A 134,166-nucleotide genomic window follows, 5' to 3' on the forward strand; every position below is an offset into this window, starting at 1 on the left:
GCTGTCACCGGCTACTTGGAGACCCTGCCCAATCCTTCTCTGGTTCCCCAGGGAAGGGGCGGAGGGCTAACTAGCCACGAACACCCGCCCGGACTCGCTTTCCGACTCGGAAATGACTTCCTGGCTCAGGGCCCCGCCCCTCTCCAACCAGCACCCCCCCCCCCCCGGCCCGCCTGCGGCTCTCCAGACCCCGCCCCCGCTCAGGCCCCGCGCCTCGGACGGCGCTCTGGGCGGATCCGGCGGGCGGAGGGTAGTGAGCGTCGGGCCAGGGGGAGGCGCTGTCGGGCGCAAGGTCCGGGTTAGGGTCTGGGCCCGGCCAGGGGGCCGGAGACGCTCGAGCCGGGTGCGCCCAGAGGGCCTGGAAGCAGCGATGGCGGAGACGGCGTCGCAGCACCTGGCGCTGCCCTTGGGGCTGTTGGAGCTGTGCGCGCTGCTCGGGCCCCCCAGGGACAGCCTCCGCGGCCTGGAGCAGGTAAGAACTCTGCGGGGAAGCCAAGGCAGGCGACGGTCAGAGAGCGAGGTCACGGCCCGGTGCACCCCGAGTCAGTGCCCGGAGGACGCCCCCCATCGCACCTCCGCTCCGTACCCGCGGCGCCCCCGGGGCGGGGACCCAGCATGTCTGCGGGGTGCAGACAGTGAGCCTGCGGTCCAGCCAGGCCCGGCTGCCTTCAGCCTGCCCGGTGCCGAGAACGGCAAGCGTTCTCCCAGACGTGGCTGCCTCTGGGGGCTCCCCCATCCCCCACACCCCACGGGGTGGGGACCCGCCGGAGTGGTTCCAGAGATTACCGGCAGGGAGAGCGCTGGCATCCGTCCCGCGCCGCGTTCCTCGGGGAGGGGCCTGGCTTCCTGGGCTGCGGTCTTAAATGCTGTCTGAAGGACTCCCACCTGGGAGAGGTCGAGGTGGGCAAGACAACGGAGGCCTCGCGCCGGAATCCTTACCTGTTACCCATTAATTAGTTCATTGCACAGGTTCCCTGTTGGCCGCAGGATGAGATGTTTTAGACTTGAGGGCCGCCTGTAACTATCCTGCACTGAGTGGTTTTGTGATGAAACTTTTCTCCCACGGGTAGTAGAGGGTGCCCCACCACCAACCCCTCGCCTCCTTTTCTCCATCTCTCTACACCTGATCAGCCAAAGTGATAAACTCAAGCCCCCTTTCCAGGAAAAGCAGCAGTTTTGGACATTCTTGTTCTCCTTTTTTCCTGGGATCTCCGTTTTCCTTAGTTCTGGAACTTGACTTTCTTTTACATGGGTCTGAGGCCCTCTTTTCCTCTGGCCGAGGGTGACTGTGACACTGTCATTTTTCTCTGGTCGGAGGTGATGCCCAGTGCGGTTGGAGACTCCCAGACATTCCCGCTGGGTTATGCGGACAAGACAGTGAAAGGCAGAGACAAGTGCATTTGTGTATTTCACGCTGCAGGGTTGAACTGGGGTCATCAAGAGAAGCTAAATATTGCTCAAAACAACCGGACACATGTCTGCGAGTGCTTCCCTGGTCTCTACTCCTCCGCCGTTTTCAACAATGACGGCATTGCCCTCACCTTTCTTGCTCCCTGAGCCCCCCAAATGGCTGTGTGCCCTGACGAGAGCTCGGGGGGCTGAGCTGTCTCCCTGCCCCTGACTTGCCAGATGGCCCTTCTCCTTTTTCTTCTGGCAGGAAGTGGCCGGGTTTCCGCTGTGGTCTCCCCTGCGGTGAGGCTCCTTGTGTCCTGGGTGGTTACAGCCCAGTGGTTACTGGCCCCCATGGGAGATGCATTTGGAACGCAAGATGGGCCAACTGAAATCATGGTGCTGCTTCCTGAACCCGCCAGGCCGCGACATCTCCCGGCTCTAGTTTGCAGTCCGCTGCCCTGCCCCTTACCTTCACTCTCTATGCGCCGTCGTACCTCACTTCTGTTGGGGGTTGGCGAAGGGTGGGGAGAAAAGTCGGAGCAGGAGCAGGAAAAGGGGGTGCGAAGATGCCAGTTCCACTTCCTGGGGGGTCCTGTTCGGGAGACTCACGTTCACGTTAAAATCAGCCAAGCCAATGCCCTTTATTTTGTAGCATCAGGTGTTAGAGCAGTTCTATTCTGAATGTCCGAGGCTCTTCAGTAACTTTTCATTTGGCTTTTTTAAACGACCATCGCTCTGCGATGCCGGTGCTTCAGCTGGGGGAGCCTGGCGGTGGGAGAATTAACCTCAGGGGAGCGTGGTGTCCTGGCGTTTGGGTTTGTTCCCTTCTTAGACGAGGCCGTGTTTGTTTTCCTGAGGACAGGGACAGAGAATTGGAGGACACAGTTCCGCCCCCATGTGGGGGAAGTGGGTAGTGACATTTCCCGCCACTCCTCGGATGCTATGGAGATGAGGCAGGGGAGTGAAGGACGGGACAAACCCGTCGCGCAGCTCTGGGGGGGGTGCGCAGAGTCCCTCTCCCCGTGTAGGTCACTAGCATAGCTCTTGGTGTGAAGGCCCATTTGCGATTCTCGGTGGGGGCATCCTCTCCGTTTCTAGACCAGCCCTGTCCCAGAGAACTTTCTGGGTGGTGCCCGCCAGTGTTGTTTACCTGTGCCGTCCCATACGGTGGCTCCCGGGAGCCTGAAGTGCGGCTTGCGCGCGGAGAACTGCATATTGCATTGAACTTAGATTGAATTTAAGTAGCCTCCTGTAGCTCCTGGTGGCTGTGTTGGACCACAGGTCTGGAGCACTGAGAAATTATGAATTTCTGTTCTGTATCACAGATGAGGCAGGTCCCATTGCGGAGGTCCTGGCCGCTGTGTAGTCTAACAGAAACCTGCAACTCAAGTGAATTAGGGTGTTGTGGTTTTTAGTTAACTAGATTTTTTTTTCAGTACAATGATATTTGGGGGGAAGAGGCTTCCTGAATCCCTATCTACAAGAAAAGTGCAGGAAGTCTCCAGGGAGGAGTCTGTAGAAACCGACCTGTCCCCCCAGGGAGAGGGCTGGGACCTCTCGCACCAGCAGGGGGCGTCGGGACCCTCTGTGCTTTCAGAATCGGTTGTCCTCGAGGAGTTCGAGCACGTTTGCCCACGTGCACCTGTGTCTGGGCGAGGCGCCTCATTGCCGTCCTGGTGCGGGTGGGTAGCGGGAAGACTCGAGAGCCACCCAGCCGTCCCTCGGTGGGGAACCGGGCAGACGCATTACAGAACTGTCACAGATCTGCAGGGTGGACCAGAAAGTCAGCCAGGGCTACAGAACAGGAGCTGTGTCTGCAAGGTGATCACACTGACGAAAGATGATTTGTAGACAGAAGTGCGGGAAGGGCATGGCCCAGGCTGTGCCACCTGGGGTCCTGGGTGAGAACCGTTCCGTTTGGTTCAATGCGTCCGTATTGCCCATCCGTTCAGAGGAAGGAACAAGGGAAGCGGTGTCTGCTCTGAAGAAACCAGGTGTGTGCTGACCCGCCAAATGCCAGCTTGGCCAGACGGGGCGCGTCCCTCTAAGTGACCGAAGGTGAACAGAGGGAATGGCGGGAGTCTCTTGGTTTCAGTGTGGTGACCGATATTCAAGCCAGGGGGGGCATGCTCCTGGGGGTCACCATGTGCCCCAGGAGACACATAGGAAGGGCAGCCATGGGGCCACCATCACCTACATGAGATGTGGGGACACAGAGAAGAAAACAGGACAGTCCCAGACTCACCCCACCTGTGACTCCAAAGGCGATGTGGGCCCCTTGCTGTATCCAGGAGGGGGTATGGGGGGAATAAACAAGAGCTCACTTTTTTAAAAGATTTTATTTATTTATTTTTAGGGAGGGGAAGGGAGAGAGAAAGGGAAACATCCATGTGTGGTTGCCTCCCATGCGCCCCCTAGTGGGGATCTGGCCCTCAACCCAGGCACGTGCCCTGACTGGGAATCGAACTGGTAACCCTTCAGCTCACATGCTGGCACTCAGTCCACTGAGCTGCAGCAGCCAGGGCCGGAGCGTAGTTTTTGAACCTGTAAGTTTACGGGAGCCATGCAGGTCAGAGGCACTTGAGTAGAGTCTGGGCCTGGAAAGACATGGGAGCTGGACATAGGACTGGGAACTGTCCCCCGTGCGCGGCTGGGGCCTCGCGAGTGTTGTAGTGCAGAGGGACTGGGGGCCAAGGGCTCAGCCTGGGGGTGGGGGTGACAGGCGGGAAGAAGGGGCCTGCAGGGGGCTGCGGAGGATCAGGAAGGAGGGGGCTGGGGGAACCTTCTGGAAAAGGAGCCCATCTGCGGTCTCAGGGTGCCTGGAGCGAACACATTCGCTCCTCTAGCTGTAATCGCTCGCAGGGAGGGGTGTCTGCCAGTCGCTCCGCACACAGCTACTCACCTGAGGAGAACTAGAGAGCCCCAGAACTAGAGAACTGTGAGCGCCACCCAGCGGTTTTAAAGTTGTCGGGTCACCCGGATTTCCACCTGCGGTCGCGGTTCCTGCTGGCCTTAGTTGTTTCCCAAAAGTGAAGAGATCACCGAGTTCAGATTCTGCGGCATAGACATGACTGTCCTGAGTCGGGAGTGCCTTCATGGATGGAAAACGCCGTCGCCGCATGTGTCGGTCAGGCCCAAGGGGCCCTGCTGGTGCCACCGATTTTCACTGAGATGTTGGTGTCGGCTACTTCACGCTGGTCAGGGTCCTGCTTCTCCTGGCGACAGCTGTGTCCTTCCTGGTGCCCTTCCTGGTGCCTGTCCCAGGGCCCTGTCGAGGCTCCTTCCCCACCCTTCACTTCCTTCCCAAGGAAGCCGCCGCAGGCTCATCCAGTCTTAGCCGTCAGGGCACCGGCCCACTCGCCCCCCCCCCACGGTGTTCCCCCACAGGGGCTCGGAAAGCTCTGGAGTCAGTCTGGCAGCAACACGTTCAGTCCCGACTCTTCCGAGAGACCCGTTGGGCGCTGTCGTTAGGAAAGATGTAGAAAGTAGAGCCTGTGCTTCTTGTGTTATTTGGGGGAAGAATAAAAGACAAGGTTAAGACCAATCTTGTACCAAGTTAAAGTTTAGAAGGATCTGGGCAGAGTGACCTCGTTTTATTGACAACTAGGGACAGACAGGTGTGTCCTCACTGTAGCCTCACTGCTGCTCCGTCTTCCCAGGTCGTGGGGACGGCCCTGCTGGTCTGGTGGGTGTGCGTTGGTGACGTGTTTGTGTAGGTTTGGACAGCAGACAGAGCTGGTCATTGTTCTGCCTCTGCTCCCCAGCCTGTGCGGGGATGTGGGGACTGGAAGGGGCTGCGCACTTGACCTGCAGTGTCTCCCGAGGACCTCACTGGCCACCGCGGTGGAGACACCCTGCCTTGGAGCCCAGGCCACCCCTCACAGGACTGGGCCTTGTCCGGGAGGGGCAAGTCGCCGAGTCCTGCATACAGCCGCAGGTGACACAGACTTGCCTGGGTGAGCGACTTCCCAGGTCCTTCCTGTCACAAGCTGCTGCTGGGAGGAACCACAATGCACACCTGCCCACCTTGCGTTCGTGGGCACGCAGGCCGGCACCACCGAGTCATGCCTGTCTCTGCCCCTTGCAGGTGGCCCAGAGACGCGGCACCCAGAGCCTGCCCTGCCTCGACCCGGAGGTGCTATCCGTGTTTGCGCCTCCATTTATCAGCAGGGAGGACGGGCCACCGCCCAGTGCGGGCTGCGGGACGCTGAGCAAAGCCAAGAGGCGCTCCTTCAGGAAGAAGAGGGAGAAGGCCAAAGTGGAGCCCAACAAGGGCCTCCTGGAGGGCCCTCGGGGGCCGGAGGCCGAAGACATTAGTGTCCCCAACGGCGTGGACCTGCTGGCCCTGCCTCAGCTGTGCTTCCCAGGTGCGCTGTGCTGGGCGGGGGAGGTGGGGGGTGTGGGGACAGGGGGGCTGCCCTGCCAGAGGGCCACACCCATGCTTTGTGTCTGGGAGTCAGCATGCAGGGGGTGAGCTGGTGGCCCCCCAGGTCCCTGAGCTCCACCCCCGCACCGAGCTCTCCTGCTCTTGGGGGTTTCAAACCGAAAGGGCAGCTCAGGTTGTTTAGCAGTCCCCATTTCAGAAGACGGGGGATCGCCAGGGGGCACAGTGTGTTTATGGAGCTTGCAAAGGACTTTCAGCTCCGACTTCAGATCGGTCTTCCTGGGGGGCCTGGCAGCCCCCTGCCCAGCTCCGCCCAGCCTTGCCCACCCACCCCCTGGGTCTCTGGGACAGGAAGCAGTGGTCGTGTCTGTTCCCCCCAAAGTGGCTGGTTCTGCGAACTGCAGGCTCGTGTTCTGGGGCTTCGCATGTTGCCTGGGCTTGGAGAAATGCGAGGCTCAGACCAAGCACTTGACCTGAGCACCCGTGTGGTCGTTCCCACTAGAAATTGATGCTGCTTCTTGCTCTGCTCTCGGGATCATAAACCGCGATCAGCTGTCACCCGGGCCTCACAAAGTCTTTCTCTTTCCGACTTCAGGGGGCCTGAGCGTGGCCTCGGAACCAAAGGAGGACTGCATCCACTTCCTGGTGCTGACCGATGTCTGTGGGAACCGGACGCACGGCGTGGTCGCCCAGTACTACCGGCCACTGCACGTAGGTGGCGCCCACGCCCGCCCTCTGAAACTGGCTCTGGGTGAGGTTCTCAGGACCATCCCACTTTACAGGGAGAAACAGTGGCACAGAGAGGCCAGGTGACTTGCCTGAGGTCATAATGCAATCAGGTTTGAGTGGGAGGGGACCCGAGAGAACAGGAGGCTCTCAATGAACCGTGGTGGGTGGGCCATGACCTGGCCAACTGTGCCCAGGGCTTCTCCCTTTACCTGGCTGTCGACCTGACAGTGACCTCCAGGTCCCAAAGTCCCAAACTGAAGCTGTTCTCACACTCCTCCATCCCTACCCAGAACTCGCCAATAGCGCCCCCAGGGCCCAGACTATGGGCCCCAGATGTTGTGCCCCTTGGGGGTTGTGCATTCTGGAGCCCACTGCGCACTGTGTCTCTGGCTGCAGTCCCTTGTCCCTGGCCAAGGTCCCTCCTGCTCCCTCCTCTTGCCCCTGCCGCCCACCTAGCTCCTGGGCACCCACGATGCTCATGTGGTCCCTGTAAAGCCAAGCCACCAGCCCCTTCGTGTGTCCCGCTGTGTCCCGCTGTGTCCCGTGCGCCCCCAGATTACCTTCTTTGTAACCTCCCCACCTCTGTGGAGTGAGCCCTCGGGGGGCCGGCACCATGATTGAAAGGCCGGTTCTCCCTCTTGGGCCTACGGTGAGCCTGGCGGGAGCCCGGGCCGGGGTGTAGGAGGGTAGGGCTCCGTCCAGCCCCTGCCGTCCCCTTTCTGTCTGGAGGTGCCGCGCTGCAGAGCGTGCACCCCGACACCTGGCCAGCTGGGAGGTAACCTCCCCCTCTTCCTCCAGGACGAGTACTGTTTCTACAATGGCAAACCGCACTGGGAGTCGCCCTGGCCAACCACGAGTGCTGCCGGCTGCTTCGTGCCCTTTGCCGTGTGCGTGGTCTCCAGGTTCCCCTACTACAACGCACTCAGGGACTGCCTGTCCTGGTGAGCCGCCGCCGCCGCCTCCCCCCTCAGTGGGGCCGCCTCCGACAGCGCTGACCTGTGGGCAGGCGCGGGCGCTCCCTTGGGAAATGCCGACACTCGGATGGCCTGAGGGCGGAGGGGCGGGGGGATAACGGCAACCTGCTGGGAGTAAGATGGACACGGAGGGTCTCGCTTTTCGTGGACAACTCTTTGCCTGGCTGTCTGAGAAAACCAGCTGCTCTTAGTTCTGATGCGTTTTGTTGACATTTCGAAAGTTACTCTCTTGGGTGGAACTGTTAACTGACTTAGTGCTGATGCTGCATTGAAAACTGAGGGTGTCGAGGATTTCTGAAAAATCGAGACAGCATTGCATTGAACCCGACGCCACTGCGGCCCTGTCCCACCGGGCACACGGGCACCGCCGCCGAGTTCCATTCTCAGAACGTGGACCTGCTTGGTGGCGGGCTGAGGAAGGGACCTCGAGCTATGGCTCCCTGGTGTGTCCTGGTCCGGAAGAGCCCTGCGTGGCGGGTCCCCTCTGTGCTCCCGGGAAAGGACAGTTGGTCCCAGCCTTGCACCTCGGTCATGGAACTAAGCAGGACTCCTCACCAATCAGATGAATCCTGCTCCTGACCCGAATTCCAGCTCCTCATGGTTTTATTCTTCTGGAAGTGGCTGGTGTCTGGACATGGTTTGGGTCCAGCGTGCGCTTATCGCTGCAGACGTAACTCGTCTTGTAGGACAGAGCGCTGACCTACGTCGGCCAAAGAATGTCCCCCGGGCAGAAGGGCGCCCGGAGGGCGGCCTGCTCCCCGGTCCCTGTCCCCACTGGGCACACTTGTTCAGCGCCAATCTTTTCCAGCGTGACTGACGACGCACCCCGCCCCGCCCCCACGCTGGACACTCACGCGGGCACTTGATGTGAAAAGCGTGCTCAGCTTTCATCTTGGGCCCCTGCTCTCTCTGGTTAGACGACCAGAACTGGGACTGTCCCCGGGGAAGGACATGCACCAGAGCTTCGTCAGGTCGCCCCGCAACACGTGTTCACACGTGTTTGAAGTCCGACTTCCCGCCCTGGCACGCCGTGCCTGCCGTGCCCCGACGTGGACCAAAGTCGCGGATGTTTCCGTTGTGTTGGCGGTTGAGGTTATGGGCAGTTTTTGTTTTCTTTTTAAAAACTCACCTTCGCGCTGTTACAATTTTGTAACGGATAGAGACGTGGAGGATACTGAGCTGTCTTCAAGTGCTGACCCGAAGATGAGTGCCATGGGCGATTCCGCCCCTTAAACACCCGAGCCCTCTGACGGCCAGCACCTGGCGCTGTCATGCTGTGTGGTGGCCGCGTGCGGGTCCGGCGTGGCGTGCAGGCAAGCACAGCTGGGTCTCTGCCTGTCTGGCCAGGCGGGACCCGCCGGCCTCCTCTATGGTCCCTGGCCACCTCTGGGCCAGCACGGTGGTGGCGTCCACTCTCACGGGGGTCCCAGCCACGCTCCCTCCTGAGGGCTGAGCTGGGTCTCTTCAGCCGCCCAGTCACTGCCCGGGGTCAGCACGGGGCGGCCCCGCAGTGGGCACCAGAACTGTCTGTTCAGTGGGCGCGTGAGGTGGAGCGGGGCCGGGTGCGCTCGTCTGTGGAACGCACCGGGCTGCCACCACTGTCATTTCAGAAACGCAGCCCCTAGAGTTTACCCGTGCGACAGGGGTGTGTACTTCAGCCTCTGACAGTCAGTTGGCTTTGCCTGGGAAAGCCCGCCCATGCCCAGCGCGCAGCTGGCAGAGTCTCGCTTCGAGTCGCTCCGTGGGGCGCCCCTGGTCAGGCCCTGTGTCGCTCTCGTCCCCCCAAAGCTCCCTTGGGCCCCTCGGAGTCTGCTCCCAGCCCCTCTGCCCAGGCTCCCCTTCTCCCCCGGTGTGTTCACCCCGCCTACGTCAAACCTCAGGATGCATTTTGGAGACGAGCGCGCTCGGGCACGTCCCTTCGTCCCTTCGAGAGGCTGAGTGCCCCTTCCTGAAGTGCTGCCCCCAGAGAGAGGCGGGGCCTCTGGCAGCTCGCCCGGAGGGAGCGCTGGCGTGGGACTGGCACCCAGGCCAAGGAGCAGCGTGTGCCGGCCCCCCCCGGAAGACCCCCACCTGCTCGCAGGCCCCTGCGGGAACCCCCCCGCCCCCCCCGCCCCGCGCTGCCCGCAGTGACGGCCCCAGCATTGCTGACGGCCCCACCGAGGCTGCGCTCACACAGGAACCGCCGAGGGCGGCTGCTGGTTCTCAGATTTACCTGTGACGCGACTTTCTTCTTCCTGTTTCAGTTTGTTGGTTCACCTGAAGCTCTGTAAAGATTTCGAAGTTGACAACCACATAAAAAATTTCGCTGCGAAACTGTCTCTAATCCCGAGCCCTCCACCCGGACCGCTGCATTTGGTAATTGTATCTTTTCTCTACAAACGGTAAAAGTAACAGGGCGCAGGTGGCTTCAGTGTTTTAAAAGATTTCTGAAGCTCTAGCTGTGTTTAAACTGCTTCTCACGTGCTTTACAAGCCTTTTATACACTATTTCTAAAGGCCAAACAACCAAGAATAGAAATGTTCTAAAAATTTAGAACTGAAATGTTGTTCTTCAGTCAGGTTGCCTTGAGCTCCGCGGACTGGCTCAGGATACGTAGGTGCTGAGCTGCGGGTCAGCCCCATTGGCGGTTGGCATGTGAGGCCCTCGCCTGCTCTGCACTCGGCGTTTCCTTCCATTACCACTTTCCCTCTCGTTTGTGCGGGGCACTGGCCGTTACACTGACCTCGTCGATGCTTTCTGCCGCCCAGGGCGATTAGTGATTACTGGTTATCTACACACTCGTGTTTCTGTTATTCACAGTGCCACGGTGCTATGTAACTAATAGACAGCCGTTTCCCCAACGGGGCTCCGTGGAGCGCTGCCGGTTCCGAGACGTCACCGGCTTCTTCGTGGCCGGAGGGCTTCGGGGGCCGGGGGGGTTGAGACGGGCAGACACGTTCTGCTTTTGTTGGGTGATAGGTCGGACTGCTGAGCCAGGATTTTTTTTTATTTTTGAAGATTGACTTGACAGAGAGACAGACAGATACTGATTTGTTGTTCCACTTACTCAGGCACTCACTGGTCGCTTCTTATATGTGCCCTGACCAGGGATTGAACTCACAACCTTGACGTATCGGGGTCAACGCTCCAATCAACTGAGCTCCCTGGCCAGGGCTGATGAACCCTGTTTGAGTCAGTATTTCAAACTGATTTAACCATAGGGTGCTTCCTTTACAAAAAAAGCACAGTCAATAGGGCGCGTATTGAATAAACATCTGGGGATGCTGACTCGGCTTCGCTCGGTCTGTCCCTTCTGGCAGATCGTACAAGTAGACCTTGGTATTTTGCATTTTGATTATCGGCAGTCGAAACTTTGTCTCGTTTGTCAGGAGGCCCGTGAGGACGGCTCCCAGAAACCTCGGCAGGGGGCCTTTACTGGGGTCGCATCTCTCCATCATGTGGGCGTGTTTTAAGCTGCCGTGAAATCACCGAAGGCGATGTTGCTGTCCCTCGGGCTCTCCCAGGGGACCTGCCGCAGCCGCGAGCATCCTCCAACTCCCTCCGTCCCCGCCCCCCGCCCCTGGCTCCCACTCAGGGCATTCTCTGCTGCCCCCCTGCAGGGGTGGCCGGGCACCTGGAGCCCCCGCCCAGAGGGGACCACCGCTTCCTCCTGTGCCCGCCTCGTCCTGCGGCACGCGACATAGGCGTCCTGTGAATGTGGAATTTGAAGTGTTGCTTTAAAATCCTACCTGGAAAAATGAAGTATCTTTCTTAACCTTTTCTGACTTACCAGTCTTTAAAGGGCCTTCAGCTCTTAAACACTGGGAGAATCTGCACCATGTAGCAGTTATGAATGAGGAGGTGTACCAGCCGGGATTCGTCTGAACGTGCTTGGTCTAGAACCGGTGCTCATGGGGACGGACAGCTGGGTGGTGGTGCGTCTCCGTTTTGATAATAATTAAGGAGTTGGAGGAAGCTGGGCTGAGGAGACCCTGCCGGGCTCAGCTTCCAGGACCCACGGCCGGGTCCTGTGGGGGCAGCCCTAGGCCCACAGCCCCCTGCCGCTGCCACACCGGACTCACAGGGCGGTGGGTCTTCACAGGTCTTCAACATGAAGCCGCTGCAGGTGGTCTTCCCCTCGCGGGCGGACCCCGAGAGTCCCGTCGTCGACCTGGACCTGCACCTGCCCCTGCTGTGCTTCCGCCCCGAGAAGGTGCTGCAGGTGAGCCCCCCGCTCCCCCCGCCCTGAGGGTCTCCTGCTGACCGGTGCACAGGCACTGACGCTGCCGTCGCAGCAGAGAGGAGTCGAAGGCAGCGCCTTCCGCCACGCGCAGACCAGTGCGCTCGGAGGGTCGATTTTGTTGTCCAAAGCCCACGCTCACTACGGTGCACGCTGTTTGCAAACTGCACTTTTTCAGGGGCATCCAGCGGCTTTGGTCTCGGCAGGTGGAGCAGGGAGACACGGGCAGGACCTGTCCCCACGTTCTGGCCTCGGGGGCGTGGTCGCCAGCGTGGTCGGTGGGCTGTGCCGGTCGGACGGGCGTCCGTGGTTTGCCGCCCCCAGGTCCTGACGTGCCTGCTGACGGAGCAGCGGGTTGTCTTCTTCTCGGCCAGCTGGGCGCTGCTGACGCTGGTGGCCGAGTGCTTCCTGGTCTACCTGCACCCCCTGCGCTGGCAGCACACCTTCGTCCCCGTCCTGTCTGGGCAGATGCTGGACTTCGTCATGGCTCCCACCTCCTTCCTCATGGGCTGCCACCTCAGCCACTTCGAAGAAGTCAGCAAGGTCAGGTATTGGCCACTGGGTCCAGAACCCTGCGTGCCTGTGTCCTGTGGTGGGGACTAACGGGGAGTCGCTTAGAAAGTGTCTGAAGTGAGGGATGGCACCAAGTCCTCCGGGAGCGCCTGCGCCTGGTGCCACACACACAGGGTCTGCGCCCTTTCCCCCTCGGACCTCCGGGTGTGTCCAGGCTGCAGCGTTCTGAGTGCCCGGTGGAGCTGCTCAACCCGCTCACCGTCACCACAGCTCAGTTGGCTTCCCAGGGGTTCTCAGTGCGGAGAGTGTAGGCGGGGAGTTGGTGGAGCCCAATTTCGGGCGTAGCCTCTGCTGCTCGCTTCCTCATTGTTGCATGACCTTGAGTGAGTTGCTCGCCTTTGCTAAGTCTCAGTTTCCCCACCTGTGAAGTGGGCAGGGCTCTGAGCTGAGGACAGTCCCCACCCCTGCCCGGCGTCGGGCATGTGACTAGGCCTTGGGAGACGGTGGTTGCTGTTGTCACTGCCACACTCTCTTCCTCTAAAGAGATTCCTTATTAGGCTTCCGTTGCCCCTGGACCCTCTTCCTGGAAGACACGTGTGCACACAGTGTGCTGCCGGCATGGGTGGGGCTCGTGGGGCTCGTGGGGCTCGTGGGCCTTGCTGAGCTCAGTGGCCACGTCCTCGCTGGGGGACTGGCCTGGGACAGGGGTCACAGAGGTCACAGGGGTCGCCGGAGCTGTGGGGGCACACGGTCAGTGCTTAGTGAACAGGAGCTGTCTCTGCCATTATGCTGCCTGGTGACAGCGTGCGTTCAGCTGGGGAGCTCATGTCATGGATTGGTAGTGAGTGTTGTGAGCGGCCGGCAGGCAGGGCAGGGGTGGTTTTTTTAAACTGCTTTATCCAGATACAGTCTCTGTGCCACCAAGTTTACCAGTTAAAATGTACACCGTGTTTTGCCATGTATAGCGCACACTCACATTTCATATGCTAATTCTGCATGTAGATACAGAATCCGTGCTACCCATGTATAATGCGCATTCTTAACTTTCCCTCAAAAATTTGTGCGATGTGTTAAACATGGGAAAATGTGGTAGTTCCGTGGCTTTTGGTAATTTTGCAGCTTTGTGCCAACTAATCTGAGATATTTGCGTCACCCCACAAAGAACCTCTGTGTACACTGTCCTCCGATCCTGTCCTCCCCCGGCCCCTGGCCGCCGCCACCGACTCCGTCCCTGGGCTTGCCTGTCCCGTGTCCATGGCTCTGGCCTTTGGCTTCAGCAGCTCCCACTCAGCACTGAGGTTCAGGGGTTCGTCTGCACAGCACACACAGTGGGACCTCACCTTTATTGGCCACCGTGTGGACGCACCGCCGTTTGCTGCTCCACTCCCCCATGGGTGGGTGTTTGGGTCGTCTCTACCTTTTGACCGTTTTGAATAATGCAGCTGTGAACATTCGTGTGCGAGGTGCTGTGTGGGCATGGGGTGGGTGCCTGTGCCCACGGCGCCTCTGTTCAACCCTTTGGGACGTGGCCAGACGGTTCACCACAGCAGCTGCACCACACTGCGTCCCGCTGGCCATCTGGACCGCCCCGGTTTCCCCACATCCTTGCCATCACTCCCTGTGGTCTGCCCTCTGGAGCTGAGCCATCCTGGGGTGGGAAGTGGGGTCTCGCGGTGCTGCTGATGCTGCCCCGTGACTGCCAGCGTCGAGTGTCTCCCCTTTCCACGTGCCTGCCGGCAGCTCCTGCAGAGTAGGCTTTCACGTGGAGGGGCTCTGGGTGGGCACGGAACAGAGTGAAGACCAGAACCCCTGCCCGTCCTCAGGGGCAGCCTGCTGCCCTGCGTTTCCTTTGAGAACAAATCCTGGGAGGCACCTCGTGCGGAGCTGGCCAGCCCCCTGGGGAGGAGCTGGGCGTCTCCAGGCCTCGCCAAAGCAGTGACTCACCGGGCACAAACACCCTTTAAGAAAAGGCCATTCAGACCTTCATGGAAGGAATGGAAAAACGTCACCCAGCCCGCCTTGCACACAAGAAAAACACAGGCTGTGCTCAGAAGCCTGAAATGGCGTCTTTCACAGTCGTCAGGGGCAAAAACGGTCTTGCTGTGGCTGCTTCAGAAGGGAAACACTTGGTCCTGTTTACTTGGCAGTTCCAGCCCGTAGTCCCTAAGGGTCCCTTCCACCAGCTTGCCTGTTTTGGGGGGTCTGGGGATGGGCAGCAGGACTTAGCCGAAAGTACCCGCAGTGGGGGTTTTGCAGTGGTGCCGGAGCTCGGATGCCGGCCCGCCACATGTCTGTGCCGCGCCCCACCCTTGTCAGCACAGATGCCCACAGAGGCCCCACTGGCCACAGCTCACTCCATGCCCATGTCTGGCCTAGGAGGCGCCACCTGCATGTTTCCTGCCAGGCGGAACCCGGTGTGGGAGCCGGGAGCGGTGACCTGCGGTGAGAGCCCACACAGGCCACATTCCATGGCTCTCAGGGCTCCAGCGCCTGACCTGGTACTTGTGGGCTTTGTCACAGATAAGACTTCACAAGTGAGCCGTGCCCACATTTAAAAAATCCTAAGTGTGTGCGGTCGCCAAGCCCAGGGCCCTGCCACGCCGGGCACTTGGCAGGGCAGCGCTCTCTGGAGCTCTGGAATGTTCTCTCCCGGCTCCCCGCAGTGGTGCCCGTGTGCCTGCACCAGGGCAGGTAGACAGCCTGGCAGTGCCCATCGGAATCTCAGCCCGAAGGCTGAGGCCCTTAGCTTGCTATTGGAGCCCGGTGGCTCTCGCTGCATGTCCGGGGGGGGGGGGGGGGGGGGGGGCGGGGGGTGGATAATAGNGCGGGGGGAGGATAAGGCTCCAGGCCACGCCAGTCAGGCAGGGCCACTCGGCGAGGGCGCCGCGTTTCCAAAGATGGGCTCAGGGTCTCACGTCAGCCCTCACACTCGCTCCACAGGAAGCCGACGGGCTAGTTCTGGTCAACATCGACGCCGGGAGCGTCACCTCCTCCAGTGACGAGGACGTGGACGTCCCCGACATCCCTCTCCTGGCTGCGCAGACCTTCGTTCAGAGGTAACGCGGGAGACCGTGCGTGGCGGAAAACACCTCTGTCCGAGGTCCTTCCTGGACGCTCATGCGCATCTTTTCCAGTCTTTCTGGTAGAGGCTTCACGTGTTCATGGTTGGGAAGTCACTGGTGTTTTCAAAAACGAAAACCATTTTGTCTCTATTCTGACCACATGAAAATGTCCGTTACGGCCTTGAGCGGTCAGGCGATAGCCGCAGCTCCCAGAAGCCCTCTTCGGCCCTGTGCCGGGGGCTCTGTGCCTGGCGTGGCGGCGCTCCTTTTCGCCCGTTCGCTCACTCACTCATTCCCACGTCCGCCCATCTCTCCGTCCACCCCCTGACCCACCTACCAGTTCACCCGCCCACTGTCTGTCCACCCTTAGGTGTGTTTCCAACACCCGCCCCATGCAGCCCCCACCCTGTGACGACACTGTCCGCCCTGGGGCCCCCGGAGGATGCGACCTGCCATCCCTGAGCAGGGAACGGTCTCGTGCCCTGCAGTCTCCCTGCCCTGTTTTCTACCTTGTTCGTAGCTCTTTGGTTTTTCCCTTCTATCCTGCCAAACGCTGCCGGCCCAGGCCACACCAACCCATGCAGAGTTCCGGCTTGGCAGGCCCTGCAGCCCTGTCCCGTTGAGGGGGGGCTTGGTGGGGACCCTGTACATGGGCTGAGCCTTGGAGGGGTGGTTGGTGGAGGTGCCTCGCCGGGCAGGGCACAGGGCTCCTCTTGGATAAAGTGGGCGCTCGGAGTCCAGGCCCCGCGGGCTGTGCGCCGGTCAGCTGTCAGTGTCAGGGGGTGAGGACACTCCTCCAGCGTGTGTTTAAGGGCTCGCCCCCGTGTTGTTCACATGTACTCTGAGCACCTGTCTTCGCCGAGTGCCCTCTCACCCGGGGAAGGAGTGTTCCTGACCCAGCATCTGCTGCCTTCCAGGGTTCAGAGCCTCCAGCTGCACCGTGAGCTGGACCTCGCTCACCTGGGCGCCAGCACCGACCTGAACGAGGGGCGCGCGCGCCGGCGGGCCTGGCAGCAGAGGCTCAACGGCCAGATCCAGCGGCTCACCCTGCAGCTGCTGGTCAGCGTCTTCAGGTACCTTCCACATCCCCTCCCGGGCCTCCTCCCCAAGGGCTCAGGCCAGAGTCTGCGACGCACCCTGTGACCATTTCAAAGTGGACAGTTTAATGGCTGCACCCTCTGACGTGTCCGTTAGCACAGAGCAGACTGTTTACAAGGGAGAAACGGTGTTTCGTGTGGCCTCTCTGCTCAAAGTGGCGCGACTCAGTCGTGGGAACATTGATCATCTGCTCTTTTAAGGGGACATCTTTCCTGAACAACGTTTCTCTTTTCACACTTTAAAAGCTCGATATGTTCATGAAGAAAGCAGGAAATGGACTTGCAGATAATAAAACCTTGTTCGCTCACGGCGGAGAAAACAGTGGTCCCTGTCACGTGCTGACTTGCTGGAACATTACTGTGTTCGTAGGTTGGCGCTTTAGATCCGGGAGCCTGCTCGCGAGTCGCCATAAATGTGCAGGCGAGGAAACGGGTGTGAAGTGGGGGTGTGGCCTGGGGGGCCACCGAGGGGGTGTCTGGGCCGGCCGCCCAGCCGGTAAACAAGCAGTCTCGCTGCCCGTCCCGGCCCCCACCCCGAACCCGATGCTGTCTGCAGGAGCAGTCACTGGCCCTCGCTCCTCCATTTCTGTAAGGGCCCGAGGGGCTCGAAGGGGATGGTGACAACCCTGCCTGGTCATTCTGATTGGAGGGACGCCTGTGCTCGAAGCCCGAAACCTCTGGGCCACCCAGCACAGCTGCACGGCGCCATCCCTGTGGCCCGGACCTCTTGCTGAAGGGCAGGGCTCTCCAGAGTGTGCTTCTCGCCGTTTCTGCTTCCTGTAGTGATGAGTTTTTCACGTGTTTAGGAATGTCCCAACAGTCGGACTGTCTGTCTTTGTCAGGGAGGTGAAGAACCACCTGAACTACGAACATAGAGTGTTTAACAGCGAGGAGTTTCTGAAAACACGGGCGCCCGGCGACCAGCGCTTCTACAAGCAGGTTAGGAGAGCCGGCGTGTGCGGGCGGCACCCACCCTCCCCGCAGGTCCCACTTTCTCTGAGACGCGTGCTCTCAGCATCCGTTACCGTCTTACGGCGTGAGCCCTCCCAAAAGTCCATTTCAGCATGGCTCCTGTCCACCCGTTGGCTGCGTCCTGGAGTGTAGTTTGCACAGGACGGAATGCACCCATTTGCAGCTCTGTGACGAGTTTTGACAAATGTGCCACCTGAGCAGCCACCTCTGCCGTCCTGGCGTGGCTGTCCCATCCTCCCAGCAGCTCTCGTGCCCTCCTGTTCCCTCGACCCCGCCTCACCAGCCTGCAACCCTGTGCTCCTCCCTCTGTCCCCAGGGTCAGGGCGTGGCCCCCTGAGTCTCCCTTCCCACCTGTTTCCCAGTCTGTTCCCCAGCATCCGGCTTGTTTCCCTTCTTGTCTGTTAGGAGAGGCACCGTTCCGGGGCTTTTTCTGGTAGATTGCCACGTGCAGGTCTTCTTTAGGGCCTGGTTCCACACGTCAGTGGAGGCGGTGCCCCCCGCGGGTCCCCCTCCTCCTGGGGCACCCCCTCAGTGTCCCCATCCAGCCTTCTCTCCTCCACAGCTGCCGCCTGACCCCTCGGGCCCTGTCCTCCCTCCGCCTTCCTGCAGGTGCTCGCTTGCTTGGCACTTCAGCTTTCCGGTTCCTCCCGCTCTGAGTCCCGGCTTCAGGCGCTCGCCTTTGTGGGGTGCTGGGAGCTCGGGGCAGGTGTCCCCAGGGCCGAGGGAAGGCAGGCAGGGCAGGTGCTGCAAGGTGCTGGATACAGGGAGAGCCATGGTCCCCAGGACATCCCAGAATCCATGACAAAACTCAGAGACCGTGGCTGTGCTATCATGGGAGTGGGGGAGGGGGGGTGGGAGTGGGGGAGGCCTGGGCTCTGAGCTTCCTGTGACTTTTCAAGTGCACAGACCGGCCATTGGTTTGCACCTTAAGGAGCGGTGTCGGAGGTGATGAACTAGGAAAGCCATGTCTGGGGCCTGTGTCCACCGGAGCTGGCAGGGGCCAGAGGCCAGAGGCCAGGGAGAGGGGCAGCATGGAGGGGCGGGACCAGGTGGAGTGTGTCTCAGTCGGCCACCTCCGCCGTCTGCCTCTTCCAGGTCTTGGACACCTACATGTTCCACTCCTTCCTGAAAGCCCGGCTCAGCCGCAGGATGGACGCCTTCACGCAGCTGGACCTCAGCACACAGTCCGAGGAGGACAGGTGCGGTGCGCGGTGCCAGCCCTGTGGGGCCCAGCCCACGCAGGTAGAGAGCAGGTCCAGCGGGGAGGCTCCAGCGCAGCAGCTAGTGACTCACTGGGCGTTCTCTTCGGGGGCTCGCCCTCTGCATTCGCAGGCCTGGGTCTGCATTAGGCCGTTCCCTCCCTGTCTTCCTTCTCGCTCTTGCTCTTCCCATGTTCTCGCGGGGCTCTTCCTGAGACCCTCCGATGGGCGGCCGCAGAGGGTGACGGCCATGCTGGTTCTGGGCACTGTGGGCTCTCCTGGGGACGCGGTCCGTCCTCCAGCCTTCCCTGCCCCCCGGGGAGAAGCGGACGTGGGGTGCCACTCAGATGGTGGCCAGGCCCCTGAGGCGCGCACATGGTCGAGGCTCCTACTTCAGTCGTCGTAGGTCAGCACATGTCGCTTCTTTCTTCCCCAGAATCAGCGAGACGCTTGTGAGTCCAAGAAGGCCGACCATTGGGAAAATGGCCTCGCGCAAACCCTCGCCGCAACGCGTGGCCCACCGGCGCATGGTGGTCAGCATGCCCAACCTGCAGGACATCGCTGTCCCCGAGCTGCCGCCCCGCAACGCCTCGCTCCGCGAGGACACCACGGGAGGCCGCAGCAGGGGCAGCAGCTCAGGTGATGGTCACTCCTCCCCCGGGGGCTGCAAGCTGTCCCCTCATAGGGCCTGGAAAGACACCAGAGCTCGATTCAGGGACGTGGACAGGCCTCTTTTTTAAACGCTGTATTTGTGATGTTCTCGGAGTGTCCGTTTGGGAAACTGTATTCGTTGTAGGAAGTTGTTCTGCGTCTGCACTGCCTGCCACCCAGTCTCACTGAGAAAGGCAACGGCTCCGCAGTGTGCCTTCCACACGCGTGTCTGTGTGTGCAAAATACTTGTGTCATGTATCAGCATCCCGTGGGACGTGGTGACCTTCAGGCCCCCAGTGAGTGCCAGGACCTTTCTGGTCCTGGGGTGCGGAGGACCCCCGCCCCGTGGAGCTGATGTTCGCAGGATGAAAGCAGACATGTTTGCACTGGGGCCCTGCTCCATGCAGACCGAGTCTCACCCGCTGTGGAACCTGGAAGCCTGGTGCGTGCGCTGCGTGCGCCCCCTGGTGGCCTCTGTGTCAGGCTGGCACCGACCCTTGCCTCCTGACAACACGGCAGAGGCTGAGACAGCAGGAGCCACTGCCTCCTCACTGATGGCGGAGCGTCCTGTGAAGGGGGCAGCGGAAGGGCTCCCCAGGGACTGCTGCGAGTCCCCCAGCCATGGGACCCGGCAGGCTGCCGCACCCCTCTGGGCCTGCTGTTCCTCCCATCACCTCTGCCCTGTGCTCACTCCTCTGGGGGGCCTGTTCTGCGACCTCAGAGCTCTCACTTGGGTTCCCCACCCCTCGCCAGGCTTCAGGGTGGGACCTTGCTTCCAGGGGGAAGCGCCTACCTGCAGGGCCGGCCTTGTGCTGCCCATGGAGCTCCCAGGAGAGGAGGTGTCCCAGCCACCAGGAGGCCCCTTGGTCTGTGTGGAAGGCATTGGTGTGAGCCCCGCCCTCCACCCCCCAACCCCGGCATGGGGCCGGCTCTGGCACTTAGCAGCTGGCCCGGGGGCCACACGGAGGCCTCAGATGCACATCTGTGCACTGGGAATGGCAGTGCCGTCTCGCAGGGCCTGCCGGGGAGGGAGGGAACAGCGACCTCACAGGGCTGAGTCCTGCCTGCACAGGCATCTTGTCGGTGCGGTGTTAACAGTTTCCACGAACGGGGTTACCCGCTATCCTCAGAGCGCTGTGGAAGCCGGGTGAGGGCGGCTTGTTCAGGTCGGGGTCTGTGGGACTTTCCAGAAGAGGCCACAGGCTCTTGCTCCACGGAGCCGGAGACTGATGCCCCTGACAGCGAGACGGGGAGGGAGCGTGCGCGTGTGCTCAGGGCCATGCTCACTGCCGGCCCCCCTGCCCTGCCCTGCCCTCTAGTTCTGGACGTGAGCCCCAGGCCACCGCACACGTTCAAGATCCCGGAAGTGCACTTCCCGCTGGTGAGCCAGTGTGTGCAGGCTTACTACTCCGACTTCGTGGCCCTGCTGAGCAAGGCCATGAGCGGCCTGGCCCCCGACAACTCGGTGCTGCTGGCCCGGCACTTGTACCTGCGGGGGCTTGTCCGCCTGATGCAGGGCCAGCTGCTGGACGCCCTGCTCGACTTCCAGAGCCTGTGCAAGACAGACCTGCGGATCTTCCCCGCCGACCTGGTGAGGCGCACCGTGCAGTCCATGGCGGGCCCCATGCGGGCCCAGGCCGAGAGCAGGCCCGAGCTGCGCAGGCTCATCAGTGAGGTGCTGGAGCAGCCCGGGGAGGCCCCCAAGGCCGATGACCACGTGAAGCACTTTGAGCTACCAAGCAAGCACATGGGGCCAGACGAGTTCATGCGGAGGGTCCAGGAGTCGGGTATCGTGAGGGACGTCAACATTATAAGCCGCTTGTTCGAGGCCCTGACTGTAGGTAAGAGGGCCAGCTGGCCGCCGGGCTGAGGGTGGCCGTGCCTTCTGGGCAGTGTTCCCAGTGGCACACGCTGCCCTGGCTGGTCTCCGCCTGGAGCTCCTGGGGTGGTCAGGGTCTCTGGAAGTGTGACAGGGGACAGACGTCAGGGCTGCATGTCCTGAGCCAGGCTGGGGACAGGGAGCACAGGGTCCTGCACTGGGAGCAGGGTGCCAGCAGGGTGGCCACTGGAGAACTCAGGGCTGGGCACTGCCTGCCTGCAGGGCCCCAGCCAGAAGGGGAGGGGAGAACTGACCCCCCGCCCTTCCATCCAGGTGTGCAGGTGCTGGCGCCACCTGCTGCCCTGCTGGGGGAGTGGGCCACTTTTTCAGCAAACCACTGTGCAGGGGCCTGTAAGAAATCTGTCTTTTCTCTATGAAACGCAGGACAGCAGAAACTGATCGACCCGGAGACGTTCAAGGACTTCTACACCTGCTGGAAGGAGACGGAAGCGGAGGCCCAGGAGGCCAGCCTGCCAGCCTCGGTGCTGGCCCACCTGGACAAGAGTGAGTGTGTATACAAGCTGTCCCGGTCGGTGAAGACAAGCCACGGCGTGGGCAAGATCGCCATGACCCAGAAGCGCCTGTTCCTTCTGACGGAGGGCAAGCCAGGCTACATGGACATCGCCACCTTCCGGGACCTGGAGGTGCGCACGCTGGGGCCCTGCCCGTGGTCGTGGGAGGCTCAGCCTGCAGATGCACCCACATGGGCTGGGTGTGCTGTTCGCACTGATGACTCTCTGAGGCGAGGGAGGCAGCAGGACATGTGCCGTGGTGACCGCTGGACCCATGGACCCTTCACGTGGTTTCCCGTAGCTCTTACCCACACTGGCTTTGCCAGACCCCCTCCCCGCCAGAGCCCAAGTCAGAACCCCTGGGGGGGCGAGAGGGTGAGCCACCTCTAGGTGCCGTGGACAAGCCCCTGTGGACTGCCAGGAAGACGCTGAGCCCTCGGCCACCCCGACTCCATTGTCCCTTTCTGAGACTAGGTCATGTGGAAGGCTCCTGCCACCACCCCTTCTGGGGCCTGGGTCACTCAGCAACTTCCCTGTTCTGGTGGGATCCCCTCCTGCTCCCACCAGCCCAAGGGCTCTGTCCGGGCCCCCCTCTGCGTCTGCCTTCATGTCCGGGCACAGCCGAGGGCCCTCACAGGTCCCCTCAGCGAGCACGCCATGGACAGCCCAGGTCCTCAGAGGCCACCTCAGTCCCAGCACTCAAGGGTGCTATGCTCACCCCCCCTCTCCTGCCCGCACAGGAGGTCCGGAGCACCACGGTCGCTGTCTTATTTCTCCGAGTACCCACTTTAAAGATTAAAATGGCATCCAAGAAGGAGGTCTTTGAGGCGAACCTGAAGTCAGAGTGTGACCTGTGGCACCTGATGGTGAAGGAGATGTGGGCAGGGAAGACGCTGGCGGACGACCACAAGGTCTGGTCACGCGCGTGTTCCCCGGACCTTGGCAGAGTGGGCGGGCAGCCGCGTCAGAGTTGCCACGGTTCCTGAGACCCGGCGGAAGAACTTGTTCCCTTCCCACGCCCCGTGGCCGGGCTCGGCAGGGCCGGGGGCCTCATCTCCTCTGCCACAGGCTTAGGGCGGGTGCCAGGGCACTCCAAGCGCCCCTATGGCGCCATGCCTGTAGCCAGGCGGTCCTGCACCTTTGTTTACTTTGGGCTAAGCTGATGGATTAGATTATGGCGTGGTCACCGAAGGGGCCCGGGACAGCGGTGAGAGGTGGAGGAGACAGGGAGATTGTGTGTCCTGCGGAACCCGTCCCAGACCGGCCCAGTGTGTGAACTGGGGATGCACAGGTGGGGGATGTGGGGGAGGTCCTGCGGTAACCCCACCCGTCAGAGGTGTGCGCACGGCGTGGGCATCAGAAAGGCCCTGCTCAGTGGGATGTCCCCGTGGTGGGAGGGCCTCCGCCAGGCCAGTGTGAGAGTGCTCCTGTGTGGACTGGGGACGTCACGTCGAACCCCGCTCCTCCGGCGGCTCTGACAGCTGGCTGCACCTGACCTCGGCTCTGTGTCCCCGCAGGACCCGCAGTACGTCCAGCAGGCGCTGACACACGTCTTGCTGATGGACGCCGTGGTGGGTGCACTGCAGTCGCCTGGCGCCATTTATGCCGCCTCCAAGCTAGCACACTTCGACAAGATGAAGAGCGAAAGTGAGAGATGCGTCTGAAATGGTCTTGACTCGGGTGGCTTTCCCACCCGGATCCCAAGTCCACACAGCTGTCTCCCTTCACACGCTTCTGCTCCCTTGAGCGGTGCTGCCCGCCCCGTCCTGCGTACCCTCGACATCCCCTGAGCGCTGTCGGGGGGATGGGCTCGTGGGGCGCGTCCCTGCTGTCACTGGGGCTGTGACCGCACGTGTGCACATGTGTGGACGTCTCTCTGGGGAGGGAGAGGGGAGGCCGCTCGGTGTGTAGAACGCCCTACAGTGGGGGAAAGTCGACCTCGGCGTGGATTTGCTTCGGCACCTCGTGGCATCTGTCACCGAGCTCCCTGTGCGTCCGTCCCAGAACCCCTCTCTCCTGGGGCAGGAGAGGCTCTGGCTGCCACCAGGCCTGCTGGGGGGCGGCTTGGGGGGTTGCTCGTGACAGTCCACAAGCGAGACCTGGAATGCAGGTTTTTCTGGTTTGGAGTGAGGTCACGCTGATGGTGGGCTTTGGCTGCTGGACCCTGGACTTTGCTGGCCCTGCGTCAGGGTCCCAGGGCGGCCTCCCTCACCAGGCGGCTCCCTCTCAGCCTCGGCCCGTTCCCACGGCGGGGCACCGGGAGACCTGTCAGGGCTCTGTGTTTTCCTGAGTGAGAGGCTGAACGAGACCTGGGTGCCTGTCCTGTGCTCACCTCAGTAGCTTCTGATGGCAATTCTGAAAACTAAATTTTCCCGAGTGTTCACCCTGTGCCTGGCGGGTGTGTGTCTGGGGGTGAGGGTGACGCTGGCACGTCCTGGGTGAGGCAGGGGGTGCTGTGAATACCTGCCCGCACCAGCACGACCCAGCAGCCACGTGGATGGCCTGGCCCCCAGCCAGGGTCGGCACCCTGGGCCCTGCGTGGGGCCGGGGCCGTCGTGGAGATAGGTCTTCAGTGTCGGGGTGCGGCGCTCCTCGAGTGGGGGACCCTGGCTGCATGTCAGAGCCTGGAATACTGACTCTCGCTGTTGGGGTTTCAGTGCCCACGGCCGTTCCCAAGGCAACTGCGGAGACACTGAGGCACAAGATCAACCCTTCAGCCGGAGAGACTGTCCCCCAGGCCGTGGACGTCCTGCTGTACACGCCAGGTACATATGTGACTTTCTGTGCTCACAGGGCGTCCCGCTGGCCAGTGAGGCCGCTAGGGAGAGGCAGACAAACCACAAGGAAAAACTGGAACCTTCTCCTCGGCAGAGCGTCCACAGGGAGATAGGCAGTACCTCGCCCGGGCCCTGCGGGAGCCGCTGTGGTCCCGGCCCCATGGCCTGGCCCTTGCCGCCCCCCCCCCCCCCCCCCCACAGGCTGCCTCTGCCTGAAGCACCGCTGTCTAACCAGGGCCCAGGTGCCCTGCAGAGCCTGGCTCAGCGGGGCTGCCGGCTGCGCGTTGTCCACTAGCGCCCTCTTGTCCACTCTGAGTGGCCGGCTCGCTCCCAGAGGGCACGGCGGTCCTCGTGGCACTTACCTTTGTGTCCTGGGCACCCAGCTGGCAGCTGGTGCCGCACGGGAGTCCGGGCAGTTCCTGAGCTCAGCACAGACGCCCTGCTGGTGAGCCGCGGGGGTTTCCGGGCCCACTCTCGGGTGGCTTTTCCTTTCAGGGCACCTCGATCCAGCAGAGAAATTCGGCGACGCCCACCCCAAGTTATGGTGCGCCCTCCACCAGGGAAAAGTGGTGGTCTTTGATGCGTCGTCCTGGACCATCCACCAGCACTGTGTCAGGGTGGGCACCTCCAAGCTGGTGAGTTGGGCCGGGCCTGCGCAGTACTGGCGGGTGGGCGGCCTCAGGTCAGCGTCCAGATGCACCTGCAGTTTTAGAAAAGCGAAGCGTCCCCCTGGCCTGTTACCACCCTGCGCCCTCCGCCTGGAAGTAGGAGGGCTTTTGTCCCCCACCACCCCCAAGTTTGTAACTTAAACATGAGCTTGTTCCAGCCTCTACCCGAACCTCTCGTGTGAGCAAGCAGAAAACGGCTTTAACCAGCGCCCCCCCCCCACCCGGCAGCAACACCTGGGTTCTGTGGAGTGCAGTGCGCCTTCCCGGTCACTAGCGCAGGCCCTTGGGGCTGCTCAAACATCCAGGGAACGAGAGCTAAGAATGATTGAAATCAAAATCGCCGGGTACTGCAGTCAGTTGAGAAACCTTAATTCTTTCAGCTTTTATACTGATTGCTTTTTAAAAAGTAAATGAAAGTAAGTTAACCCCCACGCCCCTCCCCCGACCCACTCACACAAAGCACGGGCAGGCGTGGGGCCCAAAACCTCAGCCGCAGGAATTGGCCCTGCTGCCCAGAGACGCCCTGAGGCCCCGCTCCGGCCTCTGAAAGCTGCTCCTTCCCTCCCACTGGGGGCACGGGTTACCCACTTGCACCAGGCCCTGGAAGTGGCCTGGGCGGGGCGGGGACAAAGGGACAGGACCCGAGACAGCACATCAAAATCTTCGTGAAAGTCCAGGGTCGTCCACATTGGAGGCTAGACAGGGAACACGGAGCAACCGAGGAAGCATTCTCACTGTGACTGGGGTGGTGGTTTGTCCCCGCCACAGGCACCTCGGAGACACTGCTCAGGTGTGGAGGAGCTTTTCAGACCCTGGTTAAAGTGAAACCAGGAGGCTCCCGTCCTGATAGTGGCTGCCGCCCCGTTAGGCCAGGCCCTGTTGAATTCCGGCACGCGTCTCCTGTTGCGAGGCAGTGTCCCTGTCCCGGCCCCAGCGGTATTCCGTGCCGTTGGACAGGAGGGGGCCTGGGCAATTACACTGAAACTTGAAGTTCGAGGCAGTTTACCCGAGACACCCGTGGGCCACCACGGAGAGACGTGTTACTGGGATCATGCCAGATCTCCGGCCGCTGCTTCCGCCGAAAGGGCAACGGGAATCTTTTCCTTCTGTGTTTACTGGTGAAATTAGAACAACTGATTTCTGTAAGGCCTCTCTTCCGAGTCAGAGCTAAGTGACAACTAACCCACCACCCACGCCGCCCGATTTGGCGGGAAACCTGGCCCCACCCCCTCCGCGGTGTCCCTTTTGAAAATGGGAGCCGTGGGTTCAGTTTCCTGTCCAATGCCGCCTGTGTCCTGGGGAGGACAGCCAGTCTGTCGTAAACCGGAAGTTGCACTGGCTCGCTGGGTGTGTCCGGCGCCAGGCGAGGACGGTGGGCGGGCCAGTCTCGCGCTGCGCGGGGCCCTTGGAGAGGGCTCCGCGTGGCAGCCGGGAGGTGACTGGGACCCTCCTGCGTCCCGCAGAACTGCATGGCGATGGTGGAACAGAGCCAGGTGTGGGTCGGCTCCCAGGACTCCGTCATCTACATCATCAACATTCACAGCATGTCCTGCAACAAGCAGCTCACTGACCACAGGGCCAGCGTCACGGGCTTGGTGGTGCAGGACGGGCCTGAGGCGCCCAGGTACGCGGGCTCTGCAGGAGAAGGGCATCACCACTGTGGGTGGGTGTCTGCAGCGGCCAGGCGTGGCGAGTGCCATGGGTCCTCGTCTGCTTCTGGTCTTGGGTCAGAGAAGCATGTCCTGCGGGAACAGCTGCAGGCTTTTCCCTCAGGCCCCCACACCCCTGTGCTGCCCTCTGCCTGTCCCCTAACTTAGTTTCAGAGGGGCTGCCCGCCCTCCAGCAGCCAGGCCAGGCCAGGTCAGGTGGACGGAAGATCCGAAGGGTAAGGGCACTGGCTAGAGTCCACCCTCCCTGTGGCTGCCAGTCACCAAGGCCTGGGCGACCGCTGAACTTGAGCTTGAACTTGAGCTTGGGGAGCTGTGCGCTCTCCAGCCTGATTACGTTTTAGCTCACAAGCCCGCCAATCCCTGCTGAACGGGTTACATTGTGAGTGAAGCTGCCCTTGCCGCCCTAGCTGTGTGTTTGCTGCCCATGGTGGGGAGGCCACTTCATCTTTTTCTGGATGGCAATGCACACAGTGTTTTTCAGAGCCCAAGCGAAATGTGTGTCTGTATCTCTAGCCAGGTGTATTCATGCAGCGCGGATGGGACAGTCTTGGTGTGGAACGTAGGCACACTGCGGGTGACCAGCCGGGTTCAGCTGCCGGGCGGCAACCTCTCGGCCATCAGTCTGCACGGAGGCTGCCTGTGGTGCTGTAAGTCCCCTGTGCCGTCCGGGGGCCCGCCCTGCCCTCACAAGAGGAAGCTGCATGCACTTCCAACTTTGACTGGAAAAGCTCCCGTCTTCTGAAGCTCTGGTCCCTTCTCGGAGCCCCTGCGTCCCCAGGCTCCCTGTCCTGGGTGCATCTGCACCACAGGCGACAGGGCACCTCTTGCCACTCTCTTCCTCCGCTCTGCATCTGCTGGGGCCTGCAGGAGGGACCCAAGGCCCCGTCTCACTGTCCCGCCCACTTGTCTGGCCCCCAAGGCTTCGTGGCCCCTCTGGCTATCCTTTACCCGACCCCGCCCCGTCTGCAGGCACAGGAAACAGCATCATGGTCGTGAGTGGCTGTCTCCGTCAGGAACTGAAGATCGATGGGGGCTTCCAGGAGAGGAGCACTTCCTTTGTGGCCTTCCAGCTCATCCCCGAGGTACCAGTGGTGTCCGTGTGCGTGCGTGGCCGCGACCCTGGGCCATTGCGCCCAGCCACACTGTGACTTCTGCTCCAGCAGGCACAGCTGTGGGCAGTCTGCTCGGGCTATGACGACATCTATGTCTGGGGTCTGGAGGACCTGGCCCAGCCCCCCGGGAGGGTCCACCTGCCTGACTGCTCCGAGGTGCACTGCATGATCCGGGTGAAGAGGCAGGTGAGGTGGGGGCCCCGCGTGCCGGGCAGGGTGTGTCGGGGCTGAGCCCTCCCTCTGGGGCCAGGCTGCGTGGGCCCACACCCCGTCTCTTCTGCAGATCTGGGTGGGCGGCACAGGCCTGTCGCAGGGGAGACCCAGGGGGAAGATCTACGTGATCGATGCCAAGAGGCAGACGGTGGAGAAAGAGCTGGTGGCCCATGTGGACACCGTGCGGACTCTGTGCTCAGCGGAGGGCAGATACGTGCTGAGCGGCTCCGGTGGGGAGGAGGGGAAGATCGCCATCTGGACGGTCGAGTGAGCCCGGGTGCGCGGGAGCTGGGCTCTGGGAGCCCACCCCCTGCCCTGCCCGGGGAGGCGGGCCGGAGCCAGCCCCCTGGACGTGTCCACGCAGGTGCCCCAGGGAAGTCTGGTGGTGGCACCCTGACTCAACTGTGTCAGGCTGGGGTGCTTCTCGGGCGGGCAGCTGGATCGACTCTGTGCTGGCCTCTGCGGAGAAGGTGCCCGTAGATTGTCCAGGAAGGTCCGGAATCCACAGCCAGCACCGGAGCCAAGTGGAAGCCATTGACCCAAATCACGCCTGGCCGCAGACTTGATGCCTCCGGTCCCTCCCGTCCTGTCCTTCATCCGCTCCGTTGGCCCTCGCTCCCTGAGCCCAGGCTCGCGGCGGCCCCGCGGCTGCACACTGACCTCCTGCTCCGGCAAAGCCTGGGTGTTTGGAAGCAGCCACCTGGTGCCGCCCTCGCTGTCCCCCGTCAGAGCAGGTGACAGCACTGTGGATAAGCTGCTCTCTCAGGGGCGGGGCAGCAAGGGCGAGCTCTGTGTTTCTGTCTTTGTAACTAACGCAACATGCTTGTAATGAAGAAACCCAGGGAGACTTTCTGTACCAAAGATGGCGGGCGAACGCTGCCTCTGAAGCAGCCTGTGTCCCGCAGTCCCCCAGCCAGGCAGCCGCCACGGGCGCCCCTCAGCGGCGTCTTGGGTGCACATGGGGGGGGGTGTGGAGACGGTGCCTTATTATTTAACTAGATGGTCTCGTTGACCATAAATAACCATAAAGACTGTGTGCACCTTTTACTGTGGTACCGGGGTTTTGTTCCCTAAGTGTCCAGGAAGCATGGGGAGGGGGGCCTGGCCCACCAGCGGGGTGTGTGGGGCTGCCGGACGCTTGGCTCTGGGCTCTCGGATGCCGCGCTAGCCCTCCCTCACCCCGAGGTCTCTGCGGTGAGTGTCAGGCCTCCAGGAAGAACACCGGCCAGGCCTCTGGCTGGGTCCATGGGGCACAAGCCCTGAGGAAGGTCCTGGCCCCTGGCTGGTGTTTGGGGGTGTTCCAGGTCCATGGTGCAGGGGACTGCCAGGGCACCCGGCTCCCCCGAGTTTGCTTACCAGCTCCGAGGACGGCTCGGCCAGCAGCAAAGGGCAAAGGCTGCTTTCTGCTTTTGTTAAGATGTGACAAGTTCCAGGAAAAGCCTGTCGGGAACAGATTATTTCGTGCCAGCCCCCACGTCACCAGGTATGTCCACCTTGTGGACAGTAAACTTCCATGCACTGCACACCGACTGCCACTCTCCTCGCCCCGAAGGAGCCGGCGGAGAGACTGGAAGGTCACGGGGCCTTGCTGGGTGTGCCCATCATGTCGCTTACTGAAGCTTCTCCGTTGCCTTCACTCTTAGGGGTAACCCCGAGATCTCATCTGCTATTCGCTGCATTTAGAACAGCAAATGCAGCCCTGGCTGGTGTGGCTCAGTGGATTGAGTGCCAGCCTCTGAACCGAAGGGTCACTGGTTTGATTCCCAGTCAGAGCACGTGCCTGGGTTGCAGGCCAGGTCCTCAGTTGGGGGCGCAGGAGAGGTAACCACACATTGATGTTTCTCTCCCTCTGTTTCTCCTTCTCTTCCCCTCTCTCTGGAAATAAAAAAAAGATCTTTATAAAAATAAAACAGCAAGCACAGAAAAACCAGGGGCTAAATTTTAGGCCATGGTGTTTTATAGAAAAGAGAAACCGGGACTGAATGGGCCGCGGCAAGTGTGCGTTCTGTGTTTATGTAACGGGTCTTGCAGTGCGGTGGGGTGAGGGTGGGGGTTCCTGGAACAGAGGGGGCACCTTCGTGCCTTGGGTGAGTCCTCTGTGCTTTGCAGAGACGCTGGGATGTGTGACCTGTCGTGGGAAAGCCCCAAGTGAGCTGGGTTTGTGGGGCAGATGCGGGTGCTGTGCCTGCCTCAGCTTTCGATGCCTGAATTAAGTCTGCACAGAAAGTATTAACCTTCAACTGCCGGCCCGCAGCTTTCCCACAGGGGGAGACCGTTTCAGCTGTGCCGCCCACACCCACAAGAGGCCGCCACCCCGAGACTGCTACCGCACAGTGACCACATGGTTGCGTTCTCACCACGGGCTCTGGGGAGGCGGGATCACGCAGGCTGCTCTCAGACGACAGCCTTGGGATTGGACGGGACATCACCGGGACGTCTGAGTTAAGGGGGCCCACCTCGTGTCCTTCCTGGGAGGGTCCTCAGGAAGACGGGCAGTTTCTCCGCGTGGCCGCGAAGCCAGGCAGAGGTGCCCCAAAGTCTGCGGCCTGCAAACACCTGCATTTCTCCCAGCGACACCAGGGGGGCCCTGGGGTCGGGGGTGGGGAGGCGGAGGCTCCTGGGCACTCGGAGCTGCCCACACTGCTAGCTCAGCCACCACGAGACCGTGAGCAGACACGGGGTTGGGGGAAGCTCTGGGTTTCTGAGGCTTAGAACAGCCAGCCTGGGGCCTGGGCCAGGCAGGTGGACTGGGTCCCATCCAGGCCCAGCTGGGGACCTGGACACATGACCTGGCCCCTGCAAAACAGAGACAGCTCCTTCCCACAGGGTGGGTGTGGGGACAGAGGAGGAGGCCTCACTGCCAGGCCTGTGGGCAGCTCGGAGAACGCTCCACCCCAGGCGGGGCTCTGGGGTTCCCCAACAACGCTGAGAGTGGATAAAGACAGGAGAGCCGCTGTGGCGAGCAGAACAGCGGCCCCCAGACAGATGGGTCCCTGTCTGAATGGAACCTGGCACCTGTGGGGCCTGGCTTGGCAGAAGGCCCCCTGCAGGCACCACTCAGGTAGAGGTCTCAGGGCGGGGCCTAAATCCAGTGTCCTTGGTAGAGGGGACCAGAGACAGACTTGGAGGGGAGAGGCCCCGGGACACAGTAGTGACGCAGGTGCGGGCACAAGTCAGAGCCACGGCATCAGGCACTGGCACCCGCGCGCGTCCCTGCTCGTGGTGGCCACGGAGCCTGCAGCTGTTGGCAAACAATGGAGTGTTTTTAGTTGGAAGCCAGCAAGTTTGCCAACTGAGATGGAAAAATTACCTGAAAGACACAAACGGCCTAAGCTGGGTCAAGAACAAATAGAAAACCTGAAAAGCTTTATTTTCAATGAATTTACTTGCACTTAAAACCTTCCCATGAAGAAAACATGACCTAAGGATTCCCCGATGACCCCGATGAGCTTCTGCGGCTCAGTGGACTGAGTACTGGCCTGTGAACCAAAGGGTAGAGGATTCGATTCCCACTCAGGGCACATGCCTGGTTAGGGGCCAGGTCCCCAGTAGGGGGCGCTCAAGAGGCAACCACACATTGATGTCTCTCTTTCTCCCTCCCTTCCCCTCTATCTAAAATTAAAATAAATGAAATCCTTTTTAAAAAGTCCCTGATGAGTTTTTCCAAACACAGGAATGAGGGCACTGAACGCTCCCTGTCTCGCTGATGAGGCCAACCTCGCCTCACCACCAAAGCGGATGACCGGTCACTGAGAAAAGCAACACGCCCACTGAAGCCCAGCCGCGTGCCAAGGGTGTGACCTGAAGGCCAGGTGGGCCCCACCCTGGGAGCTCAAGCTGGGTGCGTTGCGCTGCCTTCACAGGCTCAGAAAGAGAAATCTCAGTCAGTAGATTCAGAAGAGCATTTGACACAACTCAACGTCCATGTGTGATGACAGCCCCCAGCAGACTAGGAAGGGACAGAAACGTCCTCAGCGGGGTCAAGGGCAGCTGCAAACCCAGAGCGCACGCTGCCCTTCCGGATGACAGACCCAGCCTCCGGGCACCAGCTGAGGGCACCCAAGCCTCTCTCTCAGACTGGGACCGCACACTCACTGAATACACAGCAGGTGAAGGACTCCAGCCTTAAAGCTCAGGAAGAAGAACCAACCACCTGTAGAACAGGACAGAGATTAGGTTAGACCTTTCACACCACAAGATACACACAGACCCAGTAACTACGCCTGCCACCTAAGGAAATGCACACAGAAGCACGGCAACTCACCGGCACCTGCCCAGGGCGTGGCCACGCCTTGCGTGTAGAGCCCCTCCGCTGTCCCGGGTGCGGGCCAGGACGGGGAGCACATGGGACCCTGCTTTGCCGAGCGCATGCACAACGGAGCGCCCCTGTCAGAAATCCGCCTGGCAGTTAAAACTCCTGCAGTTTTAAACTTCGGTGCAGTCTTGTTCACAATCACTAAAACCCAGAGGTGATCAACTGTCCGCCGAGTGTCACGGGGACCCGCAAGGGGCGGCGTGTTCAGTGGGGAGCGGTGCTGCGCCCGGGAGCCGATTGCGAGGCCGCACGCGGGGTGGCTCCCTTCCTTGGACACTCCAGAAAGTGTGCAAACCGCAGAGACGCTAAGCAAATCGCGCCTGTCACATGGGAAGGAGGGCAGAAGGAACCTTCTGGGTGACGAGTGGGCCGCCGAGGCGAGTGCATGCGAATCCTCACGGGAGCGAGAGCTTTCGAGTGGGGCTGTGCCGGAGCCCTGCGTGGGCTCGCCTTTGTGAGTGACCGCAGCACAGTCGTGGGGAAACACGGCTGCCAGAACTCACTGCTTAAAACGGGTCCTGTTGCACGTGAATTACACCACGATAAAGTTCGTCTTTAAAGAAAAGGGGAAAAAACAGAAAAGAAGCATATCACTATTAATCCTGAATAACACGCTTTACCGACACAGTGCCGAAATTAAACAAGATGCTCCATCTCTACTCACTCCGAGCTGCGCAGACGCGGCAGGTCTGAGGTCGCCTCTGCCTGTCCTGGGAGCTGGCCAGGCATTTCAGTCCTGGGCCCACGTGGGCCTGTGGGGTGCCAGCTGCCTGCATGCCCCCCTTAAGCACCCCCGCGGGCCGCCTCCCAGCCCCCCCAGCACTTAGGGCGCAGACCCGGGCTCCCTCTTTGGTCTGAGTCCGGCTGCTCTCCAGGACTCCCAGTTTGTGCTCCCTCTGAGAGGCCTGCTCTCCTTGTCTTTGGACGTGGGGGCGTTCCCAGTCGTTCCCGAAGGCCTGGAACAGGACACTGCCAGACCGGCGCCCCCTCCTGGTGTCTCCCAGGGTCCCGATCCGGAAATCGCAGTCTCCTCTCCACATGGTTGGCAGAACCCGCTGACAGCACCAACTGAAAGGCGCTGCGCTGGGCGTCACGGACGGGCGGCTCAGGGGGGTGTGCCTCTCCCACAGGAGAAGGAAGGGCCACCCGTTCCTGGGCAGGGAACAAGCCTGCGCTTCGGGCCAAGTCCCCAGTTGGGGGCCCGCGACAGGCCACTGGCTGATGTTTCTCTTCCTCCCTTCCCTCCTTTCTAAAAGCAAACAAAACCTTCAAAGGAAAAACAGATTTCCCTTCACGAAATTTTTCCCACCCTGCACACGCCCTGCTTGAGGCCTCCTCCTGTCCGACCCAGGCAGACAAACCCAGTTGATGCTGGGTCTTTAGAATGAAAGATGAGATTTAGACCGGAGGTGGAGACTGGTGACAGACGAGAGAAACAGAAGAAAGTGTTTATTTTCTGATAAACACAAAACCTGAGAGCAGAAAACCTCTTTTCACACTCACAAGATTGTAGTCGATCTACTTTGCAAATAAGAAAAGATGGTCATTGTGCTGAACAAAACCAGATGGTAAACTTAACATAGCCTGGTTCGATCTGTGTTCCAAAACACAGTTTCGGCCCTGGCCGGGTGGCTCGTTTGGCAGTGTCGTCTGTGGGCCGAAAGGTCCCGGTCAGGGCACGGGTTTCGGGTTCAATCCCGTCGGGACGCAGACGAAGAGGCAGCCGGTCCAGGTTTCTCACATCTGTGATTCTCTCCCTTTTTCCTTCCCTCTCCCCTCTCTAAAAAGAAATAGTCTTTAAAAAAATCAATAAACATATTCTCAGGTGAGGGTTTTTTAAAAACCTGTTTCAGCCCTGGCCCGGATGGAGGCAGAGGTGAAGGCATGCGGGTTGAAGGGGTGCAGGAGCTGATTTCCTGTTACCTACAGCCAGTAGCCCGAGAAGGCCACCCAGTAAAAGGTGTGGGGCTGGCCCTGCAACCCGGGCCTCGCAGGGGCTGCCCCCCCCCCCCCCCCCGCAGGAGGGGCATGGTGAGTAGGGCTGGGTGGACAGCAGGGGGCGCTGTGAACTAGTGTCAGCGAGGCAGATGCCACCGGTCCCCTCCACCGCAGGGAGTACCTTCCTTGTCCCCTGCACCACAGGACAGAAACAAGTGGACCCCCTTAGTCCCCACAACAGGGAGGTGGGGCTGAGTTTTGTCTGCAGGGTGCCCAGGTCACAGCACGGCGTCCGGGCACTGGGAGGGTGATGGGGGGCGGGGCTGGATGTCAACATCGTCCCCAGCCTTGGGTTTTGGGCAGACCCCTCTCCCTCCTCCCTCCCTCCCTTGGCCCGACTCCCGGAAGTGCCCACTGCCAACCGAGTTCAAATCTCACCAGCTGTGCAACCCTGGGCCAGTCTCAAGCCCCTCTGCTTCCTGGAGGGGTGGGGGTGGGGGGTGACAGCCACTTCCTGGGCCCCGTGGCACACACACCCTGTGCCTAATGGCGGCTGGGCTGCTCAGGATGCAGACTGGTGGAAACAGGGCCCCGTTTCGGCCCCTCCCTCGGGCCTCTCCCCAGGCAGCCAGGACCTCACCGCCCACCCACCAGGAAGGGCTGCCAGCCCTGTGGCCGCACCTGCCTGGGACACAAAAGGGCCCTTGGCGGGGACCAGCCCAGCCAGCGTGCTGGGTGGGTGGGTCTCATTTCCAGCTGGCTTGGCCCGAGCCACCACCTGAGCCAGGTGACCTGGAAGGGCTGGGGCTGAAGGTGCCTGTGCTGGGGGTTCAGACAGGGGCACCCCAATTGTGAGCTGAGGGACCCCTGGGGACACAATGAGACCACCTGCAGCCCTCGGCTCCAGCCTGGGGTGCACTGCCCTCCCCAGGTGGGACCAGTCCAGGCTCCAGGATGGAGCCGCACAGACACGCACACACACTGTCACTTGGTCTGGAAGGGTTTATTAGGAGTCACCACAGTGACAACAGAGAACAGACACAGGGGCCCGGCCCGAGCCCCACGCCCGCCCGCTCTCGCCCACCTGTCAGAGGAGGTCGGCGAAGTGTGGCACCGCCCTCCTTCATAACGTGCTCTCTGCACAGAAGGTCGTGTGCTCCACACAGAGAGGGCTACCGAGTCTCCAACTTAGTAGGTTGGTAAATGGCTGCCCCGTGGCCAGTTCACAATGGAACTAAGTAGTTTTGTTCCGAGACACCTGGGGGGTTCTCCAGTAACAAGAGGCATGTCCAACATATGAGTCACGCTGCCACCAAGAGACAAGTGGCCCTGACAGTCTGGAGCACGTGGATGCGGTGGAGCTGCCCCTCCTGAGGACGGGGGTCCAGTTCAGGCCAGGCTGGCTGGGTTCCCACACGGAGGTCACAGAAGGGCCGTGGCTGGCCCCCAAGGCACTGTGTGGATGTCTCACTCCAGCAGCATTCAGGGGCTGCCCGGCAGCAGCAGCAAGATGAGGGGGGGTGTAGCTTGCCAGGGCTCCCCAAGAAACACCCGCCACTGCACCTGAATGCACGCCCCTGGCAGCTGCAGGGGGACAGGGCCCAGCAGCTTGGGAGGAGACCTGTCCTGAGCCCTCTCTGCAGCTGGTCCATGTCCAGGGGGATTGGTGTTTCCCCAGTGAGGTCTGGGATGTGACTCCTGTCGCTTCTCACAGGCCAGGAGAAACTCTGGGGACCCAGGAGGGCAGCCTCTGCCCATTCCTGCCCCCACAGCCCTCAGAGGGCACCACTTCGGGGCCCAGACCTCAGTCTCCACACACTGGACCCTTTAGGAAAGGCCCGAAGACTGGGGAGCCACTGGCTGTCCTGTGCCCCCGGGGGTAGTTACCGCAGCAGGTAGGTACCGCAGGGGGCAGGACTTCCTGCCTGGCCTTCCAGGGGCTGTGGGTTGCAGGGTGCAGTAGCTGGCCTTCTCAGGGAGGATACTTTTAGCTGGGACACCTGCCCATTGCCAGCTCCTCAACCACAGGAGTGCCCCAGCACCACTGTGCCACAGCTGGGAGAAGGACGCAGTGGTGGCCAGTGCACACTCCTGCACCGTCCAGACTTGGGCCAAGTACCTGGGGCAACTCTGAAAGATCCTTAGCTCACTTTTAGAGGGAATACATGCAAATCAGACCATGGTCACCTAACTCTGGTAAGTTCATCATTGTCACTCAGCAGCCAGCCAGTCCCTGCCACACACACTCCGCACGCTGACTAGGGCCCATGGACGCTGGGACCTCTACTGGGCCACTGCAGGCTGTCCCCAACACTGGCGGCCTGGCCAGCCTGGTGACTGGGCCATGGAGGAACTGCGTCCCCACCGTGTGTCTCAGGTACAGAGTTGGAAAACACGCACCCCCAAATAAGCCCGCAAGCACACAGCACAACAGACTTCAGCCAGACACCCAGACGGCCTCACCTTTAACCCACCGAGCATGGGACTGCTCGCCCATGCGCCACAGGGCACATGGCTCTCCAGTGTTGTCACTCTTCTCATGGTGACCTCCGCCATAAACTTGGACGTCATCTCAGATCAGGGCCAGTTAGGGAGCCCAGGCATGGGAGTGGGGCTCATTTTTGATCTTGACTGCGGTCCCTCCTCAGCCAACCCCACGTCCGTGTCCTCGCCGTCTTCAGTGTCAGGAGACCCTTGCAGGAGCAGGTGCAGGGCCATCCAGTGAAGAGGCTGCGGCTTGGGTGGCTGATGTATGACCCTGAGGCTGGGGGCTGGTGGCACTGAAGGGCTGTCGCAGGGCTTCTCACAGGGAGTGCATGGCTGGCTGGCAGCCACCTGGGGCCGTGGCCCTTGAGGGCACCGATGGGCACAGGTGCCCACGGCATGCACCAGGGCACCACCAGTGGCTAGTTGAGCACATGAATCAGTCTTCCTTCAAATACACAGAAAATTTCAAGTAATTTATTTCAAAATGCTTAGTTTCATCTTGAAATATATATATATATATATGTATTTGCTTTAGAATGAGCATATTGCAGCATGATTCTCATGCATTTTAAAGTATTTTATTTAAAAAAAATTTAATTGAGGCAGCGAAGTGTTACAACTGTTACTCTGTCTGGGGACGTGGGCCCCCTCCTGAGACTAGCCGGCACCCACGGGCAGGCGGAAGGAGGCCTTACGGTGCAGGTGTGGCCTCGGCAGAGGTGCCTGTCGCCCCAGAGTCCAGGGGGGCTTCTGTGCCGGGCCCTCTGGCACAGGGACCCCCATTTAGGCGGACACCTTCCTCACTGTGTGGCCACTGTGATTCCAGAGTCCGGTGGGGAGCCAGGTGAAGAGGTCACAGGGTTCAGCAGTGTCCAGCACGGGTGCCGGACGTGTCCCACAGAGGGGAGGCTGGCAGCAGCCCGGGGAGTGCGCACCGGCACTGCTTCCCGGCTGGCGGTTGGAACACGGACCCAAGAGCAGCGAGAGCCCGCCCCCAGGAGCCCGGGCATTCACAGGGCCCGCCTGCTGTCTCGGATGCCGCCCAGCCGCTGGCGCCACGAGTGACCCTTACACATCGCCCTGTCCACCCCCCGCTTTGGACCCTGGCTGCCACGTGCCTGCGGCCCAGGGACGGCACGGTCTGTCCGACCCCGAGAGGAGGAGGAGATGCCGTTAATCTGAAAAAACAGTTCGGGGGGGGAAAAAGTTTTCTCTAAAATAAAGAAAAATACTCTCCCAAAGCTGCAGCACCAACAAACGTGGCAAAATCACCAGACGCCCCAATACCTGAAGGCGCCTGGAGACGGAGCCTGGTGAGAACGTGCCAGCCGCTGGCCGCCCGACCACTATCTGCGGTGCCAGATAAGAGGCCGTCAAGGGCAGCAGATACCTTAGGGTTCAATTATGCTTTAGAAAAAATCCTAAAATCTTTCCCTAAATTTCTTATGGTGGTCTAGATTGTAAATCTGGTTTACAATTTAAAGAACATGCAGAATAATATACTTGCAGAGTAAGAGTTGAAATTAAAAAGGTCTTTTTCAATTAAAAAAATTCAAATGATTTTTAATTGTGGGAAAAGTGAATCAGTGTGGTGTTTCTGCACAAACCAGCCCTGCCGCTGAGACGCTGCTCATCTGAGAGGGTCAGGTTGGTGCGGTCACTGGAGAGGCAGCCCCTGCCGGCCTGGCTGGGGTCTGGCGCCCCGCCGCCCCCGTGGCATGTGTGCGCCCAGGGGCTCAGCTCAGACCACGGACTCCGTCTCAACGGTGCCCTGCAGGTGCTCCTTCCGGGACAGCCTCAGCACTGTGGGCTTCTCACCGCTGCTTTCGCCCGCGGACTGGGAAGACAGGCCTTTTTGCTCTTCTTTGGCCTCTTCCGACACCTCTGGGTAGATTACCAGGAACGTGGCTGTCAGGAAGCCCAGGAATGAGCCCACGGAGGCCACAATGGGGATGACACGCACCGTCCCCACAGCGTCGACCACACTCCCGAGGGCTGAGGCCACCAGGATCTGGGAGATGTAGACCTGGCAGGAGAGGATGGCGCAGTCGATGCCGAAGCCGCGCCTGGAGTTCCCGGGGCTGTGCTGGATGTACTGTGGGGAGAGAGCGCAGTGAGGGCGGGGTCCTGCCGCCCCCCACAAGCCCACAGGCTAAAGGTGAGCTCAGAGTCTGGAAACAAGAACCTGCCTCACTCAGCAGCTGGGCAGCCACGGGCCCAGGGTACCCACCATGGGCTGCTTCCACCCACTGTGCTGGAGGCCCTGGCCATGGGACAGAAAGCGAAGCACACAGGAGCCCGCCACACAGAGGGCTGACTGCATGTGCAGCCAGTCCCCAAGGACCCAGGGCCATTCGGACACGACTGCAGGTGGGAAGGCTCCGCGCCACCTCACTTCAACTCTGGGCAATGTGCCTGTGCTGACGTTTGGACATGAGGTGGCCAAGCACGGTCCCCACAATTCCGAGGAACCATAGTGATGCCACGGCCGGGTTTCATGTCTTCTTATGAAACTAGGTAAGACCGCCCTGGCTGCTGCAGTTCAGTGGCTTGGGTGTCATCCCACAAACCAAAAGGCTGCAGGTTCGATTCCCACTCAGAGCACATGCCTGGGTTGTGGGCCAAGTCCCTTTCTGGGGGCAGGTGAGAGGCAACTGGTGGGTGTCTTTCTTGCACATCAATGCTTTTCTACATAAGACGTTGCAAACTCTGTCCTGTGGTCTGTGACAAAGTGCCACTCACAGGGGCAGGCGGCTTTTGGATGTGGGGACGACAGAGGCACACTCCCCATCTTGGGCTGCTCATGCAAAACCCATCCCAGAAAGGTGTGGACCGAGGACAGATGTGCACAGGCCCCGGGCCAGTGGTCCCTTGCAGCAGGGGCAGGGGCTGTGCAGGAGGACCCCACCCCAGGGCCAGGCAATGCAGCATGCTGCAGGGCTGAAGACCCCCACAGCCAGCCGGGGACTGTGGGGACGGGAGTGGGGGCCGGGCAGCGGCGAGGCCGGGGAATGGCGGGGCCTACCCCTGGCCTGAGAAGCTGGACGATGCCTGTGCTTCTATGGCTTGGTCTGCACTGGTTTTCCGTGTGAAACTGGAAGTTCTCCCTCCTGGAAACCCACTCAGCCTGGGGGTCACCCACATTTTGTGCACTGTCATGCAATCTCGTCCTTCTTTGACTAAAAGGCCGGTTTGGAGCAGAATGCTACGTTGGATCTGCATTAGTTTGGACTTTGGCAAGCAGCCAACCACAGCCAGTCACTCTGCTTTAGCGACTGTGTCTGTGAGCAGGAGACCCACCGCCTGAGGGTCAGGAAGGAAGAGGCAGGAGTGTGCCGCCTGCCGCTTCCCCCGGAAGGGTCTGAGTGCTGAGTGAGAACCCCCGTCTAAACCTGCACCAGGCCTGCCGAGCATAGGGAAGTGGCCCATCTGAACCAAGGGGGCTGCAGGTGTGCCACTGACAATGAATGCCAAGGACTCGTTGAGAATGCAGAGCATCTCCATTTTGTATATTGGGTACACATAGAAATAATGATGTTTTGGATGTATGGGGTTAAATAGGCCATCACAGCTGAAGTCGTAGACTCGCCTCAGTCCACAGCGCCCCTCCCCAGGAGCCTGTGTGTGTGTGTGTGTGTAGCCTGCAGGCAGGTGCCAGGTGGTCCAGGTGTGCCAGCAGCCAGGTGGCTAACGGAGCAGAACACTTGTGGCCACAGAGCCCGGGGCCTTGGACTGACCCGGCAGGTGGCAGTTCTGCTGGCCCTTCAGGGCCCGCTCAGAACCGGAGACCCAGGGGACTGTGTGTGGCTCGACCGTCCTGTGGCAGTGCAGAGTTCTCGGAGGGGAGCGGGCCTGTGCACAGGGGTGGAAGCCCGATGGCCTGGGGACGTGCACTGCTGGCTGGCGGCCCCACTCGGCAGCCCCCGGCAGCCCCTGCCAGGGCAGACGCACCTCCTTGACGTCGTGGTACTGCCCAAGCAGAGCGTAGGGGCAGTAGGAGATGCTCATGGACACGACGCCCATGGTGCTGATCGTGGCCATGGCGACGTAGACGTTGGCAAACATGGCCATCACGGCCGTGCCCACGGAGAAGCCCAGCGTCCCCAGCACGTAGATGACCCTGATGCTCAGGTCGTAGTTGTCCAGATACTTCTGTAGCAGGGCTGCAGAGAGAATGTGGCCACAGGGCGGTGACCGATGGGCATGGGCATGAACCTGGGCCTGGCCCTGCACCTGGCCCGCTCAGAGGCAGGCAAACACCCCTCCTCCTCGGCCCCGCTGCTGCCTATGCTGCAAAGTGCTCCCCCACGTCCAGGGACACCGGCGCCTCGAAAGCGGGCCTTGCCTTGCCCTGCCGCTCCCCAGGGCCTCCCTGCCTGTAGGCAACTATGCCCAGTCCTGCCTTGGAGACTCAAGCTGCTACTGGCTCCCTCACAGGCGGCTCCTCGGGTCTGGAAGGGCAGAACCCTGCTCGTCCCGCCTGACCTAGCAGTTGAATGCTGCCTCCTCTAGGAGGTGCCCAGACCTGCCCTGAGAACCCCTGACCCAGCACCGGCAGCAGCGTGACAGTTGTGCCGGCTGCTGGGGGCTTTGGGGCATTAACCTCAGCCGCCCTCTGGCCTAGGCCAGGCCACCATGAAGCCGGCCAACGCCTCCAGGGTTCGCGCAGACGGGCAGGCCCTGACTGCAATCATGCCTCATTTCCAGGTGAGCCCGGGCAAGTGGCCCCCAGGACCGCCAGCAGGTCCCACCACACTGTGTGCCCTTCCTGGGCCCTGTGGCCTCCCCACTGCACCCCATCGACCTGCCCAAGGTGCCAAGGCACCCCCTGGACTCAGCCACTGCATGCCTGCCACCACCTGGGCCCGACCCTGCTCAGGGCCCCTCTGAGGATGCCCTGCAGGGGCCAGTGCACGAACAAACTGCAGGACGCCTAGCCCTGGTGTCAGGCTGCAGCAGCTTCCCTGAGACAAAAACACTCGCGTGCCCCTGCCCCTGCCCAAGGGCCAGCTGGCCCTGCTCAGTCAGGGAGAGTCCCCTTCTAGGAGGCAGGGTGCCCTCTGCCACATCTCCAGTCCCTGAGCACCTTCCTGGGGACCACTCACCTGAGCAAATCGCGCCGGTGGCTGCATAAATGACCAGGCCCCAGCAGCCCATCTTCACACCAGCATTGTAGGCCTGCAAGGCCGTCGAGTTGGAGGGAGCCTGCTCCAGAAATGAGACTGGGTTCAGGGGCGGAGGCCAGCACCACACCCTCTGGTGCAGTGGGCTATTGTAAGGAGGGTGACAGACACTGCATCGAAAGGAGTCAGCCTTCCCCCAGGTCAACCCGAAGCAGGTGTCTGCAGCCTTCCCAGCCTCGGCTATCTCAGAGCCCAGAGGCCACCTAGCCAGATCCAAGGTGACAGAGCCCCTGGTGTGAGCCAGCGGATACATGGGACAGAGGTGTGGCCAGCGGAGGCCACCCACCAGCAGTAACAGGCGGCTGTTCTATGACACTTGGTCTGGGGCTGTCTGGTGGGGCTGTGGAGAGCCAGGGTCATGTCTCTACTCAGGCTCCTCAAGCGCACGCCCTGTGACAGCCCTTGGAGTTCCCAACTGCTGACCAGGGACTGGGACTAAATGGCCCCTAGGGTCACACGAGGGCCCCAACATGTCACTGGGTGTGCACCAGCCGCCGCCTGCTGAGAGCCAACTGACTGCACCGCACAGCGCTGGGACTCCAGGAGGCGGCCTCAGGGCATGGGGGGCCCCCTTGCTCAGCCCCCGGCTCACCTTGGGGTCGCCCTCGAAGATGACCTGGCCCATGAAGTCGGTGTAGAAGACAGCCTCAGCGATGACAGAGAACCAGGTGAGCAGATGGCACAGGCAGAGCCGGGCCAGCGCGCGGGGCATCTTTAGCATGGACAGCCAGAGCAGCCGCACGGTGGTCTCCCCCTCGCCCTCCTCGCTCTCCGTGTCCCCACTGCAGGTGGTGGCCCCGCTCTGGTTGCGGTGCCGACTCCGCTGCCGCTGCCGCTGCTGCAGGTCGTACAAGTCGCTCATACTGCGTGAGGGCTTGATCAGGACCACGGCGTTGGCGCGCCGGTAGCGGTAGCGGTGGGAGCCAATCTTGCCGTAGTAGGAGAAGGTGCTGGAGGCCTGCCGGTGGAATGCGTGCCTGCGCCGCCGCACGGCGCTGGACGCGGACGAGGGCTTCTGGTCCACCTGGGGGCAGCCGTGCGGGCCGTCCTTCAGGAGCGAGCCACTGCCGCTGCCGTTGGGGACTTGGGCTTCGTTCACGTGGTTGTCCAGCAGCGTGGTGTCCTCTCTGGCGGGGTCCCTGAGCAGGGAGGGCAGGCGGGGCAGCCTGGCCACGGCCAGGTCCTGGCTGGTGCTGTGGGGGGTGCTGGGGCCCGAGGCGTCGTGGAAGATGGAGGGCTCGATGCCATGCAGGAAGAGGAGCTCGGGCTCCAGGCCAAGCGCAGCGTCCGGCATGTGCAGCACCGAGTCACTCTGGCTCCGCGCCAGGACCGAGTCCGGGCCGCCCAGCGGCAGCTCGTGCTCTGACTGTACCTCGTCGAGGAGCAGCGCGCCGCCGTCCCGGAGGCCGGGGTGGGGGGCGGTGGGCGGGGCGACCTCCACGCCGCGCTCCTGCTGGGGGCTGTGCTGCTCCTCCTCAATGCTGAACAGGTGCAGGGCCACAGACACCGTGAAGATGACGGCCGCAAAGAAGAACAGCACCTGGTTCTGCGTCCGGAACCAGGCGCCCAGGAACGTCTGCGTCCAGTCCAGCCCACCCAGCACGTAGCCGACGGCCCCACCGAGGCCTGAGCAGGGGGAGGGGGCAGAGCAGCCAGTGAGCAGGCCAGCGCCTGGGCCCCCGGAGGCAGACGGGCCAGGATGGACCCACCAGGGTGTTCAGCCTCAGTGGTGCTGGAGCGACCACCCACATCACGTCACGAGCTGGGACACTCGTGCCCGTGCGTGAAAGGGAGAGTGAGAAAACACAGAGCAAGATGCTCCAGCCACCCCCGGGTTTGGAGTTCTGACCCATGAGATCGCTGCCTAACAAATGAGGACGGAAGCGAGTGCCCCCGCGCTCCCCGGGGCACTGGCCACCGGCGCAGGACCAGGGCGCAGGCACTCCTGGGGGATGTGAAGGCTGTTGACCAGCACGTCACCCCATCTTAGCACTGGGCCCACTAGGTCAGGGTGCTGGCCCCTGTCTAGCCACTGACACGGGGCACACTCTTACCAGCAGAGAAGGCGTGGATGTTGAGGGCCATGTCCTGCTCCTCGCTGTCCACCACGTCGAGCAGGTAGGCGCGGATGGGCCCCTCAGTGGCATCGGCACTGAAATCCAGGACCACCACCCCAACCACAGTGAGGACGATGCCAATGGGCTGCCGGTTGGGGACATCGCCAAGGATCAGACCTGACGGGCACAGGGCGGGGCATGGGGGGTGCTGTCAGACGCCAGATCCAAAGGGTGGGTGGACAGCCACCTCCCGGAAGAAAAGCCACATGCCAGCCGTAGCCAGAAAGGGCATGGCCCTCAGCACAGCGGGGGCTGCTGCACCCCCACACCTGCCGTCGCAGGGCTGTTTTCTTCCCAGGCACACTGCCCACTCGGTGCCTCTGTGGTCACACAGAACACCCACGTGCATGCACACACTGAGTGTGGGTTTTGACGGCAGCCTCTCTGCCAGGGGCCCCTCGAAGTGGAGTGCGTGTGTGGCCTGGGGCCTGCGGGGATGCCCGTCCCTGTGCACGGGGGCACGGGCGACGGGAGAGCAGCACTCTGGGCTTGAAATCAGGGACAACGGCTGGCGGGGCTGCCCCACAGGAGGAGTGTCGTTCTGCCTCCAGCCCATCCCGCACAGGCCTCTGCCCCCACGCAGGCCCCGCGGGAGTGGAGAGAGGCCTCGCCAGCCACACCATCACTGGCTCTCAGGGCTTCACCCTTGGGGCTCCACCTCCCGGACCCCCGCTAAGACAGAGGCGGACACAGACTCGGGCAAGCTCCCGTGTCTCCCGTGTCTGGGAGCACAGGTTCAGCCTCCGTTTTAACAAGTCCCTGCCAGAGAACAATGGTTTGTTTTCAACAGTTTTGATGGGTGCCCTCAGGGCAAAACTATTTTCCCACATACAGCTGCTTTAATTGAAAACAAAGCAAAACAGAAAGGACCAACCGTGAGCACAAGAACAACAAAACAAGCAGCAAGCGGGGTCTGGGCTTTCTCTGTGCCAAGTGCGCAGAAAAGGGACGATGACCCCTGAGCCAACAGGACGTGGGGCCTCGACAGGAAGTGCCTCCCTGTGAGCAGCCCTGGGGCCTTCCCACGGGGCTCGCCGCCAGGCTGCCGAGTGTGTCCACCGTGAGGCTGCGCCAGCCCCTGCGCACGAGCAGCACCCCTCGGGCCTCGTGGGATGAATGCCCCCCACGGCCCCTCCCCAGACACCCCAGGGTGCCCGGTGCAACTCGGCCCACTCACCGATGGCAGAGCCGTTGAGGAACAGCGCCACGCCGAAGAGCACGCCCACACAGAGGGCGAGGATGAACGGCCGGCGGCGGCCCCAGCTCAGGGTGCAGCGGTCGCTTGCGGAGCCAATGAGGGGTGTGAAGATGAGACCGAGGATGGGGCTCAGGAACCAGGTGAGACTGTAGTACTGCTCCGGAAGGCCTGTGACGGACGTGGCGTCAGCCCCGCGGGTGCACACACAGGCTCGCCTGGCCCGGTGGGCGATCTGCTGCCACCGTGTGCGCCTTGGGGCACAGGGTGCTGCCGGTGGCCTGCACACGCCCCTGACGGGCAAAGACCCGTCAGGGCAGAAGGTCCCACCTGTGAGGCTGGCGACTGGGAACCGGCTGGAAGCCCTTGTGCCCACGGATGGAGGGGAAGTGCAAGCTCTGCCCGGGTCCTGCAGTGAGAACCGGGGAGCCCCAGGGCTCAGGCCAGGGCTGCCCGATTCCAAAGTCCCCGCGGCACCACCCCCAAGGCTGGCGCTCTGCCACACAGACCCAGTGCCCACAAGGGGAAGGGAACAGGAGTCCCGGGCCTTCGCCCGCTGAAGCTCCACACAGCCATGGAACAAACAAGCCACAGTGACAGTCAGCTCCAGGGCTTTGTCTCAGGCACGGGCGGCGGAGACAAGCTCTGGGTATGTGACTCGCAAATTGGCCAACAGGGTCTCTGCTGGGGGAAGCCAGGGGCCTCTGGGCTGCCATGCTCCCTCCCCGACCTGGGTGGGGAACCCCAGTGACAACCCAGCCAGCTGGAGACTTTGTTCCTGCACCCCTGGGTGCCACACTTCAGGGCCGGCTGACTCAGAAAACAGGGTGCTTCGGCACACCAGAGCTCGCCGGGGTTACCCTCCTACGAAAGGCACCGAGAAACAGAACAGTACGCTGACTGCGATGGGGCGGTGTCGGAGGAGGGGAGCACTTTTCGAAACGGCTAACCTGCACATGGAAACACCTGCGCGTCTTGTCCAGAAGCCGAGCAGCCACCGGCCACCCCTGGCTCGGATCGGCAGCAGGCTGGGTTCTGCGGCCGGGCCCAGCAGGGCAGAGGCTCTGCCAGCCACGCCGACCCTGCCCATGTTGAGGGGGACTGTTGGGGTCGAGCACCGCGTCTCTCACAGATGACTGCATGGCCCAAGTTCCAGGAGGAATGAGGAGACTCCGACTTCAGCTGTGATTTTTAAAGACAGCCCCACTTTACTAACAAGTGCTGGCGAACGTGCGGACAGGCGGCTCTTAGTGTTCACGACGTGCGTGTGCACGGCAGCTCCGGCCACGGCCGTCCTCTCCCTTGGTCCTGGCCTTCCTGCTACAGGCCATGGCCAGTCATTACCGCAGCTGGGACAGCGAACGGCGGCTTCAGGGCCTGTGCCCGGAGAGCCCCGTGCCCACCACCCTCACCACACCCACACAGCCGGGAGACACCTCGGAGGCTCTGGGTCCCAGGGAGTAACTGAAGCCTGACAATGCTACCCGGGGTCTTGGGCACACGGGCCCACCCCTCTCCCCCAGCTCACTGCTTACTACCCCCCTCACCCCCTACACTGGCCAGCACGGGACATGCCGGGGTCTGGCCTGACACAAAGCCCGTGCCCTTCCCCAGGCCACGCTATGACATAAATGCACATTGACCAGCTGGCCTGTGGGGGACAAGAAGAGTCACCCCCACTAGGGGCACTGTGGGAAAGTGTGGCTCTGCCCCTCTGAGAGGGCATAGCACACGGATGCCCAGCAGCCCTGGGTAGCCTCCTGTGCGGCAGGTGCCCAGCACATGCCGGCGGTGGATGCTGCAGCCAGGCTCCCGCCACAAGCCCCCAAGACACAGGTGGGATGATGTGGCCCCGGAAGTGGCTTTGCTTCTGGGCACACACTTGCGGCCCAAGGAGCCCTGGCAGCACTGGGAGCAGGGAGAGCAGTGGCTGCCCCACGCTGGGCTCCTCGGGCCCCGGGCAGCTCGTGCTGTGTGGAGAGATAGCGCCGGTGGGCCTCTGCACAGGCAGGCGCTGTGCCACGTGTGGGGAATGCAGGACACCCTGTGTTCCGGGCACATCCCCAAGGACGAGAGGCCTGCAGAGACCCAGAGCCGGTCAGGCTGGGGCCAGTTGGGGAACCCCGGGGGGAGCCCGCTGGGGGCAGAGGCAGCCTCTGCCTCTTCCTTCCCTAGTTCTCTGGACGCCACTGCTGGGCTGTAGAGAGGCCACAGCCGCTAGGACGGGGCCTGCACCTGGCTGAGCGGTCCCAGGTGTGGGACCTGCTGAGGCAGTGGCCCGGCCCCACCCACGCAGGTACCCTGAGCTGGACACAGCACAGGGACAAGGGGTGACAACTGTCTTTGTCTAAGCAAATTGGTGAGAAAGGAACCATTTCCCACCACGACCTCAACGCTTGAGCTGTGAGCAGGAGCACCTGGACTCCCAGGGCAAGGGCACAGTCCCGGCCTATGAGGCTGCCCCTGGGATGCCGCGGGCATGGCCTTTCCCAGGCTCCAAACAAACACCACGGACGCAGTAAATAATTTTTGTTTTCTTCCAGGCGCGAGCAGAGCAACAATGGTGGGACCAGGATGGCTCCCGCCCACAGGAAGTGCTCAGTGTGTCACTGCTTGTCCCAGGGCTGTGTGAGGTCACAGAGGTGGTGGCCATGCTCAGTCACTCTCAATGGCTTCCATTCAACAGGACGTCTTTCTTTGATTAACTGCACTTCTGGGGGGGGGGTCCTGGGGGATGGGGGTGGAGCATTGCCTGTGTGGGTCCAACAAAGCCCCACGTGGGGACAGGGCCTCGAGCTCACTCAGCAGACCCAGCCTCCCTCCCACCGACAGACGCCGTCTCCTCAGGTCTTGCCTTGGAGCGCTGCTCTCCTGAGAACTGGCTCTCGGTGGACAACGCTCCGGAGCCTCGCCAACCTATGGAGACTTCGAGTCACAGAGCCCTGCAGGGAACCCCACCTGAAGTGGCCCCACTGAGGACCAGATGTGGGAAAGACACAGTCCCCCCCACCCCAGACATGCACAAGCCCCTGGCGGGGGATAAGGACTGGTGGCTCAAGGGGCAGGGCCACAGGAAAGGGCACCCCGAGCAGGAGTGGTCTGTCTGCACAGGGCCAAGAGGGGTAGAAGACACCCCCAGCTGAAGGCAGGCCACAGAGCTGCAAGGAATGTTCCAGAATGTTCCAGAATCCCAGAGCCACGGGAAGTAGGAAGGAGGGATGCAAAGGAAGGGGAGGGAGCGTGGGTGCTTTTTCTGGGGCTGCACAGGGAACAGTGATCCCTCACCACCCTGCTTGGGAAGGAGCAGGGACTCGCCTGGGGCCAGGGCTGGCAGAATTAAGCCGCCTGGGCACCCTGCTGTGCTCCCCCAAAGCCGCATATCACAGTGATAAAGAGCAGGAGCTGCAATGGAAGGTCTGGTACCCCTGGTGTCTGGGGAAAGGACGCAGGCAGGGCCATTTGCTGCTGTGGCCCATTTTCAGAGCAGGCCTGTGACCTTGTGAAACCTGACTGCCATTTGACTCTTCCGAGCTTGTCCCCAGGACTGGAAAGGACCGGAAAGGACCAGGAAAAAAGGACAGATCCGACAACTCCCGACAGCCACAGGCGGAAGGTAACATGGGAATGGCCTGCAGCCTCGGCTCCCACGCCCCACAGCCCAGGGCAGGCCACAGCCAGCCCCTGAAGCTCAGAGACCTGGCCCTCAGAGCTGGTGCAGGTGCGCATACCCTGGGGGCGGCCTGGTCAGGGAGGGCAGTGCAAGGAGGTACTCTGGATGGAGGCAGCCATTCAGAAATGTTGCCATCAAACTGACCACAGGCTCCATGGACCAATTCCAGCAAACACCGAAGGTCTTTCCTCTGGTAAAAGCACCCCCATGCCGGTTGCTGGCCCTGAGGCCGGGCCTGGTCTCCGGGGAGTGACTGGGTGGGGCCACCACCAGCCCTACATGGGGCTCCCCAACAACGTGCTGACCAGTGTCCTGGCCCTATTTTAAATGAGGGGGAGGAGCCTCAAAAACCCAGCTGAGCGCTGTGGCCAGAATCAAGCAGGACCTGACCCGCCGGAAAGCCAGGGGAGCACCCTCCTGCCCCTGGGGTGCCTGGCTCCAAGTGGCCCACACAGGCCATGACCTCGTGAGGGCGAAGGACAGAGCCTGACACCGTCCCATCTCTATTTAGCACATGGCTCGTGCCATCGGCTCCTGCCAGTGCTCTGCACACAGGCTTTCCCACCTTCCTCAAGGACAGTCCTCACTGTGCCACATTCCTAGGGCAGGAGGGCACCCAGAAGGGGCCTCGCAGGGTCATCTGCAACACTGAGATGGCCAAGGACGCCAGTGGACAGAAGCAGTGGACACAGGCGTGGCCCCAGCTGAGGAAGGCCAGGTCTTGGTCTGGAAAGGGGCAGCAAGATAAGAGCCGAGCAAGAGGCCGACTGGACGGTGACTGACACCTGAACAGGGCGGGGTTCCCGGTTCAGAGCAACACAAGAGCAACAGACCGGGGTTCCCGGTCGCAGCCCGGTACGGCAGCACACGAGCAATGGAGCACGGCCAGGAAGGGCTGCACCACCTCCCGAGGGCCTGCCTCACACCCTGTCACAGTGCACAGGGCCGAGATGACCAAATGGGAATCAGACCCATTGACTCAGAAGGCCACACTCCCAGGACACTGTGCCAGGCTCAGCTCTGGCCCTCCCTCCCAGCCAGTGGGATGGGTTGTCCTGTCTGGCTAAGCATGTGTTGCTCCCCCGGACGCTGCTCGGCCCCGAGGACAGAAGCTGAGTCATCGCCTGAGGTGCCTGGTGCATGTCCCGCCGGTGGGTGCGAGCAGAGGCCCGGGTCTGGGGCTGAAGGAGGAGGGCTGGGCGTGCCCCAGAGCTGGAGCCTGAGCCTCACACCCACAGGCGGACCTCCAGCAGCTGGACTGACAGGAAGGCAGCGGGAAAGAGCCTGTTCTGCTCACAGGCTGCTCCCTGTGCATTCAGGGGAACCAGTCAGGAGCGGGAGGCACAGGGCAGGATGAAGCGAGGGTGTCAGACTGCAGATGGGCCCAGGTCTCGAGGCCAGGAAAGGGGGAGGGGGCACACAGTTGCTGGGCCAAAGCTCCCCACCCCCCTAGCCCGGTGGGTCGGCACCAGGACTCACAGTGACAGCACAACAGAGTGGGAGCGGATGCACGCCTTCCTTGGCTGGCACTGGCCCCACCCCACCTGCAGCAGTGCCCCGGTGACGGGCACCACCACCTCGTCCCACCCACGCGCAGGCAGGTGTCCAGCCCTGACCACCTCAGACAGACACGCCGACGGCCTTTCCCCGTTTCCCTCCCATGAGCTGCCCCGACATGGGCCTGCAGAAGTCCTGCTACGAAGTGACTTCCAGTTCTATACACTGGGCGGGGGTTTCTCCGAGTTCCCGTGGGATGTTCGGAAAGGGTCCGCAAGCTAGGGGTGCTGTGCGCCTCTTCCATTGAAAGGTGGCCAAGGCCACACACGGAAACCAGGACAAATTCCTTTCCGCTCGGACGTGCGTCTGTGCGGTGCGGGGTGGTGTCTGCATGACAGGAGTGCCAGGCCCTGGGACGGTGATTTTGCCAGTGGGCACAGGCTGTACTGGCTGTTCTCACCGGCACGGCTTTCCCTGTCTGCATCAGGTCAGGCATGCACTTGGCCCGTGCTCTCTGCCACTGTGACTTTGAAAGTGACAACGAGCTAAGTCTGAAACCTGCTCTCGCCTAATGCAGCGCTGACTGTTAAGGCTTCCACACACGCCTGGCTGCTTTATCAGCGCTCGGGTGTCCCTGCAGCCACCTCCCTGGAGTGGCCTACGAGGCCCCCTATGATCTGACCCCGACCTACCAGGAGCAAGATTGCTCATACCACCTCGACACGGCCGCCCCATTGCCCCCCCACCCCATGCCCTGCCCCGTCTCTGCGCCCAGCTGGGCAGCTTTCTGTCCTTCTCTTGCTAGCCCCATGCTCGCCTTCAAGCTGGGCAATGGCCGGTGGTCAACGGATCATTCTGGACTTCGATCCTGCAGCCATAAACCCCAGCCATCGTGCTTGCCCCAGGCACTGCACCCACGACGCAGCTGACAGTGCCCCAGCCTGGAGCCCCGCAGCCGCACACCCACTCCCAAACCTCACTCCACATTAGGCCAGTGGCAGGGCTGGAGTCCCTGCCACGGTCTGTGCCCTGAGCCTCCAGCGGGCCGGCTTGCCTCCGGCACGGTGCCCGGCATGACTCCAGTAGGGCTCAGCGTCTAATGAAGAAGAGCAGGCACCAACTCCTTGGGGAAAGTGACTACAGTTGATACGTCGTTGTTTCTAAAATACAAGGATGGAAAACACAAGGAAATCCCGATGTCCCAAGCCAAACACAGATCCGTGTACAGGGGGCTTTTGGTTACTCTGGTCAACAACCAAGAGGTTCTGACTAAGTCCTGCCTAAACCCACGGGTGTCCTCGTGGTGGCTGGAGTTTTCCACAGCGGTTTTGAGTGCATTTCCGAAGTGTGCCGCTGGCCTGGCCCGGCAAGCTCACCTTCCAGGACGCCCAGCAGGGACACAGGACGTGTACCGTACCCCTCCTCTACTGGATGGGGGCGGGCGGCCGGCTGTCTGCAGTCAGGGCCACACGAAGCACGTCAGGTGTCCTCAGGCTCTAGGCGGAGTCCGGGCCAGCACAGGCCCTGCCACCAGCCCCCAGGGCACCCAAGGCAACTTGCCTCGCACCAAGCGGCCCAGATGCTGGCTGCGACCCAGTGGCCATGAGACCTTGAGAAACGGGGCTGGTGTGCCGTAGGAAGCCCTCCTGCACAGAGGGAGTGGCCACAAGCCACCACGTCTGCCTCCCCAAACAGGAAAGCACGAGGCCCCTGGGCAGCCGTGCTCCAGACAGAGAAGTGCAGGCTCCCTCTGCTACGTGTCACCACGCTGAAGGGCAGCAGGTGTGCCGAACTGCAGGCGCCTCCCAGGCGAGGGGCGGCGGGAACACCGCACGACGGCCGCTCCGGATGTAAGTGCGCCCGCAGCGAGTCCCTGTCGGACGCACTGTGCAGGGAGAAGGGGCACTGTGCCTCACCACACACCTGGTCAGCAAGCTTTGTGCACACCTGGGAGGGGACGCCCGTGGGCTCAGCCGGGACACTGAGAGCACCTTTCAGCGCATGCCTACATGTGCGTGGAACAGCAAGGTGCAATCTCACTGCATCCCTGCGAGCGCTGGGCTGGCGCCCTGAACTCCCAGAATGGTGTTTGTTGCATGGACTCAGCTCCAGGTTGCTGGCCAGGTCACACCCCTCCTGCTCCTGCCCTGCCAGCCTCCATGGCCACTTGCCTAGTACAGGGAGTGGGGGCCAGTGGCCAGCACTACGGAGCCCCCCCCCCCCACCATGCAGTGTTCTCTGTGAGGCAGGTTCTCCAAGGTGAGGCTTCCCACGGCCAGAGGCGAGCATCAGGTTCTATGTGAGCTCCAACCTGCCTCTGGGAGGAAGCAGACTGACCTGCCTTCCCTGCGAACAAACCTACACCCCCCCCAGGCGCCTAAGTGGGGGTGGGGGTGGGCTCCACCAGGAGAAGCTTCAGGGTTCACTCTGAGAACCCAGCTAGTCCGTCAGACCCAGGGGCAGCAAGACATCCTTTCTTCTTTATATGATTTTCCTTTTCCCCGGAGGCCACTTCCGGAACCAAGAGGAAAACAATGCGTGTGTGTGGCCGGCGCCCAGACCCCCCACCCCCACCCCCGGGAAACACTGTGTGGGAACAGACCTTGCCAGCAGGCGACAAGCCCAGGAGGGCTGGGGCAGGCTGTCCCGGAGTTTCCTTTAAGACAGACCCTACATTCCCACCTGATCCTGCCTCTGAGGCGCCCCGCTGACCAGCAGCTCACCTACAACGCCTACAGCTGGTGCCGGTCTACAGCACCTCTGGGCAGCCCACCCTGGGTGGGCCGTCCCTGGGTGGACACTGGCTCTGCGGGGCCCAGTGCGTCACACCTTTGCCCTCTGCTCTGGGGCAGGACCATGGGTCTCCCCATCAGAAGTCACCTTAGGCCCTGGCTGGTGTGGCTCAATGGATTGAGTGCCAGCCTGCGAACCAAAGGGTGGCCAGTTTGATTCCCAGTCAGGGCACATGCCTGGGCTGTGGACCAGGTCCCCAGTAGGGGGAGCTTGAAAGACAATCACATGTTGATGTTTCTCTCCTTCCCTTTCTCTCCCTGTCCCCTCTCTCTAAAATACGTAAAATTAAAAAGAAAATAAGAAAAAAAAGAACCCACCTCAGCACCGACAGAACAAACACCCAAACATCCAAACCCCTTGCCACAACTGGTTTCTAGGTGCTGCCGGTCTCCTTTGTGTGAATGTGAGCTGGGGCCTAGGAACACTCCTTCCCACAGTTCCCACATCAAGGACAAGAGCAACAACAGGTCTCCAGTCCAGGGTCCAGGGCGGTCTTGGCTCCAGGGCCAGACAAGGGTGAGGCTGATGTGCCCACAGACCCTTGCCGCCCCCCCCCGAGATGATGTGAGGGCAGACCCCCAACCCCTCTTGTACACAAAAATTAATTCAAGATGGCTCTGGCTGGTGTGGCTCAGTGGCCGGAGCGCTGGCCTAAGGACTGAAAGGGTTTGGTTCCTGGTCAGGGTCAGGGCACATGCCTGGGTTGCAGGCCAGGTCCCCGTCTGGGGGTGCTCAAGAGGCAAGTGATTGATGCGTCTCTTGCACATCAATGTTCTCTCCCTCCCTTCCTGTCTCCCCTAAAATAAGTAAAATCCTAAAATTAATTCAAGATGGATCACGGCCCCAAATGTGAGCGCTAAAACTATAAAACATCTAGAAGAAAACGTAAGAGAAAATCATTACGGCCTTGGATTGGGCAAAGACTTCTTAGTTAAAACAGAAGAGAACAATCGAAGCTACAAGGCATACCAGGTCTGGTCCAAATTTAAAACTTATAACTTCAAAACTCTCCCGAGATAACAAAGGGAGGCCACAGACTCGGGTCCGACACTCGCACGCAGTGTGTGACATGCAGTGTGTGACAATGGACCGCTACAAGCAGCCTGCGAAGGACCCGGCGCAACACAGGAAGGCAAACCTGATGTGAACACTGGCAGGAAGCCGAACGCACCCTCGCTGAGACGGCACAGGGACGCCCAGGCAGCACACCGAACCACATTGCCATGAGCACAGTCACGCCAAGGATGGGAGAGACAGGGTGAGAGACAGGGGCGCGGTGGCGGGAGGGAGTGGCCTCTTCTTACCCAAGGAGCCCTGCACTCTGCAGGCAGCGCCACACCCAGGCCTGTCCTCGCAGGGGACGAGTGGCTGGGCGCTCAGAGCAGCTTGGTTTCTGGTGGCCCTGGACGGCCACCTGCAGAGGGATGGCTGGACAAGGGGGTGTGCCCACCCAGGACCTCGAGCCAGCCCTACAGAAACGAAGGCCTCACTCCTCAGAGATGAACGGGCATGCACGGAGTGCGGCGCTGAGCCAGGGCCCGGGCGTTGGTGCCGGGGTGGGGTGGACCGGTGTGAGGGCCACTAAGGAGCCTGCTGGGCAAGGACAGCACTGCTGGTCTTGACTGCGGTGGCGGCTCCACGCCTGTGGCCACGCAGCCAGCGGCTCCCCTGCTCCAGGACCAGCAGCAGCATCGCACGGACATGGCCCGGCAGAGGGCGCTGGGCACTGGACCTGGCACACAACTTGTTAAAGAAACTCCGACACAATCAGAAGGCTCTGATCACCAGGCCGCCCTTCTGATCGCGATCCCGGCCCACCCCGAGGAGTAAGTTGGACTTTGTTGAGGGCACTCCATCTGAACGACGACGTAACCAGACAGCCATGCACACAGATGGGGTCCCAGAGGCCCGCCACACCAGGGCGGGCAGTGGGGCCAGCGCTCTGCTGGTTGGGGCCTCCGCCCGTTCGCGCAGAGTTGGGGAGGGGGCTCACGAGCCTTCGCAGGTTCCTGCTCGTCACTGACTGCTCCGTGCAGTGGGGCTGAGTTAATCCTCACCGAGCACTTTATTTATGACATTTGGAGAAAGGAGCATTCCTTTAAAAAACTGAAATAAGTAGACTTAAAAAATATTTGACCAAGCACGTGGGAAATTCTAGAACGAAACTATGTTTTAAATGGCTTGGTCCCTTACTCAAATCTCTTCTAAGCCGGAAAATTACAGACTTTTTAACTTAACAGGAACATCAGACCTACTGACAAAACCCCAAGGGCCCAAGGTGCCCCCGAGGCCAGCCCACCGGGCCTGCAAGGCCCAGGACTTCTGGGAAGACCTGGCGCTTGGCCACGAAAGGCCCACAGCAGCCTGACACTTATGTCGACAAGACCGATGGCAGCAGGACCCTAACGAAGTGCCAGCCAGCGCATTCTACCCCCGGCCTCACTCTTGGTCTGGTTGCACGCACCACCCACACTGGCCAATACCAGTGTACTCGCCCAGACCCGATTCCATGGCAGCTCTGGGACTGTCCGCTCCCCTGCCCCGGCTGCCAGCAGGGGAAGGGCTCAGGAAGCTGGGGGGAGAGCAGACCAGAATATGGTCCCCAGGGCCCCTGAGCACACTCCGGCCCATGCTGGGTGGGCAGCGCTTACCAATCTGCAGCAGGATGGGTGTGACCAGCGCTGTCTCCATGGCGTAGCAGAACTCCCTGCCAAACATCACAGCCCCGTGCATGACCCACAGGCGTAGGGGGATGCGGTCGATGGAGCCCTCGCTGACGGTCTCCTCGTGCGGCTCAGTGTCCGTGGGCTTCTGCAGCTCGGGCAGGGGCAGCGGCAGCTCCTGAACTTGCATGGATTCCGAGTCGGCATTCTGCGGAGCCATTCTCATCACCACCAGGGGTGGGGGTGTGCGTGCGTGTGTGTGTGTGTCTGCTCTACCGCACCCACCACTGCCACGTATCTGTGCGGGTGAATCGGACGTCTCCTCTGCTTCCACTATGCTCCTCAGCAAGTAACACTTATATTCCTCCTCACGTAGCTTGCCACAACCGATGCAGCTCGCAGCAAAACAAAACGATTTTTGGTTGGATTTTAAACATGTGGCTTGTTGGATTACTGTGAATTAGAGTTAAAAATCCATAATTGCCATTCAGTTAATACCAGTTTCATCATTATGACTGAGGCGGTGCAGAAGCGGCTTCCCTGGCTGCAGACAGGTGGCACGGCGACACGGGAAGGGGGTCCGCCGTTGCTCCCCATCGAGTGACTGGCTGATCTGCAAAAGGGGGACAACCCAGCGGGGTCAGTGGGGCCACTCAGGAGACCTCTGGCCACACTGGTTCTCTGGTGCTCCCTCTGGGTCACCTGCAGAAAAGAACGAGCCCTCGTTTCTGGAGATACACTGTCCCCCTGGGGTTTCCTCCTGCGGGGGACAAAGCCAGGACAACAGAGGGGCGCTCCCAGGCACGGGTGCCCTGTACGCAGGCCGCGTCGGCCTGTGGGGGTGGGGAGGGTTAGGCTGCGAAGGAAGCAGGGTGCTGCTGGGAGAGGGGGCAGAGGACAGCGGAGCGAGGTCCGGAGACGCTGTGGCTGCCTCGTCTTGGCTCGGGGCAGGGGCGCCACTCAGCCTCCTACAGGGCAGCAGGGGATGGGCTACCCTGCCCGAGAGGCTGGGCGGCGCGGCTACCCACTGTGCCAGAGCTGAGACTCTGTGCTGCGACCACGACTGAGACGTTTCAGGAAGGTGATCTTCAGAAACACCGGGAACCCTTGGTCGGGACATCTCGACTCAATCGACTGCTGCTTTGTTTCCCTACACCAGTCTTCACTCAGAGCAGAACAGGAGAACACAGTGAGCTTGAGCCACGTGCTCCTGGGAATGAGGCAGCTGTCTCCGGGGCCAGGTCACTAACAGGGAGCAGGGGCCACAGCCGATGGAAGCTCTCGGGGAGTACTTTCCAGGAGACAGGAGAGTAGGACTGGCAGGGACTGACAGGCCCAGCTCAGGCCCCGGGCCAGCGCCTCGGGCTGATGCGGGGCTCCGCCCATGGCTCTGAGGAACCCGCTCGAGCCCCGAGCGACTGACCTCTCCGCTTTGCCTGCATGAGCCGAGGCGGCGCAGGACTGAGCACCGAGGGGTGCAGTCACTCAGCAGGACCATCTGACCACACCATCACCCCGGAGTTCCGTTTCAGTGCCGGGGGTCTCCCAGCAAAGTCCCAAGACCAGCCTCAAACACACGGTGAAAGGGGAGACGCGCACTGGATGGCGTGCCCCGCGCTCCATGCTGTCTGCAGGGCCCCGGCAGCCGACCCCTCGCACCCCCACGCAGTCAGGCCAGCAGCTCCAGGGAGGTCGGTTGCAGCCGTCTGACTTGTTGGCAGAGCCCACCTCGCACCTGAAGCCCTGCTGGGTGGCTTCCACGCACACTCGGGTCCCACTCTGACCTTGTCCATACACGTGGTCGCCTCCGAGAAAGGAGCCTGCCAGGCCGGGACCCATGTCCTGGGCGCCAGGTGGGACAGTGATGCGAGGTGCTGGGGGACCCTGTCTGAGGGCTCGTTCCTGCCCCAGTACTGTTTGTGGGGGCAGAGGGAGGGACGCACCCTTCTGGGCTGGGCACCCTGCTCCCCTCTCCAAGTGTCCTTCATCTCCCTCTACCCCCACCTCCTACCTGCATGAGCACCACACTCAGTCCTAAAGTCTCTTCTCAAGGTTCCACCCTCCCTTACAGAACTGCTGCTGACCTCCCTTCCCATCGAAGGCTCTCACAGCCCCTGTCCCCGGGGGCACACAGCTCTACCCAGGGCAGGGGAGAAGCCCCCTGGGAGACCCTATCAACCAGCCTGCACCTGCCCCCACAGCCCCGCTGTGCCCAGCCCCACCCCAGGAGCCTGGGAAGGTCACTGAAAGAATGAGTGCAAGGTCCTGACCAGTGTGGCTCAGTTGGTTAGAGCTTCGCCCATACACCGTAAGTTCACGGGTTCAGTTCCTGGTCAGGGCACAAGCCTGGGTTGCATGCTCTCTGGTTGGGGCCCACAAGAGTCAACCATGGAGGTTTCTCTCCCTCTCTCCCTCTCTTCCCCTCTCTCTAAAATCTGTAAGCATGTCCGCGGGTGAGAATTGAAAAGGAAATGAATGAACGAAGAAAACCAGCAGGCCAGTACTTCCTAGGGACTGTCTGCACTGGAAAGCCACCCCCGCACCCCCACAGCTGTCACGCCCAGGGGATCTGGGCGGCCAGCTGCCAGGCTCGGGCCTCCCGGAAGTTCTGGTGGAATGGTATGAGCGTGGTGCGGGGTTTACCTGTTAGTCAAGGAGCCTAGGCATTCACACAGCTGGCTTCCCTCCGTCAAGTGGCGCAGACGCAGCGGCCCAGGGAGCAGACAGACCTGACCCAGGCAGTGTCTCTGTCACCTACGTCAAGGAGAACGACAAACACCGTTAGCACCTTCCCTCTGCAGTGCCCGTCTGCACGGCCCCCCACGGGGCTCTCGGCTCTGCGAGCGGCGAGGGCATGTGCCGACATTTCCAGAGCGAGCTGAGCTGGAAGCAGCACTGAGCAGCCCTTCCGAGTGCAAGTGGACACGAGGCTGGACTGCCGGCTCTTGTTAGAGACGCGTGGACAGGAGCCCCAGTTTAGAGTCGGCAGACCGGCCACCCTGGACGCCTTGGCACTAACCACGGCTTGAATCCAAGCTCCTTGGTCTGGGCCAGAGCAAAGGCTCGTGTGAAAATTAAAAAAAAAGAAGAAGAGATTCAAACCTAAAACTTGCGCTATTCGGGTTGGACATTTCTTACATCAGCATTCACTCAGCGTAGCTGGCAAAATCCTGAAGCACCACACCCAGGCAGGGTATCAGCATGGGCTCGCTGGGCTCCCGGCCACCTGCGGGGCACAGCCAGTGCCAAGGAGACGGATCTGAAAGATCCCCTGACTGCCACCCACAGATGACTGCTTACGGAAAAGACACAGAATAAGACACTCTGCAGACTCACTGGGAGGGACCTCATCGGGCACCGAACTGCAAGCGGATGCGCGGCTGTGGGCAGACCTCAGAAACCCCGCTGGGGCGGGCGGTGGCTGCACCTGGCGGGAGGCGGCTGTCCCCAGGCGCAGACAAGGCCGGGACCCCATAGGCTGACCCTGGATTCAGAGTCCATTTTGTCTTTCCCTGAGTATTTCATTAGACACCATAGTTTTTTTAAAAATATATTTTATTGCCCTAGCTGGTGTAGCTCAGTGGATTGAGCGCGGGCCTGTGAACCAGACGATCACAGTTCGATTCCCAGTCAGGGCACATGCCTGGGTTGCAGGCCAGTTCCCAGCAGGGATGCATGAGAGGCAACCACACATTGATTATTTCTCTCCCTCTCTCCTTCCCTTCCCCTCTGAAGATAAATAAAATCTAAAAAGAAAAAATATATTTTATTGATTATGTCAAGACACAATAGTTTTTTGTTTTTAATTGCTTCCTGCCTCAAAAAAAATTAAACCAATAAAGTCAGACCCCTTGAGGGTCGCACCTTCACTCATCAGCCAGTGTCACCCAGTGGGGCCACTGTGGCCGCACCCCTTTTTGCAAGCCCTGGGATTTTGTAAGCATTTCAGGGCTGCTACGAACCATTCAGAAATCCAGCTGAAGCTCCGCACACTGAGAAAGGGGGACTGCCTGCAGACCTAGGTCAAGAGCACAGACTGGGCTATGCTGACCTGGCTGGACGTTTCTGACAGAAGGCTGCAGTGAGGGGTGGGGCCGGGGTTGGTGTCCCACGTCGAGTGCGCCATCGGAATCTAACGCACGGGAGAGCAGGACCACGTCCCACAAGATGCTACGCACACAGGCCACTCAACGGCCCGGTTGCCAGCAGGTCCCTGTCAAAGTCTGGTAGGCACCGTGCAGGGCCCTGCTCCGCACTCGAGGGTGGTGGTGAGAGGTAAGGAGCCCCGGCCGCCTCTCCCAGTGGCCAGCCGGCTGTTTCAATGTGATTTCTTTCTAGGTCTGTCCCCAGCACTTCAGGGTTCCTCCTTTACTGGGTGTCGAACCTGCACCCACAGGTGGCTCCGTCTCCCAGCCCCCCGTGCCACAGCGTGCCCCTGGCCTGTGTCCGCTGCCTCCCGGCCCCGCCCTTCCCCGGGTACTCTCACAGGGCTGTGTGGGGGCAGTGCATGGGCTCGGGGACTCTGAGAGCTTGACGAGCCCCAGGGGGAAAGCTTCGTGGCGCTTCCACTGCGACTCGTTACCTTGGCGTCAGCCCGGGGAGCAGCTGTCGCAGGCTGCAGCCCCAACCCGCCCCTGAGGAGGGCTGCCGCAGGACTTTCGAGGCACTTCTGCAGGTTTTGCTCATTTCTTAAGTTTCTTCCTAATTAGTCCTCTTTTTGGTGCCACAGTCAGTAGGATTTTCTTGTTCCCTGCAGTTCCAACTGGTAGGTTTGCATACATGAAAACTAGTAAGTGGTTACTCAGACATAATTCACATGCAGTGAAAATGTACTTATTCAGTCAGCTTTCACGAATTCATATCAAGACACAAAACATCTGGAACATAACACCCTGGGAAATCCCCTGTGTCCCTACCTATCCAATTAAGGCTATTGATCTATTTTAATTTGATAGCCTAATTCTTTAATTGTCTGAGGACAAAAAACTACGGCCATTATAACAATGGCTTTACTAACCAGTACCAAAACACAACGAGCCCCCGACTGGGGGGAGGGAGGGTTATGCCGTACGCTCACGGGTACACCGTGAGGGACTTGATGGCTGAACTCACAGACAAAGCTCACGGTCCTGCCCCACAGCACCTGCTCGGGGGCATGGCACCAGGACCCCAGTGGCATATGGCAGCACCGTTCCTGGGCACAAAGACCAGGAGAAGGCGTGCGAAGTCCTTCCCCTACCGCACGGCCACCAGAGCACCACCAGGGCCCCTTCCCAGGGGGGCGCCACTGGAAAGGGAGGGAAAGCAGCTTTGAGAAGAAAAGGAAGGAGGAGGCCACAGGGGCAGGGTCGCAGGGCTGCTCGGGTGAGCCAGGCACCTGGGCAGGTGCGTCATCATGTTCAGGGGACAGTCAGATACCGGGAGACTAGGTTTATGCCCAGAAATGACACCCACCAAGTCACCTTCTCACAGCACGCGAACTGGGGGGAAGCCGTCACCTATAAGCACTAGAGCACCAGCTGTGATGTCGCAAAGCATCAAATGTCTCCTTCTGAGGCGCCCATGCCCGGTCGGCCACCTGGGAGCCTCCGGGGCTGCTGGGCAGCAGTTGCGGCTGCTACTATTCCAGGGCCTTCCAGAGCCCAGAGAAACCGCTCAGAGCGGCCGCCCAGGCCCGGAGACACCCCGGCGGCCGGGCGCTCAGCGGCGGCGGTCTGGGTGGGGTTTGCAGATGCGCTCAGACAAGTGAAACCACGGCTGTTCCAATCAACAACTTCCTCTATGGTCCCGTTTCCAGTTCAAGGGCGAGTGATGCCAAAACACGTGACTTCCTACAACTTGCTGTGAGGAAGAGCTGGCCGTACACGGAATGTCCTCTGAAGGTGGACTGCCGTCATTTCTGACAGGCACCCCACACGGCGGGTCGAGCCCGAGGCTCTGCCAGAGAGTTACAATCCCCAACAGCGACATTATGCCTGGACAGCATTGGGGGACCGACACCCCCCGGGAGGCGGTCTGAGAGGAGGCCATGCACACTTGTGTAGTGACTTCAGCACTGTGTGTGCACGGGCACACGGGCGCACACGCAGGGTCAGGGTGCCGTGGGTGTGTGGTCAATGCTAACAGCAACACTGTTTTACACGCCCACCCTCAGACACGGCTCTACACACCACCACCTGTTAACCGCCGAAGGCACTGCTACTGACCGTGTCTCATACTTCCTGGCACCGACCCGCCGTGCCCTCTCCAGCTGACCACGGTGGGGACGACGACTCACGGGCCACACAGAGGCCCGAGAGCAGACCCACAGCAGCAAGTGGCCAAGGAGGACAGTGCTGGACTAAGAGCATAAAAACAAGTGATATCACATCAAGCAAGTTCCAAGTGCACTGGACACGGCCGATAAGAAAGTGTCCAACAGACCTGCTTACGAGGTTACTTCCTGAGATCACGGGACAAACCCCCCGGTCACCGTCCTAAAATCAGTGTGTCACAAGAATGACAAGACCAGCCACACCCTGGGAGAAATATTTGCAAGACACGACCAATGAAGAACTGTTATCCAAATTACACACACACACACACAAAGGAGAGCAAAAATAAGCAACTTGATTAAAAAATGGACAAGAAACTTGGAGACCTCACCAAAGAAGATAAACAGGGGCAGATGAGCGCATGCAAGGACGTTCCGAGTCTCTGTCGCGAGGGACGCTCAGGCCGGAGCCGCGTGAGGCAGAACGGCCCGGCCCCAGAACTCTGACCACCCCCGGTGGCGGTGAGGTCGTGGGGCGGCAGGAGCGCCCACTCCTGCCAGTGGGGTGCAGGGGGACGGCCACCCCGAGGACAGTGCGGGGGTTTCGTGCAACACTGAACATGCCCTCAGCGTGCGGTCCAGCGATGTGCTCCTTCGTATTCACCCAGAGGAGCCGACGCTTACGTCCGCACAAAAACCTGCAGACAGACCCTCACGGCAGCTGCGGTCGGAATCGCCAAAACCTGGAAGCAGCCAAGATGCCTTTTCCGCGGGTGATGGGCAAATAAACCGCGGTCCGGCCCGACAACGACGGAACATTATCAGTCCTGAAAAGAAACGAGCTACGATGCGGTGAAAAGACGGAGGGACCTCAGCTGCAAAGGACCGCGGGAACGAACCCAGTCTCAACATTTGTCTCCCCTCAAACACCTGTGTGGAAATCTTTATCCTCAAGGTGACGGGTCAGTAGGTGAGAGTTTGGGCTGGTGAGGTCAGGAGGGTGGGACCCTCACAAATGGAGTTAGTGCCCTTCTGAGACCCCAGAGCCCTCTGGCCCCTTCCTCCACGTAAGGACACCGTGAGAAAGCAGCAACAAAACAGGAAGCACGCTCCCTGAGACAGAAAACCAGCGACCCTGCTGTCTGTAAGTCTGCAGCAGGGCCTGCCTTCTCAGCAGTACATCACGGACACCAAAGGCCTTCTTGTCAGCCCAGGGGCTTCCTGTCCCCCTTGGCAGGAGATGGAGGCCCACCTCTGGTCCCACCACCTACCGGAGCTGCAGTATGAATGTAACGGTCTGTCTTGCCCCAGTGAGGCCCATGACCCCAAGGCCAGGGGAGAGGCGCGGGACGCAGGGGCGCAGACGGGTCTGAGAGAGGCAGCTGAGGCTATCTTGGGGCAAAGCTGACGCAGAGGCCCCATAGAGGGTCGAACCACAAGACACAGCCACAGGCCACACCCACACGCTGGGCGAACCGTGCACGCTTGGTGGGAGAGGAGTCGGGACCTCCTGAAAGGCACCAAGGGGTGTCTGTGGACACTGACCTTCCAGTGGCCGAGCACCCAAGATTAACACGCCCACCTCTGGGGTCCTGATGTTCTTTGCTGGTTCACCTGGTACCAGACACCACTTTTCCGTCCGCAAAGGAAGATGCCAGAATTGCCAACAGAGCCAGTGTCCAACTGGAAAACCCTAGGGCCACCAGGACAGGGCTTGGCTGCACATTCCCAGGGTCATAAGCCTGTCCAAATCTCTAAAACCGCACCTCTAGAACAGGCCCTTACGGCGTGGGAACTGAATGGGAGAGAAGAGCCAGCCCCCAGGTGAGCGCACCACCTGACCCCACTCCAGAAGCCAGCAGAAGGCCCTGCTTCCCTCCAGCAGACACCGCAGCATGCCCGCACAGCCACCGGCACTGCGCACGGGCCGCAGGCACAGACCGCCCCGCGCCCTACCCCGCCCGCGCCCTGCCCAGACCTGCCCGGCAGGGCCACCACCCCGCCGCCCCTGCAGCACCTGCACGGCCACGCCGCAATAAGCAGAACAGCAGACTGAGGCCAAGTGGGCAAGCTCGTGACAGCCCAGATGACAGGAAGCAGTTTCAGCCCTGCACCACGGCAAGGCGCTCCCTGGCCCACTTCCTAAAATGTAGGAAGGGGGCAGGTCAGTGCCGTTTCGGATACAGCCCGTCTTCCTGTCCTGCTGAGACGCTCATGTAACCAAAACACATGGGGCGAGGTGCACGGCCCCACCAGAAGCTCATTTAGGGGAAGTCACATGGAGTAAGGACAAACTGCCCCCGAAAACCGCCTCTGCCACGTTTGCCCCCTGCCAGCCCACGGACAGACGTGCTTCCTCGCTTTCCGCCCGACCTTTATGCAGGGCTCCTTGATTTGCACAATTGGCTGAGTAGAAGGGGGCAGTTTTTGTTTTTTAGTTAAAAATCAGTGAAGGTTTTTTTCTCTCCCTTTCTCCATGTTCCTCGCCCTTGTTGCTTGCTGAAGCCACTTGAGAGAGAATGAAGCTTTGGCTGCCATGGCAACAAGCAGCAGCTCCACACTGCGCAGCTCCCAGAACCCCGGCCGCCCGCCCGGCCACCAGGGGGACTGAGCTTCAGCACCCGCCCTAGCTGCCCAGCGAGCAACCGCTGCCGGCCCTGGGTAAACCGGCACTGCTCCTCGTGCCCAGCCACTCGTCTTGGCACCAGGTCAGGTGCCGGTAAACCTGTCTCCATCGCTCAGGACATGGGGCAGAAAGGCGAGGTGCCAGCGGCCACTCCCGACAACCAGGTGATGTGGCAGAGCAGAGACCCCTCGTGCTGCACATGTGTGACCAAGAGCTGACCTCAGAGACACGAGCGTGGTTAGCCAATGCCACCGAAGGCGGCGGGGTGTGGTGAGCCCTCTGCACAGTGCTGATACCTAGAGCCCAATGGAAGCAGGTTCCAGACTCTGGATTTATCCCAAGTGAGGAAGGGCGCTGAGCGAAACTGAAAACTGGAAACAACTTAATGATGGTCTGACGGCACGGAATTATTTGAATTATGGCCCACAGGTAAACAAAAAATGTCAATATTTTTAAAGAGGGGAAGTATGAAATATATTTTAAAAATGTCAAAATCAAAACAGGCGTTTTTTTTTTTTAAGGTAAATTTTTGATGAACGAAGAGAACTTACGCATGGCTTTATCTGGGGGCAAACTGACGACTCCTTTCCAGGAGGATACAGGACATGCTGTCCCTCACCAACCTCCCCGAGCACCTGAGGCTGGGGTCACAGGTCAGTGGGGCAGAGGCTGGGGAGCCGGGCTGCACCTTTTGCGGACACTGTGGCTTTGCTCAGCAAAGAAAATCACCCAAGGCCACACTCCTCAGCATCTCTCGAGTCTCCCAGGCGCCCCCAGCCCCCGCCCCGGCCCTGCTCTGTCTCCCACCCTGTCCCACTCAGGCTGGTGGCCAGGTGCAGGGATGACAGCTCCTCCGGAACAGCACAGGGGTCGGGGGAGGCAGGGGCCGTTCCAAGTTTCCTTAACTCCGTACATGAGACTATGAACCCGCAGATCACCCCCTCCTCCAGAGACAAGTAGCCCCCTTAACCTGGGGGCCCCGATTTTCTGTTTAGTAGCCAACGACCTGTTCTCCCACGACCTGGAGAAGTCGGCTATTCAGAAGGGGCGCATCCATAGCATCGTGGAGAGCCGGCGTGGCCGGTCCACGCAGCACCGTCGCTGCGGGAATGAACTTGGACGGCTCAGCCCCGTCGCATGTGCCTTCTGGAAAACTGGAGTTCTCTCGACACCACAAGCCCTCAAACGTGTGCTCCCCCTTAAAACGGGGTTCCCGGCCGCCCTGCATCGTGCGCGGAGACTTCCCCACACCACGAGCAGCTCCCAGACCCTGGCAGGGCGAGCAGAGATAGCTCGATTCTGACACTGCCTCCCCAGAGACAGAGTCAGGTTCACAGGCAAAGGGCCGGCTGCCCTCCCCTGCAGGGGCTGCGCCAGCGCCCAGGCCAGCTGTGCTTCCGACCAGCGGGCTACAAATCAGAGACAGGGCCCCGGGACCGCTTCCTTGGGTTCCAAGACTTTGCCAGAAAGGCTCGCAAAACTCAGGAGACGCCATTTACTCACCAGAGTACTGATTTGGTCTGAAGAGCAGTGAAGGATGGATACAGACGGACAGCCCAACGGAAAGGTGCACGGGGCGGGGCCCTAACAAGGGGGTCCCTGTCCTCACAGAGCCCGGGGCCCAGCATGCTGGCATGTTGGCGCAGTCCAGTCCCACAGACAGAGGAGCTGTCCTCGGGCTCTGCCCAGAGGCTCATCACTAGTCCTGAGTCACTGGGCCACTGGCTACCAAACGCCACCTCCAGCCCCTCCCCCTAGCCGCAGAGTTAGGGGGTGGGGATGGGTCTGAAGGTTCCAGTCCCCTCATCACACGGTTGGCTCTCCTGGCACCAGCCCCACCATTGGGTGCTCTGCAAGTCACCTCATTCACATACCAGAAGACCCCTTTACCAGTCTCCACACCCGGAAACCCCGAGGGTCTGTGGAGTGGCGAGCCAGGAACTGTGGCTGAGACGGGGATGCCTCACGTTATGTGGTGTGACGCTCAGCCGTGCTTTACAACGCCAAATCTCAGATGGCCAAGACTGTTGACGGCGAGGCTGGCCACGCCAAACCGTCCCTGAGAGGGGCAGACTCGGGGATTCCTGGGGGGAGGACAGAGGCCTGAAAGCCACCTTTGGACTCAGTGAGGGCAGGTGGCAGGCCCACGGAGCTGTCAAAGACCTGAGGCTGGTTACCGAGACGCAGCCTGGAGGCCGCCCCCATCCGACAGCAGGACTGAAGTGACAGGGACTGTGGGTTCTGCAGCCCGTCCCTCGCTCTGGCACCCAGGGACTATCCACTCCTGCTGGGTCCCTGGCGGGGTGCTTCCCCTGGCACCTCCTCCAGGTCTCAGTCGCAGTGACAGGACTTTGCCTTCAGCAGCCCCATCACCCTCTTGTGGCTCAGACTTCACGCAGCTGTATTCAGCCTCCTCCCCACTGGACTGGAGTCAAGTACCACCCTACCCACAGGGCCAGGTGCAGTTCTTCCCGGATTTTCCCACAATGCTCTGTACGTGGGCTAGCTTGGGGTTGGCCTGGGCTGCTGGGCACAGTGCCCATCAAGGAGAAACAGGAGTCAACCAGTCCCCCCTATTTTCTCCAGGCCGAGAGACGAGAGAAGCCCTGCACCAGGGCCGGGCTGTGGAGCTGAGGTGCTCTGCCAACACCCTCCCCCGCCTGCTGCTCGGCAGCCCCGGACTCTCCAGGCCGAAGGTCTCACTGGGGTGTCTCAGCTGAAAACACCAACAGGCACCCCCCAACTCATTACCCTGCGGGTGCTGACGCCAGCCTGAGCCCTGTCCTCCAGGCTTGGACTGCTGTCTGTGAGCCAGCGCCGGCCACGAGTGCCCAAGCCACAAAGGAGGGCCACAATCCCCGGCGCCCGCCAGCCAGGAGGCCCTGGAAGGGCTGGGTGGATCCAAGCATGCCGTAAGTCCACATGCCGCCTCCCAGAACATAACACCCACAGGGGACAGTGCGTGTCCTGCTGCTGGTTTGTGAGACACGCGGGCTTGCTGTGCAGGCAGGAGGCCACAGACACCAAGGCCACCCGCTTTCCCAGACAGCAACGCCCTGCCGCTGAGCTGGATAGACACTCATGACAGCGAAGCCCAGGACCCGCTGACTGAAACCCAAGCAGAGAGAGACACTGGACACTGCTGGTCAGCTTGGAGCAACCAGAGGGTCCAGATGGCCGCCACGACGGGACTTCAAGTAGGCTGGGTGCGCCTCCCACCGGAAACGCCCGGCCAAGACTCAGGCCAGCCTCTGGGCAGCGGGGCTGAGCGTGCAGACACAGCACCCAGAGGTTAGAATGGACTTCCCATAAAGTCGGGGACAGCAGAGTCTCCCTCCGAGTGGGCAGAGGAGCAAGTTCTGGAGGCGGAGCACGGGGACAGTTGTGCAACAGTGTGGGTGTGCTTACTGCCAAGGAACCACACCCCTTTCTGACGGTGATTTTCCTTGGAGGCACACTTTACCAGGATGGGAAGTCAGTGTCGTACTGGGGAACACCCATCTGGAAGGTGGCCTGGAAGTCACGGTAGCAGAAAAGAGGGTGCTTCCCCCTGGGAACCCAGGGCACCCCCAGAACGAATCTGGCCAACCAATACTCTTTTCGATGTGGATGCTGAAACCCTGGAGCTTGGGCAGGGATGAAAACCCACCGGTGCAGCAGCGTGGGGATGGCTGGGAGATGGGGGCCACACACGGCCAGCCGCAGCACGGAATGCTGCCCACATGCCCGGCTCTGGGAATGAGTCAGGAGGTGGGAAGAGACAGGCAAGCAGAAAGAGGCAGGGACAGGAGAGGCGTGGCAAGTCGGCAGGACAGGATGAGTCAGCTGACCCAGGAGGAAGTGCGGCTCCAGCTGCGGTCAGGTTGAACAGAGCACAAACAGGGCTGCAGGGGTGTCGGGGCCGTGCTCAGGCGGGGACCACTTCGACCTGCTGGATGGGGCCGGGCAAACTCAGCAGGCCTCCAGTGCCCTGGCTCTGGCCCTGGGCCCTGCTCCAGAGCCCAGCCTGACACCCCCCCCCCCACTCCCAGCCCTGGTAAAGTCCGACTTGCCTCTGGACCCCCCTCTCACCAGTCCTGCCGGCCCCCCATCACCGGGACTGTCCCTGTAGACACCCTGCAGAGTCCCATCTCTGGGCTGCGCTGACACCATTTCCACCTCCTTCCACCCACACCTGTGCCCACCCCGCCTGCCTGGCCACCTGCTCCGTGCCTTGCCCCAGCAGTGGTCGGGGCTCAGCCAGGCCACACCCACTCCAGCCCACCAGGCAGCATCTCTGCACATTGTCTGCAAGGAGGGCCACCGGGCAGAGGACACAGGTTTTGATTCGCTCCAGAAAGTGGCTCCTTTCATTGAGAAGTGACAGCCTCAGAAAAGGCTTTTACTAGACTTTTTTTTTTTTAAGGCTTAAGTTCACTGTCACTGTCATAGTCCTTCAGACCTCAAACTCCCGGCCACTCGCAGCCAGGACCCTCTACCCACCCCGAACTCTGGGGTCCACACCCCCTTTTCTCTCACAGTGAAGCACACGTTTCCTCTGGACAGAGGTGTGTCCAGTTTTAAAGGGACAACTCACACAGAGGCAGGGCTCCAAGCACAAAAGTCACATTCTGCAGAAGCCTGCCAGTCGTAAAGTGAGCTGAGTGGCACCTGAATGTACGCCCGCCACCCTCCCTCCCCCGGCCCGTGCAGACACTTGCCAGGAACAAACAAGGAACAAACAAACACGGACGTGATAAAGAGCTCTTTACAAGGACGGGGAGTGAGTCTATCTGCTAACAAAAACTAACTGTTGAGCTGAAGGTTGCAAGTTCAAACACAATCTGGCCTCTGTAAACAGTGCCTCAGTTTATCACGGCAACAATGACTCCCTTTCAGAGACTGATCAAGTTCTCTGCAAACACTCGCCCCCCGCATTTTTAGGATACTTTGCAGGATAAATATTAGCTTGGTTCCTGCCTACAAGAGAAGCGAAAGCTGCCAAGGAAGCGGTTTTTGAAAGAAAAGGAGAAGGAGCAGCCTAGGCCCGAGCGTGGCAGGGCCTGGCTGCAGCTGCCTCCTGTGACCTCGCCCTGGGCCACCGGGGGCCCAGCAGGGAGGACAGGGCCGCAGCTCCAGCTCCCCCCCCCCCCAGCAGACAGGACTGGCAAACAGAACCGATTAAGAGGAGAGATCTTGTGGTGACTGCTGGGATGAAGACCAAGATGCATGCCACATGGACCTGCCCGAGGCAGCCACCCCCACACGTGGCCAGGCTGGGTGGGCGTGTCGCAGGTGGACCTGTGCGGCCATTTCTCACCACTGACTCCAGATGCCACACTAACGTTAAGGACATCACCTGGGAGAGCTCTTCGCATTCCATACCAGGGCCTGCGCCCCCACGGAACCGGAAGCAAACCCGGAGCAAAGCCAGGCACAGCACCGGTGGCATGAAGGGCTTCCTCAGCGAGTGACCACCCAGTGCAACCATGAGCAACTTCCGGGTCACGAGGCAGGGCAGGGGGTGGAGGTCAGGCCCAGCCAGGGTCCCACTACCAGGCCCTGAAACCCTGCAGCGCCAAGCACCCTGTTCCCTGTGGTGCACTTGGACGAGTCTGGCTTCTTCACCTGACTGCAGGGAGCACTGTTGAGAAATGGCAGCCAAGCTGCCTGCAGCAGCCACGCCTCCCACTGCCCTCACCCCAGTCCCCATCTGCACGAGGGGCCTGGGCCACAGCCACAGGGCGCTCCCGGGCTGCCCTGTGCCCTCCACCTGCAGTACAGAGTGGCTTCGCCCGGGGGCCTCGGGCCGGAGGCTGAAAACCTCCCAGGGAGTCGAGTCCCCGGCTCATCGGCACCAGGCTCTGTGGCGTGGCGCTTGGGACACGAGGCGGGCAGGTGGATGGCACAGGGGAGTGGAGCACGCTCGCGGGGGACAAGGCCACCAAACTACCTCTCAAGCTGCATGAGGGCCAGAAGAAAGGGTCACCTGGTGGTGACGACGCCATCGGTGCAATGGGGGTCTGCGCCCAGAGTTGCCACTAACAGGAATAATTTTTTAAACCCCAAACTTAGGTTGAGTGTTTCCCCTCAGTTTACCAGAAGCCGTGCGCATCTGGCCAGGGCAGTGTCTGGGGCGCGCTCGATGTGTGGCTGCAGCCCCTGGGCCTCTGCACACCCCTCCCGGCCCTGGGAGGGCTGGAGAGCAGGCTGGACAGCGGGCAGTGGGCCACACACAGCACCTCGTGGCCTAGGACAGGGTCCCACTGAGGCGCCTAAAGCTGGGGGAGGAGGGCTGATGGGAGCCCTCTCCCAGAACTGCGAAGCCATGGGGGCCACACTGGGAAGCCCAGGCCTGCGCCGGGACGCAGCCCAGGCCCCAGCTGGTCTTCCACAGGGGCAGGACAGCTGGCTCGCCCGCCTGTGGAAGGCACTTCCTGGTGACGGGGACACCCACCATGGGCAGCACAGGGGACTCAGCCTGCCTGTGCAGCAAACTCAGGGCTGGGAAGCCAGAAAGGGGCCACCAAGAACGGGGAGGGGCAGGAGTGCAGACCCGACAAACCCGGGCCCCTCTGGACAGGGGACAGTCATCTGACCGTAAGCAGGCTCAAGCTCAGAGACAGAGGCGGCCTGGAGGAGCTCAGGGCAGCCCTGCCCGGGACACACAAGGCTCTGCAAACACACGGGCCGCCTTCCGTGTGTTCACCAGTGCTGGCAAGAAGCTACCAACATGCCACTCGCTGCATCCGTGACTGGTGACACGGGTCTCCTCAGCCTGTGGGCCCGCCCTCGCCCTCCAGGCTGCCCCATCTCCGCCTGCAGCCGCAGCCCTGCCCGGCTGGCAGCGGCAGCAGCGTGGAGTCCCCCGCAGTCCCTCATCTTAAAGAGGGTCAGGCCCCTCACTTCTGTCCCTAGCACAAGGATGGCCAGGACAGGAGGGGCACCCAGAATTCTGTGCCCAGCTCAGCCCCTCCTGCTCCAGTTCCCTCAACCCTCCAAAACAGCCAGCTGCTCCTACTCATGGTCCAAGGCCATGGCTTCACAGAGCAGACAGCCTCCCATGGGGGCAGCCTCTGTGTTTGGGACAATGTGTCACCAGTTTGCTGGGCCCCTTGGCACTGGGAGAAGCGGCCACAGGTTTGGGGCCAAGCTAATGTATTTTCCTCCTAGAACTCCAAGGTTCTTTCTTGCTGGGGTGCCTGGGAGAAGCTGGGTGGGGCTGGAGTTGGGGGGGGGCAGAATCAGGTCTGCGGGACTTTACCCCGGCCTCCCACAGTCCACAGCGGGGGCTGGGCCCAGACACCAAGCAGATCTGCTAGCTGGCCTCCACCCAGACCCGGTGCTAGGTGGCCAGTGGGTGTTTCTGGCCAGAGCCACAGGCACAGGGAGGGTTCACAAACCAGCCGACCACCGTGAGGATGTCTGTGTGCTGGGACCGCAGCTTGCCATAAGCCTTGCCACTACGGCAACCTCACCACCCAGTGCCCCCTGCTGCCCATTCTGAGCTGACGCAGAGCCATCTGGTAGCCCTGGGTCCAGTGCCCCAGGTCCCCCTCTCAGCCCAAAGCCTGCGACAGGTAGGCGTGGAAGGCCCCACAGAGGCCCAGCGAGAAAGCTCTTGACACCACAGCCAGAATGCCTTGACTCCTCCGAGTCCCAGGCGTCCACAGCAGTGCAGCCTCCGCTCCAGGCGGTCCCCGGGCCTCGGGGTGAAGGGCAACAAAGCTTCTGCAACCTTCCCTTGGCCACTGCCCCGCATCTTGAAGGTACAGCAAACAGGCGTCTGCACAGCTGCCACCCGGGCCTGAGGATGGGCTCTGGCGGTGCCGCGGGGGAGCCAGGCCCGGGCACCAGGCAGCAGCAAACCAGAGGCCGGGCCGGGCGCGGGGGTCCTGAGTCACGCAGACCCCCTCAGCTGTGCAATCTCAAACACGTTCCCGGGAAGCACGTGTCTCCACAAGACAAGCAAAGTCATGGACGTCTTCACGTCCACCTTCCCATCCCGGCTCCCAATGAAGCCTGTGAGCACTTGGCCCTGGAGTTCAGTGACGCCAGCGACCTGCCACCTTGGAGAAGCACTGAGGTCAGGCCTCGACAGGGAGGGCGGGGCCAGGGTCTCCGCACAGGTGTGCTCACGGCCCTGCGGTCTGGCTCCCAGCGGGGGAGGAGGGCCCGGCTCCGCGCGCCCCGCCACCTCGGGGTGGAAAGTTGGCCAGAGCTGGGAGGACGTCTGGCGTCTGTAAACACGTTCCTCCCGGGGCGGGGACCTCTGGAGACAGGCTCTAAGATGTTTCATTCTTTTCCTTATTTGCCACTCTGAAAAATAAGCTGTTCCCCCTATTCTGAAATGGAATACGGGTCAAACCTTCCACAGCGAATGGTAACCCAAAGAAAAAGGTCACCAGATCCAAAATATTTCTCCTTTGGCCAGCGGCCCAAAGTGGCTCTGTTGTGTTTATTTGGTTAGGGCAGAGCTCTCCCAGGGAGTAAAAACCCCAAACCAACACGACGGCGGCCATGGCGGACTGTGCCCCGTGAAAGGTGAGACGCGGGGAGGTGCCTGCGCCCCTCCCCACCCCAGGAGAAAACCACAGCCCACGGAGCGCCCCAGGCCCAGGTCAGAGAAGGGCCCCTCCCTCCACCTCCCCACGGCCAATGCTCAGTGAGTGACAAGGGGGTGGCAGTTCCTACCTTCACTGCAGGCCCTCAGCCTGATGTCCCCAACACCACCCCCACACTCCATGTCACCACAGGCTTCCCGTGGGTCAGGGTGCCGCACAGACCACAGACCTCTGCTGAGCATCTGAGCTGAGCCCATAAACTCTGCCCACCTGGCACTGGCGCACAGGTGCTTCCCCTCAGCCCTGCAGCCTCACACGGCCTTCACTGCCCATCTCTGATCCCCCTCGGGGTGGGCTGGGCGTGGCCCATTCTTCCACAGAAGAACCCACTAGGAATATGAAACACACGGTCCCAACACAGCAGCCTGCCTCAAGCAGACTTGCCTCTGGACCCGAGAGGCCAGCACTCTGGCCAGTGCTGCCATGTGCACGTGGAGACATTGCTGAGGCAGACAGACCAGACAGGAAAACACAGAGTGCCCGGACAGACGGACCCAGGAGGTGGCAGAGGGCGGCACAGAACACCAGCAGGCAGAGGGAGCTGCAGCCACCGCAAATGTGGGCCCTGCTCCTGAGGCCGCGGCTCCTCCAGCAGTCCTGTCTGCAGACAGGAGGCCCTTGTCCTCCCCGGAAAACCCTGGAGATGCCCAGGGGTATGTCTGAGCCACAATTCGGAGGGAGCACCCTCAGTGCTGGCAGAATCCCCCATCAGTCCACAGACTGGGTGCCCCCCGAGACACCGCTTCTTAGGCCACACCCTCCCCCCAGCATGAGGCGGGGGGTGTCTCGTGCAGGGAGGGTGGTGGGAAGTCCCGGGTGGCTCCTCCCCAGCACTAACCGCACACCTGGCCCAAGAGGCCAGCAGCTGCTTGGGGAAGCCCCAACCACCCTGCACCCGCCCCGCATTTTGTGGGTCGGAGCTGCCTCAAAGGCACGAGGGAGACAGGCCTGGCTCTGGCCCTCTGGGACCCCCCCACCCTGTTGTGGGGAGGTGGAGTCTGGCTCATGATCTGCCTCTCCCTCCCCCTCCTTCTAGAAATGGGTCTTGGGAACAGAAGAGGGAACTGTGGTGGCTTTGGCACAGGCAGTCAGCCCGCCCTCACTGGGCCCGCCCTCTGCAGCCCCCACCCCAAGTCGCTCACATGTGGTGGGCCAGTACGCCTGGGAGGGCTCCTTACTCGCACCTGTAAGCAAGAGTCTGCTCAGACCACACTGCTCCGTCCCACAACAGGGGAGTGGACCAGGAGCAGCGTTCCAAATCGAGTCTCCCCCCTGAGGGCCTGCAAGGACGAGGCGCTCCAAGGACGGAGCGGCAGGAGCCTGGGCCTGCTCAGGTGACTCTGGGGGGTCTGGGAGAGTGGCCCCCAGACTCCCGTGAGCCTGCGACCGTGGGGAAAGCAGAAGCAGCTGCTTTTCGCAGACCACAAGCACCAGTGGGGAAGACGCCAAGCTAGAGTGACACGCCCGTGTTGGCTCCACGTCCACACCATCTACGGGCCCTCCCTTCCCTGAGGGTGGTGGCCCAGGACACGGAGGACCAGAGAGGCACAGGCAGCAGAGCGTGACCCTGAGGACATGAGTCTCGCCTGCTCCAAGCTTCAATCCTACCCCTGAAGACCTCACGCCGGGAGAGGGCCGCAGGGCCGGCAGGAAGCCTCTAATAGGTGGCTGTAAACTCGGCCCGGGGCACTCCCTCATCAAGGCTACCGTTAACAGGGAGAAGCTGTAACCGAAGCTAACAAACCTCCCCTGCAGATACAATTTACGGCACCCTGACTCAGCTGCCCTGCCAGCCTCCCAGGTGAGGTCACCCGGGGGCTAAAGGTGTTTCCAGGAGGCGACAACCGCACGCAGGGCAAGAACTGCAGTGCCCACCCCTGTGCAGCCTCTGCCGGGGCCACATTCCTCGGCCGCCCCCCGCCAGCCCCCGGCCAATCCAGTACCTCTGGATTGCCAATTCCTGCCGAGAAACAGCCCCAGGGCCAGGCTGGGGTGCTGGCCTCCTGTCCTAGCTGGCTGAACAGCCAGTTAAAGGCAGCTAAGTACAAACATGAAGACTATTCATGTGTTTGGTCACAGAGGTTTTCTCGTGGGCATCTGATAAGTCTCTCAAGAAAAAAACTCATCATAAAAAGTCCTGTGTCACCTGTCACCACACCCCCCAAAGGCCACTAGGCTGGGGACACCTGGCACTCCAACTGGCGGCCAGACAGGAAGGGCCCTGGGCAGAGTGCATGGCGACCACGCCTCTCCTGCCCTGTGTTGCCTATGGGGGGGGGGGGGTCACACCCAGGGCGCTCTAGGCCTCAGACATCTCTGTAGCTCCTTTCTGACCACCGCCCTCCAACCCCCACTGCCCCCAGCACTCCAGCTCTCCCCAGCGAACACCCCCCGCAGCGTGCCTGAGCACAGAGCACCCTGCTCCCCCTGGGGGACTGCAGGGTCCCAGAGGGTACCAGCCCCACTGAGCCCGCAGCTGGAGGTCTGGGAGTGCTTCCCGGGAGCAGTGACTACTGCGGGCCTCGTGTGGGAGTCAGCGGCAGGTTGCAGGGGAGGACACAGGGCTGCAGCCCAGCAGGGGACACTTCCTCCCAGAGCTGGTTAATGTAATGTCACCTTGGGGCTGGGACAGGTAGCAGGAGTGGGAGGGGAGGGGCATGAACCCCCCTCATCCTGTTTTGTGGTGTGGGTGTCCAGCATCCCAGGAATGTGCCGCCCTGGTGTGCGGATTACTTCCAGAGAAGTCAAAACCCAACCAACTCAGGTAGGGTGGGTGGGTTAGTTTCTGTACCTCCCCTTTCCATCTTAAAGAGACTCTGATGGAAAAACCTGCTTCAGGAAGGGACTATTAGCACAGTCACCTGAAGCGTTTCTGCCTTAGCAAGAGACGGAAAGAAGCAGGGACCTGTCAGTCGCCCCTTCCCACTGTTTCCAGGCAGCGGGGTGAGGACCTGCTGGCCAGTCTCTGGCTGCCTGTAAATGGACCATTTCCACTCTGAAATCCAAGACCTCACCCCCCATTCTCCTCTGTCCAAAATGAAACATGTACCCACATTAGCTTCAGCGTCTCTGGAACCTCCAAGCTCACAGGGATTCGATGCACACACATTAAGACTTGGTTTCCCCCCAGCTCGTCCACTGTGCGTTGTTCGACTTATTTGACCAGCCAGACTAAAGGGGTTGGGGGCGTTTCCAGCCCCCGCAGTGGAAGATGCCAGACAGGCGCTGGACAGGCACGTGGGACTCGTGGGACGAGCTGGAGGGTGGGGGTGGCCGACCAGGCGGCGGTGAGCTCGAGAGCTGAAAGGGCAGGGGCTGAGCCTGCTCTTTCAGTGGGAGTCAGACCCGGTGGGCGAAGGGCTCGGGTTAAAGCAGCCCTCACCTCCCCTGCCCTGCGTGCCGCACAGCCGGCAAGCAGAGCGGAGCGCAGACTCCCAGTAGCAGCGGACCCGCGACTCCCCATCAGGGTGAGGTCAGGGCGAGGCCTCTGCTCCGTGGAGACGGCTGCCCAACAGGCTGCCAAGAAGCATCGGGAACTGGAACCCTCACCCCTCTACCGGAAGGATGCGAAGAGGTGATTTTACAGACGGGTCCCTCCCACTTGGGAGAGCCGGGCTGTCCTGCCAAGAAGCCTGGGGCCGCCACCCAGAGAAGACAGGCTAGAAAGGAGCCCTGGTCCTGTCTTGAGAGAAACTAAGTGGCCACGTGGCAGAGACCCGCGGGGTCCCCAGTGCACGTGGCCTCTGCAGAGGCGGGCCCCCCCCCGGGAGGCTGGAGGTGAGCTCTGGAGAGCACTGGCAGCCTGGGGTCCTCCTGCCCCCCCAGGGAAACCAACTCACTCCAAGTAGAGCAGGCCCTTCAGTGACCCCCCAGCCCCCGAGCCAGGAGCCAGCCAAGTGCCATCTCTGCCTGGCAGACTGAGAACTGGAACCCTCACCCCTCTACCGGAAGGATGCGAAGAGGTGATTTTACAGACGGGTCCCTCCCACTTGGGAGAGCAGGGCTGTCCTGCCAAGAAGCCTGGGGCCGCCACCCAGAGAAGACAGGCTGGAAAGGAGCCCTGGTCCTGTCTTGAGAGAAACTAAGTGGCCACGTGGCAGAGACCCGCGGGGTCCCCAGTGCACGTGGCCTCTGCAGAGGCGGCCCCCCCCCGGGAGGCTGGAGGTGAGCTCTGGAGAGCACTGGCAGCCTGGGGTCCTCCTGCCCCCCCAGGGAAACCAACTCACTCCAAGTAGAGCAGGCCCTTCAGTGACCCCCCAGCCCCCGAGCCAGGAGCCAGCCAAGTGCCATCTCTGCCTGGCAGACTGAGGTCAGGAATTCCAACCGCCACTCCCAAGCCTTATCTCAGTGTGCCACTGTTCGATTGTTCCGGATACCTCGCTCTCTGCTGCCCCCTACTCCCCCACACAGCAAACAGGCGCATCCCAATGTCACCACCTCACCACCGTGAGCACGTCGCAGCAGCACTCTAGTGCCTGGGACACGTGCCCCGAGTCCCATGGGTAGTTGCTGCTAATTGGGGTCACGACAGGAACCCCAACAATCACCCCTTAGGGTTCGTCTCTAACACTCTCCTCAGAGGGCCAGTCCTGCCCACAGCCCGGCCCACCTGCTCGGCAGCACCAGGCATGGTGGCCTCCTGAGCACCGAGGCAGCCTCTGTGGTTGGCCCCACAGGGTCCAGGGCCTCGGCTCCAAGGCAGGGCTCCTCAGTCGGGAGAACTGTCCCTGCACGTGGTGGAAGAGGCCCAGAGCTTTCACCAGGTTGTCCAAGGAACCCATGACCGAAAACAGGTTCAGAGCCACCGGGGTGGGGGTGGGGGGTGGGGGGCAGGGAGCACAGGCTCACTGGATTGGGTAGCAGGACTTTTGCCTTGAAATAGTTATTTTGTAATCTTTTCATAATTTTTAAAAGTCAGTCCTTCCTTTTGTAGTTTCCTTCAGAACGGAGTTGAGCAATTTAGCCTCACACTCAAAAAGGGCAGGTAAAAAAAAAAAAAAGAAAGATGGATTTTAAATTTAGGAAAAACTGTAAGGGCCAGCCCAGGTTAGTGCAGAGCCGGGAATTTTCTGGACCTCGTGAAGCAGTGACATCAGAAACTCCATATCAAGCCACTGCTCCCAGAACTGACCCTGAAGGAATGTGCGAAAGGACCGACTACACGCAAGTGACCGGTATTCCGTGATGTAACATGCAGGCAGGCAGGCAGGCAGCAGCCGGCCAGGGTGACGACGAGTCTGCTCTGAACCTTCTGCACGCGGTGTGAGCTCACTGATTTGAAAGTGACCCAGGACAGACCAAGCGGCAGGAAGCCTGAGCGAGGGAGAAACCAGGTCAGCAACGTGCTCGTCTCGAGTTTCATAACCAAACAGGAGCCATGATCCAGATGAGAACTTAATCTGATCAGCACACCAGGGTACTCGGGGTCCGGGCAGGGCCTCTTGCCCTCGGGGTCCAGGAGCAGGGTGTGCCTCCCTGCTGTCCGCCTCTGCCCTCCGCCCAGCACGGGTATCGGGTTCAGACTCAGATCTGACGGGGCTGCCCCTCCTCCAGCCCCCACTGCGTGCCTACTGCTGGCATGTGGCCGGCCGGGGGCACACACTGCCCTCAGGTGAACTCGAGGCTGCCCAGGAGCCCCAGGAAGGGAGAAGGTGGCTGTCCACATGGCGCCTGAACACACCAGGGCACAGCGCCAGCTGCACACACTCAGCCTGTGTCCCTCAGCTCCTGTGGCCAGTGCAGTGGCTTTCTCCTGCCACGTCCTGCCACCTGCTCAAACCCTGTTACCATAAACCCGTCGCCGTCTGCTCCCACCGAACAGGAAACCGTGCCAGGCGGCCGGAGGACAGAGAAGATGGCCCACCACACACACACACACACATACCTAGGCCTGCACCGGGCAGGTGAGCAAAGGGCAGGACAGCACAGGCCCAACAGGCCCCTGCTCCCTCGGCTGTTTTCTCGGTGGTTGCCACAGGGACCTGGATCCAGCCAAGGGTCCCGGGCCTTGGGGTGCAAGGCTCCGGGGTACCAGGCTCTCCGTGAACCTTGCCCACCGTCGAGTGGCCCTTTCCTACTTTCCCCTGTCTGTGTGCAGAGGCCAACTGCTTCCTGGGAACAGCAGGACAACGCAGACACAGTGAGGGTGACCCTCTGTGACACACAGGGGTGCCAATGCCATCAGGGATCGAAGCTGAGACCTCTGCACAATCATGAAGGGCCCGATCAAGAAGTTCTGGGTCAGTCCACTATTGAATCGAGTCTGGAAGCAGCAGCCTCGAACGGGGTCCTCAGCCACTGGGCTGCAGGGCGTGCGTGCATATTCTGGCCACCGGGACCCTCAGACAAGAGACCCATGTGCCTTAAGGGACAAACTACATCAGACGACACTGCGCGTGGTCACTGGGGACAGCGCGAAGGAGACGGAACTGAAAGGCCACCCCACCCTCACCGCACGCGTAGGCCCAGGTAGTGCGCATCCACCATTCACAGTAAAGAGGGCAACCTACTCGCGTCACCCCGCAGGCGAAGCCGGAAAAGACGCTCGCGCCACACGATGGCACGATGCAGCCGGATGCACCACCACTGCAGTCGACGCCCTGTCCCCTGTCCCCTCTGGGATTAGGCTGCGGGCAGGGGTGCGCCTGGAAACGAACACTGCACGTACAAGAGTTTTGCACTAAAAAAAGTTTTTAGACAAGACCTTCCTGGCGTAAAAATCTGCAGAAGAAAAATGAGGAACAATGGGTTGGAAAAAAGTTGAAAAATTCTGGTGTGGCAAAAAGTAGCCCGCCAGGCCCCGCCCTGCACAGGGGGACCCCGAGCCCGCAGGCCAGGTTCTCGGGCTGCAGCCCCTCCACACACCCCGCCATTAGCACCTGCCAACCGGCAGGGCCCTGCCTGGCTCCAGACACACCCCACCCTCGAAAACCAGTTCTGAGCGCCACTGGAGGTCCCCCGTTCACTGACTCTCTCCCAGGGGTCAGCTCACACCCATGCCTCCTGTCTTAACCCCCCAGGGACACTCCCGCCCCAGCAGTCTCGGTGGAGGAGGCGGCAGTTCCCTGCAGGGGGGGCAAGCACACCATCGCCACTCAGTCAGTGTGCCCTTCCTTCCGCTGCCCCCTCTGCTTAGGCTGAAACTCCTGTTTTTCCCACAGTCCCCAGTGTACTCATTTTCTGGTGGAGACAGTCAATCAGGAGAAAGAATTCCAGCTGGAACCCTTTGGCCCCCTGGCCTCAGTCTTCCCATCTGTGAAATGGGTTCCTGCTGCTCCTTAGAAGAGAGCCTGGCTCCACCACCCACTCACAGGCCCCTGTCAAAGGCACAGGAGGCCATGGGGTCCCTGTGGGGCTGTGAGGACCTCAGGAGCACTCAGGGGGAGAGGTGACACCCGGGCTCACCAAAAGCCAAAGCGCACCCCTGCTGGTTCTAAGGACGACCCAGTTCCCTGGGACTGATCTTTAGGGTCCCCCGCCATGTGGTCAGCTCACCAGGACGGCCTGGTAAGAAGTTCAGAAACTGTGCCCTTCACACTCTTCCCTGTAAATACAGTCCGCCCGGGAGCCCCGCCCCTCTACCTAGGTTACTGAGGTCAAGTGCACCTGGGACTTCGCAGAGTGGCAAGAACCTCCCTCCAGCTGCACGGACCTCGAGGAGGTGGGCCGGGGATCCCGGGCCAGGTCTGAAGGGCTCCGACCCGAGAGACAGGGCTATGTGGGCAGGAATAAATCCCCAGATGGACCCGGGTCTAAGGAATCATGAGGAAATCCACATGGAAAATGGCTAAAACACTCTTTTCCAAACCGGGTCACAGCTGGCAGAACCCACAGCCTGCACTTCCTGGCTCCCAGGCTCCCCCCAGACCCACAGTCGAACCCTATCTGAGCCTCACACCACAAACTGACACCGTCACGGCACTCCTATCGGCACGCAGCTGCACCGAGGAAGCTGCTCAAACCGTCGGGATGGACCAAGGACAGACTGATAACCAGCAGGGTGACAATGCCACTGAGGGTTGCCCCCCAGGGACACTCATGGTCATCACCTGGCTGCCATGAAGCTCCTGTCTCTTCTCACAGACTTTTGAGTTCTTAGTGTAACTGCTGCTGGCTGGTTTGTGACTGACTTGTTGAAAACACGCCCCACTGCTGTCCTGCGTTTGATTGGTGTTAAACTTACTTCTTCACGACGAGTTACCAATGCTTTGCACACAGTCACAGCACTGAAAAGACATGATATCCCCAACTGCAAAAACCCATTCTCAGTGCACCTGGTAAAACCTACTCCTCCTGTGGGTGAAGGCGCCCCACACCCCACACCCGCTCCCACCACTAGCGAAGACCCAGCAGCACCCCTTGGGTAGGCTTCAAAGTCCACACCCAGGCCTGGCCACTTACTGTGTGGCTTTGGGCAAGTCACTTAACCTCTCTGTGCCTCCTTTCTCTCTCTGCAAAATGCAGGTAGCGCAGCACAGCCCTGGCCAGAGCCTGCAGAGAGAATGGGGCCGAGTGCTCCGCACAGGCCTGGGCCTCCGTGTGGTGTTTCCCAGGGCTCACTGAGAGCCAGGAACAAACACTGGTCATGCTCTCCAGGTTACAGCACAGACGCTGAAGCTCACACCGGTGGGTGGCTCCTGGGCCAAGGACACAAAACCAGGCTTGGCCTGGCCAGGGTGTAAATGCTCCCTGCAGGAGGCCGGGCTCCACAGCACTTCAGCTAAGGAATGAAAGGCACAGGGCCCCTCCGGATCCTCTTAAGAATTACAACACTTCAAGGGTGAGCGGGACATGTTTGGAAAGCCCCAGGTTTCCCTTCCCGGTCCCACCGGCTCCTGGGCCCCAACTGGCAAGTCAAAGAGCAGGTGGCCTCTGGACTCTGCAACCCACCCCTGCACCAAATCAGAGCTGCCTTCACTTGGGGTGCGGGGCACAGAAGGGGGTGCAGGCTGGGAAGCAGCCCTGGCTCTGTCCAGCAGAGGGTAGCAGTGAGCAGGGTGGAGGGGCCCGCTCCCAGCTTGTAGTGCAAACAGTTTTACTGCAGTTTTTTACTGCAGTTTTCCGCAGTCCGGGCCTTCCTAGGACTCCTGCTTCATGCAGTGCCAGGGCTGGGAGTTTGCATATGGGAGTCAAGCCCCAGGTGAGGGGGAAGGTTCTAGGCCAAGCGACTCCCTCTGTGCAGAGTCCCTTCCGCAGCCCTGGCCTTTCTCTGAGCCTCTGATTAAGAACTGGAAACCTTGTGTTCAGCATCAAGGTCCAACATGCCAAGAGGGCTTGGATGAGGAGCTGTGCTTTTGGGTTCCGGGGGCGCCGTCTCTAAAGCTACGGGGAGGGCCAGGGCCACACCAGCCGGCCCAGCACTCTCTGCGCTATCTAGGGTAACCACCGAAACCTCGACGGTGACCGAGGACATGTCTCGTCCCCAAACACTTAGAAGTCCAAGTTCATGGTGACACATTCTTAAGTGGATTCTTAATGGTCAGCCTAAGGACAAGTGACAGATAAAACTTCCAGTGGGCTGCAAGACCAAAAACCAAAGAGGTGGGCGGGCAGCCTGTGTTCTCCGCGCACGAGGCTGGACTGAGGGAGAGAGGGGCCCCACCTGGCCACCCGGGGGCCTTCTGCCTGGAGAGGGGCAGCAGCACGCTCCTCCCAAACTGCGGCTCCGAGGAGGGAGACCAGCAGAGCGGGCTTCCTGGACCCCTGCAGGCGAACACACCCGACCCAAAACCCGGCCCCGAGACATTCCCTACTTCTGGCACATCAGAACTCAAGGCTCAGCTCCATGGGCTTAAATCGTAACCCAACCGAATAAAACCGCACGGCCACCCCTGAAAGCATGAGCACATCTACGAAGGGTACCTTCCTCCACCCTTCACACAGCCCACCAAGAAAGCCTGCGACTGTCACAGACAAATGGGGCAGCAAGGAGGTCCCAATCTCACCAAGCAGCGGACACTCCCCGCGCCCCCCCTCCCCCAGGTGTGGTGACAGAGCCCGTGGAAGCGCTTCACGCTGCAATGCAAAGGCCTCCCCGTGCTCTCAGGTGTGGGCACTCAAGACTAGCTTACAACCCTCGTCACCCCACTGCCTGTTCCTGAACCGATTTGCACGCCCGCCCATGCTGGGGTCCAGCCCTGCCAGGCCCCTCCCTCCTTAACCAGCAGAAGGCGCTCCACACCTGGAATGTTCCAGCAACAGGGTGCAGCTGACACCAAGGGCAGTTCAATAATTCCCTCAACCAAGGCACCTTCAGCAGACCCCCAGCAAAGGCATGTTATTTTGCGCATTTAGTAACTAATTCCAGGTGTGCCCCGGAGACACCAAGGGCCAGCGCTCTGACCACAGACCCCAAGTGTCGCAAGAGAGTGAGTGGGCACCTGCGTGCTGGTGGAGGGTCTGGCCGGCAGGTTGTCAGGAACATGCCTGCAGTGACGCACGGCCGAGCGAGGTCAGCTCCTCCAGCTCGGGCACGCTTGCGCACCTGTGCCAGGCTGGCTCTGGCCATGGTTACGATGGCCAATGTTCTTGCCCGAGGGAGCACAGCCTTATGACCACAGAAGGGTTCGGAACTGCAGTTTATATATACTTTTTGTCACAGAGAACTGTGAAGGATGATTAAAATAAGACTTTCAAGTATAAAAGCACATCACGTTAGAGCAAAGACCCACGAGGAAAACAGAGCAAACACACAAGCTCGGGGGGAAAGTGGACGTGCCTGCCTTATGACAGCCTGTAAGAGGTGCCGAGAGCCCCAAATCGGAGTGTCTCGCACCGGCCACTCCGAGAGCAAGGTAACCACTATCTTAAGTGTCTGTACTTACAATACTCTGGAAATCACATCTTTAAAAAGAAAAAGAAAAAAAGATGGGCCTATTTACTTATTTTTAGAGAGAGGAAAGGGAGAGAGCGAAACATCAACTCCCCTCACGGCCCCTACCGGGGACCCGGCCTGCTGCCCAGGCACGTGCCCTGACTGGGAATGGAACAGGTGCCCTTTGGTTCTCAGGCCTGCAGACAACCAGTGAGCCATACCAGCTGGGTAGAAACTGCATCTTTTACAGAGACTGAAAATTAGCAAGAAAAAGTTTAGATGTCAACTTAAAATTGTGTTCACAGTTTTTTAAAGTTATTTCACAGAGCGTGAGCAGGAACACGTGAAGATGCCCCTGACCCTGTGCATGGCTCCGTGAGTCGGGCAGCGCCGGCTGGATTCCAGGTCAGAGCGTGTGCCTGGGGTGGGGGTCCCGCCCCCGGCTGCGGCGCAGATGGCCTGCACACGGAAGGCAACTGACTGGTGTTTCTCTCCCTTTCTCCTCTCTCTAAAAAACACAAAATGAAACCTTTAAACAAACACACATGAAGGTGGCCACTTGAAGGCAACCCAGCTCTGAAACAACCATAACCGAAGAAGAGTCACAGCGATGCCCAGGGCACTGCCCCCTGCCCTCTCAGGGGGCGCTGGCTCCCCAGTCCCGCTCTGCATGGGGGGGATGTTGTGCCCTCCCCTCAGAATAACTCTGGGAAAAGATGCCTTCCCCATTCCAAACCAAAAATCACACTCTCCCAGAGAAATACATGTCTTCCGATGACAACTAAAATGTTGGCAATGAGGAGCTTGCTTCTTGGGGGCAGCGTCAAGTTGTGCAATGAGACGTTACGGGAGGCACCACGACCACCACCTCCGGCCTGGGCCCTGCCCTCCTCGTCCGTGGGCTGAAGCGTCTGCTGTTTACTGAAACACTCAGGAGCTTCCTTTGAATCGAGAAGAACGTGATCGCTAGCCAAGCCACCCGGCTCGGGTACTCCAGGGCAAACCCTGGGAGAGGCGCCGCAGCAAACGCCGCAAGGGTGCCGCTCAGCAGGACCCCAGGTGGAAGGGCCCTTCCGAAGGCAGGGAAAGAACGCGCCTCTGGGCACGGGTTCAGGAATGTAGGTTCCCTCCCAGCCAACAGAGCCCTTCGGCAGCTTCGGGAGGATGAAAACACTAAGGACCCAGGGCTGAACAATGCTCCCCTCACCTGGGCTTCAGGCCAAGCAGAGGTAGGCGGGCAGGTAGACACGCTTAATAACCCTACAAGGCTTTGCCAATCCCTTCAGCTGCGAGAGGACCGGCCTGGGGCCAGCCGGCACGCTCATTGCTGCCTCTGGGGGCAAGTGCCTGGCACCACTCGTACTTTGGGCTGAGGGGTGCACCCGGCCCACGCAGCCTCTGCTTCCCACCCTGCCCTGGGTGGCCTTGGTCTCGCCTCAGGTCCCAAAGCAGCCAACAGAACTTAAAGCCACTTCCCCACCTTCAGGCGAGCTTCATTTCCACTCTGTCTCAGAAAACCAGTGCGAGCAGACCTGGCTTGACTGTGTTTGGAGTGCTGCGTTTCTTTTATTTTTCACCAGTGGGGGCGCAGACCCTTCCCCAGCAGGAAGGCTCTGACCAGCCTTACTGGAACAATCTGGAACGGAGCCCACGGCACCTCTGAGGTGTGCCTAGGACGGCTAACTAGAGACAAGCACACTCGACAGGCAACCACGCCAGCAGCCCCGACTCCGGGCACCCGCACGAGGTCCATGAGCTGCCGTGGTGGGGCCTCGGGGGAACACGGGTCTAACAGGACAACAAGAAGTGCTCTCACGTTTGAAGTCTGTAACGGTTTCAATCTTCGTAAAATGCCTGCTCTAAAAGTCACTTGCCAGGAAAGCAAGTTCATGAACACTGGTGGGCCCCCACCAGACATGCCCGGTGTCGCCACCACCCAAGTGGCAGTGGGTGGACACGCTCTTGTGCAGGCTGGCGAAGGCCACTCAGCGAGCTTCCCTCCCATTTCAGGCAGGGACGCTTCCTTGGAGCACGTTTACAAGGTCCGCCATCTCCCAGTTCCCTGAAAGTGCCCGGTTTCACAAAGGCTTAGCATTTGATAGCCTTAAAAAAGGCGGGCGGGGGAGAAGGGCCACTTGAAGCACGTTCTGAAAGTTCCACATCTAAAAAGATCCTTGTTCATTGATTTGGTGGGGCAATTAAGCTAATCTAAACAAGGGGGCCTTGTCTGGGTGTGGTGGGGGAGGGGCGGTGGACTGGCCTCTACGGGAGCCCCCCCAACAACAGGGGCGCCGACTCCGGGGGTCCCCTCCCACCCCTTCCTTTCTCCCGGGAGGCCTTTTCCTTCTCTCTGGTCAGATTTCCACTCAGCAAAGTGCAAGAGCTCTCACGTTTCCTGGCTCGCACTCGACCTCACCGTGCTGTGCTGGCTGGGTGCTCGCACCTTCCTCAAGGCCACCCTGTTGTGATCGCCAGAACCTGGGGACCAGATGAGGCCAGCGGGAAGCAGCACCCTCTGAGTCCGCAGTAGGAACACGGCTTCCAGCACATTCCAGCCCCACAAATTACAGGCTCGGTCTGCCAGGGGTGTTTCCGAGGAAGACACTGGCAATTTGGGGTTGTCTGCCACCTACAGCGCTCGCCAGTGGCCCTCATTCTGTGCCAGCCCTCGAGGCTGAGTCACAAACCGCCCCTGCTGGCTGCATGGGGCTGGGCCTCTGGGCCTTGGGGCGAGAGTGCAGACGGTGACGGGTACAACAGGCACTGCAGGCAGAAAAGGACAACCCGGCCGAACCCCAGCTCAGCCCTCTGCCCCTCAGGCAACACTGCCACTCAGAGCTCACTTCCTTCATCCACTGGGGATGGGGAGCCACCGCTGCCGCAGCACCCCCCTTGCCTGCAGACCTGTCGGTGGCCTGGATCTCTGGCTCCGACAGGGCAGGGTGCCGATCCCAGACAACCCCCCTTTCTACCTCCCCTCCTGTCCAGTGAGCAAAGCTGGAGGGCGGAGAGCCCGGGATGTTAAAAGCCGCAAACCACCTAGCTCACCCAGCCCAATCTCTGCTCAGCTTTCACGAAGCGTGCGACAGGGACAGGGACCAGGGCTGCGGCATGCATCTCGGCAAGCAGAGTGTCTCAGCAAGGGGAGCCCAGCAGGGGCCCTGGGCAGCCTCCCCAGGGGGACCACTGTCCACACGGACCACCACCAAACCGCTAATATGCATTTCAAATGTGCCGCAAATGAGCCACTCCTTTCCTTCCCAGCTGCTGCCCCTAAAAACAATTAGCCTGAATGGGGCTGAAATTCTGGATTTTTAAGACAATCTATTATTTCCCCACCCTCCCTGAAGAAGTACTTGACTTCTTTATCTCGCCTGGGTCATTCCACCTGGGGGCACGCTTAGCTCCAGGCCACAACCGCTGCCTCTCTCCTCTAGCAGATTCTGCAAAATCTCTCCCAAGCATTAAGTAAACTCTGACTCTTACTCTTTACTACATAACTCAGATCTAGGAGGAAATTATTCACATTTCTGAAAGGAGGCTAGGGGTTACTGTTTCTGATGTCAAGCCATTTGTCACACTTCTTAATCAGTAAACCAACCCTCCCGCTTTTAATTTTCGTCATTTTTTTCCCCTACAAGCAAAACACAGTAGAGAGGAGAGGCCCTACCTGTGTGTCCAGGCTGGTGGGGGGACGGCTGCAGGAGAGGAAAGTGCAGGGTGCGCTTTCCTGTGCTGGGCTGGCGGCCTGCGTTTTCCCAGTAGAAACAGCTTAGATTCTGGCAATCACTCGACCCTGTAACTGCTTCCCTCACTAACCTGCACCCACCCCCCCTTTCCAGGCCCTAGGAGGAGACAGCCCAGTAACAGAAACGACAAGGCCCCTTTTGCTGGAGTCCACCAAGGTATCAAAACAAACTCGCACTCCCAGGAGACAAGCGCCCCTGTCCACTCCTCCCAGACCACCACGCAACCTTCTAGAAACACTGTGAAGTGAGCCAGGAGGCTGTGCTTTTTTCAAACTGCACCCCCCCGACATGCCTCCCCAGGAGAAGCTGAGGGCTGGGATGCTCCCTGGGAACCCAGTCAAGAGCAATACACCTTGGGAAGGAAGGGGTTAAGCCCCAGAGCTCTAGGAGGACGCAGCTCGGGGAAGGGCAACTGGGGCTGAGATGCACAGAAAGTGAGGGGCTGGGGCCGGCACTGGCTGCTCTCCTACAGGGTCAGGGTCTGGCTCGGCCGCAAGAACTAAAGGTGCCTTCAAAGGTGCGGGCAGGACACACCCGCAGCCTGAGCACCCGAGGGCCATGCAGAGAAGGCGGACGTGGAGAGCTGGCCGGTGGTCCAGAGGAGGGGCTCCGGGTGGAGGGGCAGGGGCGCAACTTCCAGAAGTTGCGGACGTCAGGCAGAGAAGGCAGGGCAAGGTCAGGGCCAACGGGACGAGGAGCCCGGCTTCTCTGGAAGTAGAGAAACCTGAGGCGATGAGGCGACGGTGGGATGCTGAGAGGGGCGACGGGGGTCAGGGTCCAAGGGAAGGTGCCCACCTCAGTGTGGGGGCCCGTGGGGCGCCAGGAGACTGATGGGACGGGGACGAGGAGGGGCAGGTGCAGCCCAAAGAGAGAAGCGAGGGAGTTAAGGGTCAGGACGGGTGTCCTGACCGGAGGCGGCATCCTGACTTGGCCTGAGGGCTCCCTCCCTGAGGAAGAGACCCTGGGAGAGGGGCTGCGGCCGCGCGGAGATTGGGGTGGGGAAGAGGCAGGTGCCTGGAGCCCAGGTGCGGGGCGCCCAGGTGCGGGGCCTGGGCCGGCAGGCGGCCGCTCACCTGTCTCCTCCGGCCGGGGCCGCGGGGGCGGCGGGGCGGCCGAGCCGAGCCGAGCCGAAGGGGGCTGGGGGCGGCGGGGGCGCGGAGCCCCGGGCGCTCGGGAGCGGCGGCTGAGGCGGGGGCCCGGCGGCGGCTGCTCGTCGGCTGGCCGGCCGGGCAGTCAGTCAACTAGCCACTGGAGTACTGAGCGAGCGCTGCGAGAATGCGGCCGGCGCGCTGGGACAACGCCGCTTTATCGGGTCGGAAACAGCCGCCGCGCGCTGCTTCCGCTGACGCAGCGCCGGCCTGAGCTCATGACTATGCAGCAGCCTCCCGGGAGGCAGGGGCGGGGCCTAAATTGCGCGCGCCCATTGGTAGCCTGGCGCCCCGCCCATATTACCGCCCCCGCCCTATCGTCCTAGGCCCCGCCCCACGAAAGCCCCGCCCCTGCTCGCGTCCCACCTCCCTGCTCCTGAGAGCCTGTCTTCAGCGCCCCCAGCCCAGGCTCTTCCTGGCCGGAGCACCCGCCCCACCCCAAGAGCCCTGGCCTCGGAACCCCAACGGGTCTCTCTCCGTTGCCGCAGGAGGGAGAACCCTGCAGCGCCCGCCCTTCCCCGTTCACTACCTCTCCACTAACGCTCTCCTAGCAGAGGGGCCCGGAGAGCCTCGACCTCCACCACCAGCCTGGCCTGTCTACAACTACCTTCCTTCACCACCACCCAGTGCGCGCGCACGCGCGCGCACACACCCACACCCACCCACACCCACACCCCTTCCCCAGGTGCTGCAGCAAACACTCCTGGTTTCCCCATCCCTGTCACATCCTCTTCAAACCCCCCACCTCACCACGGGGCACTTCCCCCTCCCCATTCTTCTCCCACCTCCTGGTGCTCTTCGAGGGGACCTCCCTTCCAGCCCTCTAGCCCCGGAGAGCTGGGCAAGACCCCAGATGGAGCCTTCTACTTGCTGCCTGGCCCATGCCAACCATACCCATGTAATGTCATCACGAAAGCAGATTGGCTATAATTCCTAGGATGCGTCCGCTGGGAACCCAGGGGGACCAAGTGGGGGGAGGCAGCGTGACAGAGAAACAGATGATATAACCTGCTGAGGTCAGACAGCCCTGCTCCCTCGCAGGGATGAGGTAGCTTTGGACACATTACCTCAACTCTCAGAGCCTGGGCGCCTTTATCTGTGACACAGATACCGGAAGACCCATCTCATGGGGTTGCTGAAGGGATTGAGAACTAAAGGGTGCCCTGCGCCACCTCCAGAGCAGTTAAAAGGGGGAAATCTGACAATACCAAGTGTTGACAGAGAAGTGGAGCAACCAGAACTCTCAGGTGCTGGGGGTGGGTGTGCAAAGTGCAGATGCAGCCACCTTGGAACTCGGTTTAAACCCCGTGACCTGGCACTTTCCCTCCCAGATACATACCTACATGGTCGTATTTTTGTAATAAACAAAAAATCAGAAACTACCCAAAATGCCCATCAATGATAGAATGGATACATTCATTGGGTTATAGTCATTCAATAGAAAGACAGCAAGGATGATGGGTAATCTGCAACCACACACAAAAACATGGATGACTCTTACAAATGATTCTGAGGAAGGAAAATAAGCCAGAATCCAAAGAATATAGGATTCTATGGAAATAAAGGGGGAGAAATGTAGATATGTGGTGCAAGTCAGCATAGTCATTATCCTAGGAGGGAGGGGGCCAGACTCGGGACAGGAAAGGGGACAGGAAGGAAGTGTCTAGGGTGCTGGCAAGATTCAGTTTCTTGATCTGGGTGCTGGTTACATGGGTGTGTATGTGATACTTCACTGAAGAACTAATAAGAACATCAGTGGTGTATGCATAACAGCCCAAAGTGGCACCTGACGTGTTCTGGGTGCCCATCAAGGTCTCTCTATCCCCCTGCACTGGGTTTTGGCTCCTGAGGCCAGAGGACTGAGGTAGAGGCCATACACAGCTGTGCTGTGTACCAACTGTATGACCTTGGGCACCTGACTTAACCTTTCTGAGTCCTCCTCTAAAAATGAGACTTCAAATAACACCTAGTTCACGAGTTGTCCAGAGGATAAAATAATACTTTCTGGGGGAAAAATCCCCAACAAATTGGATACAGTAAGGAACATGGAGTAAGGACTTAAAAATGTCATTTAGCTACTCGCTAAACAGTAAATGCTGGTATTTATTGCATCTTCTTCACTTTTATTCATTCAGCCACCAAATACTGAGTGCCTACTATGTGCCATGTACCACGCCAGACGCTTCGATTAGAGCTGGAAACAAAATCTGCTCTCTGTCCCGAAGGACTCCGGGTCGACTGGGAAATGCAGATACTGCAGGTGAGGGACGGCTCGCAGGCCATCGTGGCCACGAAGCCCACCCAGCAAGGGTCTGACTCGCAGCAGGTGCACCCCAAATGCATCCGGAAGAAGAGCCGAATGCCTGTATAAAAGTGTGTGTTTACCCTTTCGTGTGAATGAAACTTGAAGGCACGTTCTAAGCCAGAGATGTGGCAACATCAGATTAATGTACTTGTATAACCTGAAGTTCAGCAGAGATTAGACGGAGAGCAAAGTTTGGAAGAGCACGGCCCTAGTGTGCATGGGCCTGAACACCCCTGTGTGCGTGTATATGTGTGTACACCCGTATGTGTGCACATATGGGCACGAGGCCCAGGGCAGGCCAGTCTGCCAGTGCCCCATCCCCCGGCCACCACCCAGAAGGTTGCTGCAGACTGCATGTTTGCGTCCCCTCCGACAGGCTCACTGAAGCCCTAGGCCCTGGTGCAGCAATATTTGAAGAGAGGGGGGCCTTTGGAAGGTAATTAGGTCAGGAGGGTGGAGCCCCGTGATGGCACTAGTGCCCTTTTAAGAAGAGACATGAGAGAGCCGGATTCCTTCCCGCGGACATATACCACAGAAGGCTGTGGGAACACAGCCGGGAGAAGGGCCCCCAGAGCTTGACCGTGCTGGCACCCGGATCTTGGATTTGCCAGCCTCCACAACAGGGAGAAATGAGTGTGGGCTGTTGGAGCTGCCGGTCTCTGGTATTTTGTGATAGTGGCCCCAGCTGACCGCCGCACAGGGTGACAAGCTGTGTCAGTGGCCTGTAGCCCCGCCCCAGGCAATCTGCAGGTGGGAGCCGCGGGGGCGGGGGGGCGGGGGGGCCCCCACCCAGCAGCTCCTTACTCTGTCTCTGCAGGGCTGGGCCCCCAGGCCTACGGGGAGAGCGCCCGAGTGCCTGCCTTGTGGGGAGCCCTCTCGCCCCAGAGCCAGAGAGACTTGCACTGTGGCCTGGCTCCCGAGCAGACCTGCCTGGGCCCTTACCTGTCACAGGTGTGCCCCCTGGGCGGTCTCACAGGGCCCTTGCTCCAGAGAGCTCCACACCTGGTTGGCTCTGCTGTTACCATCTTTAAATTCTTTTACTTTTTAGTTTTTACATATTGATTTGAGAGAGAGAGGGAGAGAGCACCTTCCGCTCCACTCGTTCGTCCACGTGTACACCCACTGCTGACTCCTGTGCGTGGCTGACCGGAGATCAAACCCGCAGCCCCGGAGCGTGGGGATGATGCTCCAACCAGCGGAGCTTGCTACCCAGCCAGGACTTTGAATTCTTAATAATTTTCAACAAGGGCCCCACAAATTATGGAGCTGATCCTGTGTGCCCTTTTGTAAGTCCGCTGAAGCAGGTCAACCTCCTAGGGTGATTGTGGGGAGCCGGGGGCATGGCGACGTCTTAGTCACTGCTTGGGCGGCCTTGCCTTCTCCTCACTGAATCTGTGGACCCTTGGAACAGGGCGGTGCCCCTTTCATCCTTGGACTCCCATGGCCTAAGAACTAGTAAAATTATATCCTTGACCATTTCTGGAGGTCTGCCAGGAAATGCCTCCTCGAAGAAGTCCTCCTGGGTGTCCTGCCCCAGAGGAATCAGTGGCGTTCTCCCAGGAACTCGGAGGCACTCCACCTTTCACGGATCGAAGATGAGACCCCTCATTCCGATCTGTAACTGGGCACTGTCTGTCTACCTAGTGGCCTCAAGCTCTGTCCAGTGGGCTGGTCCCAGGTCAGGTTTGCTGCTGCAGCCCAGAGCCTGCCCCCTGTAGGGCTGCAGCCATGTTTGGATGGAGCGGGGGGGGGGGGGTAGAGAAAGGGAGAGGAAAGGAGTTCTGAGCGAGGGCCAATGGAGAGCCTCTGTGGGTTCACGGAGCCCTGAAACAGCACGAGCTGATTCCAGTGGTCACAGCTGAGAGGCAGATCCAGGACCCGAGGAGTCCCCTGCAGTCTCATGCCTACATGGGTCCAGACCTTCCAACTCTGTCTTGTGACCCCACTGGGCTCGGGACCCCTATAGCAGAAGGCGTGAGGCCCCCGTGACCTTTTAGTGCCCCCGGCCCCTGATGCCAGGAGGCAGGGACAGATGGAAGTGCTGGTCTGGGAGGGGAGGGGCGGGAGGAGCAGAATTTGGGGCAGTTAAGGGTTGGAGACGGAGAGGGCAGCCAGCAGATAGATTTGATGTTATGGGGCCTGAGTCTGAACCTTGAACCTCAGTCTGAAATGGAGACCTAACCTGAAGAGGGTGGCGTTCGGGAGCACAGACTCAGAGCTGCCTCCAGGGCTAGCATCCCAACCCCAGCCCTGCCGCTGACCAGCTCTCTGACCTGGGACCGGTCGCTTGGCCCCTGGCCCTGGGGACCCTCAACTTACTTCCCAAAGAGCAGAACGACAGCTTCTGTCTCTGGTAGGGCTGGTGTGAGAAGTGGATGAATTAGTACAGGAGCCCCCTTATGCCTGGTTTCACTTTCACGGTTTCGGTTACCTGAGGGCCAACCACGGTCCGAAAATATTACATGGAAAATTCCAGAAACAAAGAATTAATTGGTTTCCAATTGCATGCCATTCTGAGTAACGAGATGAAATCTCGCACCATCCCACGCTGCAGGCCATCCCCCTGGGGACGTAAGCCATCCCTCTGACCAGTGTGTCCACCTGGGGACACACCCTGCCTGTTGGCCACTTAGTGACGTTTCGGTAATCAGATCGCCTGTGGCTATTGGGGTGCTTGTGTTCAAGTAACCCTTATTACTGGGTTATCAAATAACTTATCATTGTCCTATTTTATTATTACTGACGAGTTAATTTCCTGCTATGCCTAATTTATAGATTATACTATAACACACGTCTGCACATGCAGGAAAAAGCCATGTACGCAGGGCTCGCTACCCTCTGTGGCGTCGGGCACCCACTGGGGGTCTCAGGATGTCTCTCTGAGGATAAGGGGGGACTGCTCTATGCGGAACTGCAAGTCAGGCCTTCTCAACACCTGATTAGCAACAATCCTTAACTTTCTACTTGCTGGGGCCTAGAAATGAAAAGGAAGTGATCTCTGTGGAACTCAATGCACCAGGACAGCTGGCATTTCGCTGTCATTAAAAACAATGAGTAATCCCGCTCACTAAGTGAGGCCCCCTCCACGCCTCGCCGGTCTCTTTAGAAACCCAGAAAGAGGGGGAAGAGAGCCTGGACACTGGGACGGCGTCCTGACTGAACACGCCCCTTCGAGGATGTCTCCTCTGCTCGTTTGCAATCTGCCCTTTGCTTTTTAAGCAACAAACACTTTTGAAAACAAACTTTTGCCAAACTCTCAATTAGCATGCTTATTTATCACCAGGTAAGCCTGAGCGCCTGCTCTGAGCCAGGTGGGCCACACACACACACATGTGTGCACATGGGCATCCTCAGGGGGCGGTTTCCAGCTGTGCCCACCTGTCAGCTGCTCTCCCTCCTCTCCTCCCGCTTCCCTGTGCGCCCGCCTCAGGTGTGGCGGAGAGAGAAGAGGGCGCTGGAGCCCAACCCCAGCTCTGCCGCTTCCCAAGGGTGGCATTGGGAAAATCACCTCATGTCCGTGCGTGCCAGGCAGGCCACGCCCCACAGGTCCCAGGCCCTAAGCAAAGCCAAGCCCCCCTGCTGCCCGTGACAGAGCTGGAGCCCTGAGAGGACAACGCCTGCCCACTGTCCTGGGCAGGGAGGGGTCTTCGGAGCAGCCTCAGCCCCGAGGGGGACAAATCCGCAGTGGGACTTCCAGGTGCTCAAATCGCCAGGACAGCAGCAGGCTCCCTAAGAACATACCCCTCCCGGGGGCAGGCAGCCACCTGGGCCATACCGCTTCCTGGGGCCATAAATCTTCCCAGGGTCATATGGCCACTTTGGAGGGAGGTCATAGGACTCTCTGGGGTCATATGGCTTTCCAAGGTCGTATGTCTTCTTGGGGTCACATGGCTACCTGGTCATAGGGTGACCCAGGGTCATACAGCCACTTGGGGCAACACAGCTGCCCAGCTCAGAGGGATACCTGGGGACACATGTGTGTCTCCTTGGAAGCTGGGCTCCTCCCAGGCTGCCGCACTGCCCCTGTGTCCTGGTTGGCCTCGGGGCCTCCTCTGCGAGATGGCAGAACACTGGTGTTTACAGCAGGGTGCACCGAGCTGTGGCCCTCAGCCTCCTAGCCTGGGCAGAGCTAGAAGCTTTCCCAGGAGAGAGTGGGTCAGGTTTTTTACCGGGAAGGGGGTGCCTTCCAGCTGGGCAAAGTCCTGAAGCCGCACTGCAGCTGTCTAGGGCTTGGTGGGCCCAGGTGGGGACCAGCTGTATAAGGGCAGCTGGGTAGGGGGGGCAGGGCATGTGTGCATCACCCCACTGAGCCCTTTTCTGGAACCGTCTTCTGTTCCACAACCAAACATGAACCACTGGTGAAACACAGGACACTGACCCAGCCAGGCTGGGGGAGCCTGAGGGGCCAGCTACGGACACTGGCCTCCCTCCTGAGGGTGAGGGAGCCTGGGGCACCCCGAAGGGGCTGATGGAGGTGCCCAGTGAGGCAGTGGGTGTCCCACACTGGTGAGGGGTGAGGAGTGGGCCGCGGCGACGGGGAGCAGGGCTGGGAAGCAGGCGTTGACCAACCGCAGGGGCCGACAGGGCGCGCACTCTGCAGGCAGGTGTCAGCGGAGGCCATCCTGGAGGCCCCGCAGAGCTCCTGGGGCCTTCCCTCCGCCTCTGCTCCTCCCTGCTCCCCTGCTCCCGCAGGGTGTTTGCTCTTTAAGAAGGGGGCAACCCTCACCCCCAAAGGAGTCCCCTGCTGATGAGGGAGGACCTTTCTGGGGCCGTTGGAGCCTTGTTGAGGGCTCACTCCACCTCACAGCAGACCCACTCAAGCATGCACACACACCGTGCCTGGCACACGAGCCTCTCAGTCCCCTCCCTGGCCTGGGCCTTGGGAATGACAGGGGACAGGCTTCCTCCTAACTGAGTTCTTAGGGAAGCTGTCACTGCAGGTGGCCCCAAGTACGGGGCAGCCTTCACACTGGTAAAAGGGGGCACTGGTGCCCAGGGACTCAGGAATCCTGGGGTGGGGACGGCACAGGCGCCAGGCTGCTGGGGCTCCAGTGTCCGCTCTACCCCCCCCCCCCCCAGCTATGAACAGTCTGGGTGCTTCTCGGCACCTTAGCCATCTTGTCTCTAAAATCGGAGCACAATTCAGAGCTCACGTGTGTCTGGCTCAGACTTGTGAGCCTGGGAATGATCGAGGACAAGTGCCATGGGGAGTGAAACACCAAGGGTCCCAGCTGACCCAAGTCACCTAACACCCACAGCTGCCCTGGGCTCGGGGTGCTGGTGTCTTTGGCTGCTGGAAGACACAGAGGCCCGGAGAGCTAAGGTGACAGGCCCCATGTCATGAAGTGGGTACGTGGCTGAGGCTGGGATTGGCACCCAGGCCGCCTGGCTCTGAGTCCTTGCACCCTCTGCCCATGGTCTCGGGGCTCACGAGGAGCCCCAAGGCCGTCAGAATGGGAAGCTGCAGCGTGTACTGGGCATCACCCCTGCAGCTGCCAGGGCAGTGGAGGAGAGCGGCTCAGGGCCGCTTCAACTCAGCTGGGAGCCAAATGGCTAGCGTGACCTGGAGAGGAGGTAGGGAGCCAGCACCCAGAGAAGGTGACAGGGTGGGGCAACTGGCGGCACTTCTCAGAATGAAGGGTGAAGGCAGGGGATGAGTGGGGCCACCCCACCCAAGGCCCCTGGCGCAGGACACACCTGCTGAAGTCAACAAAGGCAGGGTGGGCCTCTGGGGTTCTCTGGCCAGGTCATGGTCCCCAGCCAGTAATTAGCTCCAGAGTTCCAACCCCACCCCTGCTTGACTAGCAGCCCTCTCAGCCCGCTGTGTCGACTCTCTCCTCCTGCCTTTGCCTGCACTGCTTTTCCTGCCAGCAGCCCCTGCCTCCTCCTTGGGTCTACCTGTCCCTTGGAAGTGCCTCCTCTAGGAAGCCCTCCCAGACCACCCCAGCACAGGGTAATCCCTGCTTTCCCCAGCACATGACAGTGATAAAGCTGGGCCTTATGTCCTGAATCACGGTTTGCGGAGCCATCCACACTCCGCAAGGCTCTTCTCCTGTCTGCAGTCTCTCGGGAACTGCATGGGAGCCCTGCGGGGTCAGATGGCTCTTGCCCCCATGTTGCGGCTGGGAACCCAGGAAGTGAGGAAAGGGCCTGAGCTCATGTGGGGGTGTAATTGCACTGTGGCCGACACTTCCTGAGACCTCTCTGGTACATGTGCTTTCCATTCACGGACCCATCTGTGCACCTACCAGTGAGTCTATTTGTGCACCCACCTGTGCACCCACCTGTGCACCCACCTGTGCACCTGTCCGTGAATCCACTCAGCAAATAGCGACTGAACACCCCCTCCATGCCAGGCACCGTCACAGGTGCTGTGCAACCAGTGATGAAAACAGACCAACACCGGCCCCTCCCCTGGGATCTGCACCCTAGTGGGGAGGCAGTCAGTGAACAGCAACACAATAAGTTAGGGGTGGTCTCCCTCCCCAGGTCGCAGAGGATACAGCCCCTTAGAAACTCCCCGAAACGGGGCACGCCCTGGCTCTGCCGCCCTCTGCGTGCTCTGCGTTCGTCCACCACCGCAAATAGTGCCGCTTGGCTGCGAGGTGCCAGGGATGCTGAGTGTGGGCAACACAAACAGAGTTAAGTCTCGGCTCTCAAGGGGCTTACATTCCAGTGGGGAGAGGTAACAACGAGTCACTGATGATGGAGCCGGGGGTTACAGACACCAGATGGGTTGGGGGCTGGGGTCGGCTCACTCCACAGCTGGGGGCCAGGAGGGCCTCCGAATGGGTGTGGAGTCAGGAGGGTCTGGGCATTGGGTTGGGGGGACACCGCAGACTCACTGTTCTGCAGGGTCTTTCCGTCGGGCGCCTGGAGAATGAGCGAAAGGCAAAGCAGGGACCTCGGGGCATCTGTGACCACGCTGGTGAAGACAGGACAAAGGGGCGCGGGGGGTGGGTTCTGGGATATTGCCGAGGCCCCAGATTGTCTTCCGGGTGGGCCATGGGACGTGGCCCAGAGTCAGGACCAGTGGTGAAAGCTGGTCCAGCCTTCTTTGGCCTCAGTTTTCTCGGCCGCAGAATGGGTGCTGGGACTTCGCCACCCAGGACCGGGAAAGTGCGGGAGTGGAGCCAGTGGATGCTGGGCGCTGGTCTAGGCCAGGGAAGTGCCGAGCGCTTCAGAGATAGCGGCCTGTTGTTTTACACAACAGAGGGGCCAGAGCACGGGGGCCCAAAGGCAGGGAAGCTCTGACAATGGAGCAGGGGGCCGTCTGGATGAGGGTGGGTGGAGGGCCAACTTGGACCGCAGGTGATGGCCCTGGTAGGTGGCTGACTGCACCAGGGCCCTATGGTCAGACCTTGAGCTGGGACAGCTCAGGAGGAGTTGCCAGGTGACTGGAGCCCAGAGCCAAGGACCCAGGCTGCAGAGGGCTGACCCTGTCTCCAAGGCGGTGGGGCCAGCAGGCCTGCATTCTGTGGTGTTCGCTGGGCCCCCGTGTTCCAAGGAGCTCCGAGTGTCCAGGCGCTTCCCAGGGTGGTTCCCTGGACAGTGTCAGCATGCTGGGGGTGGGGAGAGGGCCAGCTGGTGAGCTGATGCTGCTCTGGGCGCGGGGCAGGGAGGAGCCCTAGGCAGCAGGAGCGAAGTGGAAGGCTCAACGCCCCCTGATGTGCAGTCCTGGAGAGCCACCCCCAGGCCCTCCTCTGACCTGAGCTGAGACCCTTGCTCCAGCTGCCCTCGGAAGAAGTGCCAAGTGCTGGGGCAGCTGTACAGGAGGCGTGACTCAGTTAGCAGGGGAAGATGGGGTCAGAGTTCCGACCGGAAGACTAGAGCCGGAGGAGGTGCTGGTAGGACCAAGGCTTAACGCACAGTCCGGATGTCAGGGTGAATGTCTGACAAGGGGAGGTCTTGGAAAGTGAGCAAGGGTCAGGGTCCAGGCGAGACCGGCCCCAAGCTCTGGTCTGGCTGCAAAGCCAGAGTCCAGCCTGTGCCTGGGGCCAGTATTTGGTGTGTCACTGGGTTCAGAGCACAGGGTAGAGCAGGTCTCAGTCTGTGACGAGGATGGGGCTAGCCTCTGAGAGGCATCGGGACTCAGCGGAGGATGCCACCACTCGGTGGAAGACCCAGGGCCCCCAGCTCTGCCCAGCTCAGCCTGCTCCCTCCACCTCTGTCTCCTTGCAGGCCAGCTACTATGTGCCAGGCGCTGTTCCGGGTGTTTCAGAGTCAGGGTTAGGGTGCCCTGGCCCTGGAGGAGGTCCCAGCTCCCAGGGCAGGAGGGGTGAGGGACTTTGTCAGGTCTCCATTGTACAAGGTGCTCCGAGACCCAGAAAGGAGCAGGGACGGATTTCCACTGGGTGAACCAAAGCTTTCTGGGGAAGATTCTGGAGGTTGTTCCATTGGGTGGATAGACAGGAGCTCAGTCCTGGTGGAGGGCCCTGCTTGACCAAAGGCTCAGAGGCCAGTCAGCTCAGATGGTTGCCCAGGTAGGCGTGTCCAGTGCCGGTGCCTGTCGGGCTGGCGTCTTTGGTCCGCAGGCCGGCACTAGGTCCACTGAGCCACACCAGCCAGACCCAGGCCAGCAGGCCGTGCTTGCCACGGGCTCAGAGGCAGTTCCTGCCAGTTCTGCCCAGGCAACAGTGAGGTTGCTGGGGTGGGCACTCCCTGCCCCAGAGGCCACCCGCCTTGGGTGGGCCTGAGCACAGCAGACAATGGGAAGGAATGAGAGTGGGCGACCAGACAAAGTGGCTGTTGGGAAGTGGGCAGGCGGAGCTCAGGGCAGCTAGGGTGTGCACTGCCCTGGGAGGACCCCTCCAGCAGGGACTCACATGGGGCCTACGACAAACCTGGAGTTCCGTCTCCAGGCACTTGACCAGTAGGCCTGGCTTGAGGCTCCCTCTCCCCACCTGGAGCATTTGGGTCTGGCCTGGGGCACCTCCAGGCCCCTGCTCTGCCATCAGCGAGAAAGTGTGCAGGCCTGAGTGGGGGACACTGGCCTGCAGGGCCCAGGCCTCCTGCCTCCCTCAGACCTTGGCCTTGGCCTTCGGCCACTTCACACCCGATTCACAGAGCCCAGGGGCCATCTTTTCCAAACAAAATGGAACCAGGCTTCTTCTCCGGTGCCTGGACCCTGGACCAGGCCACCGGCTCCCGGGGAACTCGTCTGCAGCCTCACCCCCGCCCCCCGACCCCCGCCCAGGGCAGCCGGTGGTCCGAGGCAGGGCCCTGGGGGTGATAACGGGGGTACTCTCAACCTGGGCCGCACAGCTGCCACGGACCCCTTAGCCCTCAAATAGCCTGTTTCATGGGACCAGGTGCTGCCAGGCTCCCTTGGCTTGCCCCAGGAGCCCAAGGCCGGAGTGGTTCCAATCAGACACACCCGAAGTCACCCCACCATCTGGCAGAACTGGGGCCGCACTCCAGACAGGCCGACCCAGGGCTGGAGCTCCAAACCCCAGCAGCTGTCACAGCCATGCAGAGCGGAAGCTGAGCCCTGCCCAGGTGGCTCAGTGGGCTGGGCATCGTCCTGCTAACCAAAAGGTTGCCAGTTCGTTTCCCCATCAGAACCCAGGCCTGGGTTGTGGGCCAGGTCCCCGCTGCTCCACAATGGAGCACACACAGGAGGCAACTGATCGATGATGTTTCTCTCCTTCCCTTCCCCTCTCTCTAAAAATAAATAAGTACAATCTTTAAAAGAAAATAAGAGGAAGCCGGCCCTGGGCAGAGGGCCAGAGGGAGGGGCGCCTCGTATCATAATGCAGAGACCCCGGGCCATCGGGTGCTGCGGGCTGTGCCCCGGCACTCCCTGGGCCCCTCGAGCGCCCTGCCTGCGGCCCCCGCTCCTGCCCCGCAGACCAAGCACCTCGGAGCCTGAGTTCACAGCAGCCAAGCCCTTGCATGCGCGCAGCCCCTGCCCCTCGCTCCCTCGGCCTCACCCTGTGCTCCGGCCGCATCTGATCTCCGTAGCCGAGTGCAGAACGGGGGGCGAGAGCGGCGGTGGCCTGTCCCCGGCTGTCAGGGACAGCAGAGTTCTAAGCCCTCTCTCCATCGCCTCAGGCTGTCCTCAGGGCCAGGAATAAGGTCACCCACATCCGGCAGAGGTTGGGTGCTGGGATGGAATGAGGCCCACCCAGTTCCAGCCCAACCTGCTGGGTCGGTTCGGTCTTGTCCTCGCCCCACACACCTGGGGAGATAGCTAGCTCCTGCCACCTTCCCCACTGGCTGCCCCTGTGAGCGGGGACTTCTAGAGCGCCGTGGCCCCAGGGCGGGCAGGCCCTTGGGGTGCCCTCCTTAGTCTCTGGATTGCAGGGGATTTGAGCTGGGCAGAACCTCGAGCCCACCAGCCTTGTGGGTGGGCGCAGCTGTCCAGCGAGCCCAGGGCCAGAGGCAGGAGTGCCATGCGGAACCTGGCTCCGGACGCAGGCAGGCCTGTCTGGGACGTGGTTGCCACTTGGGGCCACAGCTGCAACTCTCGGTGACGAGTGCCCCGCACAGAAGCCCGGAGACTGGTCTTTGGAGATGTGGCTCCCAATGGAGGCCCGGAGCCTGGCCCCGCAGGCTCAGCCCCTCGTTCCAGGGTGCGGTCAGGGAGCACAGACTGGAATCAGAAGCAGGCGTTCAAGTCCCTTGGCCTTCTCTCAGCCCCGTGCCTCTGTTTCCCCGTGTCCTTGCACACGGCGCTGTTGGGGATGGCTGGGAGCGTTCGAGTCCCATCAAGTGGCAGCCCCCTTGGGCACGAGATGGGGATCTGTGCCCATACACACACTCTGCCCTCCGACTTGCAGGCAAACACACACATATGCATGCACAAACGTGTGCACACCGCACCTGGCTGCCATGCACACTCACCTACGCGTGCCCACAGAGCCAGGCCCCTCTGGAAGTGCCCGCACACCTCCCACGGCACACACGATGCCCACACCCATCCTCTCCCTTATTCCCACTCTGGCACCCCCCGGCCCACCTGAGAGCTGGCACTGGCCTGTTTTGCCTTCGGCTCCTGCCTGTTTCCTGGGCACCTGCTTTGGAAGCTGCCGTCTCCTGGGAGTCGGCCCTGGGCCCGAGGGTTTAGGCAGCTTCAGAAACCCAGGAACCATCCAGGTGCCGGCAGAGACCCCTCTTTCCTGCCACCACCTGGGCCCCAAGGGCTCCCCACAAGCCGAGGTTGCCCCCCATTCATTCTCCACCCATGCACCCATCAGCAGGCTCATGTTTCATTCATCTGCACCTGGGCCCTGGGGAGTCTCCAGGGGTGACCCCTTTTGGGGTGCCAGCCTGCCCCCATAAGGGGGCACCCGACCGCTCACTCCTTTCACGGCCTGGAATCCTGGCTCCAACCTCACTAACTGTGGGGCGTTGAGCCCCTGCGCCTCTGCCTGCTGACCCATACAAAGCTGGCTCTGACAGCGCCCACCTGTGGGACATTGGGGGACTAAGGAGTGGGGTGCTGGCCACACAGCAAGGCTCCAGGAAGGCCTGGGGGGTCCTTCTTATCCCAGGGGGTCAACCCTGGAGTCAGACCAGGGTCCCATGGTCCCAGAGTCACCTGAACGAGGCCTCTGCTTGTCCTTCGAGGCCCCTCAAGGACACTGAGCCCCTTCTCCAGATTTTGCCGACACACCCACAGCCCGGCTTGCTGAAGAGGCTTCCGGGGGTGGGGGGTGTGACTCCACAGCCACCTCGGAGGCAGGAAGGGGCCTGGGGGGCTGCCTGGCCAGTGAGAAGCCCGAGGTCCGCCCGCTCTGCCTTCCTCTGCCACCTCTGAGCCTGCTTTCTCCAACAGAGCGGGGCAGGTCCCTGTAGGACTTTCTAAGTATGGGAGACACAACCGTCCACGGTTGGGTGTCCGGCCCCTCACTCCCACGGAGCTCCTTGCGGTACTTACTTTGGGGATTTTCCGTTGCAGGGGCTGTGCAGGCTTCCACCCAGCCCTCAGTTTTACAGGCGGGCATGCTGAGGGTCACGGCCAGGAGGGAAATCACACCCTGGACCTGGAGGTGGGGTGGCTGGGAGGGAAGGTGCCAAGGTTGCTCCCCAGGCAGGGTAAGACCCACGCCCGTCTGTGGGAACCGTCACCCGGGACCTGGAGCAGAAACAGGGATAACCCCTGTGCGCCCACGGCCAATTAGCCGAGGAGGAGGAGGCTGTTGCAAGGGCCGGATTTTGAAATTTGACTGACATCTGCCCCGCTGAACTTGACTCACCCTAGGCTGGGAGCCACCCTCTCCAGAGCCTCCTCCCCACAGGTCACCCACAGCCTTGTGCCCGGCGGGGTCGTGGCCCACTTCTCGACTGCTAGGCCTCTACCCTCTGTGAAATGGGGGCGTGACTCTTCCCTTCTGGAGTGTTATGGGTTGAACTGTGTCCTCCAAATTCCTGTGTGTGGGTCCCAGCCCCCAGGACCCCGGACTGGGACCTCCCTTGCTGACACACCTATGCAGAGGTGACTCAGGGGAAGCCAGGTCACTAGGGTGGCCCTGACCCAATCTGACTGGTCTCCTCATAAGCGGGAGACATCTGGACACAGGGACACGGGGAGAGCACCATGTGACCAGGTGGACAGCTGCCCGCAGGCCAAGAACAGAGGCCCGGACAGGCTCTCCCTCACCAGGGGGCCTGAGAAGGAGCCAGCCCCGCTGCTGCCTGGATCTCGGACTCCCGGTCCCCGGGACTGGGAGGCCATCACTGTCACCTGTCCCGGCTGCCCCGACTGTGGGGCTGGTCACAGCAGCCCGAGCTAACAAACACAGGGTGGTTGTGGAGAGCATTTGTGTGTCTGCAGGGCCGAGCACAGCATGCGGCCGATGCGGGCCTCCAGTAAGTGTCAGTGATCGCATGAATATTTAAAAGCACATCACACCCTCTATAAAACAAAACAACTGCTGAGACCCGGGGTTGGGCGGCTGGGAAAGTCGGGACTGCCTGGTGCCTCTGAGCCCCTGGGTGGGGCGCACTGTGTACCCAGTGGCCAGGAGCACAGATGGGCGCTGCGGGCCCTTAGGGGAGTTCAGCTCTTCTGTGCCTCAGTTTCCCTATGGGCTAATGACACCTATCCAGAGGGTTGTGAAGATCACGTCAGGCAGGGATCAACAAACTCTGGAAAGGGCCAGAGAATAAACATTTTCTTCCTGGGGGGTCACGCTTGCCTGTTCAATGGCTCAGTTCTGCAGGCAGCCCTAGACCACATGCAACAGGGCAAGCATGGCTTCATCTCAGAAAAAACTTTATTTACAGGCACCAAAAGAGGAACTGTATGTGGTCATTGTGTATCAGGGATGCCAGCCTTCTGCACACCTTTCTCCAGCCATTCCTAGCTCTAAGCCCACACACACACAGGTGGCCGGCAGGCTGTGGTCCAGGGGCCCTGCCCTAAGTGGAGGGGACTGGGCAGCACATGCCGCGTCCCCTGCGAGCTCTGCATGGGCTCGGGCTCTGGAAGGACTTCTGAAGTCCTGCGCTCTGTTCGGGAGTGTGGCTACCTCAGTGGGCTCCGACCGGAGGTTCTGGAGCACCTGCTGTGTGTGCAGCCCCGTGCAAGTACACTAGCGTGACGTCTCTGCAGCTGTGCTCCCACATCGTAGGCCCTGTTCCCAGCTCCTAGGCTACAGAGGAGCAAACCAAAGCTCAGAGGGAAGTCACTCAGCACGACCCCGCTTGACCCTGGCACCACGTCCCCAATTCTGCGAACACCAGCCAATGGGGCTGTGGTAGGGGCTGCGGAGTGAAGGGAGATGGGCCCAGGAGTGTCCAGGAGGAGGTGGCCGAGACCAGGAAAGCAGCAGGGGTCAGGGGAGGGCATTTCCAGCCGAGGGATGGCTCGTGGAAGGGTCTGGAGGTAGGAAGGGATGCAGACAGTTGGGACAGATGGAAGATGGGCTTAGCGGCGAGGGGTGACACTGAGTCACAGCAAAACTCCACTCTGGGTGTAAAGGACTCCCTGCGAGGGCTGTGGAGGCTGCCTCGGGCTGGAAGCAGGGGAGGGCAGACCTGGCTCGCTTTGAAAAGTGCCCTCCAAGGGCAGAGGACACAGTGCTCTCCAACGGGGATCACAGGACAGCCACACACGAAAACTTAGTCATGTGCAAAAGGAAAAAAATCAGTACAGTTGACTTCAATCATATTTTATTTAACCAAATAAATCCAAAATGCTACTTCAACATGTCACCAATATAAAATCACTGAGATAGTTTTACTTTTTTCCCTCATGCTAGGTCTTCGAAACCGGCAGGTGTGCTCCCTTTTACCTCACAGCACGTGCCAGCTTGGACCAGCTGCTCTTTGGGCCCAGGAGCCACAGAGGCTGGCCTGGTGTGCACGACGGGCCCCGCGCTCCCTGTTCAGACACAGCCCGAGTGGGGTGCACAGGGCAGGCTCAGAGGACTGGCCCCAGATTGCACGGAGAGCAGCACTGAGTCTGGGCTCTGTCTCGTGTCCAGAGCGCGGTCGGTCACAGAGCCGCAGAAGTGCCCGAATCCGTGTCGACCCAGACAGCTGGCGTCCCCAGCCCTTGCGGTCAGCCTCCCGGCCCCTGGCCACCCCAGACTCCAGACTGATGTGAGGCTTCCTGTCCCAGCTGGAGGGTGACCCGAGACCTGACCCCATCGGCCCTGGCGAGGAGGCCGGAAGGAAGGCCTCCTCCTTGATGTGATCTGCAGCAGGGGCTGCCGGGGCTTCCCCGGGGATTCCCTTCGGGAAGCACTTCACACGCTGGTAGGCACTCAGCCAGGGCAGCCCCCAGCAGCAGCGGTCAGCGAGGGCCTCAGGGGCAGAAAGGGCTAGTACCCAGTATGAGGGGCTCCCCGCGGTCCCTGGATCTAGGGGTACACCAGGGTTGTGGCCACAGACCTCCAGGGCTCTCAGGGAGCATGCACACAGACTAACGGGCCGGTGTCCTCCCAGCCTGGCCCAGCCTACAGGACTCGGGGAAGGAGACAACTGGGTCAGGAGCACATCCAGCTTTGTGGCCTGAGTGAGGTGACCTCCCTGAGCCTCACGTGGCTGCTCTGTGAAGTGGGGGCATGGCATGGGGACTGCTCCCATTGGCCAGAGTGGGAACTGATGAGTTCAAGTGTGTGTGAGGGTGTCCCCACTGAGAGCTTTCTGTGGCCACGTTGTGGAAGTTTCGGGCCCAGAACTTCATTTCTGGTGCGTGGCCTCCTCTCACCTGAGCTGAACTCTGCTCCCAGGACAGAAAGTCTACCTGCTCTGCGAGCAAACTCACTCAGCACTCTTTGTTCCTCTTCCTTCACGGTAAGTATCCTATTTGGGGTCCTCCAGCTAGCCCACAATGCCCAGCCTTGGAGAGTCCATCTCTCTTTCCCCCACCCTCCAAATACAGTGTCCGGCACAAATAACTCCCCCCTTTTAATTACAAAATCATAAGCATGTCATTCTGTAACAATATCACACTCAAGCACACCATATGGCATTTTAAGTGAAATGTTCAAATTAAAACTACAAATTATTACACCCATATTATCCTACCAACCACACTCAAGCAGGCGTTACTTCTGCCAAACCCTGTATTTATTGAGTATCTACTATGTGCCAGGTGCTATGCTAGGCAATGGGGATTTAGCTGGGAATGAAGAGACAAAGCCCTGCCCTCCTGGAGCTACCAGTCTGGCGACAGACGCTAGTCACTCGAATGGATAGTAAATGCCAAATTGTGATTTTCCGTCCTTTGCAGTTATACGTGGCTGGAATTCAAAGGGCAAACAGCAGAGGGATCCGGGCCAGGGACATGCCTGTGCGAACTGAAGAAGTGTAGGAAGAGGGTGGGATCCTGCGAATGTCTTGTGGTGGGGGCTCCGCCGCTGGGCCGCTGCGAGCAGAGGCCAGGCAGGGCCTGGGCAGGCCTCCTGGGCTCGGCTAGGGGTGCGGGGTCTTCTCACTCCAGAGCAGTAGCCGTCCTGGGACGGGGACTAGCGAGGGGTGGGGGGTATTCTGTCCTAAAAGATCCGCCTAGCGCCTGGGAGAGGGCTCAGAGTGAGTAAGGATGAGAGGCTGTAAGCTTGGATAGCACCGGAAGGGCAGGAAAGGGGAGATGTGGGTGTCTGCGCACTGGGGGCAAGAACTCCCAGGCCTCTGGCAAGCTACTTCTGGGGACTGATGTGTGTGGGGTCGAGGGAGTTACTTCCCCTCTCTCCGAGGAGGTCGCACGTGGATGTCGCTCTCCCGGGTGCTAGTCCTGCCTTCCAGCCCCACGGATTGGTGGGTCTTGGAGAAAGCCTTGCGCATGCTCGGCCCAAGAGCCCCGCCCGCAGGCCGTGCGTCCTCTGCGCATGCCCAGCCTCGGGAGTCGGCCCGCAGGCGGTGTGCCCTCTGCGCATGCCCATCCCGAGACCACCCCCCACCCCCCTCCCCCCGCTCCGCCTGCCTTCGGGCGGCGCTGAGTCACTGGGCTCCTCCTGGTGGTGCGGGGAGCGGGGGTCAGGGGGATGCTTCAACTCTGTCCTTGGCTGGGGCGCGGGGAGGGAGTCCGCTGTAGCGGGACACCTGAGCACCCCCTCCAGTATCTGCAGACTCAGGAACAGAGTGGGTTTGGGCTTCCCATATACCTCACTTTTATATGCTCATTGAGAATTAAGTTTGGGGAAATGAAGGAGGGAATATCATTTCCTAGCCCCGCCTTTCGCACAGGTCCGTGGTCGTCGGGAGGGGCCCGATTTTAGGTCCGCACCGGGCAGCGTTGGGCCGGAGGGGAGCAGAGTGGCGGGACGGGGGCCCTTTCCCAGGACTTGCAGTCACACCTCAAGTTCCAGGATTCCTGCCACCTGTCGTCATCCCGATGCCTCCTGCTGTGGCTACAGCCTTCCTTCCCCACTGTCGACTTCGCCCTCCCTGGGGACTGGGATTTTTGCTTCCACTTCCCAACACATCAGGTTGTAATGTTTCCATTCCCCTACCCTGAGCTGTCTGTGGGCAGACTGGCCCTTTGGGGACTGTGGAGGAGGTGGGTCCATACTCCAGGGAACCGTGTTTGCTCAGCCCGCACAAACGGCTGTCTGACCCAGGGGTGGGGTTGGGGTTCCTGCCAAGCCTTCGGGGCTCAGCTGCAGCTGCATGGTTGCAGGGCATGGGTAGAACCAGCTGGAAATTTAAGGAAGGGGAAGAAACCCCATGGACCCTCTGCCTGTGTGGCTCGGGACACCCATGTCACCCTCCAAGCCTCATTTCCCCAGCTGTAACTAGGCAAACAGCACCCACCTGCCTGCCTGGTGGGTGCTCTGCAGAACCAGACTAGCTCAGCCTGCAAGTTGGGGGCTTGGGTCCACACTCGGGGGCTCTGTGGGCATGACAGGGATGGGGACAGGGGTGGGCTCTGAGCTGGCACCTGGTCCTGTCCTGAGTATCATGGAAGCAGGGGTCACTGGCTGGTGTCCATGGCCACAGCCCTGGCAGAAGTGTCCAGGGGATGGGGCGTGGCACGCTGTGCGGGGAACTGGGCAGGCCCATGCGGAGCAGAAAGGACAACTTCTCAGGACCCCTTGAGTGGGGGCAGCACTTTAGGAGATAGAGTGGGCGGCAGGAGAGAGAGTCACCCCTTAGTCCCTGCTGACCTGTCCAACATCGAGGGACCTTGACGTGGGCCTGGGGGCCTCTGCAGGGCACCCCCTCCCTTGGATGCTGTCACAGGCCTGGCCCACCCCTGGCGCACAGTGCTTTGGTCCTGCAGCACTGCTGGGTTCCTGGTTGAGCAGACACTTTTTAGGGGTGTCCTGTGTAGCAGCTTTTGTTCAGAGAATTTTTGGAAAAAAGTATCTTATTTATGCAAGAAACAGATTTTCCCCAGCCCCTTTACAGGCTGGGAAAGGGCAGCTTGGGGCCGTCAGGTGACTTGCCCATGGTCACCCAGCTCGTGGGTGGTGGACACAGGGCAGAACCTGACTGTGTGCTGACAGGGCGGGAGCGTCCCGACTCATATTTAAAGCCCCCACCCCTAACCTTGGCGGGAGCAGTGGGCCTGCCGAGGAGTGGAAGTGGGGCTGCTCTTGGGCCCCCTAGTCCTGGGTTCAAATTCTGTTCCACCCAAATGAGCCGTGTGCCCTTGGGCAAGCCACCTCATCTCTCTGAGGTCCAGTGTCCCCCTCTATCGAATGGGATACTAGATACTGTTGAAAACAGGTTGTGAGGATTCAGTGGGAAAATCCTGCCAGAGACCAGAGCCAATTTACTCAATTTGACAATGAATAGTATTTATAGTGATTCCTGATGAAGGTGGGGGTGGTTTGGGAGGGCCTGAGTGGGGTCCTGGGCATTTGGGAGGCTGGGTCAGGGCATACCTCCAGGTTTACAGCCCCCACCCACAGATTAGAAAAGGCACCACCTCTGAGCAGACGCAGGTCCTTGGGCTCACCAGCTTGGCCCTGGCTCGGCCCCTCAGAAGAGACCCAGTTGTCCCCATTTTAGGCCTAAAAGGATTGCAGTTCCCCCTCAGTCCTCCCCCAGTCCCTAAACTGGGGCTGGGACATGTGACTGGTTCTGGTCAATGGATTTCTGAGCAGGTTCAGGACTCAGTGTACGGTTGGGATTGAGGCTCAGCATGTGACCAGAGTCAGGGCTTACTAATGAAGCCTGCAACCATGATCAAGGATCAGTGTGTGACCAAGACCAGGATTCATTGTGTGACCGGGCTCGGGACTCAGAATGTGACCAGCATCAGGCTCGGTGGGTGACGGAGGCCCGGGCATTCTTAGAAGCTGGCTGTCACAGTGCAGTCCTCTCCTGCCCGTACCCCCAGGTGCACCCTGCCTGACGCCTGGGGTCAGCCATGCTTCCATGGCTGTCCTCTCTCCCTGTGTTTGACCTCCTGCTGACAAGGACCTGGACACAGGGATGACACCGCGTGTCCCTGCTCAAACCTGGGCCCCTTCTCCCTGTCAGTGTCTTGCCTATATACCTGACCCTGACCCTGACCCAGTCTGACCTGTGGATTCTCCCTCCTCGTCCCAGCCCTTATGCACACACCTGGGCCAGGACACAGGTGAGACGGAGGGCGAGGGAGGCTGGAGGGGGGTTTGGGGAAGCAGGGAAGCATACGCAGGTGTGCATACTTGCACCTGAGTACAAGCAGGCAGCCTGCCTCCCACCCCCTGCCCGCAGACCTCGTGATTTGAGGAAGGGCCTGGATCCCTGTTGCAGGTGGCTGGCTCTAACTCCTGTACCTGAGAGCCACTCTCATTCTGCAGGGAGCAGGCTGAGCCCAGAGAGGGTGCCCATTCACCCAGCATCACACAGCAGAGCAAGCCTGAGGCGGTGGGAAAAGGCAGTGGCCTGGCCTCCCTGCTGTGGCCGCAGCAATCGAGGACACTCCTCTGCCTGGGAGCTCTGGCCTGGCACTGCCCTCAGCTGTCACAGTGATGTCACTGGGATGTCGGGGGGGTTCTGTGCTGCCCCCAGGAGTGCTTCTAGTTTTCAGAAAGAGAGTAATGCCTAGCCCAAGGTAGGTACTCCCAAACATCCCACCAGGTGATCTGGTGGAGGGGAGGGGTGGCACTGGCCTGAGGCCCACAGTCTCACACCTGTTTACTCCCGTAGCTAGGAAACGCCCGCTTGGTGCCGCCCTGCTGAGGCTTGTCTGGGCCAGGCGGTGCCAGAAGCGTTGAAAAGGAAAGAGCACCTGAGACCTGGGAACCGGGGCGAGGGCGGTAATGAGCCCTTCACTCTCCTCTTCCTGTTGGTCCACTGTTCTGTTTGCAAATGATGCTGTGACCTTGGGCTCAGCCGGATGAGGAGGGAGACACCCCTCCCTGCCCTCTGGTCTGAGTCCCACCTCTGCGTGCGAATCAGAAGCTTTTGAAACATTTTAAATCAAATGTATGGAGGTGGCATTGGTCAATGACGTGCTGTGACTCTCAGTGTGTGACCTGGTTGCACGGCACCTGTGTGCCCCACTGTGGCCCCGGGCCGACGTCCAGCCTCCTTCCCTCGCCACACGTCTGACCCCTACGAGGTGATCCTGCACGTTAGCTGAAAACGACCCTGTTGGACCCCCGCAGACGGGGACTGCTGTTGCAGACCTTCAGTACTTACTAAAAATGAGAGTGTACCCTGAGTGGGTTTTCACAGAACGTAAATGTTTTAAAAATCTGGTTATCAGTCTGCACAGTAGTTACTCGGAAAGACCCCCGTGCCTGGGCCCTGGGGGGGCGGCCGGGCGGCCTGGCCCTTCTCCCACCTCCATCTTGGGGTGGGCTCTGGGGTCAGCCAGACCAGGTTGTGGTCCCTGAGTCACCCCTCTGGGGGCTGACCAGCTGGGGAGGTAGGGGGGCTGTCTCTTACCCAGCCCTCTAAGCCTGGTCAGGAAGTTTGATCCCTCCCATTTCAGAGAGGGAGGGGCTGGGGCTCAGCGTAGCATCCACCCAGGTGTGGACCAGGATCCCCGCAGGCAGCCGGCTGGTGCCCCCAGCCTCAGGGCCCAGACCACGCCCACCCATCAGCAAGGGCCCCTCCCCGGGGGCAAAGGGGCTCGGGCAGTTCAGGGCTGGGCAGTCTTGTTCCCTCTCTCTTTCAAACCCCTCCTGTGGTGCCAGTCTTCTGGACTGTGGGGGCTGGGGGCTGTGCTAAGGTGAGCAGCTAGGCACAGCTGGTCCTCGAGGGGCCCCCAGGCTCAGAAGTCTGATAAGAGGGGGCTTCCTGCCTCCTTGCATGGCACAGGGCACCGAGACGCCACGAGAAAGGACACAGAGGCAGCTTGGTGTGGCAGTGGGTGGCTTCGGCAGTGTCCCCACCGGGTGAAGGGCTGCTCCCCTGTGGCCTCTGGCCACGACCTTGGTGGCACTCTCATCCGTGAGTCATTGTGACGGGAACATTCATTTATTTAAGTGGCTGGCACGGCCCAGGCCTGGGGAGATGAGGACCTGCTGCCAAGGTTGGCTGAGGGCACCCAGTGGGGGTGGGGGTGGGGCAGGCACCCAGGATGTCCCTGCTCGGGCACCTGGTTGATGTCCCTTGGGTCTGCTGGGCTCCAGGCCCTGTGCCCAGCTCCATGTCCTCCCCGCCAAGGGCTGGGGCAGGCCGGGGAGGGAGTGCCTCTGGCACGGGGTGGGGGGGCCCAGGCAGCGGGGCAGGATCAGCAGGCCCCTCTGGGCCCTGGGGCGAGCGGGATGGAGCAGCGGCACAGCGTGGTCCTGGGCGCTGAGGAGCAGGGGAGGCCAGGCGTGGGTTCTGCCCTGGAGCCTCCGAGGGAGCTGGCCACACTGCCACCTGGGTCTTCGGGCCCCTCCCCTTGGGAGCTGTCAGAGCAAGCATGGGCTGCTTTAAACCACAGAGTTTGGGGTAGTTTTGTGTAAGGGCAGTTACAGGAGACTCAGACAGCCTTTTGGGGCTGGCCAACTGGGGTCCCAGGCCGACGGGGCCCCGCTGCCATCACGGAGTGGGTGGGTCGGGCCCATCCCGGGTTCCCCAGTGGCGGTCACCAGGAGCTCAGCCTGGCCCACCAAAGTGGGTGGACTTGGTCTGAGGCCAGCAGCGGGCTGTGACCCTGTAGGCTGCCTCGGGCCCCTGGTGGCAGATGGTCTGTGGCCCTGGGGCCCCTCCTGGAATGGCTGGTGTGCGGTGTGCGGGTGATCTGGTTGTAGACAGAGGCTGCCAGCTGGTCTCTAGGATACCTTCTCCCGGGAAACCTCAGAGCCGGCAGGGACGCCAGGCCCAGCGGTCACGGTGATGGCACTTCCCACTCATGGCCCCTCAGTGCAGCGCAGCCTGGCTCCCGGGGGTGCCAGGCTGGGCCGGGGCAGTTCATGGCCCCTCAGTGCAGCGCAGCCTGGCTCCCGGGGGTGCCAGGCTGGGCCGGGGCAGTTCTGGGTGTGGCACACGTACTGCGGGCGGCCTGTGTGGCTGACGGTGTCCCCAGTCCTGTTCGGTGCTGGAAAAATCCCTGTTTCTCAGATACGGGATTTTTAAAATAGGCTTTTTGGGGGGGGGGGGTGAAGTTCACATAACATAAAATTAACCACGTTAAAGCAAAAGGTGCAGGGCATTTGCTAGAGTGACCTTGTTGGGCGACCACCACCTCTACCTAGTTCCAGAACATTCCCTCACTCCACATGAAGAGCCTGTACCCAGCAGGTGGTCACCCCAACCCTCCCGTGGCCCTGGCCACTGTTGCTTGTGCAGCTGCCTGTTCCAGAAATCTCCTGGGAGCGGGACTGGGCTGCCTGTAGCCCTTGTGTCTGGCTCCTTCCATGCAGTCTGATGTTCTTGAGGTCCATCCACCTCGCACGTGGGCATCGGTGCTTCGTCCCGTCGCATGGCTGAGCCATCTTACGGTGTGGGGCCGTTCGGCCGGTCCTCTGCATGGCTGTTTGAGCTGTTTCCGCCTTTTAGCTGCAGTGAGCGACCGACCGTGTCAAGGACCAGAAGCAGAGAGGGGAGCGGGCCTGCCGGGAGCCCAGGGCCAGTTGGGTTGGAGCTGGAGTCTGCACTCCTCTTTGGGGGTCCCACGCCCCTCGCTGCGCAAGCTTGTGCACCCTTTGGGACTGGGGCCTTGACCTGGTGGCTTCTGTGCCCCCAGGGACAGCCCTGCCCCTGAGCGTCAGGCCGGGCTGGGATGGCCCTTCCACACCTCCATGCCACACGAACACGAGGGAGACTTGTGCCTGCAGGTGACCCCTCCTGAGGCTGCAGGTGGGGCAAGCCAGCAGTAGCAGGCGCTCTGGACCCTGAGGTCGGAGTCTCAAACACTGGGCTTCCAAAATCCCAGAGTGTGCCCCCCGCCCCACCACAGGCAGATACCAGAGGAGCAGACCCTGCAGATGGCCACCACCACCCGCTGGAGATGGGGTCTGTCAGCCCTACACTGACTACCCCCAGCTGGCCCTTCCTGCCCTCTCCTAGGAGTGACAACCCTGAAGGGTCTCAGGGTGGGGACAGGGGGTGGGGACCCCCTGGTGGCAAGGCCTGGGGTCCTGCTCCTTAGGCCCCTGCCCGGTCCTCCCACCTCGGCCTGGCAGCGAGAGTCCTCTGTGGGAAAGGACGAGCTCTGGGCCTAGAAATAGCCAAATGTGGACGGAAATAACCTCGGCCTCCAAAGAGAACATGGAAAATTAAATAGGGAACATTAGCATTTGTCCAGCACCTCCCACAGTCATTATCTTACAGGGAAGGTGATGTTTCTGGCCTCATTTTAGACATAAGGGAACTGAGGCCCGGAGACGGCAAGTGACCTGCCTGCGGTCCCCCCGCCAGGCCTCTGACCCTGCGGGCCCCCAGTATAGCCTGCACGTCCACACCTTGGAGCCCCTCTCCCCGCCCAGCGCCTGCTGCTGGACCCTTGCTGGCTTCTCTCCAAGAGGCAAACTCCTACTCATCCTTCAAAACCCAGCTACAGGCCACACCCTCGGGAAAGCCTTCCCTGACCCTGTGGAGGCCAGTTGAGCCCGAGTATGGATCTCTGCCAGGACCTCTCCACACTGTGGGTCCCTGGAGATGGGGACTGTGTTTCAGTCATTGCTGTGTCCTCCAGTTCTATGTCAAGGAGCATAGTAGGTGCTCAGTAAATGTTTGTTGAGTGACTGATCAATGGAGCCTGTTCTCTCTCACAGGTGAGTGGTGGCAGAATGCTTGTCCCCTTCCCTGCGTTTCCGTCACGACAGCCAGAGAAGTCAGCCTTCCATTCGTGAGGCCATTTTACGGGTGAGCTCAGGCAGGTGGACTCGCCTGCCCAGAGGTCACACAGCAACTCACAGCTGGACCTGGGATTGGAACCCAGTCCCACAAGCACGGATCTTTCTGGAGGGCCAGCTGAGTGCCTGGCACCAGGCTCGGGTGGGACTCGAGGTGGGTGGGACACCTGTCCCTTCTGCCCCGTCCCTGGGGCTGGCTCTCACGGCAGCATCCGAACACCCTTTCTCTCACCCAGCCACCCCTCTGCAGGGTCTGGCTGAGGACTCCCCACCAGGCTGCAGGGACAACCCCCGGGGGCTTCTGGGAGCATCTGTGAATCACACACCTGCCTCTCTCACCTTCCTCAGGCCAGCCCTGCACTTTCTGTCCCCTTTGAGGGGGTCCTTGGCAAGCGGAGACCTGAGGCCACCCCTGTGGGAGGCTTAGGGGGCTGGGAGGTAGAAGCTATAGCACAGGGGAGAGGGGAGAGACAGAAGGTTCTAGAGCCATTACAATGAAGGGGGATCCATGAGAGGATTTCAAATTCTGGTTTAGAGAACTGAGGTTCTCTGGCCCTGGCCAGGTGGCTCAGTTGGTTGGAGTGTCGCCCGATACACCGAGGTTGTGGGTTTGATCCCCGGCCCGAGCACATACGAGAAACAACCAGTGATGCATAAATGAGTGGAGCAGCCAGTCAGTGTTTCTGTCTCCCTTCATATCTCTCTCTCACATGGATAAAATAAAAAAATCAAACAAGTTTATAGCAAGAATTAAGGCTCTGGACTATTGCCATTTCTCCACTCCAGCAAGAGCCTGGTGGCTTCGGAGAAGGAGGGCAGCTTTGGGAAGTGGGACGGGCCCGTGGCAGGTGGCTGGGGGAAGGAGGGGAAGTATGTCCCCGAGGGAGGACTAGGCCTGGGGAGGTGGCTGTCACTCTGGGAGGGGCCCATGTGAGGGTCTCAGGGCCCCTTGGCCACACTGCCCGCCCCTGGGGCACATGTGGGCACACCTGGCCCAGCAGCCAGTCCTGTGTGGCCCCTGAAGGAGTGCAGGCACTGGGCTCAGCGGCTGGAGTTGGCCTGACGCCCTCCGACCCAGGCCCCCTCCTCAGCTGGGCCTGGTGGGAGCTGCCTCGGGGATGGAAGGTGGGCAGATGGAGACTTGGAAAGTGTCAGCCCAGCCATCAGGCTGGGGTCTACCAGACACTGTCTCCTCTGTCCCCACAAGCAGGGCCTCTCACTTCTGCCTCATAGATGAGGTCAGGGACCCCTGAGTCACTCACACCCAGGCCAGTCTCCCCCTGGCGTCCATCCATCTGTCTCGTGCTTCCTCACTGCCCAGGCTGGGGGCGGGGGCCAGCTCCGTGGCTGGAACCCTGGGTGCTCCTGTCAGGGCATCCCAGCCCTCGCGCCCTCCTCTCTCCTGCTGCCACAGTGAGCCACTCTGCTGCCAGGCGGTGTGACTCACGGCAGGTGTCTCACTTGCTCTGGGCTCACGAGATGGCGAATGAGGTGACGCCGGGCCTTGTTCCACGTTTCACCTCCCCTCCCCACGGCCCGCTGGCTCAGCTCCCCTCTGGCAGGCGGAGAGCTGCAGACCTGCAGTGAGGCGTGGCCCGGGTTTCCCTGGGCCCCGTCCCTCTCCTTCTCAGGTGAGCGGGGAAACCACATAACTCTGCTCCTCCGAGCACCTTTCCAGGACAGCGAGCGGGCCATCCCTCCAAGGGTCAGGTGGCAAGGCCAGCCAGGTGGAGGGTCCCAGCCGGCCCGGGTCTCTGGCCTCCTCTTCCAGGCCAGCAGCGCCACCTGGTGGCCTCAGGCCCCCAGACACCTTGGTCCAGCTGTGGGCATCTCCAGCACACCAGCAGGAGGGGCTCGCCCAAGGTCACTGGCAGCTGGGAGAACCCAGCAAGCCTGAGCCCAGGGACTGTGCTCTTAGCTCTGCCCCTGCCAGATGTGGGCAGCTTCCAGGGGAAGCCCAGAGACGGGGCTTACCCACAGGGCACGCATGAGAGAGGGGGCCTTAGTCAGTGGGACAGGGCGTGTGGTGCAGCGGGTTCCTGCTGGGACCGGGATCCCCAACTCTGCCCAGCGCAGGGAAGGGAGGGTGCTGTGGAATGAATGGGAGAAAATGAGTGGGGGTGCCAGGCCTTTCCGGGGCACCCTGCTTCCACCATTATCTCAGGCTCGTTGCCTATTATTACACTCTGAGCTCCAGATGTGTTCCCATCCCCACATGTATTTAACACACACACATGTAAACACATGTACACACATATACATGCATGCATACAACTTCACCCATGCACGATGCACATCTATACTCCACAGTCCATGCGCACTCAGCACGCGCTCACGCACACTCGTGTCTAATTCACACAGCCCCACCTCCTGGTGGAAGGTGTCAGTCAATCATCTCCCACTTGACAGAGAGGGAACCGAAGCTCAGGATAGCTCATGTCTTGCTCAAGATCGGGGAGGCTGGTGTGGCCGAGGGGCATGGTGTGTGGGGGACACCCTGTTGCCTGTGGTGCCCACCATGGGTTGGGTAGTGTCACTCTGTCTGTGAGCCTCTGGCTTTAGGGTCCCCGGAGCTGACCCTGCTGTCCTCCCCAAGCTTGGCACTGGGCAGACAGGGTAGGGTTTGAACTCCTAGAAGCCCTCACACACTAGGGCCTGACGCTCAACCCATAGCAAAACACTAGGAAGCGTTGCTTATGGGGGTAGGTGGGGTGGAGGAAGACCCTCAGGTCCCAGGACCCCTCTGTGAGCGGGTTCCAAGGCCCCCAGTACAGTCTGGACACCCAGGGTGCACGGGGCAAGCTGCCCTTCTGCCCCTATGGCGTCTGTATGCAAAGCCCTGTGAGACACTGGGAACACTGAGGTCTTCCTGGGACCACAGTGGGGTCCTGATGGTTGAGTGCGGGGCAAGTGACCATGCATCTGGCCTGCTCTTCCCACCAAGTTCATGCCCCACCACTACCTTCCACCTGGGACCCCCTCAGGCACTCCCATTCTGTCATGAGCTACCCCAGGTAGGCATCCCCGGATTGGAATATGAAACAGGACCCCATATTCTATGAGGCCCCCTCTCTGCCCAGGACACTTCTTATCACTAAGCTGGTGCCCTGAAATCTGGGGGCCCCAGGGGGAGGGGAGGCAGATCCCCAGGCTGGTTTTGAGCACGCAGAGTGGTCCCTTGCTTATGTCCTTGCTGGGCCCGTGGGAGGTGGGTGTGCAGTCTGGCTGGGTGAGTGGAGGGAGCAGGCAGCCGCCCCGCCTCCCCCCACCCTGCCGCCAGGCTGGGGCACCATGTGCTCTAAGCTCTTGTTACTACTGATGAGGAGTGAGGCCCAGAGAGGGGCAGGAAGATGGCCAAGGTCTCAGGGGCTCGGCCCCCGGGCTCTGCCTGCTGCCAGCGCACCCCCCCCACTGCCCCCAGGATCCATAGAGCAGGGCTCCTGCCACCTGGGCAGAGGCTCCCACTTGCAGGTGGGGGAGCTGAGAGCACGCTGAAGTCAGACCAAGACACAGAATACAATGGGCCCCCCCACCTCTGCTCAGGGTGGGAAGAGCCCTGAAAGCAGGATGGGGAGGGGTGGCCAGCGGAGGGCCTGGGGCTGGCTGCAAGTCTGGGGAGGCTCTCAGCGACAGGCAGTCATGAGGACTTGGGGTTCACCCAGGGAAAGAGCAGGGCCTAGGCTCGGCTGCATGGGCAGGCGGAGGGCGGGGAATCTCCCCAGCCCTGCCCTGGCCCCCTCTCCTCCCCCTCCCGCCTGTGCAGGGGGCCTCCCCTCCTGACACTAAGCGGACTTGCCCCACCCCTGCCCACAGGTTCCTGGCCCCGTTCTGGTGCCCAGGACTGGGGGTGGCCTTGGCGATCTGGGATGGACTTCTAGCTCCTTTCTCAGGTGGCCTTCTGGAGCCTTGGGCCAGCTAGTCCCCATTCCACTCCAGGCCTCCTTTTCCTTCTCTGTGAACTGGGGACACAGATGCCTCAGGGGTGGGGTCCTGCGGCCCCCCCCGCCAGGCATGTGAGGATAAGGCAGTGACTGGCCCGGGGGGGGGGGTCTTCACACACCCAGGAATGTTGCAAGTGTGGAGTCTGAGCCGGAAGTCAGAGTGGGACATCTGTCTTCACAAGGCACCCCACTCCCGCCTCAGGCGACAGAGGCCTGCAGGAAGCCAAGCGGGCGCCACGGTGACACTTCCCACTATTAATGGAACGTAATCTAAACAGGCCCTAATATTTACATCCAGACGCCTCCGGCCTCAGAGGGTGCCAGACAGCGAGAGTGATGAGCCTGTCCCGCCAACGACCTTCCTGCCCCGCGCCTCCCAGGCCAAGGACAGAGACCCAGTGGCGTGTGAGGCAGGAACAGGGAGCTGGGGGCCAGGGCCTCAGTTTCCCCATCTGTGAATTGGGGCCGACAGTCCTGACCTCCCAGGCTTGTGGGGAGGTTCAGAGAAAGGGACAACTCGGTGCCACGTTGAAGCCCACAAGTACAGCCACAGTTCCTGCCTTGCCCACGGTAACCGCTAACCGAGCCTTCCCCTCCTCCTTCTCCCTCCAGGACACACCATGGTGATGGAGGACGCTGCAGGCATTCTGCCCATGTCCATCTCTCCCCCCTGGGCAGTGAAGTTGGGGCCAGGATGGGGTGAGGGCTCATCACCCGGCTGGTCAGCTCCTCTCCCCCAGTGACTGTGCCCGCACCCTGCCCATAAGTCTGCCACCTGTGTCCCTCCACCCCTGCCCTCCCGAGCAGCCAGCTCGAGGCCCCCAGTCTGCCGCTGTCAGTGATGGCAAAACCTTGAACCCGCCACCACAGCCCCTTCTGGGAGTCCCCAACTGTCCACAGGATGGTGAGCGCAGGGGGTCATGCATAGGCTAGCACCTGGCTCGGTGCCCCACGGGACCCCTGCCCACCAGCAGCGTGAAAGGCTCCAGGGGGACACGCAGGGCTGATCTAGGAGGAAGGCTCCTCGTCCAGGAGATGTTTATGTCGGATACAAGTACACGCGCCACGTACGCTGCGGGGCCTCTGCAAGGGAGTCCACGAGGGGGGAAGGCAGAGGCTTTGCGCCCTGGCCCCTGAGGCTCAGGAGGAGGGAGCAGACGTCTGTGGGAGCGTGGGGCCCAGCCCCCAGCCCTCCAGGTGCAAGGCCAGGGGAGATGGGGGAAACAGAGGCCCGACTTATAAGGGTACTGCACGGGGGCCTTCAGTCTGAGTTCTCAGAGGTACAAGGTCAGCCCCCATTCCTGCCCCAGCCCTGGAAGACTGGCAGCCCCCCTCTGAAGCTCGAATGGCGGAAGGCTCCCCGGGCCCAAGGCCCTCGCGGTCCCTGAGGAGCCGAGGCTGGAAGGTGGGATGGCAGACGTGAGGACCAGAAGGCATAGAGAGGCAATCCTGGAGTTCAGAACCTAGGAGGCAACCAGAAGCCCCAGCCAGAGAAGGCAGAGCTGGGACGAGCTTGGGAGGGCAGCTCCCAGAGCCCTGCCTCCCAGGGGAGAGTGAGGAGCTGTCGGTGTGTGGAAAGGCACCGGCACCCCTGCTCCTGGTGTCCTCCTCCCCAGGATGAGGCCGTGAGCCCCACCAGCCCCTGGGCCAGCAGGCAGGGTCTCTGAGAGCCTTCCTGGAGTGGGGGCTTTGGGAGGTTTGAGCAGCCGCCACAGGACGGGCACGAGGGGGGTGTCGCCTGGGGGACGCCGGGAGGGGCTCTGACTCGGAGGGCCAGCCCCAGCTGAGGCGCAGCGGCTGTGGCTCCCCCTCCCCTGCACGGTGGGTGGTGGGGAAGAGGCCTCTCCTCTGTGGGGTGGCTGCAGGATCAGGGGTCAACCCAGAGATCCAAGTACGGCTCGCAGCAAAGCGCACCCCAGGTGGCCCCTGGTCTTACCATGCAAATCTGGGACCCCTTGGCAGGGGCTCCTGCCCAAACATGGACCCCTGACATCACTCATGTGGTGCTGTGTCCCCGATGTCTCCTTTATGTGCTTGTTCTCTCTAAGGGGGCAGGATGGAGAAGGGGGGATGGGGAGAAGAAGGAGACCTCTTCAGGTTGGCTTTTAAACTCTCCTTGGAGTCCCCAGTGTGTAAAAAGTCTTTGTCCCTTTCTCTGAGGACCCCCTTCTGGAGACAGAATGGCCCGGGCAAGAAGGAGCTCCTAGCCACCCTCTCAGTTTTCAGTAGGGATCGTCGGCATCCAGAGCACCACACCCCAGGTGGAGCCCGAGGCAGACATCGCTAATCAGCCAGAGCGTAGTAGCCTTAGAATCACTATGCTGTGCCCTGGGCAGCCATCACCAATTGATGAAGGAGAAATCGATTTGCCATCCAAGCAGAGCGGGTCCTGACCTTGCAAGCTCAGCCCACCTCTGACCTTGGTCCCCCTTGTGGCTCCTGCCAACTATGCCTCGGGCCCGTTAGCCAGGGCCTGCGAGAGGACGCGAGGGCCGGTGCTGAGTGTGCGATGGTGGCCCAAGTCCCTGGAGTTCTTGCGCATGCTGACCACGTCACCAACAGCGGGCTCACACTCCACTCCATGCCGGCGGAAGAGGCCACGGACAGTGGCCTGGAAGCCGCTGGTGACGAAGCAGTAGACGATGGGGTCCAAGCAGCTGTTGAGGCTGCTGAGGGTCACGGCCACGTGGTAGACCACGAGGCTGGTGTGGCGTGGCACATCTGGCCACAGCGCCACGGCCACCTGGCGGGCGTGGAAGGGCGTGAAGCAGATGAGGAAGATGACGAGCACAGTGAGCAGCAGCTGCATGGCCCGCACTCGGCGCCGGCGTCCCTGGCGCAGCAGCCCCGGCCGCGACAGCGCGCACACGATGCGGCCCGTGAACACACAGATGACCAGCAGCGGCAGGAGGAACTCCAGCACGGTCAGTGCAAAGACATGGCAGCAGGGCCCGCCGCCGGCCGTCACGCCCAGCACGGACAGGGTCACGGCACCGGCCGCCAGCCACACGGAGACGCACACGGCCCGGGCGCAGGCGGGCTGACGCCAGCGGCGGGAGCCCTCGGGCTGCACGATGGCCAGGTAGCGGTCCACGCAGATGCAGGTGAGGAAGAGGATGGAGCAGTGCATGTTGAGGAAGTAGCCAAAGACGTGCGGGAAGGCGCAGGGCAGGCAGCCCCGCGTGCTGTAGAAGACCGCGAAGCGCGCGGGCAGGGACAGGCCCACCAGCAGGTCGGTCACCACCAGGTTGACGGTGTACACGACCGAGGGCGTCGTGGCCCGCGTGCGGCAGCAGAAGACGTAGAGCGCCAGTCCGTTGAGCGCCAGCCCGGCCAGGAAGATGGCCCCGTGCACGGCCATCAGGGCCAGCCACAGGTGCGGGAAGCCGGCGTGCAGCTCCTCGTCCAGCTCGGCAAACAGGTGCAGCAGGGGCCTCTCGGGCGTGCTGAGGTTGGCCCCCGGCGTTGCCGCCACGGTGGCATTGGGGCCCGCCCCAGTCGAGGGCCCCACGGGAGACTCGGAGGGCATGGCGGCGGCTGGCCCGCGCTTGCCTCAGGCCTAGGGAGAAAGAGATAGGGATGCTCAAGCCCTGCCTGGGGGCTGCACCCAGCTGGTCTGCCCAGTGAGCGCCCCACCATGTCTGCCTTCATGCCTCCGCCCTGCCCAGCCGGGCCCCACGATGCCTGCCCTCTGTGCTGCCCTGGCCCTGGCCAGCCTGGGGCTGTGGCTCCTCTGGTCGCAGGTACAAACCCCTGCAGTGCAGGCCCAAGGTCCCCAGGACCTGGAAGGCAGAGGTGACAGCTGTGGCATAGCCAAGAGGGATGGCCCCCTCCTCACTCTCTGTGCACCTTGGGGCGAGCGGCCAGCCAGCCAGGGCCCAGGGCCTGTCCTGAACAGATGGCGGCAACCCCAGAGTTGTGGGACGAATAGTGGAGCCCAGCAGCACCCAGCGCCAGCTGAGTGCCAGAGAATCGGTGTTCTGCTCCCGGCCTGGCCCTCAGTGGCCTGCCCCGAGGGTCACCCAACCCTGGCCCCGTCCTCTGGGCCACTGTCTGTCCTCACCTCCACCAGCACTGGCACCGGGTCAACACCGGGGATGAGGGGCCTCTTGCAGAGCCCTCCCTGGGGGCAGGGAGGGGGCTGAGAACCAGTTCCCGGGTGGCCCCATTCCCCGCCAGCCCAGAGAGGCCAGCTACCCAGTCGGGTGGGTGCCCCACAGTGCAGCGTGGCTCACTGAGGCCAGAGCCGGAGTAGGGTCCTAGGGCGGTGGGGCCTGAGGGGTGTGAGTCAGACAAACCTCCGTGCTTGGGGGCCCCGGCAAGTTGGCAGGGGTGGGTGGGGGGCTGGGCTGGGCCGCCCACTCTGTTTCTGTCCCCACTGAGCTGTTTGACTCTCAGAGGTCTATCCTTTATTTACAAAGGAAGGGTTACTGGCCCCCAGCCCCACCCTGCTCGCTGGCCCTCCAAATAAGGCCATCTCTGGCTTTTCCAGGGGAAAGGCGAGTGCTTTGGAGAGAAGCAGGAAGGGGGTGTGGCACAGGCGCATCCAGGGTCCCAGTGCATCCACCGCCCCTGCACAGGCAGGGTGGGCTCTCCTCTCTCTGAGTGGCCATGGGAAGTGAACAGGCTGGACACTGCCCGCCCCTCCGGCCACAGGCTCTCTCTGGCAGCGTCCACCCTGTGGAGTGGGGACCCTGAGTCCTGCTGGCTGGGGCGGGCATGGGCCCAGCAGAGGAGTCCTTGATAGCTGAGGCTCAGGTCCCAAGGTGGCCTGGAGGGACCCTGGGCAGAACAGGTGGCTGCCTCCACCCTTGGGTTCAGAGAGGTCAGCACCTGCCTGAGGTCATCCAGCTGAGCCTCTGCCTCCCCAGGCTGAGGCTGCCGGCAGGCGTCAAGTACTGCCCAGGCCTGTGTGTGAGCACCCTCGGGTCCAGGCCTTGGCTCTCGCTCCTCCAGGAGGAACGAGCTGCCTTGTGCTCGGGACGCCCGCCCTTAACAGGGTCAGTGGATGCGGCTCAGGGAGACAGGAGTGTGAGGAGTGCGGGGGTGGGGAGAGCCCTCCTGTGGGCGTGGGGGCGGTGGGCCTCGTCCTCTGGTGTGAAGGGCGGGGAAAGAGGGCCCCGGGGAAGGACAGGGGTGCCCCCAATGGGTCCCTCCCCCCGCTGTGAGAAAACCATGCCTCGCAAACCAAGGGGACTGGGGGCCGGCGGCCAGGACTTCAGTTTCCCACGGGCCCATGCAAGGCGCCATCACTGTCAGGACCGGAGACAAATAGTAAACAGTGCAGACTGGGTCCTCTGCAAGGCATTCCCAGAAGCTCCCCCAGGGCCAGCTGCTTGCCCGAGGAGCCCGGCCTCTGGGCAGGGCCGCGGGTGGGGTGTGCGCAGGGGCCTCCGATGCTCCAGGGGCTGCACAGGTGAGGAGAGGTGTCGGCTGAGCACACACTGGCTCTTGGCTTCGAGTCTGGACCCCGATCCCGGTTACCTACTGACCCCCACCCCCACCACACACTGTCACAGTCCCAGGTACGTGGGGAGGCTGCTCTGGTGTCTGTCATGCTGACCGACCCCGGTCACTGGCTGAACCCTGACCCTGCTCCCCGCCAGGCCCTCACCTCTGACCTTCCACACCCACCACCTCTTTTGCTGCTCCCTCCGCTGAGCCTGGCTCTCACCGTCCCTGTCCCCTCGTTCCCCCCATAGACCTAGCCCACCGCCTCACAGTGACCTGCACTGATTGCATCATTCAGCGGTCCCTCTCCCTGGGGCACTGACTCACGACCTGTCTGTGTCGAAGGGTGCCGAGCTCTGATGGTGAGACTGCAGGACGCATGCTCGGTCTGCCCACCTGGGCAGGTGACCCACAGATGTCCATACCGACCCAGCCTGCTGGCCGTCCCCTCCCGGGCCAGGGAAGGGGCTGCGCTGGGAGTGTCTGCACAGAGACACTGCCCACCCTGCATGGCCTCAGGAAGCTGACGTCCTCTCTGGGCCTCGGTTTCCCTGCTGGTCACCACTGCTTCGGCCCCTCTTCCACAAGGCCCCATGGGATGGCCCTCTCCACCCCTGACTTTGCTTTGTCAAGCCTGTGCCCCTCTGGGGGCCCTGACCCCTGAGTCGGGGCCCTGGCCCTTTCCCCCCTTCTCAGCACACCCATGCCCCCATGGCAAGGTGGGGGGACATCATAGCTGGCGGTGGCCAGGCACTGGGCATTGCGGGAGGGTCAGGGCAACAGTGCTATCCCGCAGGGGCGGGCTTGGGCTCCCTTGGAGCCTGTCCCCCAGCCTGCAGAGTGACATGCGGCAGCCCCTTCTTCCCACTGTTTCCCAGAGGACACACGGCAGCCATGCTCGGCCCCAGGCGTTCTCCACCAGGACTCAAACCCAGGTCTGCCGCCAGGGGTGCCCCACAGCCAGGTCCTTGACCCCGAGAGGGCAGGTGGGGCACCCAGGAAGCAGGCCCCTCTACCAGCAGCGATGGTGCACCCACTCCCCAGAGGCCCCTCCTGCTTGTCCTCTGAATATGGCGGGGAAGGGGAAAGAAAGTCTGTCCCTCCGTGCCGACAGCCCAGCCCAGGTGCCCACGTGCGCAGTTGAGGCTCCTCCGGCCTCTGCGAGGCTCCAACCAGGGACCCTCCCTAAGGAGGGAGAGTGAGCATCTTTCCCTAAGTCATTGGACCTCGTCCCCTTCTGGGGCTCCCTCTCTGTCCAGCCCGATGGCCACATGGCTAAAGGGGGGGCAGTGTGCCCCACTGCGTCCACTCTCAGCCCACTGGGTCCCTGCCGTGTGCCCAGCGACACACAGCCGAGACCTCCCGGGGGCTGGGTCAGAAGGTCCCTGACCTCCTCTCCTGGGCAGGTAGGGTGTGTCCTGGCCTGTCCGTGACCCCTCTCTGGCCTATCCCTGCTCTCTGGGGATTCCAGCCACTGGGCAGAGGGGACCACAGAGGGGGGCCACAGGGGAGTCTGGGTTCAGCTGTGGGGCACTAGGGGGCTGCCTGGGAGTCTGCCACCACCTCCAGAGGCCGGGCCCAGCTCTCCCCTGCCCGAGGCACTCTGAGCCCCTGCTCTGGGCCAGGCACTGGGCTGGACCCTCTGCATCCGCACAGCAGTCCCAGGTTCGGCAGGCGAGGAAGTGGAGGCCCAGAGAGGTGAGCCGCGTGATCTAGGTCACACGGCACAAAGGTGCTAGAGCTGGGGGTCAAAGCCAGGTCCTCCTGCCCCCGGGCCCACGCAGGGGTGGGAATGGGCTGGGGGCTCTCTCTGGAGCCTGAGATTTGTGCACAAGGAGGTTCTCTGGCACACAGCACCCACGTGTGCCCACACCCCCGGCAAGATGACCTTCCAAGGCCCAAAGAGCCGCTCTTCGGGGAACCACGGTCTGTTTGTTTTTCTGATTATTCTTGGTTTCATGGCATCTGCTTTAGAATATCGCCTGCTGGTTTTGGCTGGTCCGAGCCTCTGCTGGACCCTGGGCCCTGCCTGAGGCCCTCAGGGGCGACTAGGCTGGCTCTGGGTCACCTGGCAGATCCTGGGTAGTGTCAGGCAGAGTCTAGGTCCCTTCTCGGCTAGGGCTCCCTCTACCCAGCGCCAGGACAGGGCCACTTGTGGGCATGGGCCCCACCGCACCTGACCACCACCCGTGCCAGCCCCTGACGAAATTCGAGTTTCTCGGGGGGCAGCCCTGGCGTCACTGCACAAGGGGTCCTGTGGGCGCCCGGAGAGCCCTCACCGCCACCACCCTGCTGCGACGCCTCACCCCCTATCATGCACCCTCCTCAGGGCAGCGGGACCTGGCCCCTGCCTGGTCCGTCTCCGGGCAGCCCCTCAGCCTGGTGCCCTCAGCTTTTGCATATTCCGTTCCCTCTGCCTGGCCTGCCATCTGCGCACATCACCTTGCGCCCTCCCTCCGTCACCACCCCATGCCGTCCTCCCTGAGCCCTCTGACCTCCTGGTGCCCTGAACACTCTTCCCCTGGGGCCCCACGATTCAGGTATTGTCTCCAAGATGACCCCTTGCAGGGTGTCACTGACCCCTCCCCAGATGCACCCAGTCGGTGCCGCCAGCCCTGCTCTGCCTGTGAGGCATGTCTGAGTCACCCAGAGGGGCTGGGGGAGCTGGGGTTTGACCTCTGCCCTGTGGTCCCTCCCACCTGCACCATGCCCCGGAAGTGTACACGCTTGCTGGGCAGGGAAGGGACTGTGGAGGCCTCAGGGCAGCAGCTGGACCAGGCTGCACAGCCAGGAAGCCCCTGCAGGGGAGGCCCTGGGTGGCCTTCTGGCTGGGAGTGACCACACGTTGGGAGAAGGGCACGATGGCCAGTGGGCAGCTCGGTGGCCAATCTGAGGGCCATGAGGGACACCGCCCCCCGTCCTGCCTGTCCCTTCCTCATTCCCACTCTGCCTGAGGCTTCACAGCTGTTCTCGGTCTGCCCTACCCGCCGCCCTGGCCCCAGGCCAGTTCCCAACCCGCCTGCCCGCCCCTCGGGACCCTGCTACTTCTCACAGGGCAGTTGCCACCCAGGGAGCCAGGCGAGGGCAGAGCCAGCTCCAAGGCCCACGCTGGGGGTGAGTGGTGGGCCTGGGCCTCAGCTTCCTGGCCCCAAATGGGTTGGGGAAGGGTGTGGCTGGAGTGGACAGCCTGAGCTGAGGACTGGTTCTCCACAGGGGGCGTGACCTGCTCCGAGCCTGTCCCCACAAACCCCTCAACCCCAGCCTTGCCCCAGCCTGGGGGACGGCAGTGGCCAAGGTCCCAGAGCTCATCCAGTGCCTCTGGGGTCCCCCACCCTGGTGCCTTGACAGGTGGGAGAGCAAGGCCCAGAGCCTGGCTCCCAGCAGACGCCGAGAGTGTGTTGAATGAATGAGTGAATGAGTGAGTGAGTGAGTGAAACCCACAGGAGCGCTCTGGGGGCTCGGCAGCACAGGTGGGGCTCTGGGGCCAGAGGGACGCCCCATGAGCCCTTGGGCACTCCCCGGCCCTGCTCTGCACCCAGCCCAGCCCATCTAGCTGCCCTCCCCCTGAGGCTCAGTTTTCCTGTCTCTACAATGGTCTGCAGGGAGGGACCTCAACGTGCCTCCCGGCCAGACACCGGCCCCACCACCCCCTGAGGCTGGGATTCCAGTTCCAGTGCACTTGGGAACTCACCTCACCTTCGCCCACCCGGTGGCTGGAGACAGAGCCAGCGCTCCCTGGGCCTCCCTGGCAGCTGTGTGGCCACTCAGGCAGGCCGTCAGACGCGCCTTCCTGGGGCCTGACGTCAGGCCGGCGCCTGCCTGGGTCTCCTTTTGGGCAAAGGCAGCAGAGGTGGGGGCGGGGTGGGGGCGGGGCGGGGGCGGGGCGGCTCACTTTCTCCCCTCCACGCGCCGTTCCAGGGCTTTGGGGGGAGGAGCTTAGGGGCTGCAGAGTCCATGGCCCTGCCTGGCAGAGAAGGAAACTGAGGCACTGAAGTGGGGCCAGAGCTGCACCCCCCGGGGGGCGGGGTGAGCGGGAATGCCACAGGGCCCAGGACAGTGCAGCGGTCGCTCGGAGTGCCAGGGAGGTGGGAGTGCGTGCATACCAGTTTTCCGTCTGGGAGGGGCAGATGTCCGCCAGGGCTGCGCCCCTCAGCCCTGGGCTCTAGGTCTGCACGTTCTGGGCCTGAGTGTGTCCTGCCTGCTCGAGGGCCTGCCTGAGTGTGTGTGTGTGGGGGGGGATGGCACCAGCCCTCGGCCACACATGACCTGATGTCACCCCTGGGAGGCTTGGCCGCTCTGTGGGGACACGTGGGTCGGCTGCGTGGGAAAGACTTGGACCTGACCAGGGCCAGTGGGCAGTAAATCTCAGCAGCTGGGGCCTCATCCAGGGGGCGCTGGGAGGGGTAGCCTACCCTCAGCAGGATCGCCAAGCAGAGCGGAGGCTGGCGGCCAGCCTGGGGGGTCAGGGTTTCAGGCCCGAGGCGGGGTGGCTGGGGGAGGTCGGGGTGCCCTCCCCAGTCACCTATCCCTGTGCCCCTGCGCCCCTGCTCACTCACGCAGGTTAGTTCTCCAGCACCTTGTCTGCTGAGCACTACTGAGCTGGCCTGTGCCAGGCACTGGGGACACGGGGACAGCCACCCCTGAGGCCCGGGCCTAGGAGACCTGTCTGGTGCCACCCGCAGGAGGAGGCGGGGGTGCCCAGGCCCTGGTCCAGCCTGCTGGGGTGGGGTGCTAGGCGGAGGGCCCCTGGAAGGGGGAGCACAGCTCCAGGCAGAGGCAGCGGCAGGGGCAGCCAGAGTGGGCAGTCTGGGTGGGTGGAGGGCGGCAGGGGTGCCATCTGGGCAGCAGGAACTGCACCCCAGGGTCCCCAGGTGTGGAGGGCAGGGAGGAGCAATGAAGCTGGGACTGATCGGGGGATGGTACATTGGGTCTTAGCTGCCCCCGTGGGCACTGGAATGGTGTTCTTCGCCCTGAGGGCAGTAGGGCTTGAAGACCCCCGTGGGACCCTCCTGAGGGGTCAATGGCCATGTGCCCAGGGGAAAGTGACATGGTATGTCGGTGAGGGGCCTGGGAGGCCCTTGGCAGCCCTGGGTTCGAGCCCAGCTGGACCACGCACTTAAGTGCTTGAGGTGGGGACAACAGGCCTGAGAAAGGTCCCAGGCCAGGCCCCTCGTCCCAGGAAGCACTGAGGCCTGCGTGCAGGTGGGGGGTGTCGCACAGGAAGGCTCTTCAGATGTGCACCCCAGGCTGGAGGGGGAACTCCTGGGAGGCCCCTGGCAGCGAGAGGTGAAGAGAGGAGGGGGAGGCTCAGCGGGGGCAGAGTTTCTGATAAGCGAGTGGGGGGAAGGGTACCCCCTGTCACGGAGTGGCCCTGAGATAGCCCTGCTGGGCCAGCCCCGCTTTCCCTCCAGAAGTTTTGGGAACCTGCCTCCAGACACTTGGGAGAGGACCCCAGACCCCAGCCTAGGGCAGAGAGTGTCGGGTTCAAGTTCTCTCCCAAGCCTCGGCCCTGGTCCGGGGGCAGCTGATGGCCCACATCCTGAAGGCCAAGTTCAGCCACCAAAGGCTGCCCTCCCGGGCCAGGAACCAGCCACGTCCCCCGCAGGGCCTCGGATTGGCTTTCTATTTCTGGGCTCCCCACGGGACCAGGAGAGCCGTGTCTGTCTGTGTCTGTCTGCGTGGTGGGCCTCGTGGGGTTGGCCCCTGCCTCCCTGGGGCACCGTGGACACAGCCCAGCCTATTTCCTCCCTGCCCCGGGTCTGTCCCTCCGGGCATTGGCGACAAAGCCCAGCCGGGAGGTGGGAGGACGTCTGGGTCACTGTCCACAAAGGTCCTGCCTCCCCCTCACCCCTCGCCGGCCCAGGGGCGGGCAGCTGGTGGGAATGGGTGGAGGGAGGCCGTTTCTGTTGGCGAGGAAGGTGGTGTCCTGGAGGGCCAGCGCCAGGTCACCGGGCAGGTGTGCAGGCTGGCCCCCATGGTCCCCCACGACCCCTACCCAGGATCCTGAAACCCAGTCTGCTCCGACATGGGAGAGCGTGCGGGTGAGTTTGACACCAGGCCCCTCGGCTGCCCCCACTGACCGGAGGGGCGGGGGCAGGTGGGACCTTCTGGCTCCTGGATCCTGGGAAGGGTCTGAGTCCAGTGTGGGCTGGAGGGGCTGCCCCGAGGCTGGGGCATCTTTAGTGATGGACAGCATGTGGTCTGCTGTCCTTGTAAAGCCTGAGACAGGACACAGGCTGTGCCACAAGGTCCACCGAAGCTGCCGTGGAGGTGACGTCCCCTACATTCTACAGAGAAGACACTGGGCTTGGTGGGACCCACCCTGGAGGCGGGACACCTGCTCCTGCCAGACCTGAGATCTGGGCTTTGCTGGTGGGATGCAGGGCTCGGCCCCCTGAGCGGTCTGCTCTCTTCTGAGCCGTCTTCCCAGGGGCCTCCGGGGCAACTGGCCACCCACCCTTGCTGGTCATCGTCCCCGGCAGTGCAGGCTCAGAGTGTCTCTGTGCCTGGCCTGGAGCACTTGGCCAAGGAGGGCCGCCCTCTTCCCCCTGCGGCCCCTCTAGGCCCAAGCCAGGACTCAGAAGCTTTGGGGGCAGGAGGCCAATGGACTGTCTGGGGGCAAGACTCAGAGACTTAGAGTCTCAGCCCTGGGCTCAGGTCCCAGCTCCACGCCTGGCCAGCTGCAGCCTCACAGCCCAGCTTGCCCACCTGGAGTGAGGAACAGGGGCCCGTCTGCCCCTCCAAACTCATGGGGCCGTGTGTGGGGACCTTGGGGCTCAGACTGTGACCAGGGTCAGGGCTCAGCGTGTGGCTGTGACCAGGGTTTGCCTTTGGCTGCAGCCAGCTGCCAGGCCCCCCCGCCCGGGTACCCCCTGACCCTGGCCCCTCTTAAGAAAGGTCCTAGCAGGTCACAGATAGCCCTGTGAGCTCTGGGTCTTGCCCCGTCCCTGACCCAGGGAGAGGTTTCTCTTTCTCTGTTGGGGTGGGGGTACTGAGGCCCCCCTGGGCCCCGCTCTCTCTCCCCTGGGAGCTGATGGTGTCTGGGATCCTCCCGGGGGCAGGAGGCTGTTGGCTGCTTCCTGCTTACGAGACTTGTCAGAAGGACAGAGGCCAGACCTGCGTGGTGTTTGGGCGGGCGGAGGGGCCGGGGCAGGCGGAGCTGGGGGAAGGAGGGAGAGCCAGTGGGAGCCACACACCTTCCCAGGCTGTCAGAAGGCTGCCCTTGGTCAAGGTGTTTTCAGACCCTCGGGCCCGTCAGTGGAAGGAAGGAGGGTTGGGCTGAAGGCTGGGCCTTGGGCCCCGCTGTGCCTCCCACGGGCTGGACCCCAGGCTCCAGCCCCCACCCCAGCTGCTCTCAGAACAAGCCCTGGGTTCAGAGCCTGCCCTGTGGGTCCTTCTCAGTGGGGGTTTGATTCTCAGTGGGGGTTCGAGGGGCTTCAACCTGGCAGGGAAATCGGTCAGCCGATTCAGACTTTAAGTGGGCACAACGGTGAAGATGAAGATGAGGAGGAGGACGGCATAATCGGTCATTGGGACAGTGATTGCCGCAGCCGGGGCCAGCACTTCCTGGGCGCCGGCCGAGCCTCCATGAGGAGCCGCGGCACGGGCGCAGCCACCAGGGGTGCGACTGCTGCAGATGAGAGAGAGTCCCTAGGGGGCTGAGGCAGACGGGAATGGCGGTCGCCCAGGGGAGCGGGGAGGGGGCCGCTCTTGACTGCCCCCACCACTCCCCCCGGTTTGGCGCCGCGTCCAAAGGGTCTGCTACCTGCGCAGTGAGGTGGGGGTGTGAGCCGCTGTGCGTCCGCACCTCCTGTAGTGGGGCCTGTGCCCTCCAACACGAAGTTTAAAGACCGAACAAGGACAGTTCTACACAGGAGGAAGCTCGTGGGGCCTCCTGGTCTTTCATCTGGGTGGCCTAGTTCAGGGTCCAGGAACCCCCAGAGTTTGAATGTGAAACTGCCCACTTGTATCCGGAGGGCCTGCCAGAGCCTTCAAGCATCCAGGCCCCTGAGGACTAACACACATGGCCCAGGCCCCTCTCTGCAGGTGGGCAGGGGCCCTGCAGTCACAGGAGAAGGTGGAGGGTCAGGGCCAGGACAGGCTTGGGAAGGCCTCTCTGCCCCCGACGCTGGGTCCGCTTTCGGGGGCTGATTTCTGACTACAGCCTGGGGCCCCAAGAAGTTGGAGAGGCTGGGAGGAGGCCTCTGAAGCAGCCACGGGGGCATTTGGGGACCACAGATTTGGACTCTAATCCTGGTCCCTTAGCCTCCCTGTGCCTCGGTTTCCCTATCTGCCTGCCAAGGACAGCCGTGCCGGGCCCCTCGGTGAGGAGTAAAGGAGACGGCAGAGGCGCTGCAGGGTCTTGCACGACCCTGCGGGGTCGGGTGTGCGGTGCACAGAGCGCTGCCGGGGAGCTTTCTCAGTGATGCCCAGGCTGGGCCCGTGGGGGGCTGAGCGGAGGGGTCTGGGCAGGGGCCTGGGTGACCGTCCCAGACACACCTCGGCTTCTGTCAGCACACTGGGAGGCTGATCCCAGCAGACACTGGCCCAGCAGCCCGCTTTGCTCCCGGTTTCCAACCCAGACCCTGGCTGACGCTTCGTCCCTGTGGAGGTCAGTCTCAGGGGGGCAGCGTCCCTCCCTCCGCCCACCCCTCCATCTCTTCAAGAACAAATGGGCTTTGTCCAGGGCCTTGCAGACAAGTATTTTCCCTCCGTAAATCAAACCTCATCTCAATCTCGCTTTCCTCCTTCCGGACGCAGCCCCCGCCCCCCCTGGGCCTGCGCCTCGTCTCCGGCGGGCAGGTTTGTTTAGGCGGCTAACACGCCTTCTCCTGTCTCCTCCGCTGTTTACACCGGGCTGTCATCCCAGCGCCAGGTGTGGGGGAGAGGCCTCAGTTTACTTTTACTGGTGGAGAGAGGGCGGGGACCGCAGGGGCTCCAGGGCACTCTCCCACACAGCGTCTTGGGTAGCACTATCCCCAGTTCACAGGTGAGTCCTCGGAGACTCAGAGGTCACTCAGCAGGCCAGGGATGGACCTGGGATGGGGCTCCAGGTTTCCGGATCCCTGCCTCCTCCAAGGGGGAGCCCAGGAAAGCTTTCTGGAGGAAGCGGCATCTGAACTGTTTGAAGATTGGGGAGCAAACTGGTGCCTGGTTGACGTGTCACCAGCAGTGAGAACACCCTGGGCAGCGGCTGTCCAAGGAGAGGGGGGCCGTCACCACTGTCTAAAGCCAGAACATTCCATCACCCCGAAGGGAAACCCCGCTCCCATGAAGCAGTCACCCCATTCTCTCCTCGAGTCCCTGGCCACCAGGACCTGCTTTCTCTCTCTGCCTGTCCTGACGTCTCACAGAAATGGACTCGCATGTGGCCTCGAGTCTGGATCCTCCCACGGCCCCGCATCCTCCCGGTCCGTCACGTGAAGCAGGTGCCAGAGCTTCACACTATCCTGTGGCACGTGACAGGCCCCGGTCTGGACGGACAGACCGGACAGACCGTGTCGGCTTGCCGGTCGGGTTGGCTGGTGCCCTGGGGGCCTTTCCGCCCCCCCGCCCCCCCCCCCCCCANGCATGTGGCCTCGAGTCTGGATCCTCCCACGGCCCCGCATCCTCCCGGTCCGTCACGTGAAGCAGGTGCCAGAGCTTCACACTATCCTGTGGCACGTGACAGGCCCCGGTCCGGACGGACAGACCGGACAGACCGTGTCGGCTTGCCGGTTGGGTTGGCTGGTGCCCTGGGGGCCTTTCCGCCCCCCCCCCCCCCCCCCCCCCC

General features: G+C 61.4%; 3 protein-coding genes across 5 annotated transcripts; 1 reads left to right on the plus strand and 2 right to left on the minus strand.

The window, feature by feature from the left end:
* Positions 1 to 226: 226 nt before the first annotated feature.
* Positions 227 to 29,070, plus strand: DENND3 (DENN domain containing 3). Of its 2 annotated transcripts, none has more exons than XM_037048618.1 (23): positions 227 to 472; positions 5,480 to 5,759; positions 6,372 to 6,487; positions 7,304 to 7,446; positions 9,723 to 9,834; positions 11,561 to 11,680; positions 12,023 to 12,241; positions 15,152 to 15,267; positions 16,191 to 16,346; positions 17,213 to 17,309; positions 18,438 to 18,541; positions 18,978 to 19,180; positions 20,512 to 21,033; positions 21,456 to 21,715; positions 22,324 to 22,494; positions 23,101 to 23,230; positions 24,241 to 24,348; positions 24,856 to 24,995; positions 26,492 to 26,652; positions 27,212 to 27,345; positions 27,668 to 27,780; positions 27,859 to 27,996; positions 28,094 to 29,070. In XM_037048618.1, the coding sequence occupies exons 1-23, from the start codon at positions 371 to 373 to the stop codon at positions 28,292 to 28,294; spliced, it is 3,846 nt and encodes a 1,281-aa protein (XP_036904513.1). In that variant the 5' UTR covers positions 227 to 370; the 3' UTR covers positions 28,295 to 29,070. The 2 variants fall into 2 exon arrangements, with proteins under 2 accessions (XP_036904513.1, XP_036904515.1); XM_037048620.1 differs by having other exon boundaries at positions 27,862 to 27,996.
* An 8,905-nt stretch (positions 29,071 to 37,975) lies between these two features.
* SLC45A4 (solute carrier family 45 member 4) lies at positions 37,976 to 89,065 on the minus strand. Of its 2 annotated transcripts, none has more exons than XM_037048621.1 (9): positions 88,999 to 89,065; positions 58,525 to 58,635; positions 55,870 to 56,494; positions 45,241 to 45,429; positions 44,001 to 44,180; positions 42,539 to 43,572; positions 41,869 to 41,968; positions 40,715 to 40,926; positions 37,976 to 38,858 (listed from the first exon to the last, which is right to left on the minus strand). In XM_037048621.1, exons 3-9 carry the CDS (start codon positions 56,105 to 56,107, stop codon positions 38,505 to 38,507), a joined length of 2,307 nt encoding a protein of 768 aa, XP_036904516.1. In that variant the 5' UTR covers positions 56,108 to 56,494; positions 58,525 to 58,635; positions 88,999 to 89,065; the 3' UTR covers positions 37,976 to 38,504. The 2 variants fall into 2 exon arrangements, with proteins under 2 accessions (XP_036904516.1, XP_036904517.1); XM_037048622.1 differs by lacking the exon at positions 88,999 to 89,065 and adding an exon at positions 69,243 to 69,393.
* Positions 89,066 to 121,175: 32,110 nt separating this feature from the next.
* On the minus strand, positions 121,176 to 128,155 carry GPR20 (G protein-coupled receptor 20). Its single transcript, XM_037049020.1, has 2 exons — positions 128,086 to 128,155; positions 121,176 to 122,502 (listed from the first exon to the last, which is right to left on the minus strand). The coding sequence occupies exon 2, from the start codon at positions 122,470 to 122,472 to the stop codon at positions 121,390 to 121,392; it is 1,083 nt and encodes a 360-aa protein (XP_036904915.1). The 5' UTR covers positions 122,473 to 122,502; positions 128,086 to 128,155; the 3' UTR covers positions 121,176 to 121,389.
* Between the last annotated feature and the right edge of the window lie 6,011 nt (positions 128,156 to 134,166).

The sequence above is a fragment of the Sturnira hondurensis genome, unplaced genomic scaffold, assembly GCF_014824575.4.
Source record: "Sturnira hondurensis isolate 20B ecotype Veracruz unplaced genomic scaffold, ASM1482457v3 Scaffold0006413, whole genome shotgun sequence".
Lineage (NCBI taxonomy): Eukaryota > Metazoa > Chordata > Mammalia > Chiroptera > Phyllostomidae > Sturnira > Sturnira hondurensis.

What these genes read in the sequence shown, in the direction of transcription:
- DENND3 (XM_037048618.1), top strand. Translation starts at nt 371, where the DNA reads ATGGCGGAGACGGCGTCGCAGCACCTGGCGCTGCCCTTGGGGCTGTTG. An exon ending in CAGCAGGGGCAGCAGCTCAG is followed by an intron (nt 19,181 to 20,511) that starts GTGATGGTCACT and finishes CCTGCCCTCTAG; the next exon opens with TTCTGGACGTGAGCCCCAGG. An exon ending in CCACCTTCCGGGACCTGGAG is followed by an intron (nt 21,716 to 22,323) that starts GTGCGCACGCTG and finishes CTGCCCGCACAG; the next exon opens with GAGGTCCGGAGCACCACGGT.
- SLC45A4 (XM_037048621.1), bottom strand. Translation starts at nt 56,107, where the DNA reads ATGAGAATGGCTCCGCAGAATGCCGACTCGGAATCCATGCAAGTTCAG. An exon ending in CATCCACGCCTTCTCTGCTG is followed by an intron (nt 43,573 to 44,000) that starts GTAAGAGTGTGC and finishes CCCCCTGCTCAG; the next exon opens with GCCTCGGTGGGGCCGTCGGC. An exon ending in TCTTCGAGGGCGACCCCAAG is followed by an intron (nt 41,969 to 42,538) that starts GTGAGCCGGGGG and finishes TTTCTGGAGCAG; the next exon opens with GCTCCCTCCAACTCGACGGC.
- GPR20 (XM_037049020.1), bottom strand. Translation starts at nt 122,472, where the DNA reads ATGCCCTCCGAGTCTCCCGTGGGGCCCTCGACTGGGGCGGGCCCCAAT.